This window comes from Cupressus sempervirens, chromosome 1 (genome assembly GCF_028749045.1).
Source record: "Cupressus sempervirens isolate cs-2001-9-10 chromosome 1, ASM2874904v1, whole genome shotgun sequence".
Lineage (NCBI taxonomy): Eukaryota > Viridiplantae > Streptophyta > Pinopsida > Cupressales > Cupressaceae > Cupressus > Cupressus sempervirens.
Genome location: NC_143118.1, coordinates 751,580,567 through 751,724,745, shown reverse-complemented (window position 1 = coordinate 751,724,745; position 144,179 = coordinate 751,580,567). Strand labels below are relative to the sequence as shown.

At 35.8% G+C, this 144,179-nt stretch overlaps 2 protein-coding genes across 14 annotated transcripts; one reads left to right on the top strand and one right to left on the bottom strand.

Moving 5' to 3' along the window:
• Nucleotides 1-26,387: 26,387 nt before the first annotated feature.
• On the top strand, nt 26,388-138,235 carry LOC149580075 (phosphatidylinositolglycan-like protein). Of its 13 annotated transcripts, none has more exons than XM_089789028.1 (8): nt 26,415-26,814; nt 27,223-27,310; nt 40,095-40,196; nt 42,391-42,482; nt 43,020-43,104; nt 79,034-79,088; nt 137,570-137,708; nt 137,795-138,235. In XM_089789028.1, exons 5-8 carry the CDS (start codon nt 43,047-43,049, stop codon nt 137,891-137,893), a joined length of 351 nt encoding a protein of 116 aa, XP_089645154.1. In that variant the 5' UTR covers nt 26,415-26,814; nt 27,223-27,310; nt 40,095-40,196; nt 42,391-42,482; nt 43,020-43,046; the 3' UTR covers nt 137,894-138,235. The 13 variants fall into 13 exon arrangements, with proteins under 13 accessions (XP_089645162.1, XP_089645117.1, XP_089645154.1 ...); XM_089788983.1 differs by having other exon boundaries at nt 26,416-26,814; nt 43,016-43,104; XM_089788958.1 differs by having other exon boundaries at nt 26,428-26,814; nt 42,391-42,624.
• On the bottom strand, nt 127,372-128,637 carry LOC149580076 (uncharacterized). Its single transcript, XM_089815597.1, has 3 exons — nt 128,379-128,637; nt 128,081-128,268; nt 127,372-127,985 (listed from the first exon to the last, which is right to left on the bottom strand). Exons 1-3 carry the CDS (start codon nt 128,606-128,608, stop codon nt 127,372-127,374), a joined length of 1,032 nt encoding a protein of 343 aa, XP_089671723.1. The 5' UTR covers nt 128,609-128,637.
• Nucleotides 138,236-144,179: the final 5,944 nt, after the last annotated feature.

The following is a 144,179-nucleotide window of genomic DNA, read 5'->3' as shown; positions in this document are numbered from 1 at the left end:
AAAACAGAGTATGTTATTGAGTTGAAGACACGGGATGGAGACTAAAGAATGTTTTGAACTAGAAATTTTGAGAATTCACTTTTTTGATTGATGTGTTCTTTTGTCACTAATTCCAAAGGGGGACATTGTTGACATTACAGTCAAGTTTGTTTATTAGTGATTCACAATTAGTCAAATGGTTAGCAACTACTAAGCTTATCTTGTAGTTTACAGTGTTAACTAAGTAATTCAAGTTCTACCAAGTTCTACAGTTGCTACTGAGTTCTAGAATCAGTATTCAATTCAAACTGAGTAGTATCTATTGAGTTGATAAGTATCAGTGCAAACTGAGCTTCATAGTGTTTACTAAGTTGCATAGTGCAAATTGTGGTCTCCAATGTTTACCAAGTTTGCAGTATCAATAATGTGAATCAAGTTTTAACTAAGTGAGGAAGTGTCAACCAAGTGATTTAGTTTATACTGATCTCACATTTTTAGTGTTGACTAAGTCTTGTAGTGTCAACCAAGTGATTCAGTTTATATGTTGAGTTTTTTTGTATTCACCAAGTCACCAATGTTGACTGAGTTCAAGATACTTGGAAGTGATTAGTATGAACCAAGCTTCTACATCTACTAGTGCATGATGATGTCAAGTGTTGATAATGGTTTCCAAGTATCAAAACCTCGTCGAGTTTGTCTTCAGAACCTAAGTGCCAGCAGTTGAGCCGACTTTGTGTAAACTTGTATTGTAGCTGACCTTGATGAATTGTAATTTGGATTGGTATATATGAAATGTATTGTATCACACACACACACGCACACATTAGTGTAAGATATAATAAGAGCAAAAATGTGAATTGAGAAGACTACAAGCAGTATAAGGAGCATCAAAGATTTATCTATCATAGCAAAGTGATCGTTACACTTCAAAGGAATCTCAATCAGCAAATCAAAGATCAGCCACTGGTTCATCCTAATAGGTTGAATAGTTAAATCCTTTCACAAGGTATACTTATCTTTACAAAGTGCATACTTCATTGTATGTTTTGTAAATCCTTTAACAAGGTGGATCTAGTAGTCCTTATTGCTCCTAACAAGGTAGATCATCAGAAGTGGTCAATTGTAAGTCTTAACCAGCCAACTTTATACCACAGTACTAAATCTTATGGGTATCATCCCCACCCCAATTTTACTTTCTATTTGGAAGGTTTTTGGGTCACCATATCTTGTGTCAAAGAGTTATAAATGTTTTAATGCTTTTAGTTTATCATGCATGCAATTATATCATAATATATATGAAGATTAATTGGTGAAATAAGAATAAGTTTTATTGGTTCCTAATTCACCCCTCTCCTCTCAGTAACCTAGCCTATCCTATATTTCCAATAGTTTTTACAGAATATTTACATGGCATGGATCACATATCCCCATGTGTATGTTCAGTGATTAGGATGAAGAGGCAAAACATGGAACTATCTGTTGGAAATATAAGTGAAGTAACTGAGAGGGGAGGGGTGAATTGGTTACCACTAAAATAATTCCAAATCCCTTAGATGTCAATACAAAATTCCTTTTAACTCATGGCTCGGTTAGAACTAGATATTCATTGTAACATGGTTAACAAAGAAAGCTTAAGATAATGATGTGTATTAACCTTTAGTAACTTAGTTGCAAAAACATAAAGTAGTAAGAAAATAATATGAACACATGAGACACCAAGATTTAACATGGAAACCCAATTTGGGAAAACCAACAATGCAACTAGTTACAAATTTTCACTCTTTTGAAGTGAGCTCTATTAGGAGCCAACCCTGTTAAAGGTTACAAAACACACTCTTAGGTGTGACCCTATTAAAGGATTTAAATCACCCTATTAGGAGTGGCCTTGTTAGATGTCTTAAGACACTTCAATCAAGAAATTCCACCCACTTAGAGGATTTACAAAATGATTGTTAAGTCAACTCTATTAAGAGATTTCTGCACTGCTATAATTGTTAGAGAGTAACAATGATTGACTTGATTATTGAAGCAATTGCATTGTAGATTCAAAACACTATTATAGCTTATCCTCTAGATCCTCCCTAATTAAAATATTCTTTGTAGCTCCTTGTATACTCTGCTCTTAATTAGATATCCTTCTTTAATTGCATCTTATCTTCTTCTACACTTTCTCATTTTTCAATCCACAACTTGACCTTCCGTATATATGAAACCCAATGTCAAGTCAACTTGAACACCCTTTCAAATAAACAAATAACATCCACTAAGTTGGCTTGCGTAAACCAACTAATAGATAAAACTAATTTGTTGAAGGTCTGTTAAAACTAGGTCACTCGATTACCACTGATTTGCTTGGTAACCAACCTGATTTAGTTTACACTGAACTACTTTGGTAACTGACCTAACTTAGTTTATAAAGGAATTCTTGAACTTGCTTGACTGATATTGGAGTCTTTTGAAGTCGGTTCAAACTAGCAATGCTTAGTTAGAGTATAACATTTATGTAACATAAATGCATTTGTCTAACATAAATGACAATAGACAATTGAATAATTGTTATCAATAATCTCCCTCTTTGGCATTGATGGCAATACAACATTTCATTAAGAAAAGAAAACTTAGAGCAATCAAATGATTTATAACATTTTATAATATCCTTAGTTTGATTATAATTCTCTATCTATCCATGAGAACTCCCTCTAAGATTCTCCCTCTGCCATCTTATCTCCAAACTCCATTAGATCAAGTTCTCCCTCTTGTAGATTATTGCCTTTGATTCTTCTCTGATTACACCAATGTCTCTTAATGAACATATAACATGATTCTCTCCCTCTTTGACATCAAATGCCAAAGACTTGATGTAGTAATTTTACAATGTACTTGATGTACTGATTCATATGCAATGAGCTCTAACTTCTTTGCATCAACTTGATAGATCTTCAAAGTAGTTTTATTGATGCATCACTAATCTGCAATCTAGTGAGCATCAGATAGGGGAAGGACCACTAACTTTCCTCCTAGATACAAAAATGCATCCTTAGGTAATGGTTCAGTAAATATGTCAACAACCTACTCCTTTGTGTTAACATATTCCAATCTAACCCATCTTGAACAAATTCTCTCAAAAAATGATAGTTGATTGCAATGTATTTTGTCTTGGTGTGCATTACTAGATTTTTAGATATATTTATTGCACTTGTGTTATCACAACAAAAAACCACTGGATCCTTGATTTCTTCCTTCATTCCTGATAATAGTTGCTTGAACCACATTATGTTGGAGCAAGGCAACAACATATTCTACCTATATTGTAGACTGAGATATGCAATTCTTCTTCTTCCTTGTCCAATATTCTAATCTCTTTCCAATAAAGAATGCTCCTCCACTAGTGCTCTTCCTATCATCAGTGCTTCTAGCCCAATCAACATCACTAGAGGATTTCAGCTCAAAGTTCCCTCCTTTCTTGTACCATAGACCATAGTCTTGAGGCCTTTTAGATATCTCATAATTCTTTTGGTTGCCATCATATGATTTTCTCTAAGATTTTTAGAGAATCTTGCAACTATACCAACTGCTAATGCAATAGCAAGCCTTGTATGAACAACATACTAAAGTTTCCCAATCATAGATCTATAGGTAATCTTATTTACCTCTTTTAAATCATCATTCTTGGATAACTTATGTCAAGTAGACATAGGTGTTCGAACTGGTTTGGAATCTTTCATTCCAAATGTCTTTAATATCTCCTTGACATATTTTGACTGAGTAATGTAAATGCCATCCTTCATTTGATGAACTTATAAACCAACAAAGAATTTTCTCCAAACTTTGACATTTCAAACTCTTTCTCTTTCCTCATTTCTTTAGAGAATGACTTGCATAAGTCATCATCACCTGTAAATAGGATATCATCCACAAATATTTTTGCTAACAAAATCTTTTTTTGTGGTCCTTGTTTAATATAGAGATTTTTGTTATCATTGGTTATTTGAAAATGAAACTTTACCATATATCTATGAAGCCTCTCATATCATGCTCTAAGAGCTTTCTTCAAACCATATAAAGCTTTGTGTAACTTACAAACCATGTCTCTTTTTTTTGGATCAATGAAACCTTCAAGTTGATCAATGTAGACTTCTTCTAGAATTCTATTCAAGAAATTTGATTTTACATCCATTTGATACCCTTTGAATCCTTTAAATGTAGCATATGCAAGTAGTGTTCATACTCCTTCAATTCTAGCAATAGGAGAAAATGTTTCTCCATAGTCTATGCCTTTTTCTTTTCTATTTACTTGATCTCTACTATAATAGCTCAGATAACATATGCCCTGAGTCTCAACTGGGGTGCTCATTTACTTTCTCGACATGTGATGCAAAATAAACAAGTCCTTATATATGCTTTGCCTTCACTTAGATGACTCAATTGTAGTGATGATCGTTCATCCTTTCCTAGTAAACGGCTACGTGTTTGGACACTAATAGACACATAGGCTTATTCTTCCTCTTTATCACTGCTCAAATCTTCACCTTTGCTTTATGTAATCTGTGATGGTGCGTCACCAAATGTACCTTTCGGTTTCTTTATCATCTTCTTCCTCTTTCTCTCCATCTTAGGCACTTTTTTTTCCATCATGATCTTGATCTTTGTCATTTTATATGTGATGAATATCTCAACATCCTTATATAGGTTAATCCAATAGTGTTGTTAGGGCAACAACAATGTCATCAATGTTTATCACATAACCTATTCACCTCATCCATGAAATTCTTGGTATAACTATTGGAACATAAGTCCAATCTATATAAACTAAGAAACAAATGTTATTATAGTACTTGACTACCAGAGATTTAGGTATTCTTAACCTTTTTTTCATCTATTCTTGACCTATTTTTCATCTTTTTCTTAAACTCTTCAAAGTATCCATCCATGACAACCACGAAATCATCTCCTAACTACCTAATAAGATCATTAATTCGTTGAGTAACTAGCTTCTTCTTTTCCTATTCACATTACCACTAGTGGGAAAATATTTTTTCACATAAAACAATATGCAAACTAATAATGAACTAAACTTACACATTGTATTCTTTTCTTTCTTGATGCTTTTCAAGTTCTCATCCAATTGTTGTAGTTGCAAGTTGGCAAGATTGTATGAATGACCTTTCCTTATAATTTTCCATGCTATGTCAATTGCAACACATGATACACTTGTTGGTTGACTGGATTGATAAAACTTGTGAGCTATTACCTTCACTACAAAGTTTGTCTCTAGACCTTGGATAGTGGAAATCAAAATTCCTTGGTTATTTCATTTAGCCAACTTTTTTTCTTCAATCACTTCTCTCCTTGGCAACGGATAGGTTTCACTTTATCTAAAATGGGGTATCTGGTGCCTCGGTGGATAATTTGTTTAGTGATATTAATTAGTTCTCCTTCTAACCATAGCTTCATATCATGTACATGACTTAAAACAATTTTGATCCATTCTACTTTGAAACCCTTTGGAAAATTTAGGGCATGAGTTAAACCTTTCTCAAAAATGTGTTTGTGTTCCTCCTTTAGTTTACCATCAATGCATAGCTTCTTAAATGTGTTTCTTAGTTCAAAGTCTCCAATTTCACCAATTCTACACATATAATAGAAACTAACACCATGAATTAAAATTACCCTGGGTGGGATGGAGGATAGAGCTCTAGATGCATCTCCCTTAATTGTTATCTCAGGGTATGCCTTGAATTTAGGTGGACTAAAAGATTCATTATGGATCAACTGATTGTAACTAACCTTGGATGATAACCCTTTCTCCATTATAGTCAAATTTTTTGTCACTATTATTGCTTAGGGTTTTATTTTCCAACTCTTCTTTACTAAATAGCAATATAACCCTTGAATCACACTTGATTGTTGATGATACAGTGTAAGATCTTCATTCAAATCATTGTTCAACAATCTAGAATCGTTCTAGCTCTTTGGTCTTTTCAAATTTCGAATGCAAGGTGTGTAAAATGATTGATGAAGTATATTATAAAGGTTAAAACATTCAAATTAGGGCCTAATTAATGCATTATACATATAGTGGGTGTGCAACAATTGTCTTAGCCATCTCTATAAAACTCAAAAAACATACTTCCTTTAGTTTTGCTTGATCAATACCACTTCAATCTTCAACTTAGTCTATGTTCCAACTTGGTCACTATAGCATCTTGGTTCTTACTCGCATTTTAATAACTCTAATACTAGTACTCAGTCATCACAAGTTATTCAACTCGACTCTAGAATACATTGCTTGGTTCAAACTTTAGATCTGTCCTCGTGCATCTAATATCATGTTGATTTGGACTTTTATGCAAACAGTCTTAGGAACTTATGTATAATGTAGCAATTTGAAACAAATTTCCATACATGCCTCTTTATTTAGTTGGAGGTGAGGGAATCACCTAATTCATTGGATTAGGTGATCACAATTTCACCATTTGCATTGTTGCTTCCATCAGATTTCTTCTTCCAGGTTTGATTCATCTTATTCTTATTTCTTTTGCATTAACCTTTACTTTTTCATTGATCTCTTAATCATTGTATATTGGTGCTCAGTTCATACAATCTTTTCTTAGGTAACTGACCTTCTAACAATTAAAACACATTGGTCCAAAATTTCTCTAGTTTTCTGATCTTCCTCTAAGATGTATCCTTGCACAATTTGTTGCCATGTGTCCATACTTTCCACAAAATTGGAAATTGATCCAAGTATTGTAAACACAATTTATGGTATTACCTTTCCTAGGTGTTTTTTTCCTTTTCCTTTAGATGTTCAGTTGTTTTTTTCTTTAGATCTACAATCTTTTTATGTATGATCGTACTTGTGACATGTGTGATAGTAGCCTTCAAATCTAGATGTAGCTTGTGTCTTACTAGTCTTTAATCTACATTCATGTGCTTGATGTCCATACTTGTTGCAATTAAAATAGTTTCCATTGAATTTGGGTTTGGGATTTGACTTACCAACTTTTCTCCTGCAAACATTTGTTGTATGGCATGGTTTTCTATAGTAATAGCATGTAGGCTTCTTGTTCTTTGATTTTTCAGTCACATTCCTCTATTCGCATTACTTGACACCTAATAGGAACTCGACATAGCTTAACCTAGAAGTTTCATGATGTCTCATTGATAAATTCATCTATTCATCAAGTAATCTCATAACCTCTTTAGGTTTGTTCATCCTTTCAATAACTTCTTTTCTAGCTCTTAATTCATCCTTCAGTTAATAATTTTAGATCTCAGATTTGCAATCTCTTCGACCTTTCTAGCAATCTCATGATTGGAACTTAATAACTATTTGACCATGTAAAATTGAGTTTGTGTCACCCCTTCAACTTCATTGACCTTTTTATCATGTATTATAGTCATTTTCTTCTTATCTTCATCAATCATTGCCTTGTCATCTCTAACTTTCTTCTTTTGTTTGATGACTTCACATAACCTTACTGAATGCATTTCATGTTCTCTTTTCAATGCTCTAACTTCTTCAGTTAGACTCTTATTCTTCTCCAATAGATCTAATATGGTTGCATGAGATTCACTAGATCTACCTTCATCAAATAGGTCTTCAATAGTTTCTTCTTTGTGTTGTGTGTCATTTTGTTGAATTTTCATCTCTTTCCTTCTTTTCAAGGATTTCCTCAATGTCTCATTTCCAATCTTAACTTGTTCAAATGGAAGCTAAACGTCAAGCTTGTGATTTTCAATGATCTTTCCCAATTTATATGCTTCTAGTCTCCAATATCTTTAACTCTCAAGTAGTTAGACTTTTGCTAAGAGAATGCAACTTTGATACCAATTGTTGGAAATATAATAAGGAAAGTAAGATACTGAGAGGGTGGTAGGGGGGTGAGTCAGGATCTTCAAAACCACATCAAACATAAACCATATTTGATATCTTCACCATAAAACCTCATTAAACATTAACCTTATATCAAATAAATCATATACTACAATATAATGTTGTGATGTGGAGTCTAATCAAACTTTTCCCACTTTATTTGGTGTGGTTTTCCCCCATATTTTATTATGGCGGTTTACAAGCAGTGCCCCCAAGATGGGGTCAAGGGACAACACCCCTTGTGATGTCCTAGGGAAGAGCCCCAAGTAACCTCAATAGACTTTATGATTGTAAAAGATGTCAAATGCTATTTCATAACATGGCTTAGGGTTAGGGATTTCATAATGTATGATGAAATTGTAGCTTCTTGTGATGATATTGAGTTGTAAGGGATTGTGGATTAAATCATTGGATGATAATAATATTGGACTTGTTGTTGGTGAACCTAGCCTAGGGATTGGGTGAGCTACGTTAAATCTTTGTGTCTTGTGTTCTCTTCTATGAGATTTATTATTTTCTAATATTGGTTATATTTGCATCTAACTGTTATTTCTAACTATGGTTAATCCTAACAAGTGGTATCAAAGTGAGGTGTTAATTTTTATTGTTATCTAATTATTTTTTTAGCTATCCTCTATAGGAAGGTCTAGCGATTGAGTGTGAGCAATGATAGAGGAGGATAGGCTGAAGGTTGAGAAGTTTAATGGGAAAAACTTTTAGTTATGGATACAATTAGAGGACTATCTTTATTAGAAGGATTGATGGCAGTCATTGGAAACAAAATCCAAGAAATTGACAGTTATGACTGATGAGGAATGGGAGATTTTGGATGGTAATGCACTTGCAAGTATTTGTTTATACTTGGCACAATCAATGGCATTTAATATTACAAAAGAAAAGATGACTGGAGAGTTGATGTAGACCCTAGCAAGGTTGTATGAAAAGCCCTCTGCTTCAAACAAGATATTTGTCATGAAATGTTTATTTAATATGAAGATGGAAGAAGGTGGATTTGTTACAGATCATTTAAATGAGTTTAATATAGTTACCAGTCAATTATCTTCTAAAAATGTTAATTTAAATGAAGAAATTAGGGCTCTCTTGATTTTGTTTACTTTTGTCTGAAAGCTAAAATGACCTAGTAATGGTTGTGAGTAATTTTGTTTCTGGATCTAATACCCTAAAATTTGATGATGTGATTGGTGTTATTTTGAGTGAGAAAACTCGTAGGAAAACCTCAAGTGGATCTACATCAGGAAGTGCTTTGAATGCACAAAGAAAAGGTAGAATGAATAAGAGGAAACAATCTTGGAAATGATAAATCAAAGGGAAAATGGTCTCAAACTAGAGGACCAAGAGATTGTTGGTAGTATGGAAAACTAGGGTATAAGAAAGATTGTTGGTCTCAAAAGAACAATGAAGGAGACAAAAAAGAAGGGAACAAGGAGGAAAATGTGGTAAGTAAAAAATTCAAAGAGGGTACTTTCTTTCTTTCTTTAGATTCTTTAGAAAGTGTTCATGATTCATGGGTTTTAGATTATGGGGCTTCATTTCATGCTACTCCCTATAGAGCTTATTTTCTTGATTGTGTCCAAGGGGATTTTGGGCTAGTTTATTTGGGGGATAATGAAACCTATCAGATTATTGGAAAAAGAAAAATTAAGATTAAGTTGCAGAATGGGAACCATTGGCTACTACACAAGGTAAGACATGTTCCAAGGTTGAGTAGGAATTTCATTTTAGCATGACAACAAAGTGATGAGGGTTGCACAATTACTTTTAAAACAGACTTGAGCACATGAGTGAGAAATGTATGAAATTACTTCATTCAAAGAAAGTTTTACCAGGTCTAAAATGTGTCAATATGGAATTTTGTGAAAATTGTGTATGAAAAATAAAAGAGAGTTAGTTTTGTGAAGAGTGGGAAGGAAAAAAATGAAATTAGATCTTTTTCATAAAGATGTATGGGGACCAACTCATGTATCTTCTCTTGGTGGTTCTCATTATTATGTTGCATTCATTGATAATGCAACTAGAAAAGTATGGGTTTATTGTTAGAGTAAAAGGTTAATTTAATTTAATTTATTAAATTACCTTTACTTCCTTCTTAAGATTTCACTTTATGCACTTTGTATTTCTATTTAATAATTGATTAGTAATTATTAAAAGTCATTTACCTCTTAGGGTTTCCTTTTTAGGTTTTCAATCTCCTTCTATAAGGATTGATCTTTTGCAACTATCTCTCATTTTTTAGTCTAATAATATAGTTCTCATATTTTTAGAGCAAAACCATTGCCTCTTCTTTGCTTTTTCTTCTCCATGATAGGTTCTTGCATGCAGATGTTCTTCAAATTTTGTGGATTTTTATTGTGTATTGCTCAAATCCTTCATGGTATCAGAGTTGGATCTGTTGTAGCTTGTTTAGTATTTGGAGAAAAAGAAGAACAAAGGTTTAATTGAAAATATCTGTCATTTTCAAGTATTTTCTGTGAGAATAGGGTGTCTCCAATTTTCAAAGCACTTTGAAGCCAAATAGACCTCACAATTAGATTCACAAGGTGTCAAAACCCCCCAAATTCATATAAAATTTATCTAATTTGGACATAGCTGAAACTTGAGGCAAAATAATATTGCTTCCAAATTGGGCACATTTCTCGAGGCAGTGATTTTTTGATTTTTTGACATGCAAATTGAGATTTTCTTGTTTGAAAATCAAGATTTTGGTACATTTCCTGAGGCTGTGATTTTCTAATTTTGGCACACAAATCAAGATTTTCTAGTTCAAAAATTGAGATTTTTTGTATGTTTCCTGAGTGGTGATTTTTTGATTTTGCATGCAAATTGGGGTACTTTTTCCCCAAAATAAATTTATTTTGGCATGGATCTAGGGGGCATAACTTGCTCATTTTAACTCTATTTTTCAATCCAAAAGAAGTGTCAAAAAGATCTTCTCAAACCTTATCCAAATTCTTTGTTATTTTCATCAGTATTTCTCAAAGGTACATGTGTTTCTCAAATTGAATCTTTTTTTCCTCTCTTCTTGTTTATGCATTCCTACTAGTAGCTGGGGTTTATTTTTTTGCATTATGGGGGGTGTTTTGTATTATTATTTTTGTTATTTACATCAGTAAACCAGAATGTTTTCAAAAAAAATTCAACTCCTTCTAAAACAATGGTTGAGACCTCTTCTTGTCTAGAACTTCTGACCCCTCATAACTATCACACATGGAAGACCTTGATGACATGGCTTCTCTTGTCAAAAGGGTTATGATCTTGTTTAGATATAGTGTAGTCAATATCAAACTTTGCAACACAAGAACAAGATGGATGAGGCAATAGGGTTGATTGCTTTATAGGTATCCAATAGTCTATAGTTTCATCTTGATGGGTGAAATACCCCTCTAGATATGTGGACCAAGCTTGATGGCTTGTTTGGTACAGTGAATGAGTTCATGGCACTTCAGATCGAGGTAGAGCTTACCTCTCTTCTACTAGATTCTTTTCCTTCCATTAAGGACTTCTTGATGAAGTTCAAAAAATAGAGATCTTTATTGCAAGGTTGTGGGAAAGCCAAGACTGGCACTAAGTGCATCTACCTGACTCTTTCTAAGCTTAATGGAAACTTTCAAATTTTTTCCTCTACCTTCTATTTCAAAAAAGATGCTTTGGGTAATAGATTTACCATGTCACCCTTTGAGGTTTTTTGTGATTGTTTGACTCTAGAGAAAGCTAAACTCTCTTAGTTGGATTCTCTCACAAGCTCATAGACTTATGCATTGGTAGCTTGGCCATCTTCAGGGATGAAGGAGAAGATATATAAATCTCATTCTACAAAGTCTCAAATTGATTCTAGCACTCACAGTTCATCAGGGTCTCCTCCTCCTCAAGTGGGTAAACCAAAGCTAGAAATACCAAAGTGTGCTTATTGTAATAATCCTAATCATGATGAGTCACATTGCTATGAGAAGAAGTTAGATGGCTATGCCAAACAAGTTTCAAATTTGACTACTCTCCTTCAGGAGAGCAACATTGATATTCCTTCTACTTCTTACAGATCATCTTGATCATCACCATTTTAGTCAGATGGTAAATATATAGGAAAGGATCATACACTATGTGCAACTGCTACTCTACATTCTTCTTGATGGTTATTGGATTCAAGTTCTTCACACCATATGGCATCTTCTCAGGATTTGTTCTCTTCTTTTGAGGCTTCTCCTACTCTACACATTTTTGATGGGGAACAACACTATTATGAAGGTTCTATTTACATTGATGATGGTACATTTCATGATATACTTTATGTTTCATCTTTTTCCTCTAAACTTCTTTCTATCTATCAGATTACACATAGTGGGACAAGGAAGATAGTTGAGTTTGCACAAGATTTAATGCACATCAGAGAGAGTGAGACATGCAATATTATTGATACAGGGATTTTTTTATCATGCTTCCCATCTATATTCCTTCTCACATTTTGGTCCACCATCTCCACTATCGAAGACTTACTCTCCTTCTCCACAAGAGTCTACTGAGGTGAAGTCAGGTTACTTGAACTTATGTATTCCTAAGACCAGTGTTGTGACTTCTACAACTCCACCTCATGTTTAGATTACATCTATCACATAGGATTACTCTTCAACATTGTCTACCATTATAGCTCTAATCATCAAGCCACCTACTACTATTGTTGAGGATATATCAAAGGCAACCCACATCTCATCTTAGATGACAGATTCAATACACCTTTTATCACATCTCCATTGGAGATTCCATTTCAAGATTCTCATGCATTCTCCTTTGAGCATCAACTAGGACTTTCAAATTCACCTTACATTCAAGGGTTTTACCCTCCTTGTCCACTACCTTTGTTTCTTTTAGATTGGAGCCACATTGGTATGTTCATTGACACAAAAGTTCTACCATTTTGGGGGGGGGGCTATGGAGCCTCAAGCTTCTATCATGGGGGTTTTATTGTACTTATGGTCTTGAGAGAGTCTCTTAAGATATTTCATTTGTGTGCATCCTTTTCTATCTCTTTCTAGAGTAGGGTTTTTCCCACTAGATTTTCTCTATATCTCTGTTTCATAGAGATTTAGTTGTGATTGAGTACCTCATCAGGCTTTGTTGCAGGGATCCAAGTTTGCTTTCAGCATTGTAATTTTCTTTCTTTTTCTACATTGTTTGTAGCTGCATTATTGCTCATCTTAAGGCTGATATTAGAGTAAAAGGTTAATTTCATTTCATTTATTAAATTACCTTTACTCCCTTCTTAAGATTTCACTTTATGCACTTTGCATTTCCATTTAATAATTAATTAGTTATTATTAAATGCCATTTACCTCTTATGGTTTCCCTTTTAGGTTTTTGATCTCCTTTTATAAGGATTAGTCTTTTGTAATTATCTCTCATTTTTTAAGTCTAATAATATAGTTCTCATATTTTCAGAGCAAAACCCTTGCCTCCTTTGCTTTTTCTTCTATGTGATAGGTTTTTGCATGTAGGTGTTCTTCAAGTTTTGTGGATTTGTATTTTGTATTACTCAAATCATTCATTTATTTCCTCTAAAATAAATCTAATGTATTTATAACTTTTAAGAAATGGAAATACTTGGTTGAAAATGAGACTGGTAAAAGATTAAAATGTCTCAAATTTAATAATGGTGTTGAGTATTGCAGTAATAAATTTGAACATTATTGTTTCCCTAATGGTATTCATAGACATAAAACTATTTCAAGGACTCCACAAGAAAATGGAGTGGTTGAATGCACGAACAAGACAATAATGGAGTGTGCAAGGAGCATGTGATTGCATGTCGAGATGCCCTTAAATATGTGGGTTGAGGTTGTCAATACTTTTGTATATTTATTTGATCAAAAAAGGTCCATGTACTCCTTTGGACTTTGGTATTCCAGAGGAAGCATGGACTAGTAAGAAGGTGAGTTATTATTTTCTCGAAACCTTTGGTTGTGAAGCATTTGCACATATAAATTATGAAAATAGAACCAAGATGGAAGAAAAATCAAAGAAATATCTATTTTTTGGATATGACATTGATGAATTTGGTTATGGGCTTTGAGATTTTGAAAATCTTAAAATTGTAAGAAGCACGGATGTCATATTCAATAAGAAAGTGGTGTACAAAGATATGTTGCAGAAGCATGAGAAAAAAGAAAATGATTATGTAGTGTTGGATGATACTAAAAATGATGATATTCCAGTAGTCCCTCATGCTCTGCAACAACAACAACAATAAACACCACACACCCTAGTAAATGTTAGATGGTCAACAAGGCTAATTAGACCTCTAGAAAGATTTTCTCCCTCTTTGTATTCTATTTTATTAACAAATGTTGGTAAACTTGAATGTTATGATGAAGTTGTGTAGGTGAAAATGGACTCCTTGCTAAAAAATCACACTTGGGATTTATGCAAGTTGCATACAGGTAAAAGGGCTTTACATAAGAAATGGATTTATAGGTTGAAAGAAGAGGATGGAGGTAAGAAAATATTTAAAGCTAGGTTAGTTGTAAAAGAATTTACACAGAATAAGGGCATTGATTTTGATGAGATATTTTCTCTCATTGTTAAAATGACTTCTATTCACATTGTTTTAAGTATTGTGGCTATCGAATATTTGCATTTGGAGTAGCTTGATGTTTAAACAACTTTTCTTTATGGTGATTTTGATGAAGAAATATATATGGTACAACCACAGGGATTTGAGGTCAAAGGTAAAGATAACTTAGTGTACAAATTGAAGAAAATTTAATATGGCTTGAAGTAAGCACCTCGACAATGGTATCTTAAAGTTAACAGCTTTATGCATAAGCATGGTTACACTTAGTGTCATTTAGATCATTGTGTTTATTTTAAGAAGTTGGATGATGACAAATACATTATTTTATGTTTATATGTTGATGATATGCTTGTAGATGGGTCTAACATGGATCACATTAAGGGGTTTAAAGAATAGTTAACACAATCATTTTCTATGAAGGATTTAGGGGCAGGAAAGAAAAAATTTGGTATGAAAATTTGTAGAGATGGGAAGAATAGAAAATTTTCATTATCTTGGGTTGATTATATTGAGAAGGTATTGCAACGTTTCTCTATGGAGAATACCAAAGCATTCAACACACTTTTGCTTGGTCATTTGAAATTGACTAAGGAAATGTGTCCAAAGACACCAGAAGAGGAGGCTAAAATGTCAAAGGTACCTTATGCTTCAATTGTAGAAAGTTTGATGTATACTATGGTATTTACTAGGCCAGATATTGTACTTAGAGTGGGAGTAATTAGTAGGTATATGAATCATCTAGGGATTGAGCATTGGAATGCAGTCAAATGGATTCTTAGATACTTGAGATGAACATCCAGTAAGTTTTTACATTTTGAGGGCTCTACTACTTATTTACAAGGCTATGTTGACTCATATTTGGCAAGAGATCTTGACACTAGACAAAGTACTACAAGTTGTGTATTTATTATTGGTGGGAAAATAATGAGTTGGATTTCTCAGTTGCAAAAGGTAAATGCTTTATTCACTATAGAGGTAGAGTATGTTGTTGCTATAGAGGCAATCAAGGAGATGATATGGCTTTAGTTCTTCATGGAAGAATTGGGGCACCCACAAAGGATTTTTTTTATTTTAGAGATAGCTAGAGTGTCATTCATCTTGTAAAGAATTATGCTCCATATTCAAAGAAAAAGCACATACAGTTGCAGTACCATTTTATTCAGTCAATTTTGGATGATGGACAATTAAAGATGGAAAAGATACACACATATGATAATCCAATAGAAATGTTGACCAAGGTAGTGACATGGGAGAATCCAAAATCCTCTTCAGATTTGGTTGGTCTTCTAGATTGAACAAAATTTAAAAGAACAACAAAATCTTAGGTGGTTTGGTATTCTAGTGGGAGCTACAAATTTCACAATGTTATGATCAGTCTCCAAGTGGGAGATTATTGTGATATGGAGCCTAATTAGCCTCAAAGGTTAATTTTTCCCCAATTTATTTGGCACAAATTTTCCCATATTTTATTATGGAGGTTTGGAGGTAGTGCCCGCAAGATGGGATCAAGGGGCAACACTAGTATTAAGGTGTCAGTTGCTATTTTTCTATTGGACAACTATTCTAGTCCTAATTTTGTAAGTGGCAAAAAAATTGTATAAAATGGCTGAGAGTTAGGGATTTCATAATGTATGATGAAATTGTAGCTTGTTGTGGTGGTATTGAGCTATAATAGATTGTAGATTTTAATCACTAGATAATAATAATATTGGACTTGTTGTTGGTGGACATAGCCTAGGGATTGGGTGGAGCACATTAAATCTTTGGGTCTTGTGTTATTTTCTATGAAATTTATTATTTTCTGATATTGGTTATATTTGCATGTAATTGTTATTTCTGTCTGTGGTTAATCCTAACATGTAATGACATATCTAACATTTAATAAGATGAATAACACATACAAGAAATTGATCAACACATGACACCAAATATGTTAACATGGAAACCCTCCAAGGTGAAGGTAAAATTGCAGTGGGGATCACACCTACAAATATCTTCACTACTATAGAAATGAAGTGTGCCTATTAGGGCTACACAGTTTGATCACTTCTGATGATATACCCAATGAGGGGTATGCCCTGTTAAGATCTTACAAGATTGTTAGGTCTACCTGGATTAAGGACTCAACATCATAACTAAGTGAGTACTTTTTTGGGAGATTTACATAGGCCTTTTAGGACCACTCTATTAATAGATTTACCCTTAAACACCTAAGAAAATTTCACAGTACCTCAATCCTTTAGTTTGTACTAGAATTCTAATACAAATCTCCTCTATCCAATGTAATATCATCTATTTGTAATTGATATTCAACTACTCTTCACTGTACTGCTCAATCACCTCTATCTTTTACCTCTGATTCACCTTAAACTTCACACTTACACTATCCTCTATCAATAAGTTAGCAACCATATGCAACCCTAGCTTGAGTCCTTCTTTTATAGCCATCTACGAAACTTCTAGATCCTATCCAACAATCTGGATCTATCCTTTTTGTAGCTTAGTCCTTCTAATTTTCTAAATGGTTGATTACCTTTCATAGGGATTAATGATATGTGATTACAAGCGTAATCACCTCCTTGATTCTCTCCTCGATCCTCAAATCACTCTTCTAGCTCATCAAAATAGTTTACATAAGATTTTGTGCCATTACAAACTCATATACAAAAATTGTCTTACTCGGCACTAATAGTCTTCTATTTCAAGGTCATTCTTGTTCTTCATGTTGTCCCTTGACTTTAGCTCTAGCTAGCTTATACTAAAAGTCCCTCTTGACATTCGTTGTCTCCTAAATAACTTGACAACCACATTGTCTTCCTTCTTTGAATTTTTTGTCAACTATGTTATCTTCACACTAACTGAACTGGTCGGTGACTCTGATGTATACTCTACATTAAATATCGCTCGATATGAACTAATTATGTACACTTCACCATTAAGCTTTCTCGACCTATATAGTGGCTTGGTCTTAGTGTTGACTGACCAACATTGCCTAGATAATGACTAAGTGTTTTGCACTAGTAGACAATACTAAGATTGCCTTTAGGGTCAATAGGTGATACATGAATCGAATGAAATCTAACGTTATTGGAGATTATTTTGTTTATGGGTTTGAATTAGAACAAGGTGAATTAGTTTTATCAAAATAATTTGGATCTTTATTATTTCTGATTAGATTGGGAAATGTTACTTTGTGAATGTTGCTCTTTAAATTTTATATGCTATTATGATCTCTAAAAATCATGGTTTAATTGATTCATGTGTTATCATTGATATTCAAATAAGGTTCTAAAACTAAAGGCATTTGAAGGGCTTTGTTATCTTCATTTTTCACTCATTAATTCAAAAACTATTAGACCATCAAAGAATGAGTTGAGTTACCCTTACACTTTTGGGTCAAAAGCATATGCATGTGTGTGTGTGTGTGTGTGTGTGTGTGTGTGTGTGTGTGTGTGTGTGTGTGTGTTAGTTTAGGGATTCATTGAAAATCCAATGAGGGAGTTATACCTCACATAATTCAAAGGGGGGTTAATCATTGAACCTACCCAATTGCTATGAACATTGTGTCTTCAAGAAAATGAGGGAATAGAGTCAATAAATCATATATCAATAAAAAGACCAATCTATTCACTAACAAATAATCAATTCTTTTATTAATTATTATCATGCAACCTAGGTTAGTTTCCTATAAGAGTTTTGATCTCCTTTGTAAGGATGGATCTCCCTTTGTAATTAACACTTTTTGATTGAATAGAAATTTCTATTTGGCACATCAAGAATATCTCCTCTCTTGTGGATTTGTGAATTTCAGCCTCCATAGTTTTGCTTCTTTCTTTTTGTGACATGTGTTTACAATTAGTGATTCTTGGGAGCTATGGGTTGAGCTTTCCTCAACTTCAACAGTAATGGAAAAGATAGATACTATGATATAAATTGAGCACAAAGGAGAATATAGAAAGAATACAATAGTGAAATCAAAGTGCATTTTAAGGGATAAAATAATCTATGAGGTGGGTAAACAACAAGGGTATGTGTCTACTATAATTGAAATGAACGTGAAGGGAAAAATAGAAATAAGTGAATTATACAACTATAAGTGAAATGAACAAGACGTAAATAGTAGATGAAGTTTTGAACAAAAAAAATATTATAGAAAAAATACAAAGCACCGATAAACACATAAATATATGAAAAATAAGCTTTAATTCTTTGTTTTGCTTTCATTTTTATCCTTTCAAAAATAACAACCAAAATGAACATGTACAAAAAGAAAGAAATAAGTGTATAGAAAATTGTAAGTGAGAAAAACAAGAAGGAAATAACTCAAATAAGGGTATACAAAACTTGAAGTGAAATAATCATGCAAAGAATAGTAGAAATCATACAAACATGGATGTGTAAAAATTGTATGTGAAATGAACATGAATGAAATGGTAGAAAGGATTGAAATGTGGTTATTTACATAATTATAAGTGAATCAAACATGAATGAAATAGTACAACTACCAAAAAATGTGAGGACATGAGAAACCATTGAGGGCATGGAAATTTGAAAAAGCAACAAACATGAAGGAAATAGTAGAATGGATAGATACATGGAAATAATATGAATAGTCAAGGTAATATATAAATAATAAAAACTACAATAAACAAATACATGCATAGATAAATAGCTTCGATTCTTGTTTCTTTGTGATCTTCAATGAGCATTGAATGAGGTGAATAAGTTGGTTTGAAGTCTCTTATCTTTAATTTTTTTGATCTTACAATTTTGAATTTTGAATTTGAAGCTTTACTTGCAAGAATTCATCTTATAGATACTTTGAATTAACATTTGTTTGTCTTTAATGGTTATTGGTGGCCTTACTAAAGTTTTAAATTGCAATTGTTTTATAATTGAAATGACTAGATTATGTGTGCTTAAGGAGGAATGAAGATATATTTTGGATGGAATGATGGGATGAGGTCTTGTCAAAGTGTTTAGGAATGCAACAACTACATAGACAATACATATATAACTAGTTGAAGTGAGGTGGTAATTGTTAACATGTCATAGGTCGATGTGTGTCCATGTTAAAGTGTTTTGATTGTACTATGCACTGTGGTTAAGGTGGTGATCGTCGTTTGTGAGTTTAATGTTGACACATAAGTGACTTGACATGATTTGTATTGCAAGCAACCAAGTTGGCTCTTTTCAATCGAGAAGCCCACATTAACCTACCTCAAAATATGTAAGTGAGATTGTTAGGTTGCTTGTTCAATAGTAAAGGGACCTATTTTTTTATTTCATGCATTTATAAAATACACAACTTGTCCTTATATGATGCATTTTAATTTATATTAATTTCTTTTCTTTTTTTTTGATTAATTTTTCAAATCCATATGGACATGTAATAGGGTCCAGGTGGTATCGTGTGAGCCCTTACCAACTCCACTAACATCACCAATTTTGGACCTTAGACACATGAATTTATTAAAAAGTTTGATAAATGTGCTTAATACGATTTGTAGATTTAAAAGTTCAAAAATATTATTCTCATAATTTGAATAACCTTTATTTATCTTACCAGGTGACTCACACTTTACCCATTGCCATAAAAAAGACCTTGGTTTAATAGAAAAGTACATCTTATAAACACCTGGTTACTGGAATTTGCACCAAAAGGAGGTGCAATTGCTACATCGATAGATAGTTATACAACTGGTATTTCATTGGACCATATAGTAACAATAAAACAAGTAGGAATATAGATGTTGATTTCTTGTTTTTCATAGTTTACATTGCATATTGACAAGTACATAGAGGTAACAATTTCATTGAATTTGTGGTCTCTAATTTGTTACACATGAAATTTTTGTAAGAGGACCTCTTCTTTTTTCCTTCAAACTGTATACAGTTCATTCTACATTTTTGAGTATTTGTCAAAGGAAAACATAGGTTGAATGCAAAGGTTTCTTATTGAATTGACTCTTGACATGGATGCAAATTTCAAGCCTTCCTCTCCATCCTACCAATGTTGATCATTGTTTTCTCTAGTGTTAGCCCTTGGGATTTGTGTATAGTTATAGCCTATACCATCATGAGTGGTATTTGTCATTGACTATCCAATGATATACGAATAATTGATATAATTTTGGGGTCATCCATGGTGGCCCCAATAATTTTCAATTCTTGCTACAACATGCATCAGAATATTGGGTGACCTAGTACTAAGGCTATAAACAATTTGAGTTACTTCGTCAAGAGAACCACTCACAAGCCCTACTTTTATCCATATGTTTGTTGTTGGCATGATGAATTGGCTCTTGCAAAGTAGGATCTATTTCTCAAGTTGTTCATCACTCATTACATTATTCATTTTTATCTTGGTACTTGCCACATTGCTTATTTCTACTAGGCTATTCAACAATTTTTAACATCCTTCTATTATGTAGGTTGACCACATCATTGGTAGCATATTGGTGCATTGAGTTGTCAAAATCTTCCTTTTCATCTGATGTTATTTGTTCGTGTCATTAAGAGTTTCCAATCTTATTTCCACGCAACTACCTCTCATATGTTGTCTAATATTTGACATAATTATGTTTGTTGTATGCCTTCACCTTTCTATTAGAATATTATCTTTAAGGTGAATATTATCATGAACTACTCCCATAATTTTCTACTAGTTGAGTGTGATGTGTAGATAGGATTATCCATCACAAGTAGTAATTACACTAGGTCACCGACAAGGATTATGGAGACTCCTCCAAAGTACATGTGTTGATTCAAAGGAAATGCCTGCTTATTTTTAACAACTTTGGCCTTATAAAACTCAATTCCTCAATCAGGATGCATCTTCCAACCTTTAACTCTTCCTAAAACTTTGTGAACACTTTCCCTTAAAATATTTTCATTTCTTTAATGGGAATCCTAAGGACTTAATGCATTATCGATTCATGTATGTTGAATGTGAATACATGTAGAGGTGCTAGTGTGAGGAATTGGTGATTTTTCTATGGAATCTCATTGTTCGATGTATTCCTTGAATGATCTTGTAAGTGATACTTTCTTGCACGTGTCACATTCCTTGGATGATCATGTGTAATTTTTGGGAAAAAGGGACATTTATTGTGGTCTATAATTACTCTAAGTGAAACTTCTTATTCTGTCAACATTTCATACCCTAGCATTTCAATGTGAAACAAAGTGGTTCCACCTTGATTAGATGATTTATTTGTATTTGTGAACTATGTTGCAATATCATGTAAGTTCTGAGGTACCAAATTTTGATCCCATATGCTATTTCGATCAAACTTACACTTACTAAGTATATCAAGTACATCAATGTGGGTATTATTTGAGGGGCTCAATTGCAAAAAAAACTTCCATTCATTCATCTCCTTTGTTTCCCCTTGTTAACTATTATTGTCACTAACTTTTCCTTGTAATGATATTTCCATTTTAGTAGTATGATTGACATGCTATATTTGATAACCATCTTCATTCAACTTCTTCCAGTTTGTAATTATTGAGCCCTATTCCTCTTTCATTCTCTATGTCATGAAAATGCTTGTATAGAGCAAATCACTCCAACAAAATATTCCAAATTGACTTGATTCCTCGTCTAGGATGTCATAGAACTTTGGGTAAACATTGATGATGCCTTTACCTTTTCTCTCTTTCCACTTGCAGTGCTTATGATTTGTAGAGTAAGTGACATGTTTCCTATGCCTTGATATCATGACATATAACTATTTCCATCAAGAACTTATGATATGCTACAAGGGTTGGGTTGTCTACTTGTTGGCCCATTGATATTCTTGTTAACATATCGGTGCAAGTCTCAGATACCTTCTCTTCTTTTGATGCATATTTGACAATGTACTTGAGAACAAGAACTCATGAGACAACATGTTGACATTCTATATTGAATCTCCATATCAATAACATGTCACAATTATGTATATTGAGTCTATCATCATTTGTTGCAGGTTTTTATTTTTTAATCCCATCACTATCACAATATAGGGTGGAGACACTATGTTCTTTCCATGGAGCTCTGTATTGATAATCTACTTTTTTTCCCTTCTTCTGTAGGCATGCTTCCTCTCTACATTTTGGTGTTTTGTTAGACACAATTAGCAATTCTTACATAATCATCATTAGGATTTACAATGTATATCTCATTTGTGTTCAACAAGCAGGGGTCATCCAATGGAGACCAAAAAATTGTGTTGCTTCTTTGTTCTGTTTAATGCCTGGGTTCCAAGCACTTACATACTCGACAAAGAACTATTGTGTCCTCTTGACTTCCACACCATTATTCTAATCAACTTTATCCATATCTAGTGCATTGTGGAGCCAAATAAATCTATATACATATGTGGTTCCTCTATGCTTCCACTCATATCTATGCTAGTAATCCTTTGCATTGAGAAGTTTCTCAATCACTTCTTCTTGAAAGATTGTGAACCATTAGTGTAGGTATAACACTATAATGTGGGGGCTATTAATTATGTTTTCAAGTCATTATTTTCTTGATTACATATAAACCATGTACATCTCTTATGAACAAGCATTGTAAATCAATCCACTTTGTATCTCCCACACTCAGTGTGAAGAATAGTACAGGTGATCCCATTTGAGTGATCATGTTTGCTAGATCTTAGTGACACTTGTTCCAATAAAGTCTTATACCTCTAATTGTAGATCCATAGTGCATAAATTCCTTAAAAAGTTGTGTGTATAGGACATCCATAAGGTGCACACAAAGATTTTCAATAATAGTTGGAAATTGTTGGAAATATAAGATAGGCTAGGTTATTGAGAGGGGAGGAGTGAATCAGTAACCAATAAAACTTAATCTTAATTCACCAATTAATCCTTCATATGTATTATGATCTAATTGGATACATGAAAAACTGAAAGCATTAAAACATTCATAACACTTTGAGACACAATATGGTAACCCAAAAACCTTCCAAATAGAAAGTCCAATTGGGGTGGGGATGATACCCACAAGCTTTAGTACTGTAATATAAAGTTGTCCTATTAAGGCTTACAATGATCACTTCTGATGATCTACCTTGTTAGGAGCAATAAGGACTGCTAGGTCCACCTTGCAAAAGGATTTACAAACATATAATGAAGTATGCACTTGGTAAAGAGATTTAAAAAAGACTGTTAAGTCTACCTTGTGAAAGGATTTAACTGTTCCACCTGTTAGGATGAACCAATGGCTGATCTCTGATGTACAACTTTGATTTGCTGAATGAGATTCTTTTGGAGTGTAATGATCACCTTGCTATGATGGATAAATCTTTGCTGCTCCTTATACTACTTGTAGCCTTCTTACTTCCCACTTTCTGCTCTTAGTATGTCTTGTTAATCTTTCATTCATATTCATATATTTGGATGTGATACAATAAATTACATATATACCAATCCAATTACAAGTCATCAAAGTCAACTACAATACAAGTTTCACCAAAATACACAAAGTTGGCCTAATTGCAAGTACTTGGGTTCTGAAGACAAACTTGGTGAGGATCTGACACTTAGCAACCATTGTCAACGCTTGACATTGTCATGCACTTAGTAGACGTAGAAGCTCAACTCATACTAATCACTTCCAAGTAGTCTGAACTTGATTTGCATTGGTGACTTAGTGAATAATGTGAAAATTGGCATATAAACTGAATCACTTGGTTGACAGTGCATAGCTTAGTCAACCCTATCACTGCAAGCTCAGTATAAACTGAATCACTTGGTTGACACTATATAGCTTGATCAACCCTAGATTCACATTGCTGAAGCTGCAAACTCGATAAGCACTAGAAAACTTGGTTTGCACTGAGAGACTTGGTAAACACTATGAAACTCGGTTTACACTGATAATCACCAACTTGGTAGATACTACTCGATGCAAACTAAATATTGTTCCTGGAACTCGGTAGCAACTGTTGAACTTGGTATAGCTTAAATTACTTGGTTAACATTGTAAACTATACTATAAGCTCGGTAGCTACTAACCATCTGATTAGGTGTGTGTGTCACTAATGAACAAACTTAACTATAATGTCAACAACAATATCCTCTACATACCTCTTGATGAAGACAATCACTTCAATGCCACATCATAAGATTATAGATGTAATATTGAAATTGTGGATGTCTTCCAAATCTTTGGTCATGATATTGCATAAGGTGTAATGCAAATTCATGAAATTTTACTTCCCTTACTCATGGTTGCATAGGTTGTGCACAACCATTTAGGAAGAGGGTGGGAAATGCCATGTCGAGTAATCCCTTTGTATTAAATTTATTTATTGGAGAAGTGTTCAATTTAGGTCAACTTATAATATTGTTTGCATTATTATTGAGGTTCAATGTTTTCTTAACAATCTCAAACTACTAACACGTTTTTGGCATTGTAGATACAAATGATGATGTACAAGACATACTATTTTCATTTGGGTCTTCATCAACGTTTTCTTTGTTACTTGGAATTATTGTTTCCTTTTTTGTTTCAATACCTTTGAGCTTTTTTGAAATGTCTATCCTTATTTCAGGTAATTTTGCTAAGCAATTCATGTCTATAACTTAACATCATCGTAGTATGGATCATGCTTGACTTTATAAAGTAGGGAATTCCTAACATGATAGATTGCTTATGTAGTAGTCATAATAATGATCTTGTGTATGCAACCTTCAAACTATGAACACACCCAACTCTGGTAGTCTTTGTGGGAGCACTCATGTAATATTTTTAATGTGTTGTGAAAAGCTTATCGTATGAACTTTATATTTATATTGGCTAGAAAAACTTTGTGTTACATGGACTACTGCATTTACTTTTGCAATGAGCCTTTCTTCTACTTGAGTTGTTCTCCTAGGCCCATATTGTTTAATGACGAGTATTGATGTATGCCTCTTTCGCTAAAACATCTTTTGTAAGTTTTGATAGAGTTTGATGACTAGACAAGCATACCTGAGCAACATTATTTACATATAGTGTCAACTTTTAAGTTTGATAATGCATCAATTCTCTGTCAAAATGTATTTACTATTGTTGTGAAGTCATTCTTTCTATTATCTTTTGTAAGGGCAATTCTTTATTTTTCCTAGTCGTGTCTACTGACCTTCATTTATTGAACCACCAATAAATGGAATATGTGTCTGCACATTTGCCATTTCTCTATGTTCGGCACGACAATTTCGGGTCGCCTTGCAATATTGTAATTACTGTGCCTATACTTTGTGTGAGGCAACTTGTTCTTGGTTTACCTTCCTAATGCGTCTATGGACTGATATTTCATCTTTACGACATGCACAATATTCTTGGCTTCTTCTTCAACTCTCTTGTTGTGCAATTTCATGAGTCAAGGGGTTTGGACAACCCTTGCTGCTGCCATTGTCCATTTGCCAAACTTTGCAAACATTTGAATTTTTTTTTTTTGTTAACAATATTTGAGTCTCAAATCATAAAGCATTGCTTTAAGTTTTTTAATATTATTATAAATAATTAATTTTTGAGACATGATTGCAATTCATTGTTTTTGCTCGCAAGTTTGACCTAAAATAACTTTTCCAAAAGTTCTATAATTTTCTAAAGCTATTCATAAATATTATCAATCTAAATATCCAAAAATCTTAGCAATCTAAATATCCAAAATTTAGAACAATTTCAACCAATTTGAAAATAATAGTTTCCTAAACATATATGACTTAAAATCCCAAATAAAAATATTGTTCTTAAATTTTAAGTATGTTTAAACAACAAATGCATATTGTATCTATTTATTATTTTAAAATACTTATAAATATTTAATAAAATTATTTCAATTTATTTATAATTTAAATTATATACTTATTATCAACAAATTGTAAGAATAAAATATGATATCATTTATATTCTATAATTTTTAATATAATATATAATATTTTGATGCTACAACAATTTCACATAAACCATTGGAATTGATGGGTGGCATTGACAGATGGAGTGGAGGAGCATATAGAACATAAGTTGGGCGATGCGATTAACCATTTTGCCCTAATAAAAGACAACCCATCCTCTCTCCAACGGATTTTTTTATGAATTACCATCGAAACGAATCCAGTTTCGAAAAAAGCCAAAATCAAATTATGTTTCCGCAATGGTACTAGATTATATTTTGGCCATCATTTTGAGCAATTCGCATGATTATGTACAGACGATTAGCAGAGACGAATTCAGCATCCAAGAGATCGAATTTCAGAGGCAGCTGGAGTAAAGGCGGGGTTAATTTGCTTTAGTGCTGTAGGTCTACTGTTCACACCGCATGAACAAGAACAAGAAGAGAGCCCAATTTCAAAAAGCTAAGCTGGAGCCGTCCTCAACCATTGGAAACAGGTGAGCTCTGAATTTAAAACGCTATACATACCTGCTGTGGATGTTCATTGTGGCTGGCAGATGTGGCCTTGCACGGGAGCTTTGTTCTGTCTCCGTCTCTGCTGTGGTAGACTCTGGGGGCTACCCTTTCATTTATACTGTTCTTGGGCGGTTGGGACGAGTAGGCATGAATGTCGGTTTCCTGTAGATGTTTCTCGAAGGGATGATATAGTTTTAAGCTTGGCACTTAGTGCTTGTAAAATTGGGTCGATCCAATGGCTGGAATAAAAAAGGGTTCGCTGATTTGTTTGAGAAAACTTGTTAGGGGGGTGATCTGTTTTTGGGGGATTTATTTAAAAGTCAAGCAATTGGCCAAACCATTTCATAGAGCTTTTTCTGATGGAGATATTTGCTTGTTGTTGGGTGCAGTTAAAGCCCTTGAGAAAATCAGAGAGAGTCTTGGAGACCGTTTCGGGAAACTAAATAGCTGGAAGCGTGGTGGGCAAGTGATGCAGCTGTATGTCTTGTTTTCCTTGACATGTAGATTTCAGTGGCTCAATTTGGATTTCTTTTGCTTTTGAATGTAGTTTCTTATGAAGTTAAAATCTACAATTGCTTCTAAATACATAAATTTTCTATTTTTTGAGCGGCAGTTAGATAGCAATTAACAACCACAGCCCATAGGAGCATTGACCTGCAAGGATAGGCGTTCAAATTTCAACCGTGTAGATTCTAACTTCATAGTTTTCTTTTTAATATGCTGTGTGAATGGGGCGTGAAACGGAAAACCGGCATCCTTAACTTTTACTCCCTCTGTAATCACACTAGATTACACCCCGACACTTTGAATTTCAGACAGTTTGTTAATTCGGTGCGGTGAGATATTTTCATCTTCACGTACCCGCTAATATATGATTCTACCGCGAACTTAAAAATCTTTCCCGCAAGTTTTTTGGCCGGTGAAACACTTTTCAGTACGAAACACTTTTCAGTACGAGACATTACATTTTGCGGTAGAAGTCTCCTGTATAATAGCCTATTTGCTAATTATTTATTTGCCAATTGCGATTAAATTAAAGTGTGGTACCAGGAAGGTTTTTTCGCAGAGGTGAAACCCGGGAGTTGTTCCTAATGAGAAATTGTTTGGACAGTAGAACCTTGGCAGGGGATGGTTTATAATGGGAAAAATCTGATAGAATCAGGGTCTGATGCATTCTATGCTCACAGTTCCTGGCTGTCGTGTTGAAATTATTACATTCAGTTCAAGAATTATGGGTCCCTATTAAAGTGTCATAAAAACTGTTAACGGGAAAGGAGTTATCTCTCATGTGAGTTGCAGACAGTGGAAGTTCGAAGTATTCAAGGTGCAAGGTGTGATGTATTAAACTGTAGCCTTGTATCCCTGACTCTGCCATTATTTCCAACCTGGAATCCAAGGTATACGCTGTACTGAAAATTGTGCTCTGCTCACATCCATATCCTTGGAGATTACTGTTCCCATTACTCATCTCCTGTCACATCCCCTTCAAATATCAATTTTACACATTGTCACTCCCTTTCTTGTCACTTGGATACCTGGCAGAATATAGCTTGAAAATAATTTCAGCTCCTAAGTGTTGATGTGAGTTTTATGCCACTACAACTTGCAGAATCAAATACGTAGTATTCCAAATAAAACACGAAACTCCAACGCTCTCTTGAATAAGCATGCTCACATGCTAAACAGTGTATATGGATTGTGTGATCAAATGTGACAACCCCTGAGGTTCCCTCTTAATTGTGGATTTTCACTCAGTTATAATGATGTGATATGCTAGGCATCACAAAGAGAAATACACTGTTCAATCAATGAAGATCAACTCCTTCAACTACTTCCAACAACAAACTGCAAAGGGAAAGGGTATAGAAAGCTAATCTACTTTTAGATGATGGATGTCTTTGTGGCTCTAATAGACATAGTTTACACATCGACATCAACCAAGCTAGTACAATCTTCTAAGGTAAATGTAAGATGTGCAAACTATTACCATTCCCTAAACACCATCCATCAATGCATCTCAATGTGCAAGCAGTAACCAAAATAAAGCTCATAAATATGTCAGTTGGCCATGCAAGGCAAGCTTACAATCAGCAAGCTGCCTGTGGTATGGTCTATGCAAGTTAAACAAAGATTCATCCAAAATATCTTCTATTCATGTAGACATTATTTCTAATCAACAAGAGTAAATCCTAATCTAAGTGACAAAATGTAGAAACCATGTAACACTCCAAAGCCATACAAGTAATCCGCCATGAAGACGAACATTGAATTAGCAATCACTTTGATAGCATTATAGGAACAATTTCAACAAGTCTTCCAAATGACAAGGCCTTGGCCTTTTACAGTAGTTCCCAGTACAATGTGTGGCTTTAATCGATAAAATCAAGGGCCAAGATTTCATGATGTCACTTCGGACTTCGTGGGTTCATTGGGTGAGAACAGCCATCTTTTAGCTAGTTCAGAGTTTGAAGCTCATGGGGTAAATTTTACCAAGGCGATTTTGGAGTTCTTGGCCTTACGGGCAACTTTCATTATGATAGTTTGGAAATTAGAGGTCTGTTGGGCAAGCTTAATTGGAAACCAGATCCTCATGCGGCAGATCGGAAAAATGAGGGTCAAGTGCCAGAGTAGAACATAAAATATAACACCTTAGTCTTATAATTTAAGTAATGTTTTATGTATATATTGTCAGGATATTTGGGAGTGGTTTCATATTTCTAGGAGTCATAATCAAGATTCTAGATTTTAGAAGATCCTTAAAATATTTAGACTCAGTCAGTAATCAACAGGCTTCCATCAGTGTACTTTTCCATTGCTTTTCTTACTTTCCAAGATAAATTTGATACTGGAACAATGATTTTCCAAGAGTTGTCATGACTTTTCCTAGATTTGAATAAAAAAGCTTCATGACTTTCCACACTTTTAGGTTATAACTTCACCTCTTCTTGCTCTGCATCTTCACATCATCTTTTCACTTTGGCTAATTCATTCCTTCACAAATCTCTTGACTTCAATTCCACATCCTTGAGTAGTTTGGCCCAACCCTTACTCATATCTCTGATTGACTTGACTCCATAGAGAGCCAAAATTGCTAAAACTCATCTCTTAGACTCAGAGAGATAAAATTGCCACAGAACTAAGACTACCTGAGACAAGCACTACCAAGAGAAAAGAGGGGGTCCCCATTTGCAGTGGGGTGATGGCGTGAAAACCTCACAACACTACAGAATCTGGTAGTGAGAAATTGTGAGGCTCAACAACACCTCTGTAAAGAAATAATTGCTACTGACTAGTCCAGTGGGTTGTGGTCTGAGGGTAATGCATGCACTTGTTGCTACTTTGATCTAAGTTCCAACCTCAAAGGGCAAGCTCTCTCCTCCAAAATACAAACTTCTTACCCTTGACTAGAATCGTGAAGTAGAATAATTTAGTGACTTCTTCTTTATCTCAAGTTATAGACAACTTTACCTCAAGCAGAAAACATGGAACTGAAAGGGTCATGCATACAGGAAGATTGGCCACTAAGGCAACACAAATGTCATAGATTTGTATTGCTTCTAGTCCTTATCTTAATAGGTAGAGAGCTCAACCCTTTTTCTTTAAATACTGTTCATCTCTAAGAGGCTCACGCTTAAATAAGGGCAATTAGGAAGCTTCACAAGTATGGGACCCATTGGGCCTTGTGAAACAACTTGCGAGATCTTAGAAACTGACTCTTCATGGTAATGGTTTTTGGAAAAAGGAGGGAATTTGTTAAAAGAAAAGCTAAGATAAGGGGTGATGCACCAATGCAAAGCTTTTGCAACAATTTAACCCTCCCTAGACACCTTATAAGGGCACAAGAAAAGAACACATCTCAAATTTCATATTAATCAACCATTCTGGGAGAAAAACATGTGAAGAGTAAAAAACATACACAGTCCACAAATTTTAAGGATAAGTGGAAAATAAAAAGACCAACATTAGTGAATAGAAACTGTTGTAAAAAGAATATGTGCATAATACATTGATAATAAAATGAAAAAAGGCTACAAAGGCACAATCTCCAGAGTTTATTCAGAGCAAGCATGCTAAGGCCGGAATACAGCTTGCAGATTACGATGTTTTCAAAGCACTACATTATCCCAAATTTTACAATATAATTGAAGTGCTCCTAGTAGGATGAAAGAATTGTGAATTCCGAACTTAGATAATTTCCCCCGTTTTTTGTGTGATGACATTGCTATCTTTAATCATGTTGACTGTTTACAACCTCCTATGCTAAGAATTTTTACATCACTAAATGCCAGTTGTTCCTTTTTCTAAACTACTTTGCCGTCTTGGAAAGTAATGTATCAGTCTCACTCGCCGCTTCTATTCTCTCTCAATGCATGGGGACATTTCCCAAATTTGACAAATCCTTATGGGAATATCCCACATGATGGACAATTGGATCTTCAAATTTTGAAGATGTAGGGTACCTACTTGGACATTTGTTGTGTAGGTGGGTGCCTTTGGAGCTTCCTGCTTGAAGATGGGTCAAGGGTGTGCGATGGTGACGTGGTGGGTTGGCGGGTGGTGTTGGTAACTGGCCCCAAAGGTTGTCGGGATTGAGTGCCAAAGTAACACATATCCAATTGCAAATGCTGATGTTTAGAAACTAGAGTCTGGAAATCTATTGCTGTAGCAGGAGTGTACAAATGTCAAATACCAATCTCATAATTGGCAGTTTGGCAAGTGCTTTAGGAACTCTTTAAGCATATCATGGTAGCCCAAGTAGGCATAACCAAGATAATGAAAGAGGCTGTAATGGTAATTTTATATTTCATAATGAAAATAGAGTTTACAATAAATAGGCAGTTACATTATGATGTTTCGCAAAGAAACAATTGTAAACAAAATTAAAAAAAAAACTGCCTAAACAACTAAGATGACCATTAAAGAAAGATTATTTAATAGAAACATCGCTTGGTATAAAATCTTCAATTTGTAAATTGTATCAGAGTTGCACAACAAAAGCTAATTACATCGCAAGGAAGATTACAAATTCCCAAAGGTTGACTTAGGATCTTCATATTGACAGATGATTCAGTTTGAGAGAAAGCTAAAATCAACATTGCTTGAGGATAAGCGATTTTGGGGAGGGTGGACGGTCATGCCCTTGCCAATCTAACAAAGTTTGCAGCCTTGTAAATTAGCGCTGCCTTAATAAACAGGAATTGCAGTTTGTATGTAAACTCAGAAAATAGCTAAGGTCAACCTGGTCAAGAGGAACCCTAGACATTCAAAACAAGGGTTGACTAGGGTAAGAAAAGATGACTACAATTTATCCTCAGTGCCGACTAAATTATAAGAGTTTAATTATTATTGTTCTATTTAAAAGTGGGGAGCCAATCAGAAATAGAGGAGATCAAGAGTAATATATTTATGGGCCGATTGAGTTTGCTAAAAAATTACTTAAGCAATATTAGAGGCAGTGATTCCCTAAAAGAAGCTAAAGATAAAAAATAAAGGATTATATCTCTTGCAAGGGCAAATGGATATAAATAGGAAGGAACGTCATTTGTTGAAGGCATCCATAAGAGGACCAAGATGAATGGAATGAATTGGAATAAGTTCTGATCTGAAATATAAGACAGTTCTGAAAAAAGGGGAATAAGGAATTGTGGTCGATCAGATAAGTGATTTTAAGATTTGAATTGAGTCCAGAAAAAGAAGCAATTTTTATTTTACAATTATTTTGAATGCAATACGGATATGTCTTTTGTTTATTATCTGCTATGGACTATACAATTTATTTATTATTGAATTACATTGCCATTCCATCAGGGATTTAGGATTAGTAATTATTCATTGGATTTTAATAAAGCAATGATACTGGAAACTGGCAAGGAAACATAATAGGGAGATGCAGGAGTTTGATTTGCTTGGGCTCAATTGTAGAGGATAGTTCCTGGCATCCTATGGTGCTTTCCCCTCCAGTTTCTACTATGGTTGAAACTATAGATTGCACGTTAATTGATTGTTTTCCTAAATTCAATTGCTATTGTGTAAACTAGTGAAAGAATGCTCTTGTAAATAGATTATATTTTTGGATTTGTTGTGTTTTGGGCAAAATTAGCTATAACCCCGAAAGGGACATTACAATATATTCCACTATGCTTAATCACTGCCCTATTCGAATTGCTGTCACTCTAATAAGGAATTGCTATCAATGAAGTCTTACAAATTGCTGCATTAACACTTCTAATCTCTCCCCTTATTATTGATGAATCATTTGGTCTTTGTATTGACGAGGCTGGAATTTGTGGTCCTATCTAAGAACATTCATATAGCATTACTCATTTGTGGCATTTGTTTGATGTGAATTGTTATTTATAATCTTGCTTTTCTCTAACTGTAGTATAAAAAGCACCTGCCTGCAAAATATACTCATCACCAACTCCACACGATGAATTTTCAAGTGATTATCTGTCTGGATATTCAGTTACAACAGCAGTCCTTATAAATAATTATTCTGATTTGTGAACTTAAATGCCCGTGAAAACTGAAAACGTACCTGGTCATATTGATAAAAAGGCAGTTTATACCTTACCTTGATGGCTTCTGTGTGATATGGTTGTATTCGTCCTCTTCGCTATGTTTTCTTCTCATGATAGTGTTTTACAAGGAGGCTTCAGCCTGGTTTTTATTTGCAATTAATTTGTGATTCAATTTGAACAGTACAGGGTACCTTTTATGGTCATATTCAATTGTCTTTATGTTTAAGAATTTTTTTTGACTGATTTCAGATCAAGTGAGCACTTTTGAAGGTTCTTATGTGTGTTTGTATATAAGATGAGAATAATCTCTTTTTTCTTAATTATATTTAAACATTTTCTTTTCGACATATGGTTTCTTAAATTCTCTTTGATCTTTTTTCTCTCTCTTCTTAAACCAAGCTATATTTTCAGATCTAATTGGAAGCAGCCTTTCCATTTTTTAATCTCATCAACCAGTTTTTTGGTATTTAAGTGTTGGAAATGTAATGACAAACAAGTGACTGAGAGGGGGATGGGGTGAATCAGGAACCACTTAAACTTTTTACACTTAGAATACTTTTGCATTTACTTCATTTAGATTACCTAATCTACTGGCTGTTAAGTTTGTAACAATGATAATCTACAGGTCTGAGTGTGCAGACCACACTTAATCTTCTCCATCTAAAATATCATATGAATGACATTAAATATTTTCCAATACACCTCTTGTGATAGGCGGCGACTTCTAAAGATTGATTGATATTTTATGCTAACTTAACAATTGTGTTAGTTGCTGATTAAGTGTTAACCATTCTTGAAAATCGCCGATTTCTGGGAGAGGGTGTTTTTGCTGACTTAGGAAGGGTCATGTCTCTTTGAGGGATCTGCCCTTTAGTCATGATATTTAGGGAGGGTATTGTTGTAGTTTTGAGGACACACAAAAACATTAAGTCTGCTCCCTCAAGCAACAATATCCAATCAATCTATTCGCAGAGATAAAACGACTTTTAGCTCAAGATAAAAGCGAACAACTCCTTCATAATTCAGTTTATAAAGAAGTTCATTTGAGCAATCTAGGATAGATCACAAGTCTGAGAAAAGGTACAGAGTTTGTAGAAACTTTCCATGGTATCAGAGCTCTGGTAGTCGAACCTAGGCTTTGCAAATTTCAGTGATCAGACCTTAAACATATCTAGCATTTTCTTCTTACTTTCAATGGCATACACAATCAGACTCAAGGACAGGTTCGATGGGAAAGAACACTTTGATGCTTGGAAATTCAGAATCATGATGATTCTTGAAGAAAATGATGTAAAACAATTTGTTGATTCAGCCTCCAAACAACCTCCAGTTGAACCTTAGATATGTTTAAAAGGTTTTGTAAAGAAATAAGAATTTAGAGGGAGTACACCGTTTCTTATAATCTAGAACAAAACGGGGTAGCAGAAAGAAAGAATAGAACAATTATAGAAGCTGCTAGAGCTATGATATTTGATCAAAATCTAGAATATTATCTTTGGGCAGAAGCCTCTTGTAGTGTTGTTTATTTTCAAAACAGAAGCCCTCACTCCTACCTTAGAGATAAAACTCCAGAAGAAGTCTTTACTAAGGTTAAACCCAATATAAGTCATTTCAGGATTTTTGGGTGCCCCATATATAGCCATATTCGTAAAGAAAAGAGAACCAAGTTAAGGTATTTTTGTAGGATATAGTGAAACATCTAAGGCATATAGGATTTTCATACCTAGACAAAAAACTATTGAACTTAGTAGGGATGCAACTTTTGAAGAAGATCTAGCATTGAAAAGAGCCCTAAGTTCTGAAGAACCTTCTTCTTTATCCAGTTCTAAAAGAAATACTGAGTTTGAGTCTCAGAGGGAGAACTTAGAGGAAATTGAAGACGAAATTGAAAATCTAAATCTTGAAGGAATTCAAAATTCAAATATAAGAAAACTTTGAGCCTTTAGAATAGTAGAGGAAGCACAAGAGTTTGCTGCACCTTCTGTAACAGTCAAAGAAAGCAAAAGACTTAAAAGATTTTATAGCTATACAACAAACATGAATGATTTGTCCAAAACAGAACCAAACAATCCTTTAGATGCTATTAAACATATAGCCTGGAATGAAGCTACGACAAAAGAATACCAATCTATTATGAAGAATGATGTTTGGGAAATTGTTCCAAGACCTAAAGGAAAATATGTTGTTTCTTCCAAGTGGATATTTAAAATAAAGCATGTTGCTAACAGTAGCATTGAGAAGTATAAAACTAGATTTGTAGCCAGAGGATTTTCTTAGAAAGAAGGGATTGATTATGAAGAAACCTTTGCTCTTGTTGCCAGATATACCTTCGTAAGTGCAGTCCTAGCAATTGCAGCCTCGAAGGGATGGAAAATACATCAAATGGATGTAAAAACAACATTCCTAAATGGAAAGATTACAGAAAAAGTATATTTGGAGCAATCTGAAGGATTTGAAATTCATGATCCTAATGCTTTTGTTTGTAGGCTCAAGAAAGCTCTCTATGGGCTTAAGCAGGCTCCAAGGGCTTGGTATGAAAGAATTGATAAGTATCTCACAGGCTTAGGATTTTCCAAGAATGAAGCCGATCCAAATTTATATTATAAAAGAGATAAAGATGATATGGTAATTTTGATTTTGTATGTTGATGATTTACTAATAACAGGTGATGATCATCTTATAGTTCAATGCAAGAAAGATCTAACTAGAGAATTCGAGATGAAAGACTTGGGACTCCTTCATTACTTCCTAGGATTGGAAGTACAGTAGAATTCTAACAGTATCATACTTAATCAAGGGAAGTATACCTCTGACATTTTGAAGAGATTTGGAATGTGGAATTGCAAGTCTATGTCTTCTCCAATGGAGACTAATCTACATAAACTTAAAAAAGCAATAGTAGAATCACCTTTCATAGTTTCTACTCTCTACAGACAGATGATTGGGTCCCTTATGTATTTAGTAAATACAAGATCAGATATTTGCTACACTATTAATGCGTTAAGCCAATTTATGTGTGAGCCAAAAGAGATTCACCTAGTTGCAGTTAAACACATTGTAAGATACTTACAAGGCACTCTTAATTTTGGACTCATATGAGAAGGTTGGCTTAGGTTTATATGGATTCACTGATTCAGATTGGGGTGGAAGTGTTAAAGATAGGAAAAGTACTTTAGGATGCTGTTTCAATTTATGATCAGCAATGATATCTTGGCTATGTAGAAAGTAGTCTTTAGTAATTCAAAGCTCCACAGAAGCCGAATACATTGCAATAGCAATGGCATCTCGAGAAGAAGTTTGGGTAAGGAAGTTACTTGTGGGATTATTTGGGCAAGCCATGAATCTTACGATTATTTATTGTGATAATCAGAGTTCCATCAAGCTTTTGGTAAATCCGGTTTTTCCTGACAGGTCCAAGCATATTGAAATTCCTTACCATTATGTAAGAGATATGGTAGACAGGAATTTTGTAAAATTAGAATACATTTGCACGGCAGATCAGAGAACAAACATTCTCACCAAACCTCTATCTAGAGTAAAGATAGACGACTTCTGAAGAAGACTTGGTATGGTGGAATTGTAATCCATTTGTATTCATTAAATTATTAATAAAATAATTTTATTTGTCAAGCTATTGACTGTTATGGGCTCCACCATTTGTATTCATTTTTTAGGAGGTGACGATCTCTGAGATAATGAACACTTGTATAAAAGACATTATGAGAGATGACAATCTCTTAGATAATGTGCTAAATAGTAGGGTTCTACTGTAAGATCTAGATGAGTTCAAGATCATATTGTGATGTAGACATTGCTATGTCTATAAGTCACAATTTGGATAAAGGAAGAATTTTATTATTCTTCGGGTTTTATCCTATGTTTTGGTAGATCTTAACTCAGGATCATGTTGTGATATAGGAATACTAGTATCCATGAGTCACAACTTGGATAAATGAAGAACCTAAATTATTCTTATGATTTATCTTGTATATTATCACTAGTAGCAGTGATTTGTCATATCACAGGTTTAGTAATATGACCTTGTATCATGTGTTCTATGATACCACATGCTAAGAAGAGTCAGATAGATATAGAGTATCAATTCTTGCTTGTCCATCTTTATTGATGTTGCTAGATATGATATCTATCTGTATGATTATCAAGTTAAGAGGGAGTGTTAAGTTTGTAACAATGATGATCTACAGGTTTGAGTGTGCAGACTGCGCTTAATCTTCTCCATCTTAAATATCATATGAATGGCATTAAATATATTCCAATACACCTCTTATGATAGGAGGCGACTTCTAAAGATTGATTGATATTTTATGCTAACTTAACAATTGTGTTAGTTGCTGATTAAGTGTTAACCATTCTTGCAAATCGCTGATTTTTGGGAGAGGGTATTTGTGCCGACTTAGGAAGGTTCATGTCCCTTTGAGGGATCTGCCCTTTAGTCATGATATTTAGGGAGGGTATTGTTGTAGTTTTGAGGACACAAATACATTAAGTCTGCTCCCTCAAGCAACAATATCCAATCAATCTATTGCAGAGATAAAACGACTTTCAGTTCAAGATAAAAGCAAACAACTCCTTCATAATTCAGTTTCTAAAGAAGTTCATTTGAGCAATCTAGGATAGATCACAAGTTTGAGAAAGGTACAAAATTTGCAGAAACTTTACATTGGCATGCATGAACATAAAGTAATAAAGAAATCAACACCTTCAACACTTTGACACAATATTTGGTAACCTAGAAATCCTCCAAAGAATAAGGTAAAATTGGGGTGGGGATGACACCCACAATGCTTCACTACTGCAGTAATAAAGTTGGTCTATTAGGGCTTACAATTGATCACTTCTGGTGATCTACCCTGTTAGGAGCATGAAGGACTGTGAGGTCCACCTTGTGAAAGGATTTTACAATACAACAAAGTATGTACTTTTTAAAGAGATTCAACACAGGATTGTTAGGTCCACTTGGTTAGAGGATTTGACTGATGCACCTGTTAGGATGAATCAGTAGGTTGATCTCTGCTTTGCAACTTTGTTTGCTGATTTAGATCCTTTGAATAATATGATCACGTGACTGTGATAGATAAGACTTTGCTTTTCCCTTTATACTGCTCTGTAGCCTGCTTAGTCAATTTGCTCCATATTCGCTTCTTACATTCATATATTGCATCTCTTTCTCCTTAGACAAATGAACTTGCCTTACTTATATATCTCTCAAACAATAACTTCATACCAAGTCGGTTCATACAAGAGATAACAATAACCAAATTATACCTTCAAGTCGGCCAAATGCTGATGCTCGGGCAACATTGTGCATTTTGGTATTCTGCTGATGCTCAGGCAATACAGTGAGTATTACAAGGTAATTGGTAAATACTTGCTTATTAATAACAGAGACCGAGAGGTCAATTTATACAAAAGGAAGAGACGATGTTTCCTTAGGAAACGATCGTAAAGAATATAAACATTCTATTCCAGAGAAAACAAAAAACGAAAGCAAACTAAAGCTAAAGATATTTACAAGATAACCATTAACTAATAATAGACGTCTTATCTATTATTGTAATACCCTCCCTTAATGGTTAATCTATCTAACACACCAAGCTGTCCTCTGAATTTGACAAACTTATCAGGACCAAGAGGCTTGGTGAGAATGTCTGCAGTCTGATCTGAGGTAGGAACATACTGCAGATCTATAGTCCCGTCTTCAACCAGCTGTCGTATGTAATGACAATGAACATCCACATGCTTGGTTCGTTCATGGAAGACTGGATTCTGTGCTAACTTGATAACGCCTTCGTTATCAACAAACAGAGTAGTCAATCCTGCTGGTGACATCTGCATATCCCCAAGCATTCGACAAAGCCAGACAGCTTCACATCCTGCCTTAACAGTCCCTCTATATTCAGCCTCTGTAGAAGAGAGAGAAACTGCCTGCTGCTTCTTGCTGGTCCATGTGACTGCACCGGATCCCAAACTGAACACATATCCAGATGTTGACTTTTTATCATCAACAGAGCCTGCCCAATCTGAATCTGTGAACCCACTGAGTTTAGGATTAGAACTCCGAGAATACAGAAGTCCATAATCAGAAGTGCCTTTCCCCAGTGGCGATTCTTGGCGAGCTTCTCAAGTACTTCAGCAAACTAAAGCTAAAGATATTTACAAGATAACCATTAACTAATAATAGACGTCTTATCTATTATTGTAATAGTGAGCTCGGGTGATACTTTGGCACTTGGATAGCACTGGATGCTTGGGTAACACTATTTCACTTGGGTGACAGTGAAGTATACTGACTCAACTTGATAGTATCGTTCATACAGAGAACTCGGCTAACACTGTGAACTCAGTTCACATTGGGAACTTGGTTTCCTTTGATAACATTGAATAACTCGGGTTATACTGTGGAGCTTGGTTTACACTAGATATCCTTGACCTGCTCGGGCTACACTGAAATCTGCTGTCTGATGGAAAGCTTGGTTGCAGTATTAACCGACCTTCATGGATAACTTAATTTGTTTGTCACTAATTGACAATATTGTTTTCCATAGGGTCAACATTAAGTAGAGAAGCAATTGCATTTACCATTTTTAACATTTGGAGTAAATTACATAAAATTAGGCTTATTAACTTTATTCTCCTTTATAGTTGATGTGTAATGGTTCTAATGTTGACTCACAGCATCCTTGTTGGTCTTCATTGACATTTTACTAAACTGCCAACAGGTTGAGGTATCTTTGGGGATTTTTTCAATGCAAAAGGGATATTGGACTCATTCAGTGATACAGTTTCATGGTCATTAAAATCATTGCATGCTCTCTCCAAAGGTAAGATATATGTATCTAGTTCGTTGTCATGAGAATACCTTGAACTTGAGATTCTGATTGAGGTTTAATATTCACTGTTGTGTGCGAACTCCCATATTTGTATGCACTTTATTGTCTAGGTTGCTTACTGAAACACATTGACAATACATCTTCCAATAACTAGCTTGCCTCTTCAAGTTGACTGTGTTTCTGGGTTATATGTGGTGATGAAGTTCAACTCTGTCCTAAGTCCTGTGGAACAATTTCTGTAGAATATAAAATTTCCATCAGGGATCTGTACCTGAAGCAAGTTTTTGGTGTTATTTATTGCGTGTGTGGCCTAATTTACAAGATCTGAATTATTATTCTAGAATATAGATGTGTCTGATAACTGCAGCTGTATAAATTTGTACATGTAGAATATTTATGTGCAAAACATGAGGAATTGTGAATATATGATAACAACATCAATAGTATTCCTCTGTTTAATTATATTCTAGGTCCTTTCTGGGCTGAACATCAGACATAACAGTTGAAACTTGAAACAATATTTGAAATCCTCTGCGTTGTCTTTTGCAATCAAATTGATGCAAATTATAGCTAACAGCTAATTTTATTTTTTGTACTAATATTTATAATTCAGGCATGATTCTCCAACCTAAATGACTGTATATTTTGAGCTTAGGTAAATATATTGACACACGGATATTTAATAAAGTCTGCCTGTATTGAGGATATTAAGATTTGGATTAGGATGTCAATCAATTTTTATTTGCATCTTCTTAAAAGCAAGTGCAAGATCTGAATAAAGCCACAAGTTCAGATAACTACAAGTACACCTGCTTTAAGAAGCATAATGTTTGGAGTTTTTGAAACATTGTCGTTGTAGAGATGTCCCTAATCTTTTAGATTCAGTATACATACATGATTACCCTTTTCCTTTTATATCTAATGGCTACTTACTAACCGGACTGTAAATACTTCTATTTGGTCATGCTTTTGGAAGATGGCAATGAAAGTTGCTGTCGCTTTAGACTTGCTAAATGCATTTTCCTTAAAATAGTTAGCCTTAATCAACAATGTCTACATTTGACCATTTTGTCATTTTGCTTCCTTTTGACCACTTATTACCAACTTAAAATAGAAACTTACAATGTAATTTACATTGCTCATTTCAATGCAAAACAATTTCCATACCAATACAAATACCATCTGCAGGAATAGGCACTACGTGGCCCTTGTTGATTTGGTTACAATTAAGGTTAAATTAAATTTAGTATTTCTACCAAGATCAACATTCAGAAGCTGGCCATCAAGCCAAAATTTCACTAAATTTTAGTAAAATCTCTAGAAGCTATTTTCCAATCAATTCTACATCTTACCAATGAGAAATTCAAGTTTTGTTAATTATAAGTTAAGCGGAAATAACATGAAAGATTATCTATTAGTACTTTAGATTTTGTGAGAGTAAAAATATCAATAGTCTTGGTACTGCATCACATCAATTCATATCATGTGAGAGGGGCATTGAGTCAAACACAATGTGCTTCTACTCTTAAGGGACCATATGATAATGATAGTCTTATATTTTCGTTGCTTTTTATTTTGCTTTTTGCTTATGGATTTTAATACTACCCATCTCATGACATTGGAGTAATCTTCTTACATATTGATACCAAAATGTTTCTTTGATTTTGTTTTTAGCCATGTCAGTGAACCTACCACGTAACTAACTAGCTTGGAGTTCATGAAATTTTGGTTATTTTGAAGTTTTAATTCACTGAACGACAAGATCTTCTTGGTTATCAAATTTCTGTCAATAGAGAATTTTTTGAAATGCTCTGCAATTCAGACTGAGAACACATTTAATGCATGATCTATAGAATTCTTTATAATGCATTCACAAACATTTGAAACTTGGATATGAGAAATAATTTTTTTAACAGTGCACTGAATGGACTCATAAGGGTTGAGATTTCCTCAATGATCCTGTTCAGCTATAAAAGTTTCTGGGTTGTTATGGACTTATTTTTTTGTATCTTGATTAACCAATCTTTTTTCATTTTAAATACTTATGGAACAATTCATTTTAATTTTTATGCATTGAACAAAAGGTATGTCTAATATAATTATGTGCAAGGTTGAGTATCAAATTTAAACCTTTCTGGGGCTTAAGTTTCACACCAAATGTTCTAATTGCTGAAATAAAATGCAGGTTGAACTCAGATGGTAAGGTCTTGTGGATGAACAAGTGATGGATGCCCATTACCAGCTTCTGAGGGCTGAGCTTTCCAGAAGCAAATACTTGTATGTTTGTGAAGGTCAACAAGGATTTCAAATGATTACAAGGCATCATGTCATTGTTAGAAGGAACAAGATGCTTAAATTTTCACTAGTGCGCGCTGTTTTTGGTTTTATGGCATGCATTTGCACATTACTTTTATTCACTGTAAGATTTGTTTGTATAATTTCTCGACTGATATTATCTTTATGTTGCAATGACTGCACATGTTTTTTGCATTTTGTCTTGTTGAGCTTTTTTCTTTGTGTCTATAGGGCATCCAATCAAAGTACACACACACACACACACACACACACACACGCACCGCTGCACCCAAACACACACACATATGCGCGCCCACCTGCCCGCGTGCGTGCATGCACTCACATGCGCACACACATGCACACATGCACCCACATATTGATTGGATTAATCTATTAGCACTGCTCCAGTGATTCTACACACCTATATTGATTGGATTAATCTATTAGAACTGCTCCATTGATTCTTCTTTGTTTTTTCAAGTGATTAATTGTATTGTTTTTGATTTTGGTTGAAGAAAGGTGGCACAAGGAGCTAGTTTTACTGCCATGTGCATTCTATCCATTTTGGTTGCTGCAGTCATACATAGAAATGGTATTCAACAAGGTGAGAAGAAACTTCGCCTGTGATACAACAAATTTGTTTCTCAGATAAATGCTTGAATATTTTATTAATAGAAAATCTTGTTTTAAAACAAAAGTATTTATCCTTGCAGATAATATTGAAACAACTCTCTACATTTCCCACCCCCTGCTCAAGGCATTTGTAATTTTGTATTGACTGAACTGCTAAACATGCTTGCCATGGTCTTAGGAATGTGTTAACGTTGTATTGAACTCTGTTTAAGCTTAAAAGACATGTCTCCCTGTGAGCATTTTGGGCAGGAGGAAGATGTAAACTTTGACAAATTTTGTATGTGTTATTACTCCAATTTTAGGGTAAAGGGAAACTACGTGACTTATTATGAATCTAAACCATGATATTTTGCCCCAGTTTTATGGGATCTATATTTTACCCTTTTGCTTTAGCAACTTGTTTTATGTCATACTTGTTACGTTCTCAATCTCATTGATGTCAAAGGTTGATATTAAGGTTGTATAAATCTCAGAGTATTATTCTAATTAATAGAGAATTGGAACGAGCTGCCTAGTTGTTTGCTTGAGCTGCTAGAGCTACTTGGTTGCATACTTGGGCTGGTTGGTTGTTTGGTTGAGCTGCTTGTGCTACTTGGATGCATGCTTGGGGTACTTGGTTGTTTGGTTGAGCTGCTTAAGCTACTTGGATGCATATTTGAGCAACTTGGTTGTGTGGTTGAGCTACTTTGGGGCTGTTTGGTGAGCTACTTGGGTGTTTGCTGACATGTTTGGATGCTTGCTTAAGCAACCTACTTGTCTACTTCACCTACTGATGGGTGCCAGGTCAGATTGTCATGTGATGTGCCATATCATTGTTGTGTACTCCAAAAGGTCAATTTTTATGTAGTTTAAATGTGATGACTTTGTAACACTTAGAATAAAAATGGGGAATCACATTTATTTATGACTTGTTGTTTTAAAGAGTTTTTTATGGAGTAGCATTTATTTTTGGAAGAATTGGGTATTTTATTAAGGGAGTCATGTGTATCGTGATGTAAAGACCTCAAGGTCATTATGATATAAATGTTTGTTTTTACTATAAACTATAAATTTTAGAAACAAACTGATTGCGCAATGTAGATTCAGAAGAATAAAATCTCACTACAAGATTCTCCAAATTGCGTATAGATTATTTAGATATCTAAAGACAAATAGTGCTTACTCAGATTCAAAGCATCAATAAAGAAGTTTAATATAGAAGCTGCAAATTCAGCAATTCAAATGTGTTGGGTGGATATTTTGCAACCGACAGTTTTGGGTAAAAATCCAGTCGCAAAAAGGATGACCAGCCACAGTGTGTGAGATAGAGTCTCTCCTATCTTAAAGGGTAGGCTTCCCCTTCTCACCGTTCCTTGGATCAATTCAAGGCAAGCAAGAAGTCGAGAGATTTTATAAAATGGGTGTTACCAATATCTTTTTTTCTTATCTTTCAAGAAAGAATCCACTTACTCGTGGAGCGAGTAATGGGCAGGGTGAATCTCTAACTACACTTCTATCAAGAGCTGGAAACATTGATACCAATAAACCTTCACTAACTCAAAGGCTGACTAAAAATGTACCGGTTTGGCTTTAAGTCTGATCGGACTTCTATATGGAAAATTTAAAGTAAGAATAACTTAACTATTTTGCGAATTAAGAAAGAAGTACAAGCTACAGACAAAACTTCTAGCTATATATTTCCACAACTGCTCCCAGTCAAAGCTTTGGCTCCGATTCCTTCTTAAATCACTATGCTCTTTTATTGAACACACAATAATAACATGAATCAAGGCAATAGGTACAAATTACAGTCAAAACTTCTAAATTGGCTCTATCACAATTGCTTTTAGACAAAGCTTCGAATTCAATTGCTTCTTTTATTCACTTGTCTCCCAAATTCATACTACACAATCAAAGTTATGCTTGCACAGATGTGGAAGAGCTTTCTTGCATACAACAAAAGATGATTTTTACAATGAGGGGGCACTCCTTTATACAGGCACAGGGGTTGAGAAAAAGGTGGAGGAAAAAGTGGGAGCAGCTCAACCAACTTTGACCTAGTCTAACTAAAAGAGAAAATATAGGATTACATGCAATTGCACGTGCAACTCGCATTACATTTTTTCATTTACATACAACTTGCATTACATGTAATTACATTTTTTCATGTAATGCATCCTCTCCAACTACAAACATGAAAGAAGAAGAAAGAAGACGGAAGAAAAGGGAACAATTCTGAAGGGCCTTGTACTTGACGATGCAATCTCAGAGGATCACAAGATCAGGAGTTCCTATACTTTGTACCGCTGCATTCACCTTGATAACCATGGTCTTGCGTCTTTTGATAACCGCTGACTCTCTTTGATGAATTGTTCATTGTCATGTGGAAACTTGATGTGATCCAGCTGTCATGAATTCTCCTTTGTAGATCAGCACAAACTGGTTTCTCTGACACTTTGAAAACCTTCTGGACAATGTCTGGATGTAAACTCGGAATAACTTTCCATTAGCACCTTTAAATTTTTATTTTTTTATTTTTTAAGTGCTTGGCGCATGGGAATGCGTGCAAATGAGAACTTTTGACTTTTAAAAAGTGACTTGGGCTTTCAAGATGTCATTGCACGGAAAATGGATTACATGTAAATGTAACATGTAATGAGGAATGGAAAGTGAGATGACATGCAAATGCGGATGGTGGATGAGCTTTTACATGTAAGTGCGAATGGAAGATGAGGTGCAAAGCATAGAAAGATTCAGAAACATGTATTTGCTCATGGAGGTGCGAATGCATATGGGGAGATGGAAATGGAAAATGGAGGAGGGATAATGAACTTTATAGTCATCTTTGGTGAAAAGATGAAGTCAAAGTACATGGGAGATGAAAATGACATCTTTTTGACTTTTCAAAAAGTGACTTTTAATCAAAATCGGACTTTTTGTATGCAATTACACGTAACGCATTTTGTGTAGTCGTGTCGTGCGAATGGATGCGAAAAGTGAGATGAGTGAAAATGGAATTGGAAGATGAGATTACATGCATATGCGGATGGTGAATGAGATGGAAAACATGTAATCACATTTGTTGGATGCGATTGTGAAGTGTTGTAACATGGAAAATGGAAGTGGAATGTGATGATGCTCTCACATGAAATGGAAAGTGGAGTGAAGTAAAACGTGCTCAACTTTTCGGAAAGAACTTGCAATTTCTTCCAAAATGGAGAAAAAACCGAAATGTAAACAAGCAAAACACAAAAACAAGCACAAAACAAATACATGCCTTTGAGAAAAGACTCAAACATGTCAACAAGCAAGCCGCTTCAACATGCAAATTCGAATTTGAAATTTGGAGAAATTCCAAAAGTGTGAAAATGAGAGTTTTCATCATTTTTAAAAGCCAAAATGCACTTTTCATGGCATATATATGGACAAGTGTGCAATCATCAAGCAATTATGTGCATAAAATCAGCAAGATAAGCACAAATTAAATAGCAAGAAAAAAAGAGTCCACTTACATGAAGATTAAGGAGCCAAAATAGCAAGTTTTATAGACTCGAAGACCAATTCTCCCTCAAATTCGGATTTTCTAACAACTTTTTGACTTTTTTCGCACTTGCATGTAATGGATATTAAGTGGTCGAATTTGACATGAGAAGGCCAAAAACGTGGTCTCCAAAGACGAGCACGCATTAAAACTCAAAAACGACCCCTCTTGATCCAAATGTATGGGCTGAAATGTCATTTTTAAAGTTTGTTGAACAAAAACATGACTTTTTTAATGCAAAAATCTGGGCCGTTTTTGCAAAAACGTGGCCAAAAAAGGCATGTTTTTGAGTCATTTTAAACTTGTGAATGCAAAAACGACTTCCCCAAATACATATACATGGATCCAAATGCAAAAAAGTGACTCCAAATTGCAAAAAAGTGGATAAAAGACCCCAAATTTCTGCGTGTTTTTAGCAAAAACGTGATTCATAAAAGGCATGAAATGAATTCTTTTTTGGCCTCTAAGTGCAAAAATGTGAGCCAAGAATGTAATGTAAAACGTTTGAAAAGGCAAATCGATTCCTCTTTGGGCCAAAACGTTATTTAAATCACTCAAAATGGATTTATTTGAAGATTTTTCCAAAAACGTGCCCTTGGAAGGAGTTTGAAAGAACCTTTTTTAGCAAGATAAATTTATTTTTTATGTTAGAAAATTCATTGCCAAACAAAAATGACCCTAATAGAAGAAATCTCATGCAAATCCATTGAGAAAATCTCAAATTATGATCAAAATTGGGTTCTTGGAGGGCAAAAACATGTTCTTCAAAAACGAACTTTTTGAGTGTCATTGCATATATTAAAATATGTTTTTGATTTAAATCAGAACTTTTTGGGTCACTTGCATGTTTTAAAATATGTATCTCATTAAAATCGCACCTTTTGGGTGCTATTGCATGTTTTAAAATATGCACCTAAGCAAAATCGGACCTTTTGGAGGAGGATGCATGTTTTAAAATGTATCTCACTTTTTAGATGTAAAAGCATAAAAACTTCACTTTTGATGCAATAGCATAAAAAAGGTCCACTTATGATAGACTTCTGATGTAATGACATCAAAAGGGTCCACCAAAGTAAACTTTATATGCAGTGACATGTAAAATGTTCACTTTTGATGGATTTTACATGTCATTGCATATAAAATGTCCACTTATGAAGACTTTAAGTCATTTAATTCATTTAAGATTATAAAAATGTTACAAAATGGGCCATACACAATATTTATTTATCATATTTAGAAATATAATATAAACATCATTTAAAAAGTAACATTTAAATAAACATTTGATTTTTAAAGCAAAAAATTAAACTGAAGCTATATAGTTATATAGTTACTTTAAGTGAAAAAATTAAAAAGCAACTCAACTTAAAATTATAACATAAAGTGCATTATAGTTACTTTAAGTTAAAAATTTAAAGTTAATGTAACTTAAAAACATAACAAAAAGTGAATATAAGTTATATTTATCAAAAAGTGAAAGTCAAATTGAAAATATAACATCATATTTTTAATTTGTGTTGTTGCACCCAAAAGGTCCACTTTTGAAGTACTAAAATGGACGTATCTTTTGACTGACAATGTCGATTGTCCTCTAGGTTAAACCGAATCGAAGGGAAAAACGAAAGGCATGACATGAACAAAACCAAAGGACTAAAAACCAACAAACACACACTCAAAAGCGAAGAAAGGACGATGAAGGTTTCAAAAATCAAGCAAAGGTTTGACATAAGACAAAACAAAAAACACTTGATGAAGGCCTTTAGTAAAATGATTTGATGTACGAATTGAAATGGATCGATCAATCAACATTAAGAAATTGAATATCAAATTCAAGCTTAGAGAAACACGAAACTAGCTTGAAAAAGTTTTGTGCTGTTACCAACATTTTGTGGTGACAAAATGTAGGACAACAAAATGTACATGGAATCTATTTACAGCAAAATTTTAAGCTTACAGATATACATATTTCTTGGAGGTTTCGTCCCAATGTCCAACATGCTCAATGGAAAATAAAATATTCAACATGCCAAAAAACAGAGCAGAGTCTGCAATATATACCCACTGTGGGCAGTACAATAATTTGCAGTGCAAGGCAAGTAAATAATTTGATTGCATTCGGTGAAGGGATGCCAGTCTGTAAAGAGGCAAACTACAGTTAGTAGAGTGTTGGCTGAAGTTGGTAGAAGCCTCTGGTTTGCAAATAGTGGCAAATAGTTGCCAAAGAGAAACCCAAGTGCAGTTTGTTTTAGAAGACAAAACAAGTCTGATTGGATAAAACCAATTCTAATTTGGCACTCTTTAAGAGGTCAATTATCACTAGGAGACAATAAACAAAATCCCATTTTTCCACAAAAAGATGAGAATGCATAGGTGGCAGACAGCACTGTTGTCTGGGCCAATTGTCTCCATTGCATGGGTTCATCACACATGAAGACAGCTGAGGCAGCATTTATCTTTATTGCCTCGACTGGGCAGTATCATGATTGTGGCAATCATATACTATACTAGGCTGCAGATAATCTTTTTAATGCTAAGGCATTTATTCTACTTCAGCAAAATTTTTATTGATGGAGGTATTTTTATTAATAGTGGTGATATTATTAGTATCAAATATAACCGATAGTAATGCTGATGCATGCTTTTTAAATTAAACAGCGTTAATTGCTTATTATGTGGGTCTTTGGGCAGTGAAAAAGTTTGACAAGAGCAAGTCAAGAGGACAATACTAATGAAAAACAAGTAGTGCTTTTCAAATTGATGGTGTAATGTCTTTGAAAAAATTCTTGATTTGAGCTATTATAGAAATGAGGATTATGGTGTGTAATACTTAAAAAAGTGGGGGATGGAGCAAGAACTAGCATGGGATTTTATTGAATCGAGCTGGAAGTTTTTTGGAGAAGGCTTGTGTAATTTTGTAATATAACACTGTAGTGTAGTGCTATGTTAACTATTTATCTGGACGGTGAGAAAGTCTAAAAAATGTATGCAAGATTACATGCAGGTTTTGCAACTAGTGTGTATGGAAAGTTTTTTGGTGATTGCTAGCCATATGTTGGAGCTGTGTGTATCATGGGAATGGTGTGTGTCTTTTAGAAAAGAGCCAATGCAGCTAGCAAATAAGTTTGGGCATGTTTTTTGATGTTAATGCATTGGATTCCAGTATGGATGTAGGTTCGAAGTTCATCCAAATTTATTTTTGGGTTGGGTTCAGATTCATTTTGGGTTCGTCTGTACAAGTATTTTTTATTTTTTCAATTTAAAATAAAAAATATATGTATATATGTGCAGCAGCAAATAAGTTCGTACACCATTATGCTAATATCAAAGCAATATAGCAAAATACACCACCACATACATTAATGTTTTAGTCCAAGTGACATAACAATATGCCAAAATACACTACCATATCAATGTTTTGGTTCAAAATATAAAAAATAATAATGTCAACATTACTAATCAGTCATCAGTGATCGAATATCATAAAAAACCATCAAAGAAATCATCATCAAAATGTTGTTACAACATAGAAGCACAAAAATTGCTACTAGCAATGTCAGGCTCTGCCTCAACGTCACTAGGTAGTTTGCGATCATCATCATCAAGTGCATGTGCATCAAAGTGGGCAATTGAATCTTCCAACTCCACACACTTTGATTCAGCATCCCAATGCTTTCCCTCCCATCTTTTTGCAAGTATTTTCTTTGTGTGTTGTGAGGTTCAAGTTTGAATGCACAAAGACCAAGTTATCTGCCTTCTTGGAATTTAGTTTATTGTATTTTATTGAGTGGATGGAAGAGTATGTTTTCTAGTTCATCTCAGATGATGATGAGCTAGCAACCTATCAAGATTTCCAATTTTGAAATTGGAGAGTTATTTATTTTGAATAAATTTGTTAAATATATAAATTCAATATTTATCAACAAGAATTTAGAAATTAGAATCTTAAGAGTTAAGAACTTTTAATAAAATGTTGATGGCAATTGGTTGTAGCCGCTAGTAAATTTGTCCATGGTTCTTGTCTTCAAGAGCCTCAAGACCAAAACCATTGGTGCTTGCTAAACTTATGAATTCAAACCTTATTTTAGGTCGTATGTGATCGGGAAAGAGTCTTCAAAGGGCTGCTTCGTACCTGTGAGAAACTTTAGGATCTTTGTATGAGGCAACTCTAGTGGTACTCTCCTTGAGGATTGATTGACTATAGAACCTGGGGCTCAATGCAAAGGCAAGGAGATGCAAATGAGTAGTAATTTTGTGCCATCTCTCTACCATGATTACTTGTAATTTGTTGTAAGTACTTTTTGTTAGGATTGTAACGCCCCGCCAGGGAACCCAAAATAAATTATCCTAAAGTTTCACTAAGTTTGTCAATTTTTTTTTTGAAAAGATAATAGCAAGAGATAATATAGCATAAGCAATAACTCACATACATACAATTATCATAAACATATTACATCTCTTAAGGGTCCCATGACGTGGAATTAAATTTAAGTTTTATTAATATTAAATCTAACACAACCAAAACCACATCATGGAGTAATCACAAGTACGAATTCAATAAATAATATACAATTACAAAGGATGTCACTTGGCATAACCAGAATGCATAATCATCCACTGCACAAGTTAGAGGGTATGAAAAGCTCAAAGAATAAACATATCAATAAAATACATCATCTCATAAGATCTCTGATAAATCAAGTATAGTACAACAAAATAATTCTATTCAACAGAAATACAAGATAAAAAAGAAACGATTAACTGCATAGGTACATCTAGCAATGGCATCCAAGGGTCGGATCTCAATGGTATAAGAAAAATGCACTACCACTTGACCTCGTAGAACCTAAATGGTCCACTCCCATCGTGCTGGGGAGATAAACTCAAGTCCTATACGGATATCAATCCACAAGTCAAACTAATATCTAGGACAAGGGAACACTTGAAAGAAAACTAACTCAAAGGTACCAAGACACAAGTATCATCTAATCCTAGAGGCAACACAAACATGTAGGAAATCTACTATGCAAGTGGGCAAGTGTCATCTTATGAACCAACTCTAAGGTTACCCCAACAGCCACTTTGGACTTTGGCCCTCTAGTGTCTCTATGTGGCACCAGTATCCTTTTGTACAGGCAAGGCATATTAACGAAGCAAGGTCACAACCAAGCATCCTTTCTACTCCTATCTTAGCCTATACTAGCACTCGAGGCATGGGCGAGGAAAACAATGATTCTTATTAACTCATTTTACTCTCATTTAATGAAATGTTATCACTTATTAAAACAACTTACAATGGGTTACCCAAGCAACCACTCAGGGCTCTGGTCTCCATTGCAAGCCACTTCCCAACGTACACACATATTACCTACCCTAGGCTCATAAAAGTACAAATCATAGAATCACAATTTTCACCTCAGTCCAAGCAACTGGAAAGCACCTATAGATAAAACACAGTATTCACCTCAGTCCTTTACAAGCAACTAGAAAACACCTAAAGACAAATCATAACATTCACCTCAGTCCTATGCAAGCAACTGAAAAGCACCATAAGACAAATCACAATAATCACCTCAGTCCTAAACAAGCAATTGGAAAGCAGTAGAAGATAATAGATCGAAAGCTCAAAGGTTACAACAAGAAGGTCACAATTATCACCTTTGTTCTATACAAGCAACTAGAGAGCACTAACGAGCACTGATAAAAAAATTATCGTAGAAAACATGACACATCACCATGGTTGGGTATAAAAGATCATATACATAACATCATCACAAAACAAAACCCCCAAGCCTCTGGCAAACATCCTGATTGGTCAAATTACTCAATCAAACCCGAAACCATCTCATAATTTAACAATTGTTTTTTCATAGTTAATTTGTTTTCAAAACACAAAGGTTCGATATGCAATCCGGGTTTTTGGTTTTCACTTTCACAGTATCAAGATAACTAAAGTTTTCAAATTATCAAAAGATGTAATAAAATTCCTCTAATAATAGAAATCGTTTTCATATTAAATAAAATTCATCAAGTAAAACCCAATTTTATTACAATAATCATTTCTCCAATTACAATTATCAAATTTACTTTCCAATATTTTTAATAATAAAATTCTTCAATTTTAATATTATTTAAAATTTCAACAACAATCAGTAAATTAGTATTATCATTAATGATAATAATAATTCTTAATAAAATAATTAAGATTAAATTATTAATAAAATAATTTCTTATATATTAATAAAATAATGATTATTATTATTAATAATAATATTTATAACATTACATATTTAATAATAAAAATATCTAATATCAATTAGTAATTATATATATATATATATAAACCTTAACATATAATTAAAAACATTCAATAAACTAATAATAAAAATAAAAAAAAGAAAAATTTAAACTAATCCCTTACCTACATTAATGCGGACTGCATTAAGCAGTTGTGGGCTGCCTTTGGCAGCCGTAGGTTTCCAACCCTTAGGCTGCAGTCAATGACAAGAAAGGAGGGAAAAGGGGGGTGGGAGGGTGTTGGCCCCAACGCACACAAAAATATATATGTTTTGTTTTTAAAATACGAAACCGTACACAACCCCCTCGGTACAAAATCACAGAGACCAGTAATATATTATTTCATTTTTTAATTTCAAAATTTTGTTTTATATTAAAACAAGCAAAAACAATGCCCCCACAATAAACTTTCAAATTTTAATGGGCTTCTATATATATATATATAAACCAGCATAGATCTGATAGAAAAATAAATAGGAACTATCAAATTTGTAGATTTTTAATCTCTGGTATTCCCTTTATTCAAACCCCAGCCCAAATTCAACCAACTAAATACGAATTCCCAAAATTCATCGAATAAGGATTTCCATCATTAATTTGTTTACAAACGTTTTCGAAAAGAAAATAGTAAATACACAAACAATGGTTTCAATCCAATTGAAATTCTGAATGCATATCCACAAACCCGGAGAAGACAAATATTTCAAAGAACGAATCTATTACGCAAAACCCACAAGATCCTACCTCCATTTGATGCTAAACAACTGGATGCACAGAACTCACAAGCAATTCTCTTTTTCTTTCAAAATCCTCTTCTCGGAAATTGGCTCCTTCAAACCTGTGTGTGGAGAAATGAGCTCCGATTTCCTAATAAAGAACTTTCCCCAAATTAGGGCTTCGATTTTGCAATCACACGAAACCCTTTTTCCTTTATTATTTTATTATATTTTAATTTCATGTGCAACCTTTTTGCAACTTTAATTAAAATAACTTTATTAAATCAATTCCTTTCTCACTTTTATTAATTCACGAGACATCTTTAATAATATATTTGTTAATTCAACTAATAATATTATTTAGAGTTTATTATGAAAATGAAACTCCTAAAAAAATTATTATTAAATTAAATAAATATAAATACGTCAAAATTAGAACTTTAATTAAATCTTTTAAATTTAGTTCTTTAATTTAATTAATTAAATATTAATTTTTCTTTATAAAATTTTCATTAAATTATCTTTTAATTTGATTTAATTATAATTGAAATCACAACAGACTCACAAAACTAAATACGAAAACTCGTCATAAAGAACAGAGCACAGATTCAAACTCTAGGGTCAAAATCACGAATTCATGTCATTTGAATTTGGAAAGGTAAACAACTCAGATACTTGTCCTACTTGCTAGGACAATTGGCTTAGGGTTAGGATTTGGACTCAAGAATTATCTCCCCTCTTTTACCATTGAGATATTGTGATAGGGCACGCTCATCCTGACAATTCAGGGAAGTCGATGGCCGATACTTGCAATCTGCATAAAATCCAAGCACGTACATACACATATAATCTAAACTAAACAGGCAATGACGGGAAGTGGTGCATCGTGTAGATCCCAACTAGCAGGTGACTATTACTCCCTCCCTCAAACACATCAGAACCGTCAAACATAATGTAAAACATATAAGTATACCATACACATGCAAGTATGGGGTGAGTAACCATAAAAACTGCATATAAATAATTCATCTATCTATCATCATGAGAAAAGTGAAATCACTGTATACTAACATCATCATTGAAAGAGTAATCATGAATACATGAAATAAATAAGTATCAAGTAGCTTATCAAATATATAAACTGAGTTTGAAATAACATCTAATCAAATCCGGTAACCAAGTACCGCTAATCATAAAATTGGCCTAAAAGAATTCGACAATACAATATGAAAAGTCAACTAGGGGTAGGCATTACAAGGACCTTGCTTTCTCATTTATGATCTTTTTAATATCCTCAATCATGGAGTCTATGCAATCATATACCTCACCCAAGAACTATCCAGGTCAGTGTATTAGATCATGCTCAATAAAGGCTCAGTGAACCTTAGGAGGTACTCAATACGATCCCATCAAGAGTCATCTAGTATTATAGCCTTAATGGCAATTGACTTGGTACTATTAAATTGCCTCCATATGCTCCATTTAGCATTGATTACAATTCTAGACAATATCTCTTTAACCTTGACAAGACGTCTCAAAACTATAGTGTTGAAGGCAAAACAGGTCTCAACAACCTATTTTAAAATCAAAACAAAAACTAATTAAAATCAAGATCAAAATTAAAATTTAAAAACATAGAAAGAAAGTTTACTACATTAGAGTGACTATATTTCTAAAGCATATTTGTATTTTAAATAATTTAACTTACCTTCAAGAGCTCCAATTTTGAGAATTGTCTAAATTTGGCTTGTGTCATAGGGTGGTCTGTGACAAACATTTGGATCTCCTATGTGATGAGAGCTAGTTGTGTCTTTTCTATACCATATTTTAGCCTATTTTATTAGCTTGTATACACAACCCACTATTCCACTTCAACTCAAATATTGTACCATTTATCACCTTTATGTTGCATATGATTACATATTTATAAGATGTAATTAATAAAGTTTGAGATTAAAATGTTAGCATCAACTATTGATTGTGTTTACTGATAAGCACCATTATTTCAAGCCATGGGAAGTATATTTTTCCTCATGCATGGACATAAGTTTACAAAGGATGACATAGCTGATTTGGAGAGGCAAGCCATGGAGGAGGTGGGGGCTAATTGGGTTTCACATTGGATGACATTGAGGAGGATGACAAGGAGTCAATGCCAGTGCCAATGACAAAAGGAAATGCATCTAGGATGGAGAGCAAGTCAATAGAGATATCAAGCGTGGAGGCAGTCACGCTTAGTGCAGGGTTTCTCTTCTAAGACTAAACTCTCTTTCTTATATGCTAGTAGAGATGGGAAGAGGAAGATGTGATTGCAATGATGTATTTACTTCTCTTTTTAGTCCTTGCAAGGAACTAATTTTTTTGTTTCACCCCCCTCTATTTTTTTTTTGTTAATAAGCAATCATATTCCTAAAGTTTTTGGCCAGTATATTTTAAAATTCATTTATAGCGACAAAGATCCTTTTTTTTGATTGGCCAAAGACTATTTTCCTGGCCCTAAATTCTATTTTTTGAATTGAAAAATGTAAAAAAATTCAAAAGGATAAAGATGTATTTAATGTTCTTGTCAGTAACCAATAAATGCAATCTCATCAATGTTCAACTTGGCAAGAGTAGTTCTCACAACAACTAGATTTAATGGGATTTGAAATCTACTCTATCCATGGTGGAGCCCTGCAACTGTCCCACATACACCTCATTTTTTGCATGCTTTTGAATCACGGACTTCCATTCCCCTGCACAGTACATTGTGAACTAATGGGTCAAATTTTCGGTATCTCTGTTAACTGGATTGGAAAAATGAAACGGATGTAAAAGGACAGTAATCATCTTTTTAGCAACATTTCCCTATATTACGATTAAATGTTATGAACCAGCAAAGCTAATGTGGCAATCGAGCTATTAAATAAGTTACCTTTTAAGCAGATCGGCCTCTACTCCTTGTTCATTGAATTTCCACTGCTTGTAGGCGTTAGATGACATTTCCATACAATATCTGCCAGGCCTGAAGCCTTGTTCAATAATACCTGACGCATTTGTCAAACTTTGTTGCATTTATCAAACTCTGGTGGGCAGCTTGATTGATGTCCATGGTATGCGGGTAACGAGGTATTAACAACTTGTATATTGTTTGTGGGTTGCTATAATGAAAGGCTCCGTGATACAATGTGTCGTTAACCTGCAGACATTTGGAGAGCAAAATGTGTTTATCTTTAAGAAGTTTTTAGGCAACTAATAATCTTTGATCTATTTTGCCAAAATATAATTGGTAGTTGGTATAGTACGGTGGGTAATGTGCATATTGCATAGTGAAAATACAGGTCGAAAAATGGTACTCACCCTTCAAATATGCATTGACCAGATTTCAAATCCCTAATATAGGCATATATTTTGCCAACCAGCAAGCCTGCAATTTATTTGGCCATTTTTAGAAATATTCACCGTTGAGCTTGAATGCGATGTAGATCTCAAATAACAATATAATCAAATCCATTATTTCATTCAATCAGGGAGTGAGGATCTTTTAAACCCAGCAAAAACAAGAATGTCCTATGTAGGCTTTGAAATTGGATTTACTTTGGCTGCCAACTTTATTTCAGGATTTACTACTTTTAATCGTTTCAGATGTTTGATGTTTTGATCGTTTTCTCTGAAATTTCATCCAAAACATTGAAATGATGGCCTCTCTTAAAAAACTTTACTTCAACCATCTCTTCCAGAATCGTGTAGTACTTTTCCATAAAAGTATTATGAAATTTCTAGATTCTTCTGCCTTTCTTTAAGCTTTTCAATCTTCCACTTTTTCTTTATAACGATTTTTTTTATAAGATGAGAAAAATAGTGCAATGTATGCCTTTGTCCGCTTCCTTCATATTAAGTGAGGTGCAGGGAATACTTTAGTGTTATGTTCATCTATCATTTTAATTCTTTACCACAAATTTTATGTGACATTATTTTTGAAAAAGTAAAAAGTAATGTTCTTATGCATACAATTTAATTAATTAAATAAATAAACATGATTTTAATTGTAAATTTAAAGATTTATTTGTATTTAATTTTTTGATTTTACACATTAATCATTTTGGACTTTATAAAAATAGAATGTTTTTAGACTTTATTTTATATTAAAATATTAAAATAAAATTGTAAATATTAAAATAAAATTTACATTATGATGTTTATTTTCAACTTATAAATGTAATGTTTTTATTCTATTTTTTATGTTTCCTAAACAAATCATTATAGATTTTACAAATAAATTGACTATAAAATTGTCAATTACCATCAAATTTTTACAAACAAACTATTCAACTTTAAATATTTTCTTACTAAGTACAAACTATATTTTGTTAACCATTCTAAGATGATTTCTCTCATACCCCGAAGGCAGGGACTCCAGCTCGCAAAGAGCTCTTGTTGTAGAAATTGTTTACTTTTTTGCTTCTAGCCATCAACATTCCGTATGAGAATGTGATTTTGTACCCACTTTGCATTTATATATATATATATATATATATATATATATATATATATATATATAAATTCTGTTTTTTTCTTTTGTGTTCTCATTAATTAACTCAGTGGATGCACGTTCTCATTGAATTTTGCAAAATAAAAAGTACTTTTTAATTAAGTTTAAGCTGTTTTTTAGGTTTTCGAGTTTTCCCCAGAGTTTTTTCAAAAATTGGCCTATTTTTTCCCAAGTTTTTTTTGGGCTTGTTGAGTTTTTGCCAAGTGAGAGTTTTCCATTGATGGGTTTATCCCCAATTTTTCAATAACCGTCCCTTAAAAAAATGTCCATGAGCCGTACTTGTACCGAAAATATGTCCCATCCTTTAAAATATCTCTATCCTTGAAACTTAGTGGAGCATAGGTTCTTTCCCTACAACTTCTAATATTTGTGGGGTTTGTTCTTTATGAAGAACCATTTCACTATTAACTTCTATTTCATTGCTTTAGTATTATCACAAGTTACATAACTTGAACAAGGATATGCTTCTGGCTTTGTTTCAAAAAAGGGGTTATCCTAGTGGACAAGTTTATTTGCATCCATTTGAAATAGTGGGTTATCTAACATAGTGGAAACTTGAAAATTATTCCTATATTAGACCATCCATACTGGCCTAATGTTAAACAATCATCTTCCAAATTGATCATTTCTAATTCCCTATCAATGTCAATTTTTCCAACTTGCTAACTAACTAGGTAATGGGCACACTTGAAATCGGTTGTGTACTCATATTGGCATATCTAAAAGTGCTCAGTGCCAAGAAGTGAAAAAAATCGTTTTGAATAATTTTCACGTGAAATCCCTAAAATGTTCAATTGGCATTTAGTATTTATCTTTATCACTTCCATTTTGGTGTTTGACATTGTTCAATGATAAAGTAAGATACTATCAAATGTATTTAGTTTGTGATATTGCTATCAGGATTTAACTGTGTAATTTTGAGTCAAACTCATTGACCCATGTTTCATGAGTAGTGATTCAACATGAATCCATCTCTCATGAGAATAAATGAAACACTTAGCACTCATCAGATCTAGGTGATGCTCATAGGGGTGAAGCACCGGGACTTCTCGTGAGGTCAACCATCCCAATACTACTCCAGGCCGAGCGTGCTTAACTACGGAGTTTCCTCCAAGGTTAAACTCAAAGCTTGGAACCCCGTTTGCAAAGCCTTCACCAGGTGTTGTGCCTTATGAACCATTCATTAGAAAGCCCCTTAAGCCCATCAATTGATAAGTAGGAGGTAATTTCCACAACAAGTCAAATTGTGATATTGCTATCAAGATTTAACTATGTGATTTTGAGTCAAACTCATTGACCCATGTTTCATGAGTAGTGATTCAACATGAATCCATCTCTCATGAGAATAAATGGAACACTAAGCACTCATTGGATCTAGGTGATGCTCACAGGGGTGAAGCACTGGGACTTCCCGAGAGGTCACCCATCCCAGTACTACTCCAGCTAGAGCGCGCTTAATCACAATTAAATCCTGATAGCAATATCACAATTTGACTTGCTGTGGAAATTACCTCCTACTTATTAGTTTATGAGCTTAAGGGGCTTTCTAATGAATGGTTCATAAGGCACAACACTTGGTGAAGGTTTTGCAAATGGGGTTGCAAGCTTTGGGTTTAACCATGGAGGAAACTCTGTAGTTAAGCACGCTCGGGCTGGAGTAGTATTGGGATGGGTGACCTCCCGGGAAGTCCCGGTGCTTCACCCTTGTGAGCATCATCTAGATCCAATGAGTGCTAAGTGTTCCATTTATTCTTATGAGAGATGGATTCACGTTGAATCACTACTCATGAAACATGGATCAATGAGTTTGACTCAAAATCACATAGTTAAATCCTGATAGCAATATTACAATTTGACTTCTTGTGGAAATTATCTCCTACTTATGTATTTAGTTTTACTATACACACACACTGTACCCAAGCATGCCTTACCCAAGAGAAAAAAACATCATACTAACCATAGTTTGCTGACTCGGACTCAGAGAGTACTCGGCAAGCCCAAAATTTTCAACTCGGAAAAATCTCAGCATATACTCAACAAAAACTTGGGGAAAACTCAGCAACTCAAAAAGTACTAAAATTTAAAATCTCTTAAAGAAACATATATTTTTGTGTAGAATACAATTATAAAATGTATTAAATTAGTATTTGACATTTCAATAGAGAAAATGTATAGTTTTATGGTACTAAAATGATGTGAAAAATGCATCTAATCCAATGTTTTCCTTACATCAACATTTTTTACCTACTTTTTTAACATCTATAAATACGCGAGAGTTAAACTTGAGAGTACTTGCCCAACAAAAAAATGTGAGAGTACTTGGCAACTCTGAGAGTACTAGGAGAGTTTGCAAACTATGATACTAACACCCACATACCCATTCCTTTACCTATTTCTACTTTTAATATAAGTTCATGTTGAGAGCAACATATGTATAATTGGGGGCCATACTAATAGCAGCATAGATTCATATCTATTGCAACAATTACACGTCATGTAATGTCTCAATTTTTAGCAGGCATCTGCAATTGGCTAGGTCAGTTCATCATCACGGCCTTGGTGAGCTGGCAGTGAGAGTTGAGGGTTTCAGTCATGGACTTGCTATTTTTAGTAAGTCTATTTTGGTCATTTGCCATATTTTGCAGTGCAGTTTGTGGTGCTGGCAGTTGGTATCACCAACATTGGATGGAGTTATTTATTGGTGGGGCTCATATTTATTAATTAATAAATGACGCTTTATTATTATTAAGGAACTTTATGTTATTTGATTTTTTAAAATGAAATTGTGACAATGAAGCTTCTTAAGTGAAAGGAGCGAAGAGGCTAAGTGCCATTCTGGTGTTTTAAATAGGAGCCCATTGTGAGAGAAAATCATCCAATTGTCTATTTTATTTTATTTGTCTTTGTGAGGGTTTCTGAGTTTCTGATTTTCAATTCCACTTTTATGATGTAATTTAACAGCGATCTTTACTAGGATCACTCTTACATAGTACTATACCATGCTGACTTCATGCAGGTTTGGTGACATGATGGTCAGCTGAGTCCACCCATCATCATGGAACCATCTTTCATGTTCACATCATGTAGCAATGTTTCATGTCTGCATTCATATGCCATAATTTGCACCATATAGCAATATCTCATACTTCCTATCAAAATTATACAGCTATGTTTCATATTTGCAGCCATCCATTATCATACAACATTACCTCACAGTTGCACTATACCACATTTGCATTCACTGCCATCATCCATACATCCGTATCATGCATTACATATTTGCATTCGTTGCTGGAATAATGCACACATTGCCATTGACTAAGTCAATTAGTATTGACTTAGCTGACTAATGATATATTAGTTAAGGCCAACAAATATTAATTGCACTTATGATGGGACACATCTCTAACCTGTGACTTGTCACGTGAAAAGCAATAATATATGGAGTTCTAATTCACTTCAGGGCAACATGGAATTCATATTATTTCTCTTTTAAATATCCTTTTGGATATGCTTTGTTTAGAGCACTACCCTTATTGGCTTTCACTGGTGCAAGTGTGAAGAACGGATATCAGAGACAACATCCAAGGCCAGATCTTATATCAGAGAAAGGATCAATTAAAGTTCAAGCATAAATCGATAAGTAGATACAACACAAATTGCTTCCAAGCAATTACGTTCACAATTGCATAATATCATTGATAGATCGGACATCGTTGCTACAAGCTAAAAATATCTACATTACAGGACGTTTCAGGGACCAGGACAAGGGGATGACAGGGGATGCATTTCTGGGACGTTTCCCAAAGAGCAGAAAATAGGGGACGGTGGGGGATGGCAGTACCAAATTTTGTGTTTGCGTGTGAATTATTTAGAATATATTAAGATATTATAGAGAGAGAGAGGGAAAGAGAGAGGTATGCCAATAATTAATTATTAATAAGACAAGATTCATGAGTTACAACAGTAGTATAATAACATAAATGATAATAGCAGCAGTATAAATCAGTACAACAACATTATAACAATAGTCTCAAACATCAAAACCATGGTCTATCAATATAAATATCCAAATCAAAATGTCTTGAACATGTATATAAAAGTCTCTAACATCAAAATATAACTTGAATCGTTTTTAATTCTACTATTTAAATATTTTAAAAGCTATCAAATAAAATATTAAAAAACTTAAGTTAAATATTAGATTTATAATTTTAATATATTTTGATATTTATTTATTTATTATCATTATTATTATTTTTTAGGTAAGTGCTACCAAGAAAAAAGTGGGGGTAGTGCCCTGTACACTAAGAACATTAGCCAAGAGACTAATAATACATGGCACAATCACAATGGTACCATAGCCGTACAGTTGCCTGCCCAATCCAAATCAAGAATGTTTTCAAGCCTGAACCAAATATCAGCATCGGAACCATCCACAATTTCCTGCTGAAGAAACACAACTTTCAATATAGTCTGCCGCTGAATTGGCCCCCCAATAAATATACTGAATGGAATAATTCTGAAGTTTGCCAAGCGATTTTTTGATTAAATCAAACCATTTACGCAAATACCAGCTTTGGCATTCACCCATGGTAATAGCTTTGATACAAAGTAGTGAGTCGCCTTGGATTTCGACCTTATCAATGCTCAATTTTAGACATAACTTGATTACGAGCTCAAGGGTCTCACATTCAACTGTGTTATTAGTGCAAGTAATCAACTTCTTAGAAGCAGCCCAAACAAATTGTCCTTGCGAATCACAAATAATGCAGTGAAGACCGCCTTTACTCGGGTTGTCTTTGGCAGACCCATCGAATTTGAGTTTCCATCTGAAGAGCTTGGGGCTCTTCCATTTGACTAGTGAGCGATTGACCTTGCATTTCATGGGGTGGAGGGGAAGAAAGTTTTAGTTTTGGCCATCTTAGACACATCTCTTTGTCCCATTGCATGAAGATTGAATGCCTCTTGACTATAGTCTTGTTATTAGCCGTTTCGGTAATAGCCTCCTAAATGCCCGAAATGATATCAGCAAGGGGCTTTTCCTTGCCTTTGAAAATGCGTTAGTTCCATTCTTTTCGTATGTGCCATACCATCATTGATGGTGCCTAAATCCAAATACTGGCCCAAAAATTAGGCTTCTTGAGAGGCTAGGCAACAATGAAGTCCTTGATCTTCTTCTGATGTGGACCTGGCCATTGCAACTCATTCTGAATCCAATCCCGCCATTTGGCAACCACTAGGTAGGTAAGGAAGAGGTGAATGATGCACTCTTCGTCCCTTTTGCACAAAATGCACCATGGGGGGCCATGGATGCCAAACTTCCCGAGCCTTTCAGTTGTAAGGCGTTTATGGTGTAAAACCACCCAAGGAAAGGACCTCGCCTTCGAAAAAACAACTTTTTGCCACCATGGAATAGTTAGCTAGTCATCGATCCTGAACAAGAAGACTAAACTACGTATCCAAATATTCTGAATGTTGGTAAATTGGCACAACCTCTTAGCCAGTTCGACCCGTAGCTCCAAGGTAAGTGGTTTTGGTAAGCCCAAGCAAGAGACATCTATCCATTCCCAATCGCTTCCTAGGTTCGTGGGAATTGGATTTGCATAGCTTTTCACTGCACTCCTAGAGCGATCTGCAATTTGTGGAATGTATTCGTTCAATTTAAGGAGACATCCATCCATTCCCAATCACTGCACTCCCAGACCATTCCACGAATCATGCCAAAAGTTTGCTGATTCACCATTGTCGATGCTCCATGATAAGTGATCTGTGATGATATCCTTGGCATTATTCATGAATTGCTAGGTGGGTGACCCACCAAATTGTTTCGGGCAAGTGAGGATTTTGGTCGGATTACTGCTGTCAAGATGTTTGATTGGAAGAGCTGAGACCATTGTTTTTGGGGCTGTTTGTAAAGCTTCCAAATGAGCTTTGCCCCCAATGCCAAGTTCTTGTGTTTGAGTGATCTAATGCTGAGTCTGACTCCACCAATGCTTTTGTTAGTGCATAACGTAGTCCACTTGATTAGAGGTATTTTCTTGATTACATTGGACCCCTCCCAGAAAAATTCCTTCATGGCACCTTCCATCTCTGATAAAGCTTTGGAGGTTAATTCCAGGCGTGACACATAATAGGTAGGTATAGTAGATAGAACTGCCTTAGCCATTGTGATCTGTTTAGGGAAGAAGAGCCACTTATTGCATCCAGACATCGCCTTGGACTTAAGTCTTTCGATCACCTCCGCCCTATGCTTGGAGGGATTGGAGCCACTAAAGATCTTCACTTTGAGGAATTTGGCAGGCAACTGTTGTATTGAGAATTGGAGGGTGTTTGCAATTCTGCGCTGATCAGAGAGCTTGGTGTTGAAAAAGAAGATGCAAGATTTTTCACGGTTCATGGCTTGCCCAGATTACAACTCGTAACCCTTAGAGTGTCTTGAATGCATCTAGCCTCCTGTATAGAAGGCTCTGCATACAATGTTGTATTGTCAGCGAATAGGGAATGGGTAATTGGGTCACAGGTAGGTAAGCTTAGATACCCATCCAAGTAGCGCATTGAACTTGATTCTTGATGCCATAACCTAGTGCTGTTAAAGTCGTAGCTTCAGTTGGATTGAAGAACATGATAATTTAGAATAGTATATACATATATACTTGCATATATATATATATAATATGTGAAACATGAATTACTTCATATAGATTGAATCAATATTACCTCCCCTAACATTATTGGGTCCACTTATATAATATTTAACGTGGCATCTAATTCACCAATAACTGTTTTGGACTGATATTAACCATTATATCATTATATTACTGGGCAAGGTTTAAATAGCATGTTATAATGTTAATATTCATGTCCACGTAGGGAGATGACCCTACGTGGTACAAGTGCTACGTAGAGTCACATCCCTATGTGGGCATGGCTCCACATTCATTCTATGCTACTCTAGTATCCAAGCAAGAAAACTAGAAGTCATTCATGCTATGTTACTCTATTATCCGAACTCATCAAATTTGAACCTTCAAGTGTTGAAGAGGCATTATCATGTCAACCTTGGAAAGATGCAGCGATTGAAGAATATTAATCTATATTAAAAAATGATGTTTGGGATGTCGTACCTAGACCTAAGGACAAATCAGTTGTCTCCTCCAAATGGTTATTCAAAATCAAACATGCACTAGAGTATTGGAAAATACAAAGCCAGATTCATTGCCTGGGGATTTTCTCAGAAGGATGGAATTGATTATGAAGAGACATTTTCTCTAGTGGCTCGATACACCTCAATCAGAATCATTATTGCCATTGCAACATCTAAACGATGGAAGATACATCAAATGGATATTAAGAATGTCTTTCTAAATGGTGTTATCGATGAAGAAGTATATGTAGAACATCGAGAAGGATTTGTCACTCACGACAAAAATTCCTATGTCACTCACGACAAAAATTCCTATGTGTGCAAATTGAAAGAAGACACTCGATGGCCTTAAACAAGCCCCCAGTGCATGGTACGAAAGAATAGACAATTATCTCACTAAATTAGGGTACTCTAAAAATGAAGCTGATCCTAATATGTATTTCAAAATATCAGACGGTGATATGATTATTCTTGTTTTATATGTTGATGACTTACTAACAACAGGGGAAGATCATCTTATAGTAAAATGCAAATAGGATCTTGTGGGTGAGTTTGACATGAAAGATCTTGGACTTCTACACTACTTTTTGGGTCTAGAACTATGGCAAAAGGAGAACTAGATTTTGTTAAACCAAGGAAAATACACCATTGACATCTTGACCAAATTTGGAATGATGGATTGCAAGCCATTATCCACACCGTTGGAAACAAATCTTTGCAAGCATAAAAATGATGAATTGAATCTGAACCTAGAGATCCTATATACTACAGACAGATAATTGGATCACTAATGTACTTGGTGAATACTTGACCTGATATTTGTTATGCAAGTAATACATTAAGTCAATTCATGTGCGAACCTAAGAAGATTCATCTCATGGCAGCCAAGCATATCTTACGATATTTGTGTGGTACTATTGGACTCGGTCTAAGATATGATCGTGTTGAGATTCAACTTCAAGGGTCAGCAGATTTTGACTGGGCCGACAACTCCATCGACTGTAAAAGTACTACAGGATGTTGTTTTGATCTTGGTTCAGCTATGATATCTTGGTTTAGCAGGAAGCAGTCAGCGGTTGCCCTAAGTTCCATCGAGGCAAAATATATCGCTGCATCTGGGGGAGCCGAAGAAGCAGTATGGTTAAGAAAGTTGCTAGTTGGATTATTTGGGAAGCCTCTGAACCCTACAATTATGTATTGTGACAATCAAAGCTGCATAAAATTATCGATAAATCCAGTTTTCCATAGCTGATCAAAGCATATTGAAATTACTTATTACTATGTCAGCGATATGGTGGACAAAGATGTTCTCAAGCTAGAATACATCAGCACTGATGAGAAAATTGCTGATATATTCACTAAACCTATATCTAAGCCTAAAATGGAGCATTTTAAAGGTAAACTTGGGATGATTCGAATGTGATTGTAACTCCTGAGATTGAATCTCAGTTATATTGTAAGATGTATATATAATTATTTTCTCTTAATTTTTCCTTGATGTTAAAGAGTTACTATCTCTCGTGTGGATTGTATCATGAAAGGTGACAATCTTTCATTGATATATATTTGGAAGGTCGCTATTGTAAGTTGGTGATCTTGTCAATAGTTTGACCTGTTATCATGACAGACTACATTAAGTTGCTGTTCCGGAGTGTCGGTAGTCATGATAATGAATGTATCATGATTAGACTACATTTAGTTGTCTCGGAGTGCCGGTGATCATGATACTTGTCATGATAGAGTTCATGACATTTTTTGATTACTTGTTATCTGATCGACTTCATTAAGTTGTTGTCCCAGAGTGCTAGATATTAGATAACTTATCTCTTTATAGACATCATACATTTGATGTCAGTGCACATATCAAGTGAATTCATATCGCTATGGCAAGATAACATTGATTCAATCCTCCCTCGCTAAGAGGGAGTGTTAAACTTATTGCTTCGGATTGAAGCACATGATAATTCAGAATAGTAAATACATATATACTTGCACACACACACACACACATATACATATAATAGGTGAAACATGAATGACTTCATATTGATTGAATCAGTATTACCTCACCTAACATTATCAGGGTCCAATTATATAATATTTAATGTGGCATCTAATTCACCTATAACTGTTTTGGACTCATATTAACCATCATATCATTATGTTATCAGACAAGGTTTAAGTAGTATGTTATAATGTTAATATTCATGTCCATGCAGGAACATGACTCTACGTGGTACAAATACTACATCATGTGCCTACGTGGGCATGATTCCACATTCCATATAAATAATGAGTGAGTTTGCTGTGAGAGATCATCATTAATCCATGGCATGATAAGTATCTACAACAACGAATCAAAATTAATATCTGCAGTCATTCATTAATATATATTCTCTCTGCTATATATATCACAGTTTTTTCAGAAGATTATCATACCAACTCTTATGACCAAATATGCACCCAACAAGAACCACAAATCCATGGACTTGGAATATGCTGGAATACGAATTGTTGAAACATATAGCTTCGGTTCAGACAAATTGCGCTGATCATATGAGACTAAACTCATGTATATATACATGTCGATATGTTTGACTATTGATATGTATATATGCATGAATATAATTTGCATTTACTAATGGTGATTGCAGCATTTAGAAACCGATGGTGCATATTATATTTGAGAAATAATAAATGTATTTATACTGATTATTAACGATTGCAATGGACTTAGTTAAAGTCTTGAAAGTCATTGATTTTGTTATGACTAATCACATCGGATGTAACCATTCCACCGATCGGGTGTATTGGTGAATGGTCATGTCTCCATTTGGAGACATGCCCATTCACCCATATATCTGTCCAACATTGTATGCCACCCGCTATTGAAAATATAGAAATTGATTAATGTATGCAAATCGAAGGCAGTACATACATCAAACTTGAAGGAATACTTATATCATTTTGCATTGAGATTTTATATACTGTACAACACTTTGGATTCTTCATTGGCATTGACTGTACTTGAAAGAAATATACATACTTCAGCACTGCTAAAAGAAATCTGTAAATAAACTTTACATGGTATCAGAGCTTGGCTAAGGAAAGATCACACTAAGTTTCTTGAATCAGAATTTTACTTTAGATAACAATCCTCTCTCCCTACAAAATGACAAACACAATAAGATTCGAACATCAGCTTGGAAGTGCTAATAACTTTGAATCCTAGAAACTTCAAGTAATGATGTTGTTAAAAGAAAACAAATTGGAATCATTTGTAATAGAGGACAAAGAGGAACCTAAAGATGATCCTGAGAAATCAGAATGGATCAAGAAAAATGAGAAGGCTATGAAGATAATTGTATATGTTGTTCGGGACCACATAGTACTTATTGTAGCAAAACATGCCACAACATATCGTCTGTTTCGAGCTCTTGAAAATGCATTTATAATCAATAATACAAGCAACGAACTTTCTCTTAAAAGGCAGATGAATAGTGTAAGCATGAATAAAGGAGAAACTATAAATGCTTTCTTTATGAGAATCATAGACTTGAGAGATCAATTATCTACACTTGGTTATGAGATTGAAAATCAAGAATTATCCTTAATAGCATTAGGAAGACTTCCAAACTCCTGGGAATCCTTTGTACAAGGTATAAGTGCTAGGTCTAAACTCTCTAAACTGGGTCGTTTAAGATTAGATTGTCTTCAAGAAGAATCGATATTAATGATTAAGGGAAAACACAAAACCCTAGATGAAGATGTTCAAGTTCTTAATACAAATGCTTATAAGAAGGGAAAGAAGAAAAGCAACAAAAGGAAAAGAAATTTTAATGGAAAAGGACAATCCAAACAGAAGAAAGACCTGTCCAAAATCCAATGCTTCAGATGTGATCTATATGGACATTATGCAATAAATTGTCCCAATAGATCTAAACCTCAACCATTTTTTGCACAATCTAAGAAGTCAAATAAAGGCAATGAATATGAGAAATATGCCTTCTATTTAGCATTATCCAGCTAGATATCAACAAAAAGGAATACATGGATAGTTGACAGCGAGTCTTTGAGGCACATCACTGGATATTAGGATAATCTAGAAAGCATGCAAATAGAAGCAGATGAAGAAGTTACAATTGGTGATGATTTTGCACACTTTGTAAAACAAATTGGGACTTGCACCATGAAATTGAAATCTGGGAATTCTATTCAACTTTCTGAAGTTCTTTATGTACCAGGTATTAAGAGGAATTTAATATCTATATCTGCACTTGAAGATGATGGTTTTAGAATCGTATTCATGGGAGAAAAAGTACTAGCATGGCCTAAAAACTCAACCATCAAAAGGGCTTTAACAATAGTAGTAAGACAAGGACTTTTATATGAGCTATGTGCTAAGAAAAATCTTGCACTTGTACATGAGACCTCAGATTCAAATGAAATATGGCATAGAAGACTAGGTCATATCAACTTCCATGCTCTAACATCAATGGAGAAGATAGTAACCGGAATGCCCAAGTTAAAACATATTCACAATGAATCATGTAAAGGTTGTGCCTTAGGAAAAACACTAAAAAGCCATTTCCTCACAGTTTGAGCAAAACTAAAGAAGTGTTGCAACTAGTACATTCTGAGTTATGTGGGCCCATGTCTATACCTTCTATAGGAGGATTCTTGTACTATTTGATATTTGTTGATGATTTTTCAAGGAAGACATGGATATACTTCCTTAAATGCAAAGAATCTGAAGATATTCTCTCTAAGTTTAAAGAATTCAAAACTATCATCGAGAACTTCTCCGGTAAGAACATTAAAATTCTGAGAACAGATAATGGGAAGGAGTATACTTTTGAAATATTTAAAGAGTTCTGCAAACTAATTGGGATTAAGAGGGAGTTCATAGTCCCTTGCAATCCTCAACAAAGTGGGGTTGTTGAAAGGAAGAATAGAGCCATTGTAGAAGTCACTCGGGCTATGATTTTTGATCAAAATTTGAGCATGTCCTTGATCAAAATTTGAGCATGTCCTTCTAGGTTGAAGCATCCAACACTGCAGTCTATATTTAGAATAGATGTCCTCACTCACATTTGGACAATAAGAATCCTAAAGAAGCATTTTCTGGAAAGAAACCTAACATCAGTCACCTAAGGATATTTGGATTTCTTGTATATGTTCATGTACCTAAGGAGAAGAGGACTAGGAACCTTTTGGAAGAAAGGGTATTCTCATTGATTTTAGTGAAATAGTAAAAGGATACAGAGTCTACATACCTAGACTGAAACAAATAGAACTAAGCCGAGATGTCATCTTTGAGGAAGACATTGCTTTTAGAAGAGCCAAAGTGTTTGATGAACTAGATACATTTGATGTATCTCCATAAGAGACTCCTACTCCTGAGATTCAGAGGGAGTTTCTTGAAGAGACTTCAACTGAAATTGAAATCCTTCCAGAGACTTAGGAAGAGATTTTTGATCACTTTAAAAGGCCACTTTGGGCAAGAAAAGTAATACAAGAAGGAGATGGATCCTAGGCCCCTTCTAGAACCTTTCAAGAAAGCTAGAGACCTAGAAAATTAACATATAATGCTTTCTTGTGTAAGAGCTCAAATCCTGAACCTTCTAGTACTTCTGAAGCACTTAAACATCAAACTTGGAAAGACGCCATGGTGGAAGAATGCCAGTCTATACTAAAAAATGACGTTTGGGACAGTTCTGAGACCTAAGGAAAAATCTGTGTTGTCTTCAAAATGGCATTTCAAAGTTAAGTATGCTGTAGATGGCAGCATTGAAAAACATAAAGCTCGTTTTGTGGCTAGAGGTTTTTCTCAAAAGGAAGGAATTGACTTTGAAGAAACTTTTGCACCAGTTGCCAGGTACACTTCTGTTAGAACTGTAATAGCCATTGTAGTAGCCAAAGGTTGGAAAATTCATTAAATGGATGTAAAAACTGCTTTTCTTAATGGGAAAATAGAGGAAAAAGTATATTTGGAACAACTAGAAGGGTTTGTAACTCATGATGCTGCTTCTCATGTTTGTAAATTAAAAAAGGCTCTATATGGACTTAAATAGGCTCCCCGGGCTTGGGACGAAAGGAGTGACAAATACCTTTTAAGTCTTGTATTCACCAAGAACGTGGCTGATCCAAATCTCTACTTCAAGGTAACTAAAGGTGATATGCTAATTCTAATTTATGTTGATGATCTTCTGATTATAGGGGAAGAACATCTCATTAATCAGTGTAAAGAAAGATTTGGCTTCTGAATTCGAAATGAAGGATTTAGGAATTCTTCATTACTTTCTTCATTTGGAAGTAAGTCAGAAGTTTGGTAATATCTTTTTACATCAAAATAAGTATACTATTGATATTTTGAAAAGATTTGGAATGTGGGACTGTCGACCTATGTCTACACCTGTGGAAACCAACTTTCACAAGCTAAAGGAAGCGAGTGCTGAATCCAGAATATTTGATCCCACCTTATACAGACAAATAATTGGGTCCTTGATGTATCTTGTAAATACTCGACCTGATATTTGCTATGCAGTGAATGCATTAAGTCAGTTTATGTGTGAACCTCGCGAGATTCATCTTGTTGCTTTGAAGCATATATTGAGGTGTCTTCAAGATACTATTGGGTATGTACTTAAATATGAGAATACTAGTTTGGAGTTACACGGATATATTGATTCCGATTGGGCCAGAAGTGTAAATGACTGAAAAAGCACATCAGGATGCTGCTTCAGTTTAGGATCAGCCATGATTTCTTGGATCTGCAGAAAGCAAGCTTCTGTTGCTCAAAGTTCAACTGAGGCAGAGTACATTGCAACAGCTACGTGAGCTAGAGAAGTAGTTTGGCTTCGGAAGTTGCTTTCTAACTTGCTTGGTGAACCTATGAAACCTACCACCATTCACTGTGATAGATCCAAGCATATAGAAATTCCTTACCACTACGTGAGAGACATGGTGGAAAGAAGAGCTATTCAATTAGGATATATTGATACAGGTGATCAAACAATTGACATTCTCACCAAGGCTCTCCCTAAAGTGAAAGTTGATCATTTCAGAAAGAAACTTGGTTTGATTGGAATGTAAGTTTATGAGATTGAGTCTCAACTTTGTAAATTTGTATTATTTAAAAGCAAATGTTTAAAGTGTAAACTCTTTTGTCATATGTTTGACTCTATGACTCATGGGCCTACCCTATGTTCATTATTTAAGGTGCTAATCTTTTATAATGAAATATTGATTCTGATAAGATAAGGTGACGACTTTATTATTATTAGATTACTATCATGATGAATATCATGTGACTTGATATTCAAGGAAAGATCATGATAGTTAAAAGAGCATGTTGATGGATATCATGTGACTTGATATCTGTTGAGATCAATATTTTCAAATTCATGGTGAATATTATGTGACTTAATATCTATGGATGTACCATGATCTTTTATGGTGGATATCATGTGACTTGATATTTGTATACACACCATAACTAGAAAGAATATCATGAGACTTGATTTTCTTATATATATCTTGAGGATATTACTTCTTATAATGAGAAGGATTGATATGCACTTTGTCTTCCCTAGCTAAGAGGGAGTGTTGAAACATATAGCTTCGGTTCAGACAAATTGTGCTGATGATATGAGACTATACTCATGTATATATACATGTCAATATGTTTGACTATTGATATGTATATATGCATGATTATAATCTGCATTTAGTAATGGTGATCACAGCATTCAGAAACCGATGGTGCATATTATATCTGAGAAATAATAATTGTATTTATGCTGATTATTAATGATTGCAATTGACTTAGTTAAAGTCTTGAAAGTCATTAGTTTTGTTATTACTAATCACATCGGGTGTGACCATTCCACCAATCGGGTGTATTGGTGAATGGTCATGTCTCCATTTGAAGACATGCCCATTCACCCCATATACCCATCTAGCATTATTTACATATTGGATGCTCCAATATCGCAAATATAGAAATTGATTAATATATGCAAATTGAAGCCAGTACATACATTGAATTTGAAAGAAAATTTATATAATTTTGCATTGAGATTTTATATACTGTACAGCACTTTGGATTCTTCATTGGTATTGACTGTACCTGCAAGAAATATACATACTTCAGCACTGTTAAAAGAAATCTGTAAATAAACTTTACACAAATCACCACTGTTGTTTCACCATCAAATGACTTTTGAGCCTCTCTAAACTTTTGCAGAATCGGTTCCAAGTATTTTGCAGTGATGTAAGAAATTGTGGTGTCTAGTTAATAATGCCTGCAGGAAACTTTAATGCCTTCAACTGACTATCACCTGCCAACTGTTTGTTTTAATACATGTCTCCCCTTCGAACATCCCTCACAAGGATTAATATTTTGCTTACAGCGATTTTCCCTAACATCGTCAGTGCTTATAATTTCTGCAAAAATTGTATTTTCTAACCTTGGTTTGCGGTTCTAGGTGTCTGTTATTTATGGGGACCCATACAGTAAATTCCAAGCCGCTAAAGCCCAATCTTATAAACAGTAATGCTCCAAAGCTACATTGGGAACGCTTCACACGGAAACATTGATCAATAAAACCCTTTGGCCCAATAAATATATTACATATAGCTTCACGGAAATATATCTTATTTCATAGTTAGATGCCCAACTATATTGGTCAACATCTTCCAATTTTAGATTCCACGATAATAGAAAAATCTGAATGTTTGCCAAATAAACTTCAGGACCCATATCAATAGATGTCTACCCTTATTTGTTTCACTAAGATAACATTAGCACCACTGCTAAAATACATCTACGCAGGAGAATATTTGTTTCCATAAATATTGATATTAGCACAGTGGATATATTTTGGCAGATCTCAATAATAATGAATTAATTTCCCTTCACTCCCTGTGCAAAATGATAGTACTAGCATCTTTCAAATAGAACCACACATTCTTTCTGGAACAAACTCATCTGCATCTTTTGTAAAATCTCTTGGCCACCAAAGATATATCATTTTGTTTAAGAATGGCAAGAAACTTTTCATATTATCTGGACTGTAAGTATTCTCAGAGCACAGATCTCCACTTGTTTTTACAAATTCTCCAGATACCCTTTGCTAAGCTCAGATCTTTGTACCCTGAATATTCCTAGCAAACAACCTGGCTCTGATACCATGTTTAGGTAGGATAGTTTTGTATGTTTAGGATAAATATAATTCTGTAAATATGGTCATCTTCAGACTGTAGGAAGGTATAGGGAATTTATCAATTACAATATCTATACTCCTTTCAATGATGGCATATATATATATATATTGTATTCAACAGTCAATCCATGATCGGTCATGACTATTCAAATGAAAAGTCATTTAAGCATTTGTTAGTTAGTATGAACTAACTAATCTGATCTAAAAGGATTTGATCGTTTAGTAAATACTAACTAGCAAGTGATTACTTATATGATTAGCAATATGCCTTAACCGATCATTTTTATAAGAAGCAAGATAAGAATATATATATGCATCAAGTTCATTTTAGTTTCATATGATTATGCTGGTCGGTTTTCAAGTATATTCCCAGATTTATTATGACAAGCACATATGTGTGAATGTATGTAAAACATACATTCACATATATTGGCAAATAGTATCCAATATAAACTGACCAAAGCTATCATATCTCAACACCTATTTTTATGCATCAAGGAAACCACAGCCAGGGAATGAATACAAAAACCTGATACATATTTCCAGTTAATTCCAATGATGGAGGAAGCTATCAAATATGCAACATTCCACTTGGATGGGACAGCCCATGAATGGTGGTATCATGAGATGATTACTAGGGGGTATTCCAAAATCACATTCTATGTAGAGTTTTCAGAAAGTTAATAGAGATTTGATAATAAGGACCCTAATTTGCATTTGAAAGTACGGACTCAAGTCAAACAAAAGGGCTCAATTGAAAATTATATCGTGGAATTTTAAAGAGTTTTTATTTCAGTCATTGACATATTGGAGAGGCACTTGGTTGTTCTTTTTATGGATTGTTTATTAGATCCACTAAAAGGTTGGCTCAAGGCATTGAATCCTAGCTCCCTACAAGAAGCCATGAAGAAAGCTCAAGACATAGATCTGGGATCTATCAAAAGCAAACCTTGATCTAAGGAGACATCAAACCCCAAGGAAACTACTAACACAACCACTAATAAGGAAAATCCCAATAAATTGAAACTAGACAAGGATACAAGGCAAGAATTCAGGTGACAAAAACTATGCCTCACTTGAAGAGAACTGTGGGTACCAGAATACTGATGCAAGGGGAAAGGACAAATCCAATATATTGGAGTTAGACCCAATAGTGAAGATGAGGATATTAACAGTGATAACCTTGACTCCAACTCAGACAATAAACCACCTTCATGTCCAAAGAAAAGTGTATTTTTAGCAGAATTAGAAGGATCTTCTCAAAACACCTTTCAAGTGAGAGGCAATCTTGAAGGAAAGAATATAAATATCCTTTTGGATTGTAGCTCTATCCATAACTTCATTAATCAAATTTTTGTCACTACACATAAAATACCAAGCCATGAACATGAGGTTATTGAGATCAAGATGGCCAATGGAATAACTATAAACTGCAACACTTAACAACCAGGCTTGCAATGACCATTGAAGAATACACATACACAGATCATTTTAAAATAATAAAGCTTGGGATTACTGTTATGATTTTTGACATTCGGTGGATGAGACAAATTTGTAGTTTTAAACAAAACTTCTAGAACTTAACCTTTGACTTTGATATAGAAGGCCAGATATACACCTTACACAGATTGCTAAACAGTGATACTCCAAACAAGCACAACCAGCAGGAAGTGATTCAGGAAACAGAAGGCAGTTTCCTTCAATTCCTTAAAACCTTCATAATCACAGTAGCATCCACTCCTCTCCAAAGACTCAAGGAAAGCATACTAAGGATATTGAAACATTGGGTCAGAAAAGATATATTCCCCTTTTTCTGCCAGTGGAAGTCTTCAAAAAAAAGGATGGTGGGCCTAGACAATGCCTTAATTACAAAAGCTTTCCAGCAGGAGAACTGAGTCAAATGTTTGTGGGCTAGCATTTTGAAGGAGGGGAGACTATAATATCCGCAACTTCAAAACATCTACATGCTGCATAAGTACCATACAAATTTGATGGCGAGCAGTAGACCTTGTCTCTTGTAGATAAGTTTTGTAATACATATATAAATTAAATGAACCATACTAAGGTTCCTGATTATTTGGTGATTGATGCACTTAGACAATCACTATGACATCATATTTCATGCATCTAGCACTGTTATGTTACAATTTAATAGTGATCTTTACTACAATCACTCTTAAATGGTACCACCCATGCAGACTTCATGATGGACCGGTGGCATGCTGATCGGCTGAGTCCACCCATCATCATGTAACCATCTTTCATGTTTGCATCATGTAGCAATGTTTCATGTTTGCATTCATACACCATAAATCATATTTGCATATATTAATATCTCATATTTCCTATCGGCATTATACAGCCATGTTTTGTATTTGCAGCCATTTATTATCATACAACATTTCTTCATGCTTGCACTATACCACATTTGCATTCATTGCCATCATGTATACATCTGTATCATGCATTTCATATTTGCGTTCCTTGCTGTGAAAATATGCATATTTATTGTTATTAACTGACTAATGATGCATTAGTTAAGACCAACAAACATTGATTGTACTGATGATGGGACACATCTCTATCCTATGACTTGTCACTTGGCATGCAATAATATATGGATTTCGAATGCACTCTAGGATGGCATGGAGTACATATTATTTCTCATTTACTATTCCTATTAGATATGCTCTGTTAGAGCAATATCCTAATTGTCCTTCACTGGTGCAAGTGTGAACACCAGGTATCAAAAGATGGCATGTAATGGATTACGCATTTCAGATTGTTTATCAAAGATAACATCCATTAAAGTGCAAGCATAAATCAATGACCAGATACAGCTCAAATCACTTCCAAGTGATTCACAAATGCATAATTATTGGTAGATCAGATATCACATCACTGCTACAAGCTATAAATATCGATTGCATATGTCAATTGTAAATCAGAGATTTCTTAATCGATTTAGCACTGCAAGTGATAGAATTAATCTTTCACATAGTATATATCCAATTGCATAGCACATTACAATTGCCATGTAACTGTCACCATTGCATATATCTCTATTGAATATATCAGATATCACATTTATTATTAATTTATCTTCTATTGCTTGCTTAATTTATATTCAGTTGACATAGTGAGAAGAACATATCAAAGTAATTGTCCCAGCATTCCCTCATAGCCAAAAAGGGGACATTCCAGCTGCTCACAATTATCTGTATTTGTTGTTCTTTAGATTTTCTATCCCCGCCTCTTGGCCTGATTTAGTGGACAATATTTCAGGCTTTCAATTGCATTGTTCTAAATTTATAATGATACTCGTTATTGTGATCCGAGTCGATTAGGGTCTGTATATAACCACCTCTTTGCCATTGTCTCTGGCCATTTCATGCACCAAACAAGCACACTTTCTATTACAACAATGCAATAAATTGATCTCTCACATCGAGATCAACTTTTTCTCATTCTCATTCTCATACCTATTACCTTATTTTTGAATTTCATTACTCTTCATGCTGTCTACTTTGTCATACATCTGTTGTCTGCTTGCTTTGGGCCTAAAACAATGCCCTACTTCGATAACAGATCTTAATTCAGATTTCTAAGGTTAATCACTGTTCAACAATTCATTTTTACAAACATGCACTATAAAGTCAGCAGGTCTGTTACAGACTTCAAACATTTAGCTATCCGTAGTCACCATACAAAAATGGTCCCCAGTCCATCTAATACATTTCCAATCTTCTTTCCGTGGATCACTTCTTGGGCATGGATATTGAATAGTCAAGACAAAAAGAAGGGTATCACTCATTGGCACGAATATTGAATGGTCAATAGATAATAAAAAAAGATGAGGGGCTCAGAAAGAATAATGGAACATTGCTATGGAGGGCTTTGCTATGAATAGTAAAGCTCAAAATATAATAAAATACACATTAGCAGACAAAATGATATGGTGTTAAAGCAAAAATTACATTTACGTCATGAATTTTATGTATTATAACAGTAGAGTACCACCACAATCCTAATCAAGTATCTGATAAACAATAAATATCATATAGCCATCTGGATTAGGAGATATCACTATGATTAGGTAGGTCATCTGAAGTGTATGCAGTATATGTAACATTTGACCTTGGATAATCAGCATTATAACAACAAACCAAATTCTATGTAGACTTACTAAAACATGGCAACGGGGTTGACTCAATTGCTGCTTTTAAAATAGTGTAACTTCTTTTTTAAATATAAATGTGTACCTAATTTAATGTTTTATGATGTTTGCTGATATGTGCTAAAGCTCAAGTTTTTTTTTCAGTATGTGTTGGCACAACAAGCTTATTTTTAACATATTTTAATAGTCTGACTTTTTTACCATTGCATAGTGATACATTTAGCAGAAGCATCTGCTGTTCTGCAGATATCTTGAATAAATTTTCATGTAATGAGATCTTTTGTGCAGAGTCCGTTGTGGTTATGCCTACACTTGGTGTGCAACTTGAAACATGCTATAGAAGGTAGCATTCTTTTTCTATTTTTCATTTGTTTATGAAATTGACCACAAACAAAGGAATAAATGTTTGATGCTTGGACATCAATAAATATTTGTATAAAAGTTTATACATGTCCATATCTGCTAGGGTTCTTGGTTTTCAACTCCATTAACCTTTCATTTTTTATTTTGGTAGAAAAGAAGATTCTAGGAAATTATCTTGCAAAAAACTGAACACATATACTGATGTTAAAAGCAAGAATAACTCTCTTGAATGCTAATATTCCCAACCTAATTTGCAATACGTATCATATGCATTGATCAAGTTATAAATTGACAATCCTGTCTTTAATAATGTAATAGATCATTCTCATAGATTCCTCACCATGGAAGAGGGTCACCTTTGCCCTTCATTAATTCCTTGCAGTCTCTGTAATAGGCATAACCGCGGGACTGACAAATAGTGTACATCAAATATAATTATTCTCCATTTAAAAAATGGTTCATATCAATGCATATAAGTAAAACCTCTTTGCACAGGACTCAACTACCGTCTAACATTTCTAACAAAGCACTAACAATTTAACATACTAAAGAGTGTCTCATGAGGAGATGCTTGCGTTGTATATTATTCTATTCAAAGTAAATGAAACAAAGTACTGTATGGCTTGACCCACCAAACACCCCTTGATCCAAAGGGGACCAAAAGATTATCTGAAGTAGTGTGATGACCCCCTTTTTGGGTCGGTTATGATTGACATGCATTTAATCAATCATACTATTTATGTCTTAAGAATGTCCATAATAATAATTCCAATTACACAATCATATTATTTTTTGGTTTATGGATGGATGGTATAGGTGTTATCCAAGTTGTGTAGACACCAGCAGTGGACTACCTCAAAGTTTACAAGTCCACATCTTGAAGGCTTACAAATCACTAACTCCTGCCCTCTATTGGGATATGGCCCATTAGCTTGGATATACACAAGCCCCTCCTTGGTAACACCATACTTCTAAAGTTATCTTTAACTTTTATCTCCAACCTTGTTAAAATTCCTACTCATGACGGAAGTAGTGGGTGTTAACCAAGTTGCCTAGATACCAATATCAATGGATTCCCTCAAAGTTTACAGGTCAAAGTTCGCATCACAAAGGCCTACGGAATGCTGACCCCTTCCTTATCTTGGGACAAAGATCCATTGCTTGAAATTTACACAAGCCCCTCTTTGGAGATACTTCGGTCTTCCCTTCTTAGCCAACTAGTAGTAGGAGTGAAATGTAGATATATATTTCTGATTTTGCTATTGTAAATGATATTAATACTACAATAATTATACTTATTGATATATGATAAATATTCATATATATAAATATGTATATCATATAGATATAATATATCTTAGAATCATATAAGATTATTTATATCCTCCTCGTTTTGAAGAAATCTCATTGTATTTATATTCTCCTTTATAATCATAATCCATCCGAAGAGTCACACACTTTCATAATTACAATCCATGTGAAAGGTCACAACCCTTAATAGTTATAATCCTTTTGAAAAGTCACACCCTTTCATAATCATAATCATAATCCTTTCAAATAGTCACAATACTTTATAATTACAATTTTTTGGAAGAGTCACAACTGTTTATAATTATGACTCTTTCGAAGAGTTACATTGTTTCAGTATCATTGATACCTTTTGAGAAAGTCACTTTCTTATTTTCCTCACATTACTTTCCTCTTCCATTATTCCTTCTTTTACTCCTATCTTTTCCTCCCATCTTTTTGAAATGAACTCTACTCTCTTTTATATCTTATTTTGAAGGAGTTACATCTCTTTATTACGTACCTCATGACTTTTCATTGGATTTAGTTAACTTCTATTATTTTATATTATATAATTTATTTACTTTCTACAATTTATTTACTTTCTACAATATTCTCTTGCATTCAACTTTATTTATTTACTCATTTATTGTGATTTTATTATTATTTAATTTTATTTATTTTTAGATCTTATATTATTGAAAATAGATTATATTATTATTTATTTTTTATATAGTATAATAATATTTTCTTACTATTTCTTTTTTTTTATATATATTAATAGTAGTTGTAATATATGATTTTTTTTGGATTGGTAATAGGGATGAATTTTATTGATAAATAGGGATATAGCCTAACCCGAACTAGGGATGGATATAAGAGGGAAACCATCTCCCTGTAGAGCAGAAACAACCACAACATATAAAGGAGCTCAAAACAAACCATAGCCAACAAACACCAGTAAGAACATAAAAAAACAAGTCTATCACCTAGCATTGCATTTTGTATGTGATTACAAAGTTATTCAAGAGCTTTTTGCAATTCCCCCCCCCCCCAACCCCACTTTTTCTCTTCACAACTTCCCAACCCTCTTGCACCTTTGAAGCCATTTGTTGACATGCCTCCACGGTTCCCTCTGTATCCGTTGATTCATAGTCCTTCCCTGTGCACGATTAATAATCATTTCATTTTTCTTCTTCTTTGGAGATCTTATAGGTCTTTTCTCTTGTCCCATGGGAGTGCCCACACCATTTTTGAAAGCCTTCATTTGATCAATCACTACACTAATGGCATTTTCCCGAGGGGGTTGTGAATCAAGCTTTGATGCCTCAGAAGAGAGTTGCACTCCGTCACCATGCACAACCTGAGCATAACTTTCACTATCCTTCCTCTTTTTCACTATATACAGTGAGGTAGAAACATCCTTCCACCAGGAAGCTTCCTTGTTTGTGCTTGGTTTAGCACATTGGGCTGCCATGTGTCCCGTTTGGAAACATTTCCTGTAGTGGAATGGTAACCTTCATAGTCTAAGGGTTGGACCCAACAACCCTTAGAAGTATTAATCTTAATCTTTTAAGGGAGATCTCCAAAAATGTTCATTTCAATCAAGATTCGGGCATAAGTTGAGTGCATAAGATTTGAGGATCCTTCATCTACCATTAAGAAACTCCCTATTGTGTTGCCTACAACCTCTAAGCATGATTTAAAATAGAAGTGAAGGGGGAAACTTGGAAGTCTCACCTAAATAGAAACCCTATCAAAAGCTTTACAAAAAGGATTGAAAGACGAATGCCAAGGTTTTAGCATGAGGGGAAACTTATCCTCCCAGTTCCAAAAGTAATCACATAAAATCTTATTTCTAGTCTAGAGTTCTTCAAAAACAACAATAAAGAAAGCTCTAGTTGTAGGATAGATTTGAACATACACATCTAATATTGGTTCCCAATGCATTGCAATCCGATTGTTTAGGTTTTTCAGACTCGACCAATGACCCTAGAAGCAACCATCAGATCCAGATTTGAAAATACTTCAGCATTCTGGATAGCTTCAGCTTCAATATCTCCCTTGAGGTCTATAGATATAGCTTCAGAGAAAGGTCTAAACATTTCCCTTGGAGACCCTTCACTCGAATTAAGCTTACCATAGGGCTCGCCTCCCTTTCGATCTTCCAAAATAACCCCACCAACCCCATCGTCCAACCCACCCAATCCATTTCTCGCTGCCCTCACTTTTACCGCGACTTTTGAACCATAGCCCTTGAATCTCCAATCTGCATGTTGTCGATAACCTATTCCATTCAAGTTTATGTGCTTTGCAAGATTAGAGGCCCCAATGTCATCTCCCTTCCAAGACTTACTATGCCCTAGCCCATCCAAATCATGGGGATCCTTGTCATGAGTGCTTCTGCGGGAGATTTCTCCCCTTCATTGCAGCAAGAACTTCTTGCCAACCGTTTATCACGGTTCAAGCCCTATGCAGTAGGCCAAAGTGAAACAATAACATCACCCCCGTTATATAAGGAGCATTTTATAGAGGGTTCACCTTTCTAAAAGCCCTTAAAGTCACTGTGCTTGAGTTTGTCTATCAAGTTGTCTCCATCGCCGAGAACCAAAGCAGGATAGTCGCATGAAGAGAGGGCAAATCTCACCCGAGATTCCTCCCCCAAACCAAAAACCCCAGCTCTAATGACATGAAATTTCAAACAACTCGGGAGCGCCGGTTTCCTTTTAGCAACACTAAACTTATATGTTATTCCATTTTTTGTAATATATGATATTATCATCATTATTTATTTATTAATATTATCTTATTTAGTTATTACTAAAATTCCATCTTAAAATGGGGACATGAGAAGCAGCATTTTATCCAGCAACACCTGCCGAACTTGCCAGTCGTTCCCCTAGGCATTCACTAATGATCAATCTGTATTGAAATGTCTGTTGCAACTGCAGCCTGACCTCCTATGCCCTGCTCCAACTGCAAACCGTGCAATCTCTTGCCTTACATGAAGATGTACCACCCAGATCACCGATCATCTGTATTGCATTGCAATATGAGCATCAATGTGGGAATACTCAATCACATTGATCATTATCTTCCTAGCAATTTTGTACCTTGCGCATGACACACCTTAGATGAGTGAAATGGCACTTACCACTTCGTAATCACATTCAGTTTTTAAAATCCTCTGTCTGTACGATCATCTAAAGGTCTATCAAAACCAAAGCAGTTTTCCCCACATCATTTGTGAGGTTAGAAGTCTACGTGGCATAAATGCCACTACATAACTAGTCTGCTCATGATTGATGATATCAAGAAATCAAAGTGAAAACTATTAACTTATGATCATCTTTGTTGATGAAATGAACCAGACGTGAACTTGAAATGGACTTTCTATGTCCTGACCAAAAGCCTAATTAAGTAAGATGCTTCTGGTCATGATGTCTTTAAATCAGAGGAATCTTTATGACGCTCAACAACATATGATGTGTCTCTATTTTTTGGTTATTTCTAGAGGGCTTCTTTCTAAAATGGCATTCAGTATCATAGTTTCCTAAACAACCGCTATCATAACATTGCACTGTTTTCCTTAGTTTTGTGAGATTATGAGATTTGACATATGAAGAAGTATCACTTGTCTAATCAGGATGCCAAGAAGGATGAATCTGTTTATGTTTGGAGGAGTGCGAAATGCTTCTTTGTGGGAACACTTCCATTCTTTGCAAATTGATGCTCATATTGACAGAGCAATTAAGTTTACCATTGAGTTGTAACTATTCCAATAAGTTTGTGTCATTGGCAGTAAGTCCATTCAGAACAATAGAAATCAACATTCATTATCAATTTTACCCCTTGTAGTACTGTATTCTTGCTTTAAATTTTCACCCTAGAGTATTTACTATTTTGAAATATCTTCATTATCATCTAGTTCAGTGTTTAGATCAGTTTACTTATATGTAGGCTGTTTATTTTGTAAGTCCTTAAGCATTTTCCAAACTTTATATTTAAATCTCTTTGCGAATGATGACTTGTAAGGAACAAGATGATTTTAACAGTGCTAAAACTCTCTCATTTATTTTTTGAAATTCAGACAATTTAGTCACATCAATAGGGGTGCAGGTCAATTCTCAATCAAATCTGAGGGGTTATTGCAAAGTAATACATTTTCCATGTCCATACTCTAATCTTTGTAGATCTGAGATTTCAATTTTCCTGCTTTTGAGACAAGACTAACAATTTTGGCTATGTCTACACACAATGAAAATAAACCATAAAGGATGTATCTAATGGATCTTTGCCCTCAAGTTGGTCCTTCTTACAAAGCATATTACTCTAGTGATATCCTCATTGTTAAGGAACTGTTTATATATAAATCAGATCTCTGCAATATTGGTATAATACTGATTGAATTATGTATGATGTGTGATCACTACAACTTGAATAGCACTGCAGGTTATTCTGTGTATTCAAGTTTAGCAACCAATTGATTATTTATGAGTATTAGTAGGGGCATGTCCCATGTAGACACGTCTCTATGTGGCTAGGGCCATGTAGGGACATGTCCATACGTGGGACATACCCTATCATTGATAACACCGATTTGTAATAATCATGTTAATTTGTAAGCCTAGTTATCGGATTCGTGCATTTACCTTCGGATCTGGATTCGGGTCCGATTTGGATCCGGATCCGCGTATGGATCCTTGAGCGCGGATCCTTACGGATCCACAGGCAGGATTATGGATCCTGCCCGGATCCTCAAGGATCCACGCGCGGATCCGCATGAATCCGTGGCAGGGTCCAAAAAAATTTGCAAAAAAGTGGGCCCAGCCTCATTTTTTAATTTTTCTTTTTCTTCTAAAGACCCTAAACCCTAAAAACGACCCTCTAAATCACAATGCAAGTTCATTTACTATCTATAATCATGAATGTGTTGATTTTCTTTATAATCATGAAAATAGATTAATTATCAATGTCATTGATCAAGTATACTAGATTCATAGATGCATACTATGAAATGATTTAGTTTTAGAATTATGTATATTTCTCTTATTTTTTAGTGTATATATATATATATATATATATATATATATATATATATATATATATATGTATATATATATATATATGTATATATGTATATATATATATATGTATATGTATATATATGTATATGTATATATATATATATATACATATATATATATATATATATATATATATATAGGCATGAATCCTCCACGAATCATAACCGGGAAAATAAAAAATCCTCGAATCCACGGATCCGAATCGGATTCTTGTCACGAATCTACAACTAAGTTTGTAAGTGCTGTTTCAATACATAAGCGATCTGCATAATAATCACTTTTGTAATGAAACTCACACGATTAATAATTATTAGATAGATAAAAATGATTAATTAGTAATGACAGAGACTGATTAAACACAGTTTATCTCTTGATCAAATCAATCCGACTGAAGCAACAACATTATCACTCCCTCTTAGCTAGGGAGGATTGTTTGTAAGGTCAACACACTGCATTTTATGAGTAATGAGAGGGAAATATCATCTCAATATAACATTCTAGAAAAATGGTGTGATGAAGGTTAACAACATAGATCCTTTATTTAGATGCTACTTTACATTATCATCAAAGTATGGTGTATATAAGAATATCATCCATAAGATATTCACAATACTTATATTTTCTTTGGTATGTGCACTAGCATCAAGTCTCATGATGCCTACCAAGGAAAATATCTGCACATGATGTCTGCAATACTACATCTCATAGTATACACCATGCCATATCGTAGTAATGTAACTTCAAAAATTACATAACAGGTATGCACTATCACAATCTCCATAGACATCATCCATATGACATCCATCATTATAGCAGGTTAAACTATTGTTAAGATCGTCACCTTACAATAGTAACCACTAGTAAACTTCATTGAAGGATCATCACCTCTCAAAAAGTTTTCACAAGATCATGTCACAAATCACATGACATCCACCACGAACCATATGAGAGGGTGGATCCACCCTGAATATTCCCACAGGGTCAAACTTCTCTCTCGCAAAGAAGGATTGCATTAAAGTACATCTTAGGTAATCATTTATGTTGATGCTCTCTCTTAGTAAGGGCTTTAATCCATAACTCAAAGCTTGTCTTCAAATAATGTAATAATGTGCAAATTGGCTTGGAGAAAATTTTGGTTGTCACAACTTCAATGATAATGTCATCCGAATGAATATTATTCGAAGTATCCATTTATGGTTTGGGAATTCACATAAGGCCTTTCAATCTACATAGATGAAACTTCATCTCATGAATCACAGTCCTTTGACTGCAACAATTTCTTGATTACTAGAGAAACCATCTTGACATGATCCACTCCCTTTGAATCAATATGACCAAGATCCTCAAAAGTCAACTGAAGCATTACCCCTTTGTCACATAAGGATACCTTGATTCATGGTAATTTGAGTGAATGTACTAAATTGTGGATTTACCCCAAAGTTTGGCTACACCAGACATTTATGCTAATGTGTCTCCCTTACGAAGCTCCGAGTACATGCATCAACCTCTTGACTTCCAAGTTTATCTGTGTAGGATGTGCTAGACTCCCTTTCAATGATATTTCCAAGGTCATCGGGAGACGGGGAGGCATGAAGGTCTTCGGTGGTGTTGGTACAATAATTTTTTCAAAAATAGGAGACGAGGGTACTTGGAGACGACAATTTTTTTTAATAGTTTAAAGAGCCTAATACTAAATACAAAATAGTAATACTATAAAAATGAAAGACTAAAGTAAATAATAATAGTAATGTCACATTAATATAGAGTCAAATATTTCAAAACTCACATAATCATATTACTGTATCTGATAGTGTAATGTCCCCGTTTTTGGCCAGTGTATGCAGTTGATTGAGTTAGTTCATCATAGCGAACCTCGTGAATCGATAGGGTGTTTTGTGGGTCTTAGTTGATTACTTACTATTTTTAGTAAGTCTATTATGGGCAATTGCTACTTTTAGCAGCGCAATGGATGGCTTGACAGTTGGTCGTCACTTGCAGTTGATCAGGTTAATAATTACATGAGCTCTTATTTATTTCTTCATTGAGTTGCATTATTATAATAATGTTTATATTGTTATAAATAATAACTTAAAGAGATATCCGCGATGAGCTTCCGCGTGACCTCCCACGATGAGCTTTCTGTCTGTTGCGACCACCATTTTTGCTCCTGTGTGGCTCCATGGCTCCTTCTCTAATACCTTTCGTGACCTGCGTGAAATTTTCTGGTGTTTTTTGGTGTTGGGTTTCTGTATACATGCATTTTAATTTCTCCCTTCTTCGTGGGTGTAGTGCCTCTCGTGTTTGCAGTCTGCACCTTGTTTATTTTGTTCGAGAGATACTTGATACTCTTACTTTGTACCTTATGATGACCTGAGGGTCGGATGTTATACTTTGATTCGGTACCATAGATGCTTTACTTCTATACAATTCAGTTTATCATATTTGCACGTTGATGCTATTTTGAGATGACAATAGATCTATGATGATATCTGGTTATATGGTTTATTGGACATATTTGTTGATTATGTTATGTGATGGATTTTATGCTATGGTGATTTACTTCATGTATCTTTACGCTTTCTATGAATGTGAGTGATGTAAATAGATTAACTAGGTATTTAAATGTATTAATTGCTTTGGCTATTATATTATATGCAATTACACTTGATCGTGTATTTTAGTGTGCAAGAATTATATCCTTGGCAGTGGCACATGGAGTTAGTGATTCAACCATTCATATTTTACCAGTGTCGTCCTTGTATGGTCGACGTATCCTTATTTTGTTTTAAATTAAAACCTTTCGGTGAGTAGTAAATCCGAACTCATTTGCATTATGTGATTAGACCTGTGAGCGTGTCTGTGCATTGAGAGATTCGCTCTGTCGCGAAAGTGTTAGTGATTTTCTGTGTTTTTGGGTTTTCGAGTTTTTAATCTTTTCGGATTTAATTTCTGGAAGCTTTGCCTTAGGTGAATTTCCGTTACGAAGAATAACCTATTTTTGTTTGGGTTGATTCAGAGTCTAGTTGCTATAGTTGGCTAATTGCCCTAATCGACTATTCACTCAAAAAATGAATAAGCATTGGAAAACTGAATTCATTATTCACTTGTCACATTTTAGAAATAGAAATTTGAGAGTTAATTTGGAAATCCTCAAGGATTGGTTTTCTGTTCGTTCTGGGAGCTATGAGCATGGGATCTTCACGAGGTTGGTCTCGTTGGATTCGACTTGGGTAGATTGTGCTTTGCCATGATTTCCGGCAGATTTAGCGTGTGATTTATTTTATTCTGCGGGTTTCAATTTTGGCCCCTTTTGTTGTTAGGTAGGGCCTTCTCGTTTTATTGTTTTTACTTCGTTTCAGTTTCCGTTTCTTGTAGCAGTATGTTAGGGGTTGAGAACTAGTGTTCCCCTCTGTTTCTATATGCCGATTCTACTCGATTGGTCGAGTATGAACATTTTCCTTGTTTTTGAAATGGGGTTTTGGGGTTTTGAGCCGTTATGCTAGCCATTTTTGCATATGGTGTCCAATTTCATTTATTTTTGGATTTTTGGAGATTTTGCACCCAAAGACCAAACGAGTTTTAATTTTGGAATTTTTTCAAAATTTGGGGTTTTACCTCGTTTTGCGTGCCATCTTGTTTTCTCGAGTTTTCTTGGCATGAGATTGGTCGCGGGCTTGGACAATTTGTTTGGATGTCAGTCAGACTTTTATTGCATTTTGGTTTTGCATTGGGATGCGTGTAGCATCCATCATCCCTAATATGTTTTCGGTGATTGACTTTCTGCTTTGTGTTCTCATCTAGTCCTTGTGTTATGATGTTCGAGATGGTGGTACGCCACACACGTGTACATCTGTTGGGTGACTTACAGGGCCCACCCTTCCATGGACTTTCTAGAAGTTGTGATCTTTAGGGTTGTGTTGGGAGTTTGCATGCCTACGGGCACTCATCGTTGGATGAGCATGGGTAGGGTAGGGTAGCATATGGAGGGGGCTCCTATCTCGCAACTTGGCGATCATGACGCCACAGGTATGGTAGAGGGAGTTTTTAATTAAGTGATAACTAAAGAAAATATTGGGTGGTAATAAAACTAAAGATAATAGAATGCTTGTGCCGAGCCATTCCGTTGAGCGATGCTGAATCTGCACGATCCGAGCTTGGGCTTGTCGATGCCAAGCGACTCTAGATGATGTCAGCCTCTACATAGTAGCCCATTGAGATGTCTGACTAGGACCTGTAGTTTATGCATTGTTTATGTCTTGGATTTAGTCATCATATTGCTTGGCATGTGTGTTTGTAATAACCCTCCTCAAATCTGCCCTAAAAAATGCTGATGAAAGCTCAAAGAATTTCATCAAACAATTCACATGCAAGGGACATATGACTGATATAGTATTTCAGCTAGCTTCAAATGACCTTTTTACAATTTGCATCAATGAAAATCTTGTGCTAGAAGACTACAATGGACTACACAAGTGACCTAACATGAGTGTGCTACTAATTTTGACAATATTCAGTGCATATATATGATCTAAGCATGAGAAATGAACACCTACAGCCAATTGCCATTTTTACAAACAGTTGGTATGCAAACTAACTAGCTGATAAATAATGATATTAAATTGCTTAAATGACATCAGCAACTATTATCTTCTTAATTGCAATGAAAATTACAACGCTCATGAAATATGGCTAAGACTTTGGCATTTACATGGATTACAAAATGATAATGCTGGTATAATGCACACTTACAGCTGAAAGCTTATAACACCCTAACAACAATACTAACAAAAGAACCTGGTTGTAGATGGCTGAAATAATTTCCTTCTATGCTGCCCCTTCTGCTTTGCTTTTTTCGAACTGCTTTTTCGGCTTGCTTTTTCGTACCCGCTTTTTCAGCCTACTTTTTCGGTTTCGCTTTTTGAACTGTGTTTACGGATTGCTTTTTCCGCCTGCTTTTTCGGTTCCGCTTTTTTCGGGCTGCTTTTTCGTATCTGCTTTTTTCAGATTGCTACCATGTTGAATCTCAAGACCATATCTTTCAATGGCGTCAAGATTTCTAGCTTGAAGGGATTTCGTCCTCCAAACTATTGAGAAATAATCTCCAGCAAATTTCCCAATTTCTTTGATATTTTCAAGCATGAATAAATGAGAGCTATCTTCTTCCTTTTAATCCCTTCCTCACTTGCTCCACGCTTCCGTCTTGCCAATGTGGTATAATACAGGACTTTTAATATTACTTCTTTTTTCTTTTTACAAAGTCCATGTATGTGCTCAAAAGAGGGACTCTTGATTTTTATAAAGTGACTTTATGAAACATTATAATATTTAATTTAAATAGTCACTTTACCGTTGTAACTTCAAACATTAAAATAATATACCAAATAAACTTGAAATCCCACATATAATAGCTCATTAGAAAGAGCCCAACAAAACGCATCTCATCCTGTTACTGAAAATTGAAGGCACCGCATCCCCCTATTGGCTTACTAAAAATAGTAAGTCTTCCTGACAACCCAACAAACGAACTCCGTTTGGCCTGTAATTAAATTTGACTAGGCCAAATAACTGCAGGATCCCTTTTGAAGTCCTGGTTAGTCCTTGGGACCATACAAGAATGGGCTAACGACAACATACCTCCAAACTGGCTAAGTGGGGGACATTACAGTTCGCCCCTCTTGAAATTGCTTGTCCCCAAGCAATCTCAACTCGGGATGCTGAATAATCTCCTTTGCCTCCCATGTCGCATCCTCAATTGGTAGGTTCCTCCACTTAACTAGGTACTCCTTGATAGTCCACCTGCGAAGCACCCTCTCCCTGGAGTCAAGTATGGCCTCAGGAATCAAGATAAGTTTTCCCTCATCATCGAGAGGTGGCAATACTACTGAAGGCACCACATTATGCCCCAATGCCTTCTTAAGGCGTGACACATGGAACACGTTATGTACTTTACTGTCTGCAGGCAGCTCCAACTCATAAGCTACCTCACCCACTCTCCTGATTACTTTGAATGGTCCATAGTAGCGTGGTTTCAATTTCTCTGCTCCACTCCTCTTGAGAGAGGACTGTCTATACGGCTGTAACATGAGGTACACCATGTCTCCTACCTCGAAAGATCTCTCAACCTTGTGCTGATCAACATATTGCTTCTGCTGATTTTGTGCCCTTTGCAAATTTTCCTTCAAGGATCGCATAATGTCTTGACACTCCTGCAATATATCCTTGGCTTTCGGCACCCTACTGTCCCCAAATAACAAATCCAGAAAATTAGGAGCATCATACCCGTACAGTGCCATGAAAGGGGACATTTGAATAGACATATGGAAAGAGGTATTATAGCAGTACTCCCCTAGATGCAGCCACTTCACCCAAGCCTTCTGCTCTCCTGCAATGTAGTTTCGAAGGTACCCCTCAACCCATTTATTCACTATCTCTGTCTGCCCATCAGTTTGGGGGTGGTAACTGGTACTCAGAGTTAGCTCTGTTCCACACAACCTGAACAACTCCTGCCAAAAGTGGTTCATAAACCTACTATCCTTGTCACTGACTATGTTCTGTGGCATCCCATGTAATCTAAATACCTCTCGAAAGAATAGCTCTGCTGTCTGTACTGCTGAATATGTGGACGAAATCGCAAAGAAATGTGCAAATTTCGTCAATCTGTCCACCACAACAAAAATACAATCCCGACCTTGTACCTTGGGGAGGCCTGTAATGAAATCCATGGAAATGCTATCCCACTTCTTCTCTGGTATGGGTAGGGGCTGTAGTAAACCACCTGGAAAGGAATGTTCTTGTTTGTTCTGCTGACATACTGGGCACTCCCTAACAAACTGAAGCACCTTTGTTTTGAGTCCTTTCCAAGTGAAGCGCTCTCTCACTTGCTGATATGTCTTAAAGAATCTGGGATGTCCTGCCAATGGTGAATCATGAAATGCCCTCAGAATCTTCTGCTTCATAGCAGATCCGGGTACTAAATAAATCCTTTCCTTGTAGATGATCAAATCATTTACAACAGTGTATCGACTATTCTGAATAGTTCCTTCAATAACACTAGATGCCCAACTATCCTTGGCATACTCTGCCAAGATCAACTCTCTCCAATCGTCCATGACTATCCCAACAGCAAGCAAATGAGGCCTTCTGGATAAAGCATCTGCGACGATATTTTTCTTCCCTTTGACATAGACTATGTCAAAATCATAAGCCTGTAACTTACCCATTTCTGTTGCCTGTCATTGAGATCCTTCTGTCCAAGGAAATGTTTCAAGCTGTTATGATCTATTTTTACTGTGAATCGACTCCCTGCTAAGTATTGCCTGAACTTAGCTAGCGCGTGCATGATTGCTAGCATGTCTTTGTCATAGATGCTGTAAGTTCTCTCAACACCTCGTAATTTCCTGCTCTCATATGCGATGGGATGTTTGTCCTGCATGAGGACAGCTCCTAAGCCCTCTCCTGAGGCATCACACTGCAGCTCAAAAGGCCTGGTGAAATCTGGAATGGCTAAAACAGGGCATGTACTCATCAGCTCCTTGAACCTGTCAAAACAATCCTGAGCCTTCTCTGATCACTTGAAACTGTCTCTCCGTGTCAAATCTGTAAGTGGTGTTGCAATCTGTGAAAATCCCTTCACAAATCTGTGGTAGAACCCGCAAAGCCCAAGAAATCCCTTGAGTTGCGAAATGTTCCTCGACCGTGGCCAATCCAGAATGGCCCTGATCTTGTCTGGTTCAACCCGAACACTTCTTGCACTAATAATATGCCCTAGATAGAGCAACTTTGTCATCCCGAACTCGCATTTACTCATCTTGGCATATAATGACTCCCTCTCTGGAATGTTGAGCACTGCATCAATATGCTTCAAATGTTCCTCCCAAGTACGTCTGTATATCAGTATATCATAAAAAAAAATCAACACAAACTTCCTCAACTGATCTTTGAATACTTTATTCATACAGGACTGAAAAGTGGTGGGGGTATTAGTCAACCCAAAGGGCATGACTAAGAACTCAAAATGTCCATAGTGGCATCTAAAAGCTATCTTCTCTACATACACCTCTCTAACCTGTATTTGGTGGTAGTTGAATCTCAAATCAATCTTAGAGAAATAGCAGGCACTGTGCAATTCATCAATAAGCTCATCAATGCGCGGAATAGGGTATCGGTTCTTGATTGTCTTCTTGTTTAGTTCCCTATAATCAATGCACATCCTCATTGCACCATCCTTCTTCTTCACCAATACTACTGAAGAAGCGAAAGGACTCTTGCTTGGTCGTATGTGCCCCCTGTCAATCAACTCCTTGATTGCCTTTTCTATTTCATCTTTATATCTCTTTGGATGGCGGTAGGGTGTGATAATGACTGGCCTAGCCCCTTCCTCTAACTCAATAACATGCTCAATGCCCCTATCCGGGGGTCTCCCTGGAGGTATCTCACCAAACACCTTAGTATGTTTGGTTATTATTTTTTGTACATCAAGGGGATACTCCTGTTTATGTTGCTTTGTCACCTCAGGCATTACTCTGAACTCTGCTGTCCACTGCACCTGGTCGTGTCTGAAGAAACTCTGCATCCGCTTGAGTGACACCACCCGTAGTCTCCCATCTGACAAACCTCTGAGTACTATCTTCTTACCATTTGCCTCAAACCTCATTTCCATTTTCTGGAGGTTAAATGTAAACTCTTCCAGAGATTTCATCCAATTCATCCCAAGCACCATATCCTGATTACCAATGTTGACAACAAAGAAATCTCCCAACATGTCATAATCTCCCAAACGAAGCTGCAAGTTGGAGATTTTCTTGGTATAGTCGATTTTGAAACCGTCGGCAACCATCACCTTAAATCCCCTATGCTCTTCTGTATGTAGCCCTCTACGTGTCACAAACTTCTCATCAATGAAGTTATGTGTTGCCCCTGTATCAATGAATGCCACAAATCTTTGTCCATCCAAAGTTCCCCTAACTCTGAAAGTGACGGCCTCTTGTATACTGGACAACTGAGCTATCGTGCTATCACTGTGTGCTTCCTCATGTGAAGAATTATCATCTCCATCTGATTCTGATGACTGCTCTGAATCTCCATCCACTGACTCTTCGGCTGAAAAGTACTCCATCTGCTTGGCTTTTGCTTTCAATGGACACTTATGTGACAAATCCCAAGGCTCCTTGCAATGAAAACAAAGATTCTTCTTGCTGAGATCATTAAGTGTCTCATTGTCCAACCTCTTACTTTCCTCGTTAGGTGGCTGACCCTCTCTACGAAAAGGTTTACTGTCCTTATCTTTCCTCGAAGGGAAACTCTTTGCCTGGAATTTATTTTTAGAAGCTAAAGAGGAATCCATGTCACGAGCTTTCTTAATGGCTTCCTGCAAAGTGGGAGGGTTGAGAGCTTTAATCCACCCTCTCAACGGATCAGCTAACCCATCCATAAATAGAACCAGTATCCTCCATTCAGATACATCTGTTACTAACACTGCAAGTTTCTGAAATTCTGAAATGTATGTTTCCGATGATCCCCATTGTTTAAGCTGAGCTAACTCCTTGAAATGTAGTTCTGGATCCTTCCTATCAAAACGTTCAATCAGTCTCTCCATAAACTCCACATTTGAGGTAATGGGTGCATGACCCATAGTGACCATACCATGATGCCACCACTCGTGTGCTAACCCATCTAGATGAATTGTTGCATACTTAATAGCTTCTTCCTCAGGCGTAGGCTTCAATTGAAAGTATGTATCAAGCTTTTGAACCCAAGCTCTTGCTGTAGACTTCCCTGAGCCATCATAATATGGTAACTGAAGTTTCCCTACTTTCTTCCGTAGCTCATAGCTCTGGTTCCTGTCATGTCCACATGGCATATGTTTCATCCGCACATCCATATACTCCCTAAAGGTAATTGCAGCAGTAAAATCTGGACCTCCGGCTTCCAATCTCTTCTCAACTGGTCCTGTTTATCAGTGATCTGGGGCTTTGGGGCTCTAGGAGGAAATGTGGGAATCATGGGCCTTGAACTCACGGTTCTAGCTTGCTAGGGTGCATGACCGAAATTGTTCCCAACTTGTTCACCTCCATTATGTGTCCCATCCTGATTGTTCCCATTCTGATTGTTACCATTTTGATTATTACCATTCTGATTATTTTCTCCACCCATGTTAGCATTCAACTCCATTTGACGAGCCATCATCTGCATCATAAGCTCCATTCTCTGATTTTGTTCCTATGCCCTCTGTTTTGCTAATCGCTGTCCCTGTGCCAAGGTCTCTAATAACTGTAAGAATCTTTCCTCTCCAGGATCCCGAGCATTCCTGTCTCCCATATTGCTGCCTTGATCAAAGAATATCTCCTTTGTGTCTGTATGACTGGATTCTATGTCCACCTGCACGAATGAACTAGACTGTTCGCTTTGCAGGTCTGAAATCCTATTTTGTCTTGCTTTGGTATTGCAGAAATTATAAGGCCCCTGTCACATGCTCAAACATAAATGCTCTGATTTTAGTGTTTTGACATTTCGTCAAACACTTTCCCCTCTATCTGGCTGTTCCAAATTCCCTATAAGACCTCCACAAGATGGCAGGACTTATAGCTCTGATACCATTGTAATAACCCTCCTCAAATTTGCCCTCAAAAATGCTGATGAAAGCTCAAGGAATTTCATCAAACAATTCACATGCAAGGGACGTATGACTGATATAGTATTTCAGCTAGCTTCAAATGACCTTTTTACAATTTGCATCGATGAAAATCTTGTGCTAGAAGACTACAATGGACTACACAAGTGACCTAACATGAGTGTGCTACTAATTTTGACAATATTCAGTGCATATATATGATCTAAGCATGAGAAATGAACACCTATAGCCAACTAGCATTTTTACAAACAGTTGGTATGCAAACTAACTAGCTGATAAATAATGATATTAAATTGCTTAAATGACACCAACAACTATTATCTTCTTAATTGCAATGAGAATTACAATGCTCATGAAATATGGCCAAGACTTTGGCATTTACATGGATTACAAAATGATAATGCTGGTATAATGCACACTTACAGCTGAAAGCTTATAACACCCTAAAAACAATACTAACAAAAGAACCTGGTTGTAGATGGCTGAAATAATTTCCTTCTATGCTGCCCCTTCTGCTTTGCTTTTTTCGAACTGCTTTTTCGGCTTGCTTTTTCGTACCCGCTTTTTCAACCTGCTTTTTTGGTTCCGCTTTTTGAACTGCTTTTATGGATTGCTTTTTCCGCCTGTTTTTTCGGTTCTGCTTTTTTCGAGCTGCTTTTTCGTATCTGTTTTTTTTAGACTGCTACCATGTTGAATCTTAAGACCATATCTTTCAATGGCGTCAAGATTTCCAGTTTGAAGGGATTTCGTCCTCCAAACTATTGAGACATAATCTCCAGCAAATTTCCAATTTCTTTGATATTTTCAAGCATGAATAAATGAGAGCTATCCTCTTCCTTTTAATCCCTTCCTCACTTGCTCCATGCTTCCGTCTTGCCAATGTGGGATAATAATGACTTTTAATATTACTTCTTTTTTCTTTTTACAAAGTCCATGTATGTGCTCAAAAGGGGGACTCTTGATTTTTATAAAGTGACTTTATGAAACATTATAATATTTAATTTAAATAGTCACTTTACCGTTGTAACTTCAAACATTAAAATAATATACCAAATAAACTCGAAATCCCACATATAATAGCTCATTAGAAAGAGCCCAACAAAACGCATCTCATCCTGTCACTGAAAATTGAAGGCACTGCATCCCCCTATTGGCTTACTAAAAATAGTAAGTCGTCCTAACAACCCAACAAACGAACTCCGTTTGGCCTGTAATTAAATTTGACTAGGCCAAATAACCTCAGGATCCCTTTTGAAGTCCTGGTTAGCCCTCGGGACCATACAAGAATGGGCTAACGACAACATACCTCCAAACTGGCTAAGTGGGGGACATTACAGTGTTGGCCATGGATGTTGTTTTTGCGTGTTTGTGGTTGGATTGTTATCTCCATCAGCACAACTTGTGTGGACCTATGGGTGCCACATGGTTGGGAGGCATAGCTATCTACACCACTGCTAGGGACCGGTGTACAGAGACAGTCTTGTATTCTAGTGCGACTGTTGCTGGATGTTTTCACTTGGTACTTCGGTTTATGGAGTATGCTTTCTTGTGATTTATGCTTTCATTGGGATGTTTGTTTATCATGTTTAGATGATGTTAGTTTTAACGCATTCCTTATTATGATGATTAGCATGTGATAGATGATGTTATCTACCTGTAGCTTTATCTTATGCTTTACTACTAGCATGTTAGATTTCCTTATGCTTATGTTGTAGCATGTTTTAGTAGTGATGTCCCTATTATTGCAGTACCAATGATCTGATCGGTGGGTTGGGATGTTATGTGCGAGGGATGGCTAGGGCCCACGATGGTCCTATGATGCCATTGATGGTTGGGAAGAATCGTGTACTTAGTTGTTTTGTTCATTGCAATGTTAATTGTGTTATTGCGATGTTGCTTTCAATACACTGCGATGTTTCCCTTCCGTACTTTTATTTCCTTCGATGTTGATTAGATGGTTAGGTTCCAACTTTCCTTCTTTCTATTTTTGTCGAGTGCTATTGCCTCGAAATGTGGATCCAGTATTCCCCGGTGTGGAGGAACTTTGTTTCGTAGTTTCATTAGCTTTTTATTGTTTTTTGTGTTTGCGCATTGATTTAAGTTCTCGTGTGAGATTGCACTTTCTTGTGCGAGAATGCAAGTCTTCGCGCGCTGTGTTGGGTTTCTTCGTGTGGTTTGGCACTTCCTTGTGCGAAACCCTACACCAGTCTAGGGTGTTTTGGTCGCAAGTCTTCGCGCAAGAAGGCACTTCTTCATGCGGCACTATGCACTTCTTCGTGCGAGAAGGCACTTCTTTGCACGAGAATTTGATGTTCTTGGGCTTAGCACGAAAAACAGGGGCTATCTAGGCTTGTCAGAGAAAAGTTTGGAAATTGATTTTGGATACCCTTTTTGGTTTTACACCTTCCTAGTTCAAAACAGATTTCCTAAGGGGTTTAAAATATATCATTTAAGTAATTCCTTATACTTAAGAGATATTGTAATATATGCGACGATTCATTTGAGATAGGTTCTAGACCTTTATGAGCTAAGATAATGATTCTAGGAAATTTCAGGGCTTTAGAAATTCAGACTTAACCAAATTTTAGGGCTTCAAGATTTCAGACTTAGCCATTTTTCAGGAGTCAGCTTTTGTCTTTTAGCTTGTTTGATCTCTTATGTTTTCTAATTTGTGGTTTTGGTTAGCTGTGGCATTTGGAGATCCATTGGTGTTTGGATGATTGTCAGTCTTTCGTTGCGGTCTTTGTGATCCATTTATGTTGTTGTCATGTGCACTTACACTTGTTTTAAAAAAAAATAAAAAATTTATCTTGCTTGTATTTCATTCTTGTTCCAAGGATCTCTGGGCGGGGCATTACAGTGGGTCTCTGTATATGCGGTGACTGCATCCTTTCTGTGGCTCTTCCGTTGGTGTCTGTGCCCTATTCTACCCTGTTCGCGATTCATCTTGCTGATTACCTGACGACTGTCTCCTCTTTTGTGGCGGATGATATAGGGTTTCTTGACTAGTTGTTGCAAATTGTTGATGCTCCTATCTTTCTCCTCCTATCCCATCTGCGTTTGTGATAGACTTCCGATGGCTTTGCAGACATCTTACTGTGGTGTGGGGCTCTCTATCTGTGCTTTCCAGCAGCTTCTGCGACTTTTATATATACACAACAATAGTACCTACTATTTTTTGTGCTAGCATTCTCCTTGGTATGGCTCTTACTATGACCACGTGAGATAATTGCCCTACCCAGATTCATACTTTGACATATCGGAGGTTGTGGGATAGAGTGCTTAGGTTGGAAATTGATAATACCAAGCTGAGAGAACTGGTTGTGACTTTGACTACGAAACTTTCAGACCTCAAACAGTCAATTGAATTGAATATCAAACGTTTCTCAGACACCATATCTGAAGCAACAGGGCTGAAATCTAATATCGAAGTTGTTATTGAACAATTGGACAGGTTGGACAAAATCAAGGAACAACAAACCGAAATGGCTACAATGTACTCTTCTCTAATTGCTGAGACTGAACAGAAAGTGAAATCATGGGCTTCGATTTGCACTAACACAGATACTACTACACCCAAGATGAGTATAGACAAAATTGTTCAGGGTAAGATTGATGATGAATGTGTGCGGTGTGCACGTGAGTTGAATCAGCGGGTTCGAGGTCTCTTACCCACTCCTGATCCTATGGCTGCGGGGCAGTCTTTTCTCTCAAATCCACTTGATATTTCTGATATTACCTTGGATAGGTGTTGGTTTGGTGCAGGTGATATACTTTTCACCAAATTCTTCTCTTTTTCCAATAGGCTTCGTGCTCTTAGAGCAAAGAGAAAGTTGTTTTCTCTCCCCTCTAAAATTTATCTGGATGAAGATATAAGGCGCAGATTACAGAATTCAAACATGCTCGGGGAATTGTGGCAGATGCTAGGTAGGCTGGGAAATGGGCTGTTATTAGGAATCTTAGAGCCGTGGTTCGTGACTCTCCTCCTACTGGTTGGGTAGAGAGGACAACCTCCAAACTGGCTTGACGATTTTGACAACAGTCTGACAAGAGGAAGCCCCCTTCTCTTCTGGTTAATTGCTGAAATTTTAATGGCTCTTTATGGTCATTACTTGGTCTTTTTCAGGATGCGGTGGGGTCCTCAGATATTTTGGCCATTATTGAGACTCATGAGAGCCCCATGCGCCCTCTTCTAGAATATCTTGGTTATTAGTGGCTGTTAGTTTGCAGAGATGAGGTCCGTGGGTCTGGGGGTGTGGCTTGTTTGGTACGTGATGATATTTTCAGTTTCACTTTAGTTGTTCACTCTGACGCCTTTGCCATATTTATGTGGGTACGGATTGGTTGGTGGAAACATTGATAGAGAGATATTTTTATTGCCATTTGTTATTTTCCACCAACCTCTCCTTATGCCATTCATGACCGGAGAATGGAGATCCTTTTTGTGACCTTCAGGAGAGCATTTCACAATTTGTAGCTTTAGGTGATATTATTATTCTTGGAGACTTTGACATTCGAACCAGGGATCTTCAGACTCGTTTGCATGATCGTGGTTCTGATTCGAATTGCACTTTTGAGGTAGAGCTGACTAGTATGGGACTTCAGTGCACCTCTGAGGATGTTCTTGGACCGCTCTCAGGTTATGGCCGTCACCTCCTACAAGTTTGTGAACCTTCTAGGTTGTTGATTCTGAACAGTTTATCCTTCCTTAGTGGATTAGACCTCTTTACCTGTTGGTTGCACTGTGGTGGTGGGAGTGTTGTGGACTATGTCATCTCCTCTCCCTTCATTTTTTCGATTTGCAGTGTCACCATTTCGTGTCTCCCTTGGCTAATCATGCTCTTCTTAGCATTTCTATTTGCGTTTCACCCCACTCGTCGCACTCCTCCCAGCTTTCTCACGGCTCGGATGATACCGTCTCCCTTCCTGCTTGTTTTAATTACCTCGAGAGCGACGATGAGCTCTTCATTTACCACCTTAGGAGACTTTTGACATTGGTCAGTTTTAGCGAGTTGCTTGCTGCCTCTGACAGGTTTGATTCACTTGCCTCTGCCATTTGGGATTCTATTCTCCTTTCTATTCCTCACCGTTCCCCTCCCTCTCTCAGAGCTAAGCGTCGGAATACTTGTCCTATGTCGGAATACTTGTCCTATGAATAAATGGTTTGATATTGATTGCAAAGCTTTCCATTGCTCTTTTCGCGTTGCCTTTGAGATTGAGTCTCCTGCCTTCACCCATCTGAGCCTTTTGTACCTCCATTTTCTGTGCCTTAGGAAATGTTCTTTTGTTCTTTTCACTGTAGAACCCTTCGCTCCATGCTTATTCAGAATCCCCAGATCTTTTGGCATACCCTTTTCCCTCGGTGCTTCCCCCTATCCTCCACTCTCAACTACCATTCTTTGACCTCCCATATCATTACGCTTTACGACATTCCTGGACAACCACCTCTTCACTCCACTCCACCTCCTTACAGCCATTTGTTCACCTACTCCAGTATTATTGAGGACATCAAATCTCTAAGATGCAGCAAAGTAGTAGATGAAGAGGGTTTCTAGGTAGAACTTTTCAAGCTTGGTGCTTCGGTTCTTGGATCTTACCTTCATAAAGTGGTTTGCACTGGGTTTCCTGAGTCTTGGTCTAGACATGTGGTTTACTCTATTCACAATTCAGGGCCTGCTTCTGATCCGGGTAACTACAAGACTATTATGATCGGACATACTTTTGCCAAACTTTATGCCACTGCTCTAAACACCATGTTATCTACTAAGCTTGGTAGAAGAGGTCGTAGAGCTAAAGGGCAAGCTGGTTTTCGTGTAAATTATCAGACTATGGATCATGTATTCACACTATGGGCTATTATTGAGGAGGCTAAGCACTGCTTACAGAAGGTCTATAGTTGTTTTGTGGACTTCCGTAAGGCTTTCGATTCTATTCCTAGATTGGCCTTCTTTTAGAGACTATAGGAGATTGGGATCTTAGATATATTGCAAACTGCTATTATGAGACTTTATGAGAAGGTAACTAGTAGGCTCAGGACTCCGGAGGGCTTTTTTGTTCCGATTCAGAGCACCATTGGGGTGAAGCAGGACTGCCCTCTTTCTCCTACATTGTTTGGTTCATATATTGATGAGTTGGAGGATTTCCTTGTGAAATCTTCTCAACTGGGAGATGGGTGCTATTTGCATCAGGTCTTGATCTCCATTCTCCTTTTTGCTAATGATGTGGTTCTCTTGGCCTCTTCTCTTGATAGTTTAGAGAAACTTCTTGATGGTCTAGCTTCCTTTTGTAATCGGCGGCAATTGGTGGTCAATTTGTCTAAGACTCGGCTTATGGTCTTCAACTGTTTAAAGACCTCTCATCTTCATTTCTTCTTTCAGGGCTAGGAGATTGAGATTACTCCCTTTTATATGTATCTTAGTGTGAAGTTCTCGGGGCCGTGCTTCAGCTTGAGACCAGCTATTCAGTTCAGAGTCAGTAGGGTATGGGTTCCCTAGTGTTGTTGGAAAGATAATGCTTCAGGCATCATTTCTAGGATACTTCATCCAAGTTGCCCCTTTTGGACTCTTTGGTTTGTCCGACAGTTCTCTATGGTTTGGTTGTTTGGGAGCCTTCTCTTATTCCTTTTGATTGGGCTTCTATTGAGTGGGTTCAGACGTTAATGTTACGACGTATCATAAGATGTCAGAGACTCACCCCTCACAACATTGTCATAGTTGAGTTTGGAGCTCATCCTCTCAAACTTGCCACTATTTTTGATTTGATTTGGTTTCTTCATCAACTTCGTGGTTTAATTGAGTCGAGTGTTGGCTGGCACAAATACTCTTATCTAGCATACTGTTCCTCTGTTGAGATTATGTGATCTGACACCTCTACTAGATCTCGTTGTTGGTATGTCTAGGCCACCTCTTTGTTGGGTTTGATTGGTATTGATATTGATTGTCTTCCTCCTTACCAGTTTTCACTTGATGCTCCTGTTCATCTTCTCTGCTCGCATTAGGAATTGAACGAGCATGTCAGACAGGATATTTATAGATAGTACATTAGGACTACTTGGATGAGTCCCCCGAGAGGTCTGCGATTGAGGATGGCCTTTTATGTTGAGCATTTTTTTGAGATTCAGGATGGTATTATTGTTCGCCTTGCTTATCTCTATCGACGCTGGAATCATGCCTTATGGTTTTCTTTAGGCTCATTCAGAGTCGGTTCTCACCGCCTCAGGGCCCGGATTGATTACCATATGGATCGGGCTGATCGGGTTTGTCAGCTATGTACTTTGGCAGAGGTTGAGATTAAGATCCACTTCATTTTTTGATGTCCTCTTTACTATGAGATCAGAGGGAGATTTTACTGCCTTTTCAGAGACTGTTCTTCTCTTTTGATTTGCTTCAACTATATTGATCAGCGGTGTCTTGCACTTCATTTGTAGGAGGCCACACACCTTTGTGGGATTACTCTGCAGTCTTTTTTACCTCAGAGGCGTATTTCAGATCAGCTCATTATAGCCTTTTTCTCTCCCTTGTCTCCTCCACGGGGTTTGAAAAGGCCTTCCAATACTTCTCATTCCAGATCGGTTAGACACCTGTACCAGTCTCTCCAGACAGTGACAATCCTACAACGACTCTACACGACATTCTAAGACTATGGAGCGTCCACGGGTTTACCCCGCTCTTACTAATTTTTTTGTAACAAGGAAGGACCCTTAGTTCCTTACCTTTTCTTCTTTCTTATTTTGTTTCTTGCTTTTGTTTCTTCTTAGTCACCATTTGGTGCTTTTGCTTGGCTGGCTCTTTTGTTTGTATGCTCAGTCCCATAAACCTTGTTGGTTTCTCGTGGACATTAATATTATTATCTTATCTTATCTAGAAAGCAAGTTGGAAAGTTTCTAGTGTTGAGTTCTTTTGAGAAACTTCCATGTTTTCTGAAGTGGAATTTTAAGTAAATGTTTGCCAACAAAAAGCTTATAAATGAGAGCTCTTTTCATGGGGGAAAAACATGCTTGGATATTATTTGCTTTTGTTGCCTTTGTGGCTTTTTTTGAGATTCTTGATTTTGTGCCCTTGCTAAAGTATAAGGGTTCGAATTCTGAGTTGTTCTATTGGATCTATATAGCTGAAGTATTGTAGATTCAGATCTGAGAATTGGTTGAAGGTTGGCTTGCAATTTGCTGCTGTTATATAGCATTTTGCTTATCTCCTACTGTTTTCCACTGTGTCTAAGGAGAGTGTTTTACTGATAACAAGTGATATATTTTGGAGAGGAATTAGTGATCCATTGCAAACTTGCGTTTCAATCTGAAGGTGTGATCTGCTGTGTTCTTGTTTGCCATTATCATTAGCAGCGTTTTAGTGACTGCAATATAGGGGCAGCATTTTGGAAGCATCGTAGGCCATCATAGAAGCTGGGAGAAGCATTTTATTGGCCCAACGATCACCAAAAGAGAGCTGCGATCAGACTTTAATAGCCTTCAATCTGTCCATTAGTGGCTGCGACCAGATTTGTGGGCCTACGATTTATAAAATAGGGCTCACATATGGGATTTTGGAGGTTTGTTTCACTGAGATCTGCAACTCAAACATTTGTAGGTTGGTATTGTCAATGATTCTCTTACTGGATTATACAAACATAGTGGAGTGTATATGGAAATAAATTAATTTAAAATGACTAGCTGATAGATTTTGTGAATGGTAAGAGAAATTGGAGTTTGTTGTTTTAGCACTAGAATGACTTAGCTAGAAGATTTGATTTGTGTAAGGAATTTGGAATGTAAATGATGGTTATCTGAAAATACATGAACAGTTTACTAATTGAGACAAGCAAATTTATATTTTATAACATGAGAAAGTTTCAGCACATGAAAGCCAAGTGTTTGATGAATTGTCAAACTATTAAATAGTGAAGAAAGTTGATGTTATTTGAAGCTATAACCAAGCAGGGTTTTTACAAATAGTCATTTTTTTTTCTGATTGCTGCATATGATCGTCATCATATTAGATTGATAATCACCGAGATTATCATTACATTTTAAAAATTTTAAATTCAAAAAAGTATAGTTTGATGCTAAATTGCCGATATGCAAACAAAGAAGAACAAACTTAGTATAGTAAACAAAAACCTGAAATCTATCTAATGCTAGTATGTTGATGGTACCATCATCTACTCCACAAGGTTGTAATCATCCATCTCAAGGTCTTCAGCTATCATGCTCTCAAAACCATTTAAATTGTCATTGGTCTTAATTTTTGCATTAAAAAACATTAAAATGAGGGCTAAAATACATAAAATAATTTAATATTAGATTTTACATTTATTTTTTATTAGGAGACTTCAGGTAGACTTAACTTTTTGGATTAGGAGACTGGAAGACTTCATGATAACTTCGTCATGAAGTCTCCAACCTTTTTTGAGGTCTCCAAAGATGCATCTCCATCTCTGTGATGTGTCTTTTAGGGGGGAGACGGGTCTCCAAGTAACCATGGTTATTTACTCCTCTTTGAAGAATTGCTTCGAGTCATTAACTCAGTCCATTGACTGCACACTTCAAGTGTTAGAGAACTGAGACGGGGGGTGAATCAGTGATCCTCAGGTCCTTATACACTTTTCCAGAAACTCAACAACTTTAACTTTTAATCAACAAGCTTGGTAAATAGATCAAACTTCACAATAATATCTTCTTCAATCTTTGTAGTAAAACTATTAACTTATATATGCCGAGTATCAGAGAAAACTTCATTAACCTTATGAATATACCGAGGTGTAGCATGAAACAATAAACATGAAATAACATGCAACAAAATCAACATCCACACATTTTGGTACAAGTATTGTAATGTGGAAAACCTATTGAGGGAAAAACCACTTGGAAACCGACAACCCAAAATAAAATTTCACTCTTCTGAAGTGAGCTTTGTTGGGAGCCAACCTTAGTTGTTTTAGATCTCCATTTTGCTCATTCGTTGTCCTTTGTTCTTCCTCTTTCTTCTTTTTGTCTGATCCATTCACATACACATCAATTTCGCACTTCACTTGCTAGATCTCACAATGCTGCTCTTTTAGGTTTCACCTTCAATCTTCTTCTTCACAAATAACTTGATCAGCAGCAATGAACATGACGTTCATCCTTTAAATAGACAACTTATTGCCGCTTAATCACAATTGTCTGATCTTCATCCAGTTAAGATACATTGAATCTAAACACTTGAGTATCACACTTTCTCCTTGAACTTTGAGTTCCATTTCAAATCATTAAATCTCCATCATCAGATCTTCTTTGAATTTCTCCAGCTGTAGATCTTATAACAAACTTCACCCTTATCTTAAAAACTTCTCGATCAATCCATATTTTCATCAAATGTTGGCCTTCAAATTGAGTCTTCTCAAAATTGGTAAATCTTTCCCTTGCTCGGTGAACACTACACTCACTCGATCAATACCAAGCTCGGTTAGCACTGTTCTTGCTTGGTTAATAGTATTCGTTCTTCATTCTCTTCACATACGCTCGGTGACAGCTGTAATAACTCGATGACCACTACTCCATTTATCGTCCAAACTGACTAGCTTGGTGCAACTTACCCTTCCTTTGTCTTCCACTTCATGACTTCATAAGTTGCTTATACATGAACTCAACAATAAATCAAATCATGTAAAAACTATCAAATCAACATTATACTCTCAAAGTCTAACTCATCAAGTACCCATTGAAATTCTTTATACTTATCAATACTTTCTTCCACTCCATTGTTTTCAAATCCTCTTTATCAATCAAATCCTCTTCATTAATCAAATGATTTGGCACTCATCTGAATTAGCATAATGTCTAGCAAATTCAAGCTTGACATCAATAACAACATAACAATTGATATGACTCTTTCACACACATTATCTCTCTTATCGTCATCATTATCAGTTGGGGCTAATAATCTCCCGCTTTTGCATTGATGGCAACACATTTTTACAAATTATTACATTGTGAAACAAACCATCAAACCAACATTTTCAGCTCTGACTTCATCAGTTTCTCTGTATTAGGTTCTTTTGTCGGTCTACAACTACCTTAGGATATACTTTAGTATTCAACAACTTGTAGCATCTCTTCATACAACCTCTTCATCACTCCAATCTGCAACATGTTTCATGTGCATTCTCTTCACTTTGATTCATCTCTCATTTAGTCATAGTAACACAGGGACGCATCCCCCCCCTACCCCACGCACCGGTGATGAGGACACAAAAGGGACTTGGGGACTCCGTTCCCCCATCCCCAGTGGCGCCACTAGATTCCACCACCTTTGTCAAGGATGTGGGGATGTCTCGCTGTTAACTATTTGCTGATTTGACTATTTATGTTCAATGTTCAATGTTCCAATTCAATGCAATGTTCAAGTATTTACCCTTTTACATATTTATAGCTTTTATTGCAATACATTGTTTTATAATTAGAATTTTAAGTACCATATGTATAGTATATACAACCCCCTAGTCCCTTGCCGCCGCTCCCCCCACCATCCCCTTGCTGTCCCCAAACTAAGGGCCCCCTGTCCACTTGTCCTGGAAACTTGTCCCCATGTTCCCCCATCCCCCTGTCCCTTAGGGCAGTGTAACTATGCATTCAGTACATCATCTCCCCCTTTGTACAACTTGTTTCATACTCTGACTTCTCCCCTTTTGACCATTCTTTACATCACTCCCCCTTCGACAACAACGCCAAAGGTAACTAAAAGCTTCGGTGAGAAAATTATAAAACCTTGTAATTATACCTTGTACTTTGCATGTACAGGTTACATCTTGTGCATTACAAACATATTGACAACTCTAGGACAATTCCTAAAGAGTGAACTCATGCATCAACTCCATAAAGATATTCTGATCAGCCATGAATTGATGCAATCTTGCATCTTTACTGTGAACAATGGATAGGGAAGGACCCTTAATTTAACTGTTAGATACTCAAAAGCATTCTTAGGCAATGGCTTGGTGAATATATTTGCTATCTGCGCCTTAGACTTCACATACTCCAATCTGACTTTTTTTTCTTGAACTTGCTCTCTCAAGTAGTCTTACTTGATAGATATGTGCTTTGTCTTTGCATACATTACCTGATTCTTTGATATGTTAATTGTACTAGTATTGCCACGATAGATAGTTATAGGTTCTGTGACTTCTTATTGCATACCTTCCAACAATTGTTTGATCCATACAATATTTGAACAATTGATTGCAGCAGCTACATACTCAACTTCAACAGTGGACTAAGAGATAGAACTTTGCTTCTTACTTATCCATGGCACCAATCTTTCTCCTAAAAAGAAAACTTCTCCACTAGTACTCTTTCTATCATCAACATTTCTTGCCCAATTAGCATCAATGTAGACTCTCAACTGAAAATCTTTCTTGTATCATAATCCATAATCTTCAGTACCCTTCAGATATCTGAAGATTCTATCAACTACAGTCATATGCGTCTCCTTAGGGTTGGCTGAAAACCTTGCTACTATTCCAACTATACGTGTAATATCAGGTCTTCTATAAACTATATATTGCAACTTTCCAATCACAGCTTTGTACAATGTCTCATTCACTTCTATCGAGTTGTCTTCCTCTGACAATTTACATCTAGTGACCATAGGTGTCCCTATCACATTCTTGTCTTTGGGTCTAGGTACCAGTTTCTTTGTATTATTGTTCTCAATCTGATCTATCTCTTCATTCATCAGGTTGATCCAATCTTCATCTTCAAGTACATCTTTTACAGTTCTAGGTTCAAACTCAGAAACAAACATGTGGTATCTCTTAATTTACTACTTGGAATGACTCCAACCCTCTTGTCTCCAATAATCGGATTCTGTGAATGGTGTCTTTTGACATATTTCACCAAAATGGACTCGGTTCTATGTTGTACAACATTTTTAACGTTCGGTTAGTGCTCAACACTCAACTCGGTGCACTCGATTTGTGGCTTGGGTACTATAGGCTATTGCTCGGCAGCTCTTTGTTGTTGTTCAATGATCCTCTTGTTAGAAAGTGAAGGCCACCAAGATAGCTGAGAGTGGGGGGGGGGGGGGGGGGGGGGCGGGAGGAGATGAATCAGTTATTAGATTAAAACAACTCTCAATATCCTTATTAAATCCAAAATGTTTAAACAGTAGATGCAACAACCATAGAAAGATTACCATATACAATAACACCATATTCTTACTTACAAGTTATTAATTGATGATAACGCTTTCTATTCTACAAAGGGTGCTGGTTCTACATGTTTTCATTTAGGTTCAAGAATTCCTCTTCATATGAGTGATGTACTGTTAATTCTTGGAATCAAAAGGAATCGGATTTCTATTTCAGCATTGGAAGATAAAGGTCACCGTGGAGCATTTTCTGAAGGCAAAGTCCATGCATGGAAGAAGAACACTAGCATTAAGACAACTTGTGATATTTATGTTTGTCATGTCAAACTATATAGACTTTCAGCTTGTCCTATTTAAGTCTCAACACATGCTTCAATGAGTACTAGTGAGTCTTGGCATAAAATATTCACTCATCTAAATTTCAGAACTTTGTCATCCATGGAGAAGATAGTTTTTAGCCTTCCAAAGCTAAATAAAGATCATGCGGGTGTTTGCAAAGTGTGTGCTCTAAGTAAGAACATTAAAATCCTTTTCATAATGGTGAAAGTAGAGCAAAGGAAATCCTAGAGCTGATTGATTCTTGTTGGTATAATTAAATATTCACTAATTATACTTTACTTAAGCTTACTTAGGATAATGCATTGTATAGTAGTTTGTCATTGAGACATTGAGGAGTTTGCACCTCAATTAAGCACATGGTGTTGGAGAATTCCACTCTAAGTGTTGATAGTTGTTATCTCATAACACTTTGTGTGAGATCCACCTTAAGTGCACATATCACATTATCATCCTCATCATTGCACATACTTTATTGTATAATGGAGGATGATCCACCTTTGTTGGACATGTGATTCCACCTTGTGTAAGTAATAGCTTATCTTTATCTCTTTTCACTTTTCCTATATAAGGAGCCTATTATTTACATTTTGAGATCAATCCATGACAAAAATAATACTCTTGCATCTTAATGTATTTTTCTTACCAAATCTCTTGTGGAAGTTATCTTGGTCTTTGGGGTGTTGTAGAGTCACCTAAAACTCTCAATGATTCTGACTTGTGTGGTCCTATGTCTTTTGCTTCTCTAAGTGGTTTTTTGTATTATGTTACTTTTATTTATGACTTCTCTTGTAAGTCATAGATTTTCTTTCTACAATCTAAAGAGTTTGATGAAATGTTGTCTATATTTGAAGAATTTAAAGCTCTTGTAGAGAATTTGCCAATAAGGTCAACGTCCTAAGGTCTGATAGTGGGGTTGAATATACTTTTGGTATATTTCAAAATTTCTGTATTGAAGCTAGGATTAAAAGGGAGGTTTGTGTCCCTTAAAATCCACAACAAAACAATGTTGCAAAAAAGAAGAATAAGTCTATTTTTGAGACAACAAAAGCCATGATCCATGATCAAGGCCTTCAAACATTTTTATCAGGCTGAAGCTTGTAGGACAGCAGTATATGTTCATAATCGTAGTCCACATCAGATTCTAGACAATATGACTCGTGATTAATTATTCCTAAACTAGATATTGGTCATCTCAGGGTCTTTGGGGGTCTAGTTTCCATACATGTTCCAAATGATAAAACGACAAAGTTAGAACCCTCAATAAAGAAAGGTATTTTTGTTGGCTACATTGAATCATCAAAAACTTATACATTCCATCTTAAAAGCAGATTGAAATCAGTAGAGATATTTCCTTTAAAGTTGTAGCTTGCAAACGATCTAAAGAGACCAATATGGACATTGTTGGAGACGATCTTGAGCCTTCTCAAGATATGGATATTGTTGCTCTTGATTCCCCTTTAGAGATTTAGAGGGAGACTCTTGAGTTAGAAGATCCTATTAGAAGTCATATAGACCTTAGGTTCATTTTTTACCCCTTGCAACTGATTATGGATGTAGTCGCTTATGATAATAGTCCAATCAATCTTGTTCTTGTGACTCTTTATCTTCTCTATGAAGTGGATCATCCACAATTCGAATGCTCTTGTAGAAGGTAGACCCATCATCTTGCTTAATAATATACATATGCTATGCCATCGATCATGTAGCCTTTGCTCATATCAATCTTATCAAGTCTGGCCCTGGGAGCAAGTTCAATCTAGTGCTTCACAGTTACTAGAATAAAAGTTGCATTTGCGTTTTCTCAGAACCACCCATTTGCACTCTCCAGTGTAATCTTGTAGAAGGTGTTTGATTTGGGAATGTGTTACACATCTTCTATAATATCCGACCTTAAGTCCATTACCACTCCTGCCGAGTTTGATGAGGGCATAACCCAAGACAAAATGAACACAATAGGAAAAGGGGAATATTGTTATCAGAAGTGATATGCTATTACATTCAATATAATGAAAATAGACTCCATAACAGCCCTAGGGGCTTACAATGTTGTTTGATTCTGGAGAAAAACACTCCTCACAGTACCTTCTCCCAAACTCCACTGGAAAATTGCGTTTACAATGCCAAAAATGACCTTAAGTAACCTGAATTAGGTTCAGAGTTAGGAATACATTTTAGAATATGCCATTTGGCATCCACCGCCAAAACAAAAGGTTCTAGAAAACATGTCAGAAGTCGGTGCAAAATTAGAAGAATCCAGAAATGGTAGTCCAACTTCCGGGAGGCATAACTTTTGATGCGGGACTCGGATTGACGAACCGTTTACATTTTCGGAAAGCCCTCTAAGCGCTCTATAGCCTTATTGACCATCTTTGCTCGTTGCCCATTTTTCGGGCCCGTACGAGGTCATTTAGTGCCTTAAATTTGACTTGGAAATGCTCTTAAGGGGTCTCTAGGCAACTTAAAATTGCAATAACTTTCAAACTGTAAAGCCTTTTGACTTGATCTTTTTTTGGAGTGCTTTAAATTACAAGTATAAGCATCCCTTTAACTTACACCCTCTAACTCATCATAATTATGGCTCAATTACAAAATAACCTATTTTTTGCATTGACACATATCCTAAGGTGCTCAAAAACACTAACCCAAAAAACCAATAGTGGAACTATGAGAGTTGGAATCTCTATTTGACCCAAATGGGTATCTTCAAATAAAAACACATTAAACAGAAACTAACACTAAGCATATTTTTGGGTGATACAGGATTGCCTTTACACCATTGGATGCTCCTGCATCAGACACCTAGGTGAAATTGAAAAGTGACCCTGTCACTTTATAGCTGGTAGAGGAAAACCCAAATGGGCAACCTCCACCGCGGATATCTAAGTTGAATCTTCCACCAGTCGTCCTTTCAATTTCACTAGGTATTCTTCATACTGCATGTTTTTGGTACTCCAACTAATATGACTATCTAGAATTTCGTCAATGTCTTCCTTCTCAAAAGTAAGAATTGGACATGGCTCCAACATCAACTTCTCTGCACCATCATCATGATATTCTATAAGTTTGCAATATTGAAAATAGGAGAAATGTGAATCCCATATGACAACTTCACCTCATATGCATTTCCTGAATCATGTTTCTTCAAAATTTTGCAGGGACCAAATTTCTTCATCTTTAGCTTGTTGTAGGTACCCACTGGAAATCATTCCTTCCTCAAGTATACCATAACCAGATCTGTAACTTGGAACTCCTTATATCTCCTCTTTTGATCTGCTCTAGCCTTATACTGTAGGTTCATCTTGGCATATACCTCATCATGTAGGTTCTTGATATATTTAACAAAGTCTTCTGCCGCAGCTCTTGTCCTCTCTCCTTGCTCCATCTTCCTCAGCTCTGGTGTAGTCCTTGGACTACTCTGATACACAATTTGGAATGGTGATCTACCAGTACTCCTATTCATAGAATTATTATAAGCAAATTCTGCTTGTGGTAGAATCAAATCCCATCCCTTGGGCTTATCTCCTACTAAGCATCTCAGCAAATTGCCCAGACTTCAATTCACTACTTCTGTTTATCCATCAATTTGCGGATGATGTGTAGAACTAAACTTCAATTTTGTCTTCAACTTCTTCCACAAAGTCCTCTAGAAATGCCCTACAAATTTAGTGTCTCTGTCATAAACAATACTTTTTGGGAGACCATGTAGCCTCACCACCTCTTTGAAAAACAAATCTGCAATATGCACTGCATCATGAGTCTTGTGGCATGGAATGAAATGTGCCATCTTGGAGAACCTATCAACCACCACAAATACTGAGTCATTACCCCTTTGTGTCCTCGACAATCCAAGAACAAAATTCATACTTATGTCCTCCCAAGGCTTTAATAGAACAAGCAATGGCTAATAGAGTCCAATATGTTAACTAAATCCTTTGGCTGTTTGACATACTCGACAACTCTACACAAACTTCTTCACATCCTGTGACAATTGATTCCAAAAATTATGTTCACTAATAATGGTAATGGTTTTATCTCAACCAAAGTGTCCTTTCATCCCCCCACCGTGTTTCTCCTTGATCAAGTTCTCCCTCATGGAACTCCTTGGAATACACAATTGACTTCTCTTGAACAACATACCATCCTGAATCATGTAATCTAGCCACTTGGTCCTATCTAGAGTAACAGGTTCTTTACAAGCCTTCCAAGCCTTTGCAAAGTTAGGGTCCTCAGAGTACAAATTCTTGAGTTTATCAAACCCAACCACTTCAACTTGCATTTTTGTTAGCAACAACTATTTCCTACTTAATGCATATGCAACCCTATTAGACCTTTCGCTTCTATGTTTCAATACAAATGTATAGCTTTGCATGAACTCTACCCATTTTAAATGTCTGATTCAATTTACCTTGGCTATTTAGGTATTGTAATGCCAGATGATCAGTATATAAGACAAATTCTTTTGGCAACAAATAATATCTCTATTTCTTTAAGGCCTGAACTATTACATAGAACTCTTGACCATAAATAGAATACTTCTTTGCATCATTCGATTTTTCACTAAAATAGGCAATAGGTTTACCTTTTTGGCTCAATACAGCCCTAATAGCATTGCCACTAGCATCACAATCTATGTGAAACACTTTGTTGAAATTAAGAAGTGCCAACATAGGTTGCTCTGTGACCTTCTTCTTCAACTATTCAAAACTCCATGCAGCTTGTGTAGTCCACTTGAACTCTTTTCTATCCCCCCTCATTGTTTCAATTAGGGGTGCACATATACTACTGAAATTGCTAATGAACTTCCTGTAAAAACTAGCCAGACCATGGAATGACCTCACCTCAGTGGCAAACCTTGGAGTAGGCCATTCCAAGATGACCATCACCTTCTTTGGGTCCATTTTGAGACCTTAAGTTGATACAACAAACCCCAAATAGACTAACTCCCTTTTGACAAAGTTACACTTGTTCAAATTAATCAACAATTTTTCTTCCCTCAACCTTTCAAGGACTCTACGAATGTGCAATAAATGTTCATCCAAAGACTTGCTGAAAATCAAAATATCATTTAGATAGACAATAACAAATTTTCCAAAAAATTTCTTTAGTAACTCATTCATAAGCCGCATGAAGGTGCTTGGCGCATTGGTCAGTCCAAAGGGCATGACTAACCACTCATATAAACCCTCCTTGGTATTGAATGCAGTCTTCTAGTCATCTCCCTCTTGTATCCATATCTGGTGATAGCTACTGTTTAGATCTATCTTTGTAAAGTACTAAGCTCCACTCAAGCAGTCCATAAGATCATCCATCCTTGGCAAAGGAAATCGGTACTTGATGGTTATTTTATTTATAGCCTGAGAGTCTGTACACATTCTCCACTCTCCATCCTTCTTTGGTGCCAGCACTGAGGCTCTCTCGAATCAAACCTTTCCTCAACAGCTCTTGAACTTATCTGTTTAGCTCCTTAGTCTCAGTAGGAGTCATCCTATTAGCAGCCTTGTTAGGCAAACTAGCTCCAGTGACTAAATCTATTTGATGACTGTTTTGCCTTATTGGTAGCAACCCTCGTGGAACATTATCAGAGATGCCATCTCCATACTCACTTAATAGACCTGAAACTTCAAGTGGATCTTCACTACTACCTTCCTTATCCTTTCTTTGAATTAAGGCATAACACATGTTGATGTTTCATGCCATTTAAAATTTTTCTTCCATCGACGAGACATACCCTAGCACTGTTGCATACCTTTTCAACCTCCTTTATCAAGGGCTTCAATTTGTGGAAAACTCCATCTTTTGTTAGAGAGTATGTATTTGCATGACCATCATGTATAGCATGCCTATCAAACTACCACGACCTTCCCAACATAAATGGCAGACATCCATTGGGATGATGTCACAGAGAGCCTTGTCATGGTAACTCCAATCTTGAACTTTATCAAACATTGCTCACAAACCAGGACCTTATGATCATCCTGCACCCAAGCAATCCAATAGGGATGGGGATGTTTCTCCCTCTCAAGCTTTAGCGATGAGACCATTTCTTTTGACATCAAGTTGTTAGTGCTCTCACCATCAACAATCACATCACAACATTTACCCTCACACTTGCACCTCGTACGAAACAAACTCCTCTTTTGTTTTGGTTTAGTCTCACCGCTTAGCAAAACCCTTTCATTAACCAGAACCTCTCCTCTTTCTGCATCCTCTGAATTTGATGACTGTGCATCATCATCCACATGAGCAACCCTTGCTCTACCATCAACTCTCCTATCTGTCCTTCCTTGGCGTTGAGGGCATTTGTAGGGACGATGACCTTCTTCATTGCAATGAAAATAGGTACCACAGAAGCCTTCTCTTCTTGAACCTTGTCCACGTCTTCTACCTCTTCCTTTCCAATCTCCAAAGTTTTGATCACAAGAGTAGTTGAAACCCTTGTTCCTCTGGTTTCGGCTGGTACCCACATCTTTATTTTTGTTTTGGTTCTCATTTAGGCCTCCAAATGACCTGCCACCAGCCCTTCCTCCTTGACTATGCCCTCTTTGCCTTCCATCAAACTTTTTATTTAACTTCTCCTCAACTCACAAGGCAAACTGGTATGCCTCTTCAATGCTAGTCATTTTAATTAGACTTAACTCCTCCTGAATGCTAGGTCTTAACTCATTAAGGTAACAGGCAACCTTCTCCTTGTTTGCTTCCACATGCCCTGCTCTAATAAGGACTCGGTAAAACTCCTCTGTGTATTCCTGGACAGATTTTCCCACTTGCTTTAACCCTTGCATCTTTTTGAACAAATCAAGCTCGTAATCAATAGGAATCTATTGCTTCTTTAGTTTGTACACCATGCGATCCCATCTTGTGATTTTCTCCTTCTCTTTTATTTCTTTCCAACTGAACCTCTTGCCACCAAATTTTGGCATGGCCTTTCATTTTGGCCTTTGCAAACTTAACCCTATCAGGGTCCTCGATATCTTCATACTTAAAATATTCCTCTAGCTCATTGATCCAGTTGATCAACTCATTTGGATTTAGATTTCTCGAAAACATGCCAACGTCAATTTTAGGTCTTTTTTCTAGCTTGGCAATGGCCCTATAGCTTCTCCTCCACCTGGTTTAGGACTTCTCCGTCTCCTTCCCCTTCCTGCACAATATTTCCTTCTTCATTTTCCTCTTCACTTTCGTCACCTACGACAATATTCATTCCTCTATGGATCTCCTCTTGCAATGCTTGAACTTGTCTCTGGAGGGTGCTAACCTCAAGAGGAACAACTACGGCCCTTCCACCACGCTTCCTTCATGGAGGCATCTTCTTGCTATTTTAAAACCCACAACCACACAATCTTGGTGCAAACTGCTTCATAGTTGGCACTTTGTCTACACACTCATGAAAACCTTGCTCTGATACCACTTGATGAGGGCACAACCCAAGACAAAATGAACACAATAGGAAAAGGGGAATATTATTATTAGAAGTGATATGCTATTACATTTAGTACAATGAAAATAGACTCAATGACGACCCTAGGGGCTTACATGTTGTCTGATTCTAGAGAAAAACACTCCTCACAGTACCTTCTCCCAAACTCCATCAAAAAATTGCGTTTACAATGCCAGAAATGACCTTAAGTAACATGAATTAGGTTTAGGGTTAGGAATACATTTTAGAATATGCCATTTGGTATCCACTGCCAAAACAGAAGGTTCTAGAAAACATGTTGAAAGGTGCAAAATTAGAAGAATCTAGAAATGGTAGTTCAACTTCCAGGAGGCATAACTTTTGATCTGGGACTTCGATTGACGAACCGTTTACATTTTTAGAAAGCTCTCCAAGTGCTCTATGGCCCCACGGACCAACTTCGCTTGTCCCCCATTTTTCGGGCCTGTACGAGGCTGTTTAGTGCCTCAAATCTGACTTTGAAGCGTTCTTAGGGGGTCTCCAAGCAATTTAAAACTGCAATAACTTTCAAACCGTAAAGCCTTTTGACCTGATTCGTTTTTTGGATTGCTTTAAATTACAAGTATAATTGTCCCTCCAACTTACACCCTCTAACTCATCATAATTATGGCTCAATTACAAAATAATCTATTTTCCGCATTGGCACATATCCCAATGTGCTAAAAAACACTAACCCGGAAAACCAATAGTGGAACTATGAGAGTTGGAATCTCTATTTGACACAAATGGGTATCCAGAAATAAAAACACATTAAACAGAAACTAACACTCAGTATTTTTTTGGTAATACAAGATTGCCCTTACACTACTGGATGCTCTTGCATCAGAGTTCTTCATCACTTTCTCCTTAGGTCAATCTTGTTGATCTTATAGATTCCACTGCTAGTCCAAGTAATGTTTCATTCGATAAGAAGAGATCTTTGTGGGTCAGATATACTATGTAGGTCAGATATACCATGCAGGAGGTTGAAAAATATGCAGCCCCACGTCACCTTTAGAGAAAGCAAGAGATGCCATAACTTTGTAGTATATTTTTCTTTGATGAGTCACATTATTGATTTTGAGCCATTAAGTTTTGAGCAGGCTTCAAATCAGCAAGTGTGGAGGAATGCGATGTTGGAGGAATATAAATCCATCATCAAGGATGATGTCTGAGACACTGTTTCTAGGTCGAAAGGTGAATCTGTTGTTTCTTCTAAGTGGTTGTTCAAAATCAAACATGCAACTGATGGGAGTGTTGAAAAATCTAAAGATAGATTTGTAGCTAGAGAGTTTTTTCAAAATGAAGATATAGATTACGAGGAGACTTCTGTACCCGTAGCATGTTACACATCTATCAAAACTATCTTAGCTGTTGCAGCAGTTAAAGGACAAGCTTTATGAAATGAATGTGAAGGTAAAATTCTTAAATGCAGTAATTAAAGAGGATGTATTCATTGAGCAACCGAAGGGTTTTGTGATTTATGAGAAGGAATCACATGTGTGTAGATTGAAAAAGACCTTGTATGGGCTTAAGAAAGCTCCACGTGCATGGTATGAGAGAATAGATCATTATTTATTGAACTTGGGCTTCCTAAAAAATGATGCTGATACAAATCTCTATTTCAAGGTAATTAGTGATAAATTTTTAATCTTAGTACTTTGTGTTGATGATTTGTTTCACACTGGAGAGGATGATCTCATTGCTAAATGTAAGAAGAGTTGGCTTTTGAATTTGAGATGAAAGATCTGAGTCTTATGCACTGCTTCCTTGGTCTTATGGCAAAGACCAATGAGATTTTCTTGAATCAAGGGAAATATGCTATTAATATTTTGAAAAGACTCGGCATGTTATACTGCAAGTCCATGGCAAATTCTATGGATGCAAATGTGAAAAAGCTACATGAGGTTGCAGCCAATTCAAATTTAGTTGATCCCACTATGTACAAGCAATTAATTGGATCTTTGATGTATTTTGCTAATACGAGGCCTGATATATGTTATGTTGTTAACTCTCTTAGTCAATTAATGTGTGAAGCTAGATAGATTCATCTTGTTGCAGCCAAACGTATTCTGAGATATGTGAATGGTACAGTGGGATATGGTCTGAAATATTCTTCCTATGAAGGTCTGAACTTGCAGGTTTTTTTTTAAAAAAAATTCAGATTGGGTAGGATGTGTGCCTGACAAAAAGAGGATTTTAGGTTGTTGTTTCAGCGTAGGTTCATGTATGATTTCCTGGTGCAGCAGGAAACAATATTGTGTGGCTCATAGTACAACCGAAGCTGAATATGTTGTAGCTTGTGTGGCTGCAAGAGAAGCAATGTGGCTCTGTAAGCTTCTCGCAGGACTGTTTGGGCAACCTTTGGAACCTACCGTGATTCTTTATGACGATCAAAGCTCTGTGAAGCGTTCGGTTAATTCTGTGTTTCATGATAGAACCAAGCATGTGAAAATCAATTACTATTTTTTAAGAGATATGGTTCAAAGTGTAACACACCAATTTAATAGACTGAAAATAAGTACTTAATTAAAAAATTTATAACTTGAACAGAAAATTTATAACTTGAATAGTTAACTTGAAAGACGTAAAGTAGATAGGAAGCAATGCATCTAAACTATATTTTTGAAGTAGACATCTATTACAAGCCATTTGATGTGATGATAACTGAATTAACTTTCAAAACTGAAAAAACTAAACAAACTGATTTCTATAACATCTCAAAAAGGAATCTAAATCATTTCAAATATTGTACGATTTATACAATAAGTAAGATAAATACACTAGCAAGAAAAGATCCAACAAACATACTAAAACTAGCTGAAATATCTAAAGATTATATTCAAACCTCGACATTCTAGTAAGAGGAGAAGCATTAACATAAGCTTAACCTCCCAACCACGGACCTTATAAATCCCCACACGATCTTTTAACAAGAAAGACCCTCCCTACCCTGGGTTAGACTTTGGGGCGCTATATTCTAGCTATCCGAGCATACCGGTGTTTAGAATGTTTGCTTAGTAATAGGCGGGTATGCCTGATTAATTGACACCACCAACATCTTGTGATCAAATTAGGTGGCCATGCCTCGAAACAACCTTGGCCAAGGATTTGGATGGGTTTCTAATAACTGATCACCACCGCTTGACTTGACAACAGGGTACATATTGCACAATCATGAGCTATCTTGGATGTTCTTTTGGCAATCATTATATAGTTTACCATGTTTAGATATTGAAGGTCTGATTTCTTTTACTTTTCCCTTGTAGGGATTCCCTCCTCTCCACCCTCTTTCATTGGCTAAACCAGCCAGGGTGAGTCCTTGGAGAATGTAATTTCGTTCTGATATAAAACTTCATTATGATCATGGATTGCAATCCATTGGCGAATGCACCGCGGGCACCAATAATATGCAATGCTGTGTTTTGTTCTGATTACCAGACTTATATTGCAGTATTTCTCTTGAATGAAATTCGTGTGACAGAGAGGAAAGTAGATGAACAGTGAAGTCGTATGACAGAGAGGAAAACAGATAAATAGTAAGGTCGTGCTCTCTGCACTACGAGCCCATAATTACTTGATAAAAAAAATGCCAAGATTCAAAACAAAAGAAGCCATAGAGAAATTGAATGCAAGGTTATAGAACATAACCTAGTCGGTAACAATTGCACCAAGAAGACCGATGCCTCAAATCCGCACGACTTGACTACCAATTCTTGTTGGTTACTAAAAAGATTTCAAATGAAACCAAGGCAGTTTGGGAATAAGATGTACTTTTGTTCTAGTGAGATGAAGTTTGCCCCTCATTTGATGCCAGAAGTGTTATAAATATATCTTCCCCCCCTCCATTGGCTCAAGCAAGCCATGACCTTAATTGGCCGCTTTGTTCAAGATGACAGTTTCAAGATCATTAGTTTCAAGGTTACTGACTTTGAATGGTGGTGCCAAGTGTACACGGTCGCCTCTCATGATGAGATTATAAGTTTTTGAATTATTAAAAACTCCCCTTTCTCAATCATATTCATATATATATATATATATAAGTTATAATTATTTTAAATATGTGATTTCATCATGCTATTATTGTATCTAAAATCGCACCTATAAGTATACATATTGTAATGGGCACTCTTGAATGTTCCAAAAAACTAAACCAAATTGCTGAAAGGAATTATGTCAAACAATTTGCATTCAACCTCTTATTTCTCCGTTTAATGTTTTAGACCCCTTATAACTCCGGAAATCAAACGTTTATTTGTTTGTTGTGTTTTGTGAATGAAATTGGTATCATACAACATAAACAAGAAAGAAACTACAATATGTAAAGTGGAAATGAATTGCTGCCAATAAAATGTTATTTTCAGAATTCATAAAACCAAATACATGACAGATTATCAACTCACTAATTATTTCAACATTATTGACATAATACTCTAGCCCATGCTTTCGAACTTGCTGCTACAGTGCTTTGTCCTTCAATCAGTCCACTACCTTCGTAATATCATTCCCTCAAAGCGGCATAAGCGTCGGACAAGTAGTGAAGAAGATATGAGCAAAATACCAAATTTGCCTGTAGCTGGAAATGCAACTAAACTGCCTGATAATGAAGCCGATAACAAAGAATTCCAAAGGTCAAACCCCAAGGGAATGACGTCTAGAATGTTACAAGAGAGGATAAACGTCCTCAAATGCCAAGAACAGAGCTGCAACTCACACACCAATTTCTTCTCATAGTCAACCTGTCTAATGAAGCCACAAATGCTTCCTTTTATTCTATTTCCAAGGGTCTGTTCAACTCATATGGGCAATGTGGGATAAAAGATGTGTAATATATAAAACATATATTAAAATACCCCTTATGTCTCCCTTGGGTACACATCCCCATAAAATAAATATTAAAGTAACACTTTAATATTTTACAATTAAATTAGACGTTACTTTAATAAAATTTCAGGCATTAAAATGTATTAGCAATCGAACTTCAAATAATGCGAGTGATAGCTCATCAGAAAGCTCTCACCGAGGAGTATCAAATCCAATCACCAAAATTGACTTGCACTGTGTCCTGTTGACTTACTAAAAATAGTAAGTATGCCTGAAACTGAGTAAATCAACTTCGTTTTGGCCCAAACTGGAAATGACTAGGCCAAAACACTCTAGGATCCCATTAAACCCTTCGTTAGCCCTTGGGACCATGTAGAACAAGGCTAACGCACACACACTTGGTCAACTGCTAAAATGGGGACATTACAGTCCGCCCCCCTTGAAATTGCTTGTCCTCAAACAATCTCAGTCCAGCCTGCTGAATAACTTGCTCACTCTCCCATGTAGAATTTTCCTCTGGCAGGTCTTTCCATTTGACCAAATACTCCTTCACTATCCTATTTCTAAGCTTCCTCTCTCTGGTGTCCAGAATAGCCTCGGGTACTGACACAAGCTTCCCCTCCTCATCCAAAGGGGGTAAATCTGCAGAAGGCACTACACTTTGACCAATGGCTTTCTTAAGCCTAGACACATGAAACACATTGTGCACTCGATTGCCCTCTGGAAGCTCAAGCTCATAGGCGACTTTGCTCACTTTGCGAATCACCCTGTAGGGACCATAAAATTTAGGTTTCAACTTTTCAGCTCCGCTCTTCTTGAGTGATGACTGTCTATATGGTTGTAGCCTCAAGTAAACCATATCCCCTACCTCGAAGCTACGCTCTATTCAATGCTGATCGGCATACAATTTCTGTTGATTCTGGGCCTGTTGTATATTCTCTTTGAGCACTTTCAGGATGTCCTGACTATCCTGCAATAAGTTTTTGGCTTTGGGCACTCTACTGTCCCCCAAAACTAAATCCATGAAGCTAGGTGCTTCATAACCATACAATGCCATGAAAGGAGTTATCTTGATGGACATATGATAAGTGGTGTTATAACAATACTCTCCCATATGCAACCATCTGATCCAAGCCTTTTGTTGTTTAGTTACATAGTTCCTCAAATATCCTTCCACCCATTTATTCACAATCTCTGTTTACCCATCTGTTTGCGGATGATAACTAGTGCTAGGTGTAAGATCTGTACCACACAACCTAAACAACTCTTGCCAGAAAACACTCAAACTTACTATCTCGGTCGCTGACAATGAATCTGGGCAGCCCATGTAACTTGAATATCTCTCTAAAGAAAAGATCTGCCATCTGTGCTGTTGTGTAAGTGGACGGAATAGCAAAGAAGTGAGCAAACTTCGTCAAGCGGTCCACCACCACATAGATGCAATTCCTTCCTTGCACTCGTGGTAAACCAGTGATGAAGTCCATTGAAATACTTTCCCATTTCCTATCAGGAATGGGCAAGGGCTGTAATAAACCTACAGGAAATGTGTGCTCTCCCTTATTCTGTTGACAAACTACACATTCCCTGACATACCTCTGAACATCATTCTTGAGCCCTTTCCATGAAAACCACTCTCAGATCTGCCTGTAGGTCTTGAAGACCCCCGGATGTCCAGTTGTGGGTGTATCATGAAATGCCTTCAGTATCGCCTCTCTCAAATGTGATGACGGAATCAAATAAACCCTGTCCTGAACTCTGATCAATCCATCTATCACCTCATAGTGATCATCCTGTATGGTACCTGAAATCAATCCAGAAGCCCAAGCATCTCCGACATACTCTGCGATAATCCGATCTCTCCGATCTCCTGAAATCTCTGCCAGAGCACATAAGTGAGGTCTCCGAGATAAGGCATCAGCCACCACATTTTCCTTACCTTTGACAAACTCTATGTCAAAGTCATAAACTTGCAATTTAGTCACCCATTTTTGTTGCCGGTCATTAAGATCACGCTGGCTCATGAAGTATTTAATACTGTTGTGATCAGTCTTGATCACAAAATGTCCACCTACCAAATATGATCGAAATTTGACCAATGCATGCATTATGGCCAACATCTCCCGGTCATAGACAAAATAACTCTTCTCAACTCCTCGGAGCTTCCTACTCTTGAATGCAATGGGATGCTTCTCCTGCATCAATATTGCTCCAATCCCATCACCTGATGCATCACAATGAAGCTCAAAAGGCTTCGTGAAATCCGGTAGAGCTAGAACTGGACATAAAGACATTACCTGCTTGAAATGTTCAAAACACCTCTGTGCTGCCCCTGTCCACATGAAGGCTCCTTTCTTGGTAAGATCTGTCAAGGGTGTAGCAATCTGTGAGAATCCTTTAACAAACCTCCTATAAAAACCACATAAACCAAAGAATCCCTTAAGTTGTGTAATGTTTGTGGGAGTAGGCCACTCTACAATAGCTCTAATCTTTTCGGGATCAACCCGAACGCCATCGGCACTAATGATATGCCCAAGGTAAAGGAGCTCAGTCATGCCAAACTCACTTTTAGATTCCTTGGCATACAATGACTCTCTCTCCAGAATAGATAACACCTCCTCCAGAGGATGTAAGTGCTCCCAGGTCTTACTGAAGACCAAGATGTCATCAAAGAAGATCAAGACAAATCTCCTCAGCTGCTTCCTGAATACCTGGTTCATACAACTCTGAAATGTAGTAGGTGCATTGGTTAGACCAAATGGCATAACCATGAACTCAAAGTGGCCATAGTGACATCGGAAGGTTGTTTTCTCAATGTCCTTTGCTCTCATCCTGATCTGATGGTATCCGGATCGCAAATCAATTTTGGTGAAGAAGCATGCCCCATTCAACTCATCAATCAGCTCATCAATCTTAGGAATGGGATACCTGTTTTTAATTGTTTTCTTATTCAATGCCCTGTAATCGATGCACATGCGCATCATCCCATCCTTCTTCTTTACCAATACTACTGCTGAAGCAAAGAGGCTCTTACTGGGCCTGATATGCCCCATCTCCAACAAATCCTTAATCGCCTTCTCTATATCATCCTTGTGTTTCTTAGGATGACGATAGGGAGTAATCATAATTGGTTTGGCTCCCTCCTCGAGCTCAATAACATGTTCCATCCCTCTGTCAGGAGGAACCCCATGAGGAATATCGCTAAATACTTTAGCGTGTCTATCAAGTATCTTCTGGATATCTGGTGGATGACTCTTTTCTTGTGGCTCTGGTGAAGTTGGCATAATGTAGCACTTTGCCGCCCACTCTATGTCATTATGACGAAAAAGTCTGCATTCTCCTCAAGGACACTACTCTGCAACCTCCATCTGAAAGTCCTCTAAGTACCACAGTTCTGCCCTCATGCTGGAATCTCATCTCCAATTTCGCTAGGTTGAGTGTGAACTCAACTAGTGAGGCCATCCATGTCATGCCGATGATGACATCATAATCTCCCATGTCCATAACATAGAACTCATCCTCCAACTCGTAGCCATCTCCAAATCTGATGCGAAGGTTAGATATCTTCCGAGTGCATAATAATTTATCACCGTTAGCCACCATGACTCTAAACCCATTATGCTCCTCTGTCTGTAACCCTCTCCTGGCTATCAACTGTGCATCTATGAAGTTATGTGTGGCCCCAATGTCAATAAGAGATATCACTTTCTGCCCCTGGATAGTACCCCTGACCTTAAATGTGATTGCCTTTTGGGCCCCTGTCAAGCGTGCCAACGATCTATCATCTTTAGGAATGCTACTCTCCTCTATAGTGTTACCCTCATCTGAATCGGAGTGCCGATCCTCCCCCTCTGACTCTGACTCTTCTGCTGAAAAATACTCCATTTGATTTGCCTTAGCCTTGAGAGAACATTTATGAGATAAGTCCCAAGGCTCTCTACAATGGTAGCACAGCTTCTTCTTTCGAAGTTCATTCAAGGTTTCATTGTCTAGTCCTTTTGATCCTTCTTTGGGTTTGCTATCCTCTTTCTGAAACGGTTTTTTGTCTTTGTCCTTGCTGTAGGAAGAATCTGTTGAATGGTTTTTTCCTTTGTATACCGAAGGGGCTAAATCTCGTGCCTTTTTAGTTGCTTCAGCTAAGGTGAGTGGATCATTTCCCTTCACCCAACCTCGTAATGGATCAGCAAAACCATCACAAAATAACACCACCAATCTCCTAGGAGAGATATCAGTAACAAGTACAGACAAGCGCTGAAACTCGGCAATGTAATTATCCACACAACCTGACTGTTTTAACTGTGCTAGCTCCTTGAAATGTAACTTGGGATCCCTAGTGTCAAATCTCTCAATCAATGTTTCGGTGAATTCCTCATAGGATGTAATCTGATTATGCCCCAAAGTCACCATGCCATGATGCCACCATTCATGTGCAACGCCATCCAAGTGCAATGCCATCCAAGTGCATAGCCGCATACTTGATAGCCTTCTCCTCAGGCATAGGATTTAGCTGCAAGTATGTATCTACCTTCTGCACCCAAGCTCGTGCAGTCATCTTCCCTGAAGCATCATAATAAGGTAAAGAAAGTTTTCCAACTTTCTTTCTGAGCTCAAAGTTTTGATTTCTCCCTCCTACTCTAGGCATGTGTCTCATCCTCAAGTCCATATAATCTCTGAGGGAAATATCCGCCTAAAACTCCGGTCCACTAGCCTCCCAGTCCCTCCTGAATTGATCCTGTAATTCGGTAATCTGCGGTTCGTTTACTGGTTGAATCGGATCTCTGGATGGGAAAGTGGGTAGAAGAGGTCTCGAGCTCGCAGTCCGTGCTGGGCGTGCAACGTGTCTAAAGTTATCAGCCTCATTCCCATTGTTGCCGTGTCCATTATTACCATTAATGTTATTCTCAGAACCATTGTTGTTGCCTTGGCCTCCATGGTTATTGTTTCCCCCATTGTTATTGTTTCCCTCATTGTTATTGTTTCTGTTGTTGGCATCACTTGGATTAATATTGACACCCATCTGTCTAGCCATGAGCTGCAACATCATGTCCATTCGCCTATTCTGGTCCTGCTGCATACGCTGCCCCTGCTCTAATGTATCCAGTAAATGTCTGAACATTACCTCCTCTTGATTTGGACCTGCATTCCCGCCTCCGCCTAATCTTGTATTCCTGTCATCTCGATCATAGTTGGAAAATTTGCCAAATGCAAAAACTCGCCAAGCCCCCCAAAAGTTTAATCGGGAAAAACTCGGCAATTTAAAAAAAAAAACTCGGGAACCTAAAAAACCGCTGAAATTTAATTAAAAATACATTTATTTTGCAAAATTTAATGAGAAGATGCATCTAATAAGTTAATTAAAGACAATACAAAAGAAAGAAAGAAAGTTTAGATATATATAAATGTATAATGCGTACAAAATTGCATTCTCATGCAGAATGCTCATGGTAGGAAGCAAAATAGTAAATTACTAAATAGTTTCAATCTGTCAAATTAGAAGTAAATACTAAAAGTCTAAATACATCAATACAATTTGACAATGTCAATCACATCTTTCTCTTTCCACTTGCACTAGCAGGAAAGCGAGGGGGTCTAGTCCTAGAAGAAGTGCCCCGCACTGGGATAGGGCGTGAGCTGCGTGACTGTGAACTCTGTGGCTGTGCCCCCTCGCTCGACGTCCCTACTGACTGGCTCGGCGTCCTAGAAGAGGATGCATCTCCTCCTAATGGTAATGCCTGATCCTCGCCTGAATCATCATCATCCTCGTCCTCATCCTCAATGTCATCCATAGTGAACTGAAAATCAGCGTTAGCCTCCCCCTCCATGGCCTGCCTCTCCAAATCAGCGATCTCATTTGGTGTAAACAATGGACTTGGCTCCTGTGCTATCCAATCAGAATAAGGATCTATCTCATCTAGATCAAGCGGACCAGGTAGTTCTAAGAGCTGTGCCTTTTTTATGCGCAACTTAAGATTATAGTGCACATAAACAAGGTCATTAAGCCGTTTTTGAGTCAATCTGTTTCTTTTCTTTGTATGGATGGACTCAAATAAGCTCCAATTGCGCTCACAATCGGATGAGCTACAAGGTTGGGATAGGACTCTGAGAGCAAATTTCCTTAAATTGGGGGTATTGCCACCCCAACTTGCCCACCAAGCATCTGCAAAACAAAATTAAAAAAGTTATAAAGCAATAAAAAAAAAATCAGAAGCACAACTTATCAATTAGCAAAAATTTTAAAGTTTGACGCTTTACCTGGTGCTTGAGTAGATCTTGCTCTCTTTGCTAGCATAGAAGAGAACAAAGGACCCCTTGATTCCACATAGATTTGTTGTTCGGTCACAATAAGGTCTCTCTCCTCTTCACTTGATATCATTCTCTCAATGCATTTAGAGAGACCTTCCATGACCTCTCCATTAGGATCTGAGTAGGAATCATCAGCCCTAAAACAAATAGAAAATGATATCAAATCTTACTACACAACCTTAAAAAGTAAAGTAAAATAAAGACTTATTAAAATCCCAACTTCAAGGACAATCAATTATCATAGTACCTGAATTTGGGATTGAGGAAGTAGCCTGCTGCATGAATAGGTTGGTGGAGCATATTGTTCCACCTCCTATCAATTATTTCCCAAATGGGGTCAAATTTGAGACTATCCCCGTGATAGTAACTTCTAACAGCCTCTTTCGCCCTATCCATGGCCTCATAAAGACCTCCCATTGGGGATTGCTGCCCATCACATGTGCGCAAGACTAGAACTAGGGGTAGAGACATCTGCATTTGAAATTTGAAAAATACAAATTAGTTAATAACATAGTAAGTTATGAATTGATAATGAAACTTGAATACACTAAAAACATAATGAAGTTACCTCCACAATCTCCTTAGCCTTTGCAAAAAAGCTATCATCAAACACTATTCGTGCCACAACCTCTCCTTCGGGCTTCTTTGCGTAAGGTGAAGCAACCCAATCAGCACACACAAACATTTGCTTCAAAGCCAATATGTGGTCAAGAATACTTTGCAATGTCAAGAAGGCCGTTGCAAACCTTGTCATAGCAGGTCTCATCAAATCTTTGCCTTTAGTGGCTTTTCTCATCAAACTGAGAACCCATGGGTGATTATAGATATATTTCGTGACTCGCCTAGCATCTTCCACAATTGGACTCACCCAATCAAGTTTTCCTATGTCCTCCAAAAGAAGGTCAAGGACGTGTGCTGCACAAGGTGACCAAAAAAGTGTGGGATGCCTCTCTTGGAGGATTCTACCTAAAAGATTAGCAAAAAATCAATAATCAATAACAAACTTTCCATATTTAGTATTTACAAATAACATCAAATCTAAATTGAATAATACCATTATCCAGATTCCATAGCATTATATTCATAATTCATATTGATTCAAATATAAAAAATCAAATCTACCTGCTGCCACATATGCTGCTGCATTATTTGTGATTATTTGCACCACATTCTCTATTCCCACCTCCATGACAACATTCTCCAACATTAAAGCCAATGTGGCTGCATTTTTCACTTTGTTGGAGGCATCGACAGATTTCCAAAACACCACATCATCTTTGCAAGCAATCAAGAAGTTAATAATGGTTCTACTTCTTCCATCTGTCCACCCATCAGATAAAATGGTGCAGCCATACTTCTTCCACTTTTTCTTTTGGTCTTTTATCAACAATGTTGCCCTACCAACCGCTTTGTCAAGCAACCTACAAAATTTAGGTGTATATTAAATAAAGTGTAAGTGTTAGTAAAAAATTAGGAAATAAGTTATAACAATTAAGATTTAAAATATAACAATGAACTAAAGTGAATCACAATTATTTACAATTACTAAATAGTAAAATACTAACCTTCCATTCATATCCTTGCGATTAGGCGGCTTGTACCCTTTGCCTGATATTGTCATTGCAGTCACCATATTGACCCAATAGGGACTATCAGCGGCATTCATTGAGATATTGTTGAAAAACCAAAAATCAGCTGCTGCAATATCAGTTTGCTCATGCACCTCCTTAAACCATGCAGTGCCCTCTAATGATGGCTGTGCTCCAGGTGTGTTCCTGGGCACAAAATAACCACCTATCCTTGATGGGGATCCGGATGGTGATGATGAAGAAGTAGGAGATGTAGAAGAAGTGGAACCGGTAAATGAGAAATTTTGTTTGTGGATCCGTGGGCCACGAAGAGATCCTGGTATGTTCTCAAGTGCTTCTTCTTCCTCTTGCATATCAAAAGGAGCTCCTTCTGATTCAGCTATGGCTGCCCTCATAGCTAATTTTGCCCTCTCCCTATTCAATTTTTTCTCTTCAGCAGTTGCAAGTAGGGCATGGATGAATCTTTTTTCTTCATCAGTTACCTTGAGACAAGGATTTGAGTCATGTTTCTTTATGCCTGCAAGGTGGTATTTGAGGCGGTTTATGCCTCCAGAAATAATTCTCTCACAGGGAATGCATATCACCTTCCCAATATCATTTGGATTTGGAGCTTCATAGGCATACCGCCATGCCTTATCTCTTGCATTTTTAGGCCGAGTGCCTATATATCCAGATGGGCATGGTGTTTGTGGCCACTCTTCTTGCGGGTTTGTCATTTTTTTAATAGTTGACCGCTGCCCTACACATAAATTTATAGAAAAATGAATAAACAAAGTTAAAACTTAGAAGCTAGGGTTTCAAATGATTCAAAGTTCAAACATAGAGTTAAAACTTAAAATGATTTGAAATCATTTACAAACAACAACAAAAACAAAAGAACATTTGTTATAAAACTATAAAAAAATTTCAAACTATGATAAAATGAACATACCTAGAAAGAAATTTGTCTTCGAAAACCGGTTAGAATCCTCTAAAATCCACTCAAATCCGTCTTGAATCACTTGCAATCAGCTAAGAATGCCTCCAAACCTTCTTCTCTCCATGCCTCAAGGCTCTAGACAATGCAAATACAACAAACAATGAGCAAAAAAATAACTTTGTGCCCTTTTTAGCCGTCACAGTCCGCGGGCCAGGAAATCGCGAGTTTTTAGTTAAAACTCGCTGAGTTTTAGCCGAGTAATCGGTGATTAATCGGCGAGTAAATACCTTCCAGCCGAGTTTTTGATTTGGCAAGTTAAGTGGCCAAAAACTCGCCGAGCTGAAAAACTCGGCGAGTGTTTGAAACTCGCCGAGTACTCGGCGAGTTTTCCATCTATGATCTCGATCATCCATATTGTTGTCCTGATCAAAGAATATCTCCTGTGTGTCTATATGGCTGGATTCAATGTCCACCTGCACGGATGTACTAGACTGTTTGCTTTGCAAGTCTGAAATCCTATTTTGTCTTGCTCTGGTATCGCGGAAATTATAAGGCCTTTGTCGCATGCTCAAACATAAATGTTGAAGATCTCCACAGGATGGCAGGACTTATAGCTCTGATACCACTGTAATGGGCACCCCTGAATGTCCCAAAAAACTAAACCAAATTGTTGAAAGGAATTATGTCAAGCAGTTTGCATTCAACCTCTTATTTCTCCGTTTAATGTTTTAAACCCCTTATAACTCCGAAAATCAAACGTTTATTTGTTTGTTGTGTTTTGTGCATGGAATTGGTATAATACAACATAACCAAGAAAGAAATTACAATAATATGCAAAGTGGAAATGAACTGCTGCCAATAAAATGTTATTTTCAGAATTCATAAAACCAAATACATGGCAGATTATCAACTCACTAATTACTTCAGCATTATTGACATAATACTCCAGCCCATGCTTTCGAACTTGCTGCTACAGTGCTTTGTCCTTCAATCAGTCCACTACCTTCGTAATATGATTCCCTCAAAGCGACATAAGCGTCGGACAAGTAGTGAAGAAGATATGAGCAAAATACCAAATCTGCCTGTAGCTGGAAATGCAACTAAACTGCCCGATAATGAAGCTGATAACAAAAAATTCCAAAGGCCAAACCCCAAGGGAATGACGTCTAAAATGTTACAAGAGAGGATAAATGTCCTCAAATGCCAAGAACAGAGCTGTAACTCACACACCAATTTCTTCTCATATTCAACCTGTCTAATGAAGCCACAAATGCCTCCTTTTATTCTATTTCCAAGGGTCCGCTCAACTCATATGGGTAATGTGGGATAAAAGATGTGTAATATATAAAACATATATTAAAATACCCCTTATGTCTCCCTTGGGTACACATCCCCATAAAATAAATATTAAAGTAACACTTTAATATTTTACAATTAAATTAGACGTTACTTTAATAAAACTTCAGGCATTAAAATGTATTAGCAATCGGACTTCGAATAATGCGAGTGATAGCTCATCGGAAAGCTCTCACCGAGGAGTATCAAATCCAATCACCAAAATTGACCTGCACTGTGTCCTGCCAACTTACTAAAAATAGTAAGTATGCCTGAAACTGAGTAAATCAACTTCGTTTTGGCTCAAACTGGAAATGACTAGGCCAAAACACTCCAGGATCCCATTAAACCCTTCGTTAGCCCTTGGGACCATGTAGAACAAGGCTAACGCACACACACTTGGTCAACTGCTAAAATGGGGACATTACACATATATCTACATACGTGTGCAGTTCAGAGAAATATGATTTATTTCTAACATCATATCCTCTTGATATATGTACATGTATATATATACATATATTAATAAGTACGAACTATATATATTATCTTAATATCTTAATATTATCATAAAACAACAAAGGTAATGGTTTTGAATAATAATTTTAGATTACTGTTATTTTTTTGTATGTTTGCCCAAGTAGCTCAAGACTGTTTAGTGGTGTACTCTATTGTGAAGTCGCTAAATCCTTATCAAGGTAGTTAGAGGTCATACCTGGCAATCGAACAATGGACGATGATAATGTCCCATTCCTTGAATCTTGTTTAACAATGCTTTCTCCTCTTCGTTTGCTCCTACAACCACCAACGCAACATTTCCACAATAATAACAAGTCCTCCAATTTAAATCAAACGTTAGAATATATCACTGATAACTGTAACAATGGCTAACTACCATTATCAATGAACAAGTAAACATGATAAATCAACAATTAACTACCATTACAAATAAACATGATAATAGTTAACCGATTCCATTATAACTACCATTTCCACATGAAGTAAATGGTTAATTATAACTACCATCACAATAAGTATTTATGGTAAACAGTTGATCAATTTCAAGTTCATCAGATTATAACATTTCAATTTAACATGAAATAAACGGTCAATTGTAATTTCCCTTTTCACATGATCATGCATCTGATAGTTCTAACTAATTATTGCAATGGCTATAAACTTATTTTAATTAGGTCAAAATTTGGGATGTAACACAAAGGAAAGCAGTTGAGCTCAAATACATTTACACAGATGATGAAACAACCAACATTCTCATCAAGCCACTTCCTAGAGTGAAATTATGCAATTTTTGAGATAAGCTTGGTATTGTGGAGGGTGATGCTCTTGCTGAGAGAGTCTCAACTTCAATGACGTTGATCAGTGTTTTTAATATATTCTTCTCTGCAAGAGAAGTATGAGGTGCAAGCCCTTGTTAATGCATTCTCCTCTACAAGAGAAGTTTAAGGTAAAGGCCCTTGTTCTACTCTCTGGGAGTAGCCATAGTGGATGTCATGTATGAGATTCCATGACTTAGCGTTTCTGTTTCTTTCATTCTCGGGAGTAGCCATGGTGATTGTTAAGCTTAGATGACAGTATCATTTTGAGGAAAACTTGTGATGAGACTTTGTTATTGACATATTTTGTGTGCGAACTTTTGTGTTTGTCATGTTGAGAGATGCCATAGTATATGGATAGTCCCTCTCTTGCTAAGAGGAGAGTTAAAGTTCTGATAAAAGTGAGAAATTATTCATACCTGTGATGATTGAGTATACCTGAGACCATTCATACCTGTGATGCTCCTCTATATTCTTGATTCTTTGTTTTGTATTCATGGGAGCTGTTTCTTTTCTGAGAAGATGTTATTATATTCTACTCATTGTAACTAATTGAGAGCAGCTTTGTTATCTATCAAAGAATATGGGTGTTCTTCACATATTGTTCCGTCCAGCTAAGAGATTTTGTTGGCTTCCTTATCATGGTCAAATTGTTTCTTTATCAATCTTTTCTTTCATATATCATTCCTATTGTATTCACATTCTCAACTGCTGGGAATGGATGACCTGGCACCATATATGAGATGTCATGGCATTGTGAATATGTCAGAATGTTCATGTATTGCCATCGGTTCAATGCAACATATTACTGGTAATTTATTAAAGAGTCTTCATTATGTTTATAACAGTTGCTTCTTGGCATTTAGCGGGAGTCTCTTCAGCTACTGTGATGTTTCTATGCATCTAGCTATGGAAAAACAGAAAGGTCTCTCACGACAATTCCTTCTTCTAGGCATTATTATTGTGGATAACTGTAGTGGGTGTTCATCTGATAATCTTGGATGTATTGGTTTAGAGCAATATTGTTATTGCGATACAATTTGTGTATGATTGAGATACTTATTTTGTGAGACTTTTTCCATCATTAGTTGAGACTTTTTCCATCATTAGTTGTATCTATGAGATACTAGTGCTTTGTTTATATATATATATTCTCAAAGTGCTCAATCTGTAAAAATAAATTAGGCTTATTGATTGACTGTTTAGAATTTTCAATCGTAAGTGAGAAATCACTGTATTTGTTTTTGAGGACTCAATTTAGGTTCATCATTTTGTGGGATGGGTTTTTCACCCTCAAGTGGAGAGTTTTCCTAGGATAAGTCATTGTGTCCTCCGTTCTGGGGTTTTGAATTTCAGTTTATTGCATTGATATTCATTCTGGTTTAAAATTTACTAGACAGGAAAAAAGGAATATGTAAAATACTGTAAATACGATCTATGGATTATTTTGAATCATGATGATGTTTAGGCAATAACCTTAAATTCATAACTGTTGTCATCTAACTCATATAATAGGGTTTCACATGATGTTGCAATTTTGTACTTATTCAAATCAATCAAATTTAATAGAAAACACTTGTACTCATTTATAGACTCATTGGATACATCTTGTCATTAATTTTTGTTAAAAAAGAAGTTTTTCTAATGAAATTTAAGCAAGTTTTTAAGTTGTTTTATTGGGCTTGGCAAGTTTTTATTGGGTTTGAGTTTCCAAATATGAGTTACATAAAGGGTGGTTTTTTAGTGGTGAATATTCGTAATTTTGCAAATTTTAGAAATTTTTTGCTAGCAATTTGGTTAATAATTTTAAGATTTAATGTAACCTAAATTGTGACATTTGAAAAATAATTTAGTTCTAAAATACTCAGATATGGCACCTTTGGTGGAGCGCTTGGGGTTGCTCTTGTCAGCATGCTTCCTCTTTGCCTGAGTTCTAGGCCCGCTTGGGTATTGCTCCCTCCAAGTCTTCTTTTCTCCATGCTGCTTGGATTGCTGGCCCATCTTTCATGCTTTGGCATAACTGGTTGGAGAGGAATCGTCGCATATTCCAAGATGTTCGGCTTGGTGTTTTGCATCTTTGGTGGAAAATATCACATTCTCTTCAGGAAACTATTTTTGTGAAGTGTGAGCTTGATGGGGGTATGGATCCGGTTAATCTTGCTATCTGTAATCGCCTCAATTTTCATTTGCAGGATGGGGCTGCAGCTCATAGGTTTCCTTCTATGTCCAGGCAGCTTCACCATCAGAGGAAGGGTCGGGTTAACCGGGATGGGCACTGGACTCCTCCTCCCTGTGGAGTTCTGAAAATTAACACTGATGGTTCTTCCCGTGGGAATCCTGGTCCGGCTGGTATTGGCGGAATGGCTCGTTGTAGTTCTGGGGATGTTAAATTTTTCTTCTCAGTTCATAAGGGTGATTATACTAACAATCTTATGGAAGCTCAGGCTATTTTATATGTTGTGGAACAGTGTTGCTTGCGGGGATGGAGTAAGATTATCTGTGAGTCTGATTCCCAGGTGGTGGTGAACATGCTTTCTTCACAAGAGCTTGAGGATGTTAGTTGGCAGCTGGCCACTGTTGTTAAGCAGATTCTTTTCTTCTCTTCCTCTTTTCAATTCATTAGGTTCACGTATATTCCTCGTGAATGGAATAGAACTGCTGATTGTTTAGCCAAATGGGCATCTAGTCATGATCCGTGTTGGAATATTAGGGATAGGAGGCAACTGTCCTTTGAGATGGTGCAAGAATTTGATGATCTTGTTGCTTAGGATCGAGCTCCTTGTTGAGCTCTCCTTGTTGTATTCCTTTCTGTCTTAATAAATTTTTACCTCTCTTTTTGCTTAAAATATTTAAAATCGCTCAATAATTTATTTTATTAAAAAATTTAAACTCAAAGATTTGCCACAACATTCAATACATGATTAGATTTGATTCACCTAAATATTATATATTACCGAAGAAATTAAAATTAATTCACCAATAATTATCATAATTATTAGTTACTTTAAGGATATATTACCAATATTTAGTTTTCGCTATTGATTTAAAATATAATGTAATTATCCTCATAATTTCCATAAGATAAAACATGTTTAATTTTGATTTGTAATATTCCACGTCGATTAGTAAACTTCCTATTATTATTGAGATTCACTAATATTCTCTACTCAAAAATTATGATTTCAAAATAATCGCCAATATAAATAATATTTAAAATTAAAAAAATGACAGATTCGCCCATAAAAATGATTTAGTTTTTCAAAATAATAAAAGATTCACCAATAATTTATATATCTTTTCTGGAGGGGTTTTCTTAAAGTTTACCCTAGAACATACATATAAACGTTGAACAAATAATTACCTGTGTTGATTTTTTAAAAAACAGATTGCTGGGATTCAACAGTGTTATCAGCTAGACTTTTTGCATCATTTTGCACATAAATGCTTGTCTTGAATGTTAGTTCAGTTCATCCTATTCGTAGATAATAACATTTCTTCATCTCTGTTAATGTTATTATAGTTTCAGTTGGATAAACCCTATAAGTCAATACTATTGTATATATTATGTATGATACACATATTAATAAAAAATAAAAATAATAGTTGAGTTATAATCCGTTTTTTTAACTTCTGCTTTGACTGACGACTATAGTTATGGATCACCACATATATTAAAAGTGGTCGCGGCAGCTTTAGAAAAGGGACACAATCCAGTGAACAAACGTGTCTCCCGTGTGGGAGGCACATCCTTTCACGGGGGTGTCTCCCCATACGATGGGCGAGCATATATATATAAGTTATAACTAGCAAAATCTTCCACGTGTTTTGCTTAATGCTCAACTGTATTTGATAAGACCAGTTTTATCTGGAGATAAGTATAAAGTATATGCAATAAAGAACTGAAGTTAAATTTATAAGGAATTATTTACGAGTTTATGAAATTATTGGCAACACAATTTGAGTATTATTTACCAACTAATATTTAAACAGAGATTTAAATATTGTACAAATCTGATCAAATAAATAACAATCTCAAATACATTTTATTAGCTGACTGCATATTTAGAGTGATATAGCAGAGAACTTGAAAAATGCATTTAGCTTTAAAGCATTAGAAATATAACTTGATAGCTGATACAGACATTTATCATTTGTTCAAAACAACAGTTTTCTGTCATATCTTTCATTTTGTTAAGACGATCTAGGATTTAGTGTTTTGATTAGAAGTGTTTGATGACTTGTGATTACTGTTCTTTTGCAGTGGGAAAGTTCTCCGACGCTTCGTGCCTATGGGTAATATTCTAGCGGCAGTTATAAATGAAGCTGTAACACCCTTCACTTGCTATTGGTACTTGGCTTTGATTGTAAGAGAGGAAAGAAAGCTTGCTTTGGTTTTTCAGGTGAGCACACCATGAAACCTATGGTTTTTTTTAAATAATAGATTTGGTTAATCTAATCTTCTGTTCTAAAAATTGTGGATCATCAGGAACTGCAACCGCCATTGGATATGTTGGTTCCAATATGGAAGTCTTTGTGCAGTGCCATTGCCAATAAAATGCCACAACCACCAAATAATGCGGATTGATCTTCCTCATTTATTTAGAGTTCAAAAGACAGGCTACCTCGGGCATTTAAAAAATGGGTTGTAGACAAGTTGATCCTTTATTGTACGCAAATAAGTGCATTCTAATTGGATTTCCCAAAATTATTCTTCTCACACGCTTGTGCAAAGATTAAGTAGCATAGATCTTGGATTTCAAGAGAAAATTTGGTTTGTGCAATTAGGATTTATTTCTCCTGGCCAAAAATTTCAACAAGATTTTTAATGCTCCTCCATATGGCTATTGTTTGCTCGTGTTTGAAATGGTTTTCAGTCTGTCGATTCGGGATTTCCCTGTGTATTATACTAACTTGCTGTTTGATGGAACTGTTCAATGTTGGCCATAGTAGATATCTGCACCACGGAATGTTTAATCTGTTGGGTTTTTCTTCTTTCCCAAACAAGGTTAAGAATTTGATATATACCCATCTCTTGCATTTTACCCTTTTATTGGAAATATGCACCATATTCCTTGTCTGAATTACTTTGGTCAATGCACAAGAAGTCTTCCATATAAAACTTTTCTACTTTCACCAAATTTATGTAAGACTTTAGTTTCCCATTCCATTCAAATAATCATTTTCTTACAAATTCTGTTGTCTCTACTAGTTACCCCTCGATTATGATAGATAGATAGATGAGATTTTAAGGTCCATGAGGCTGGGAAATAGCCTATAGGGCACAGCCCATTCATACGTTTGGGAATGCCTACGTGGTGATTGATTAAGTAACAACGTGTATCATTGATAGGATGTTATAATATTGAACTAGATTGTTGGGGTATGAGACCAAGGTAAAGGCTTATAAAGTACATTCCATGACATGTTTAGCACAGGCCGGAGATGGCAGGTATTCCGGAAATGTGTTTCTTGGGCAGCAGTGCTGGCAGGACATATTTTGGGGATGGCAGGTGATGATACCATCTTAGCATTTTGGGTATAAACAGTGACAATTTTGAAGTAGTAAACTCCAATAAAAAGGAAATCATAACAAAATATAAAGAAATCAAAACAAGTATGGTAGAGCATGAAAATTCAAAAAATCATTGATTCGAGCATAGTTATATATGAAAATTGAAATCTTTCAACAAGAGGTTTTGTTACTGTTAACAATGCACCATGCCACCATTTGGTTTTTGTAAGGAAGCCAACTGAGTGATTGGACACTGGCCATTTTATTTAATTTGTAAGATGCAACTAGTTCGTCTGTCTTGTAAGAGTTCATCTGTCTTGTTAGACATGAAAAAGCATTGTGGGCAGTCGAAGTTTTGGAAACTTTTTGTTCACTTTCAATTAGCGTAATGTTTAGCCAAAATAAGATCTAAGCCCCTGTTTTGGGACAAAGATCTCATGTTTAGTAACGCAAGGTCTTGTTGATAGTTAAAATACATGGGGCAATCATATGTTTTTTCTTTTGATTATTATTTAAGAAGCATTTACATCATCAAGAAGCATTTACATCATCATTGTATTGGAATATGCAAGTGCATCAATACCAAAGAATAGTCTCCAGCTAAGAAGAGAGTTTTATGAGAGGTCTTACATCAAATATGGACAGTTACAAATAGATCATATATGAGCTATTACATGACTATCATATTACAAACATGCAACTGTGGTCAGATCTCACTGTAGATTGCATGTCTTTCAACTTTGGAGTTGGCAAGGCTGACTTGACTCGGTTTCAATTTGACAAAATAAAAATAAAATTCTTGAAATTTAGAGAATTTAACAATTTAAAACTTATTTCATGCAAGCACTATAATATTATCAAATATAAGTTAACATAAATAAACAAGAAACATAAATGATAAATGCATCACATCTAAAATGTAAATTGTAGCTGAAGTAAATAGAAAACATAGGATAATGTGACATAGATATATATAATTATGCCGAGAGACATATACAATGTGAGTAACAACTTCCAGCATGAAAATATGCCTAAAGAATATTTTGTGTATGGAATTTTTTTAAAAATGGGAGTTGCAAAGAAAGTTTATTTTTAAAAATCAATTTTAAATAAAAAATGCTATTTGACATTCACAAAATGTTAAAAACCAAATAAAAACATGTAATGCCATTTGGCAATCATAATTATTAACAAACACATATATATATAAAATAAATTTGATGGAAGCTAATGATTAAAAAAAAAAATCAATTTAAAATAGCAAATGCCATTTGGCATTTACAAAAACGTTAAAAATCAAGTTAAAATATCTAATGCCATTTGGTAAGCTACAAACAAAATTTATTTTCAAAAATCAATATAATAAATGTCATTTGGTATTCACAAAAACTTTAAAAATTAAAATATGTAATGTTATTTGTCTATCAATTTGTTTTTTTAGGTAGGTAACAGGCCATGAGGCCGAAGACTGGATGTAAATTAAATGCCCATTTCAATTGGACACTAAAAATTAGAGATGGATAGTTATCTTTGGTATAGCCTTTTCAAAATTTTTAATCATTTAACCATTTTAGCATCTGCTTTTGATTTTTAAAATTTATAGCTTTGTTCTTTAGGTATCCTTGTAAAGTACCTAAAAATTAAACTTGGCTATGATCAAGTTGTTAAAAAGAGAGAAGTATGTTTTGAAATACAAAGAAATTTATCTCCTAGCTAATATTTTAAAGTCAAATTGTACAAAAGGAAAATTATAAATATTTCTAAATATGTCATTAATATTAAACTTTCTAAAATTATTAATGAAATCAGATATATTTTACAACCTTTCATCTTAAGCATAGACATTAAGGAAATGATTGATTAACTATCATTTTCTTTACAAATAAAAGAAAAGGCTCGAAGCCAAATTACAGAAAAAGAGTATTAGAATAAGATATTTTGTCAGAAGGATCATTTGGCTTAATGAATTTGAGATTGATGCTTTCAATATCCTCACATAAGCCAACTTGATCCTCCATAAATTGATCAATCCAGTCATACCTATGAGAGTATCTGACATGAAAATACATCAGGAAGTCCACATTTCTTCTTATGACCAATTTTCATTTCTTCTTATGACAAATTTTCATTTATTAAATCTCTTGCGATCTTCGATGAATATTGTAGGAAAAAGAGGGATAGTATTCCTTCCCATCATATTAATGTCATAGTTGCATGGCCTAGGAATCATATGACTTTCATTTATATTTAGTAGCACCTTTTTAAGATCACCTAAATACATGTTCTTGAGAAGTCTCCTACATAGAAGTTCTATGTCGTATTTTTCGGCTTCCACCATATGAGCCATTGCAACAACATTGAACAATGTATCTGTCGAGATTGAAAATGATCTCTTTTCCCAATATTCGATAAACTGCTTTGATGACCTGAAAATGAGTTGTTAACAAAATATCTTTGATAATGATTCCAAATACAGACCCATCGAAGGCTGTTTGAAATACAAGCCCGCAAAGCTTGATGATGGTTTCCATATTTGAGGCTGATGAAAAAAGAGCTTGTAATATGCAAATGTCTAGATTGTTCTATATAAAGGTATTTAGTCCGAAACACAAGGAATGTATAAAGGCATAGAATCAAGAGGGTGAGAGCGACAAAGAATTTGTTTGGAAGATATGACTTTTAATCGAAAGGACAAGTGTGATATAGGAAGTAGTCAATAGTAAATCAAAACGGCAAACTAACAATTAAAAACTAGAATCAATTCCTAAATATTAAGTGATTAACTAATGAATATGAACAATGACCATACCTACGAACTTAGAAATGATCTATAGAAAAAAGACTACAAGCGAGTGGATAAACAAGGAAGAAGAAGCTTTCTCATCCTAGTGTATATTGAGGGTTTTCACCCTAGGATACACCAACAAAAGGGGAAAGTTTCTATTATGGGAAGTACCATTCCCATATCCCTTCATATTCATCTACAATCTTCAAAGATCTCTCAACATCAGTATAATATGGTCCAAAATGAAGGAAGGACCAAGCATATAGGTTGGAGATCGACACTTAACAATCCCTAGATTCTTAAACAATTCATCCTCAAACTATTGTAATCTATATCAAAAGGAGGCTAAAAATTCTAATCAAACCAAACTTTTGTAAGAGACATACACCAAAGTCAAAACATAAAGTATATAAGGGGCAATCATTTATGAGGATATTATTATGTTTGGGAGTAATGTTCTCAAACGTACAATGTCACTTGAAATGATTACCCCTAATTCTAATGTCTAGGGTTCTATTTTTTTTCCTTTTTAAAGGAGGAAAGTCCACAATAAACTTAGAAACCTAAGCCACATGTTTTCTATTGAATACATGAAATAGGTCTATAATAGAAATTAATCATTCATCTAACTAATAACTATATTTGGAGAATCATATTGATAAAAAATCTTCGTAAAGAGCGAGAGTTTATGTAGATACATGCCATGTTTATAATTTCTTGTCAGATTTGTACCATCCTCTGTCAGTAATAGATTAGATTCTCTAAATCGTTGATTTCAAAATTAGAAACAAATGAATTCCCTCATTGATTAAAACAGAAACTAGAGAAAACAATTGAATTAGGTGTTAGAAAAGCTTTAATGACCTTAGTTAGGATACTACCTTTTCCCACCATCATTAAATAAACTAACATTTGTAAAACTTTATCCCAATATAACATGGAGAATCACACCCTCCTCCCAAACCTTGGAGTACTCGTCCTTGAGATGTCCTTTCACTGGGTACTTGAGTACCCAAGTACCCCCACCTCCACCATTCCACAACCATGCTGTTGTTGGGATGGGTCCCTGAATTTTTATTTGAATTTTGATTTATGAATGATACTATTGGGTATGAAATATGTTACTATGTTGAATGTTCAGTGGTTCTAGTTTATGTTTCAATTTTGCTATATTCAAGTATTTTAATTTGGTATGTTCTATTGAAACATCATTTCATAACTAGCATTTCAAGTTCTATATGTATACTATACAAAACTCCTCCCTGCCCTGCCGCCCCTTGGCCATCCCCTCGTCATCCAAAAAATGAGGCCTATTTTCGCCCCATCCCAGAAACTTGTCCCGGTGTCTCACTGTCCCAACACACCCAAGTATTGATGTTACACCACTTTATCCTATCCACAAAACTGTTAATAAAACTAAATGATGAAGCGGATGAAAAGCTGGAATCACTTATGACATATATATACTTTTTATTTGTTAAAACCACTACTAGTCTAAATCACTAGTTATAATCTTGGCCAGTAAAGATTCCAGTCCTTATTTTATAAACTTAATTGTAGATACAAGGATTCAGACATAAAAAGAAGTATCTAATGTAGGAGATAGAAACAAATCAATTATCATCAACTTAACCAAGTATCGTATAAAATAAGTTTGTTAATTTGAGAGATCGAGTCTTATATGAATTTATTTATTGTATTCATGGAATTTAATTTGAAATTACAAAACTAGATATTAAATGTAGATGATTTAGAGAAACTAATAAAGCCTATTTTTGCTTGAAAAACTAGTAAGTAGTACTTACTATCACCGTAGTTTCTAGTCTAAATCTTCCTTATATCCCAAATTAATAAATTACTATGTGAATACTATAGATTTTTAGAAAACAAATACTTACTTCCTCCAAAGGACTTGTACATTAATAAACATTGACTTCAAATTTGACAATATGTCAACCTCTACAGAAAATGTAATCTAAATATAAATAACTATTTAGATAATTTCTTGAAAGAATTTAAAATTAGAATGCTCAATTTGGTATTGATCAGCGAGTCTATCCTATTTCCAAAATTTTTAGGTAATCTAACAAACCTTAAAGTAAAGATTTAGTTTCCCATTATACACTTTAACCCATGAATTCATATCTACATAGACCAAGAATAACATCTAAAATTAACTCCATCTATTGGTAAAATACTTGAAAATGCTAGATTCCTTAATAAATGTAAGAGATTAAGCTTAATCTAATATGAAAATATGTCTTATATTAATGTACTATAAGTAAAGTATCAAACTTGGATTGCGATAGTTATTGAGTTTTTATAGATAAATATAAACTTTAAAACTATAAACAAATTTGAAACATTGCTTCCCAAAACATAGTAAAACTACTATTGACCATCCTAAATTAAAACCAAAACTCTATATTGTTGTTGCTTATTAACTATGAAGTTATTGATAAATCTAACCCTGCAAGCTATTAGCCATCTAGTTTTATTTGTAAGTACTCTTCACATATTTGGACTATAACAAACAATAAATTCTTCATTGCTATCTTCTCCATCCTCCATGGT

Excerpts from the sequence above, each read along its gene's own strand:
- LOC149580075 (XM_089788958.1), top strand. The coding sequence starts at position 42,430 with ATGGATGCCCATTACCAGCTTCTGAGGGCTGAGCTTTCCAGAAGCAAA. Across the intron at positions 43,105-79,033 it reads TAGAAATGGTATTCAACAAG|AGTCCGTTGTGGTTATGCCT; the intron begins GTGAGAAGAAAC and ends TCTTTTGTGCAG. Across the intron at positions 79,089-137,569 it reads CTTGAAACATGCTATAGAAG|TGGGAAAGTTCTCCGACGCT; the intron begins GTAGCATTCTTT and ends GTTCTTTTGCAG.
- LOC149580076 (XM_089815597.1), bottom strand. The coding sequence starts at position 128,608 with ATGCAGATGTCTCTACCCCTAGTTCTAGTCTTGCGCACATGTGATGGG. Across the intron at positions 128,269-128,378 it reads TTCCTCAATCCCAAATTCAG|GGCTGATGATTCCTACTCAG; the intron begins GTACTATGATAA and ends TATTTGTTTTAG. Across the intron at positions 127,986-128,080 it reads AAGATCTACTCAAGCACCAG|ATGCTTGGTGGGCAAGTTGG; the intron begins GTAAAGCGTCAA and ends TTTGTTTTGCAG.